At 36.5% G+C, this 123,021-nt stretch overlaps 16 protein-coding genes and 2 long non-coding RNA genes across 38 annotated transcripts; 13 read left to right on the top strand and 5 right to left on the bottom strand.

Annotated features, from left to right (window-relative positions):
• Positions 1-2,186: 2,186 nt before the first annotated feature.
• On the bottom strand, positions 2,187-10,555 carry LOC130717504 (uncharacterized). Its single transcript, XM_057567751.1, has 2 exons — positions 9,120-10,555; positions 2,187-8,303 (listed from the first exon to the last, which is right to left on the bottom strand). The coding sequence occupies exon 2, from the start codon at positions 7,133-7,135 to the stop codon at positions 4,817-4,819; it is 2,319 nt and encodes a 772-aa protein (XP_057423734.1). The 5' UTR covers positions 7,136-8,303; positions 9,120-10,555; the 3' UTR covers positions 2,187-4,816.
• Positions 10,556-13,209: 2,654 nt separating this feature from the next.
• Positions 13,210-17,951, top strand: LOC130717514 (uncharacterized). Of its 5 annotated transcripts, none has more exons than XR_009012338.1 (8): positions 13,210-13,625; positions 13,743-13,845; positions 13,957-14,005; positions 14,255-14,442; positions 15,170-15,218; positions 15,742-15,795; positions 16,034-16,121; positions 16,476-17,951. It is a non-coding gene; the product is annotated as an uncharacterized LOC130717514 (long non-coding RNA). The 5 variants fall into 5 exon arrangements; XR_009012339.1 differs by lacking the exon at positions 16,034-16,121 and having other exon boundaries at positions 16,476-16,663; positions 17,250-17,951; XR_009012341.1 differs by lacking the exon at positions 16,034-16,121 and having other exon boundaries at positions 13,743-13,871.
• Positions 17,952-27,737: 9,786 nt separating this feature from the next.
• Positions 27,738-29,972, bottom strand: LOC130717532 (heavy metal-associated isoprenylated plant protein 7-like). 2 transcript variants are annotated; one of them, XM_057567787.1, is made up of 5 exons: positions 29,836-29,972; positions 29,485-29,686; positions 29,179-29,381; positions 28,992-29,073; positions 27,738-28,507 (listed from the first exon to the last, which is right to left on the bottom strand). In XM_057567787.1, exons 1-5 carry the CDS (start codon positions 29,842-29,844, stop codon positions 28,050-28,052), a joined length of 954 nt encoding a protein of 317 aa, XP_057423770.1. In that variant the 5' UTR covers positions 29,845-29,972; the 3' UTR covers positions 27,738-28,049. The 2 variants fall into 2 exon arrangements, with proteins under 2 accessions (XP_057423770.1, XP_057423764.1); XM_057567781.1 differs by having other exon boundaries at positions 28,992-29,079.
• A 15,776-nt stretch (positions 29,973-45,748) lies between these two features.
• Positions 45,749-50,259, top strand: LOC130717570 (squamosa promoter-binding-like protein 13A). Of its 7 annotated transcripts, none has more exons than XM_057567841.1 (5): positions 45,749-45,956; positions 46,106-46,168; positions 46,672-47,171; positions 48,222-48,355; positions 49,553-50,259. In XM_057567841.1, the coding sequence occupies exons 3-5, from the start codon at positions 46,741-46,743 to the stop codon at positions 50,119-50,121; spliced, it is 1,134 nt and encodes a 377-aa protein (XP_057423824.1). In that variant the 5' UTR covers positions 45,749-45,956; positions 46,106-46,168; positions 46,672-46,740; the 3' UTR covers positions 50,122-50,259. The 7 variants fall into 7 exon arrangements, with proteins under 7 accessions (XP_057423824.1, XP_057423831.1, XP_057423860.1 ...); XM_057567848.1 differs by having other exon boundaries at positions 46,106-46,134; XM_057567877.1 differs by having other exon boundaries at positions 46,106-46,134; positions 46,796-47,171.
• Positions 50,260-54,190: 3,931 nt separating this feature from the next.
• LOC130717608 (F-box/LRR-repeat protein At5g63520-like) lies at positions 54,191-61,769 on the top strand. Of its 7 annotated transcripts, none has more exons than XM_057567920.1 (11): positions 54,191-54,544; positions 54,690-54,797; positions 54,884-54,976; positions 55,045-55,161; positions 55,750-55,917; positions 56,370-56,471; positions 56,562-56,601; positions 57,000-57,152; positions 57,873-58,048; positions 60,291-60,409; positions 61,176-61,769. In XM_057567920.1, the coding sequence occupies exons 1-11, from the start codon at positions 54,374-54,376 to the stop codon at positions 61,615-61,617; spliced, it is 1,689 nt and encodes a 562-aa protein (XP_057423903.1). In that variant the 5' UTR covers positions 54,191-54,373; the 3' UTR covers positions 61,618-61,769. The 7 variants fall into 7 exon arrangements, with proteins under 7 accessions (XP_057423903.1, XP_057423896.1, XP_057423928.1 ...); XM_057567913.1 differs by having other exon boundaries at positions 54,194-54,544; positions 60,273-60,409; XM_057567945.1 differs by lacking the exon at positions 55,750-55,917 and having other exon boundaries at positions 54,195-54,544.
• A 990-nt stretch (positions 61,770-62,759) lies between these two features.
• On the top strand, positions 62,760-67,507 carry LOC130717649 (F-box/LRR-repeat protein At5g63520-like). 2 transcript variants are annotated; one of them, XM_057567972.1, is made up of 10 exons: positions 62,760-63,064; positions 63,180-63,287; positions 63,368-63,460; positions 63,537-63,671; positions 64,782-64,886; positions 64,981-65,020; positions 65,306-65,458; positions 66,081-66,256; positions 66,600-66,718; positions 66,866-67,507. In XM_057567972.1, exons 1-10 carry the CDS (start codon positions 62,810-62,812, stop codon positions 67,305-67,307), a joined length of 1,626 nt encoding a protein of 541 aa, XP_057423955.1. In that variant the 5' UTR covers positions 62,760-62,809; the 3' UTR covers positions 67,308-67,507. The 2 variants fall into 2 exon arrangements, with proteins under 2 accessions (XP_057423955.1, XP_057423964.1); XM_057567981.1 differs by having other exon boundaries at positions 62,761-63,064; positions 64,785-64,886.
• Positions 67,508-78,738: 11,231 nt separating this feature from the next.
• Positions 78,739-79,791, top strand: LOC130747613 (uncharacterized). The gene has a single exon (XM_057600594.1). It carries the CDS (start codon positions 78,739-78,741, stop codon positions 79,789-79,791), a length of 1,053 nt encoding a protein of 350 aa, XP_057456577.1.
• A 1,481-nt stretch (positions 79,792-81,272) lies between these two features.
• LOC130717662 (CBS domain-containing protein CBSCBSPB1) lies at positions 81,273-90,717 on the top strand. 3 transcript variants are annotated; one of them, XM_057567992.1, is made up of 15 exons: positions 81,273-81,539; positions 81,633-81,764; positions 83,188-83,356; positions 83,474-83,606; positions 83,707-83,871; positions 84,010-84,091; positions 84,198-84,311; positions 84,442-84,508; positions 84,993-85,098; positions 85,180-85,247; positions 86,543-86,637; positions 86,717-86,850; positions 87,515-87,600; positions 87,696-87,785; positions 90,150-90,717. In XM_057567992.1, exons 2-15 carry the CDS (start codon positions 81,649-81,651, stop codon positions 90,321-90,323), a joined length of 1,599 nt encoding a protein of 532 aa, XP_057423975.1. In that variant the 5' UTR covers positions 81,273-81,539; positions 81,633-81,648; the 3' UTR covers positions 90,324-90,717. The 3 variants fall into 3 exon arrangements, with proteins under 3 accessions (XP_057423975.1, XP_057423984.1, XP_057423992.1); XM_057568001.1 differs by having other exon boundaries at positions 81,636-81,764; XM_057568009.1 differs by lacking the exons at positions 81,273-81,539; positions 81,633-81,764 and having other exon boundaries at positions 83,218-83,356; positions 83,433-83,606.
• A 3,030-nt stretch (positions 90,718-93,747) lies between these two features.
• On the top strand, positions 93,748-96,786 carry LOC130717680 (non-specific phospholipase C6). The gene is made up of 3 exons (XM_057568022.1): positions 93,748-95,162; positions 95,756-95,932; positions 96,213-96,786. Exons 1-3 carry the CDS (start codon positions 94,088-94,090, stop codon positions 96,509-96,511), a joined length of 1,551 nt encoding a protein of 516 aa, XP_057424005.1. The 5' UTR covers positions 93,748-94,087; the 3' UTR covers positions 96,512-96,786.
• A 762-nt stretch (positions 96,787-97,548) lies between these two features.
• LOC130717701 (mediator of RNA polymerase II transcription subunit 30) lies at positions 97,549-100,351 on the bottom strand. Its single transcript, XM_057568042.1, has 3 exons — positions 99,896-100,351; positions 98,318-98,407; positions 97,549-98,016 (listed from the first exon to the last, which is right to left on the bottom strand). The coding sequence occupies exons 1-3, from the start codon at positions 100,250-100,252 to the stop codon at positions 97,906-97,908; spliced, it is 558 nt and encodes a 185-aa protein (XP_057424025.1). The 5' UTR covers positions 100,253-100,351; the 3' UTR covers positions 97,549-97,905.
• Positions 100,352-101,598: 1,247 nt separating this feature from the next.
• On the top strand, positions 101,599-103,672 carry LOC130717691 (protein MAIN-LIKE 1-like). Its single transcript, XM_057568031.1, has 2 exons — positions 101,599-103,085; positions 103,179-103,672. The coding sequence occupies exons 1-2, from the start codon at positions 102,354-102,356 to the stop codon at positions 103,500-103,502; spliced, it is 1,056 nt and encodes a 351-aa protein (XP_057424014.1). The 5' UTR covers positions 101,599-102,353; the 3' UTR covers positions 103,503-103,672.
• LOC130747623 (protein MAIN-LIKE 2-like) lies at positions 101,681-102,322 on the top strand. The gene has a single exon (XM_057600604.1). It carries the CDS (start codon positions 101,681-101,683, stop codon positions 102,320-102,322), a length of 642 nt encoding a protein of 213 aa, XP_057456587.1.
• A 1,381-nt stretch (positions 103,673-105,053) lies between the features above and the next one.
• LOC130732094 (uncharacterized) lies at positions 105,054-106,018 on the top strand. The gene is made up of 3 exons (XM_057584212.1): positions 105,054-105,619; positions 105,699-105,800; positions 105,881-106,018. The coding sequence occupies exons 1-3, from the start codon at positions 105,257-105,259 to the stop codon at positions 105,950-105,952; spliced, it is 537 nt and encodes a 178-aa protein (XP_057440195.1). The 5' UTR covers positions 105,054-105,256; the 3' UTR covers positions 105,953-106,018.
• Positions 106,019-106,850: 832 nt separating this feature from the next.
• Positions 106,851-108,386, top strand: LOC130732095 (uncharacterized). The gene is made up of 3 exons (XM_057584213.1): positions 106,851-107,208; positions 107,492-107,590; positions 108,261-108,386. Exons 1-3 carry the CDS (start codon positions 106,922-106,924, stop codon positions 108,376-108,378), a joined length of 504 nt encoding a protein of 167 aa, XP_057440196.1. The 5' UTR covers positions 106,851-106,921; the 3' UTR covers positions 108,379-108,386.
• A 342-nt stretch (positions 108,387-108,728) lies between these two features.
• Positions 108,729-110,897, top strand: LOC130747633 (uncharacterized). Its single transcript, XM_057600617.1, has 4 exons — positions 108,729-109,126; positions 110,090-110,224; positions 110,297-110,639; positions 110,731-110,897. The coding sequence occupies exons 1-4, from the start codon at positions 109,106-109,108 to the stop codon at positions 110,895-110,897; spliced, it is 666 nt and encodes a 221-aa protein (XP_057456600.1). The 5' UTR covers positions 108,729-109,105.
• A 5,934-nt stretch (positions 110,898-116,831) lies between these two features.
• On the bottom strand, positions 116,832-118,177 carry LOC130732096 (uncharacterized). The gene is made up of 3 exons (XR_009016940.1): positions 118,144-118,177; positions 117,768-117,866; positions 116,832-117,097 (listed from the first exon to the last, which is right to left on the bottom strand). It is a non-coding gene; the product is annotated as an uncharacterized LOC130732096 (long non-coding RNA).
• Positions 118,178-118,594: 417 nt separating this feature from the next.
• Positions 118,595-119,161, bottom strand: LOC130747639 (uncharacterized). The gene has a single exon (XM_057600630.1). The coding sequence runs from the start codon at positions 119,159-119,161 to the stop codon at positions 118,595-118,597; it is 567 nt and encodes a 188-aa protein (XP_057456613.1).
• Positions 119,162-119,962: 801 nt separating this feature from the next.
• Positions 119,963-121,580, top strand: LOC130717729 (thylakoid lumenal 17.9 kDa protein, chloroplastic). Its single transcript, XM_057568076.1, has 4 exons — positions 119,963-120,353; positions 120,456-120,570; positions 120,655-120,724; positions 121,209-121,580. Exons 1-4 carry the CDS (start codon positions 120,115-120,117, stop codon positions 121,427-121,429), a joined length of 645 nt encoding a protein of 214 aa, XP_057424059.1. The 5' UTR covers positions 119,963-120,114; the 3' UTR covers positions 121,430-121,580.
• The last annotated feature ends 1,441 nt before the right edge of the window (positions 121,581-123,021 follow it).

The following is a 123,021-nucleotide window of genomic DNA, read 5'->3' on the forward strand; positions in this document are numbered from 1 at the left end:
GATGACGACATATATTCAACAATATAGATTTAAATCAACTATCAACAACCTCAACAATATTTCTACTCAGATATCAACAACTTAACAATGTAACATTTATTCAGACATCAACTTCACAGCATATAACAGCTCAGATATCCACAACCTTCACAGTATATAATCAAATCATATGACAATAATCTCAACAATATAACATCAAATCAAATAACAACAACCTCAATCTATATCATCTAATCAGATGTCAACAATCCTCAACAATGTAACAACAAATCAGATATCAATAATCCTTAACAATATAACGACAAATCAGATATCAATAATCCTCAACAATATAACATCAAATCAGGTATCGACAATCCTCAACAATATCAATCAAACAATAACGTCTCGCAAGACGGGACAATCACGTGGGACAAACCCACCTCATCGCCACTTTATAACGTCTCGAAAGACGGGACAATCCTGTGGGACAAACCCACCTCATCGCCACTTTAGCGTCTCAAAAGACGGGACAATCACGCTGGACAAACCCACCTCATCGCCACTTTATAACGTCTCGAAAGAAGGGACAATCCCGTGGGACAAACCCACCTCATCGCCACTTTAGCAAATCAAAACATCTCATCCAACTCAGTAGTCACTCAAACAAAAATCCCAAATTCCATAATCAAATCAAGATAATCACATGTTATTCATATTATCGACCAACATAAATCAATTCAATGCATACCAACTCAGTTCAATGACAGAAACCAGTAAACGGCCGAAACCTCTAAGAAAACGAAGACACACGTCTCAATAAGTTCATTCGGCCGAAGCCTCCAGAAAACATTTTATCAGTTCAACATAATGATCATAATCATCTGCCAATCAATATAAACATCTTCATCTCAAACACAGGCAGTGCGATAAATACATGCAAGACTCAAGGACACTCTAAAACTGAGTTACCCTTACCTTAGCCAATTTCATGCTTAAACTGCAACTCCAATCCAATCACACCCTTGCTTTCCCGTGTCGACTCGCTTCCTTTTTTGTCCTTTGGCTCCAAGCTCTTCCGTTATTCGTACCCTTCATAAGTACACATAACGTAATTACTAATTGAGCTACCTACTTCCCGAGTCTAGAGCTACGACCTCAAGCAATTGACTCGAAGAAAACACAAGTTAAACTTAATCTCCGTAATAATTATAAACCATTAGGATCATACTAGGAAGTCAAGACAAGTTGTCATAATGACAACAAACAATAACACAATTTACGATGCTTCAAAAGTTTTTGACTAAGAAAATCAACTTAAGGAGATAATAACAAAACTCTTATTCCCTAACATTCCAAAAACTTGTTCGACTTTCAAAACCTTTCGCATTCGGTTTTTAACGAATACCCGTGTGTAAAACTCAAATGTTCTCTATTTTCATAAACGAATAAACAACGTACGTAAGTAAAGTACAAAAGAGGTTTTCCTACTCTAAAGCATTGTAATATCATTTTAAAATAAAAGATGTTCTCATCTATTTTCCAAAGCAACTCTTTGCACTTGAAATAACTAATTTTGTCAAACGATTATAAACTGTATGATAGCGAATCTACAAGTGTACAGATTGCTCGAAGTAATAAAAAGATTGAACCACAAGGATTGCGTAGTTTATACTCTAAATTAACTAAACTTAGAATGATAGGACGTAAAAATAAAAATACAAATAAAGAGATGATTGATTTTTCGTAAGTAACTTAACTGCAATAAAATTAAAGAAAGCAAATAACACTGTTGAAATGAATTCAATTTAAAAGCGCGCTAGGGATCCTGATTTCATTAACCTTCTCCCTATGTATCTCCCCAATCAGTTATAATTATGTATCAAATTAAGTTTCAAGGTGCTAAGCTTAATTGTCCACTTATCAATTCCTTGCATAAGTGTCCCTTCCAATTAATTAGTGATAGCTAATTTCTTAGTACCTAATCCTAATTAATCAGAGATAAAAGTTCAATTTAGATCAGGCAAACACAAGCAATTAGTTACCCTTATCCCTAAGGTGTAAAGACCCTTGCTCAATTCCTCCCCAAATCCCTAAATTCTACCAATTTTCCAATTGCATAGAAAATAGTGTGACAAACTATTGCAATAGAAAGTATCAATTAAAATAGAGGAAAAATTCAAGAACTAAAATAGAAATCATAATCATAACTGAAACTTGGATCAAAACATAGTTTAAAGGAAAACTAGATCAATCACCCTAACACAAAGGGAGTTTAGCCTGACATAGTCATGGAAACAAATAAAAATTCAAGCCAAACCTCAAAATCTTGACAAAGAACCAAGTAAGCTTTAAGCAAAAATCCAAAAACGCAGCTCTCCAAGTTCTAACGTGAAAAAGTATCTAAATTAGGTTTAAAACGCACTTAAATAGAGTTTGACAGATATTTCGCGCAAATGCGCGAACTTCGTGAAGGAACTCGCTCAAGACTGGCGCAGAATTTTCCAGCAGCTACTTCCTTGGCGCGTCTGCGCGAAATGCAACAGGAGATTGGTGCAGAACTGGCGCAAAGAAATCCAGATTGCTCCAGACTTCGAGATTCTTGGCTGTCTCCCTTTTTGCTCATTGATTCCACATCTTCTCCTAAAATAACAATAATAATAAAGGAACATAATTAAAAACCAATAATAGAGATTAACTAGAAGATAGAGTAAGATACCGAATTCAAATAACTTGATTAAATCCTAATGAAATCTATAAAAATAACATAAAAAATATAGAAAAATACTAAAACTAAATGAAAACATTAAAATGCATGAACTAAGCCTAAAGTGTCCTAAAATGATCGAAATATCCTAAAAACTATATTAAACTACATGCAAATAAACCAGGAAAATAGCCTTAAATCCCGGGTCATCACACCCCTATACTCAACGACAGCTTGTCCTCAAGCGTAAACTTAAGGTTGCTTGTCCTCAAGCTCAATAAAACATTTCAAAGTAAGATGCTATTATACATATTTTCACAAAAGATGCATGAGATGAGTTCCTCAAAATAGTTCATGCAGAGAATCAAGCTTAAAAAAACTAAGTAACTTTCAGTAAGTGCAAACAAGAATTATAGAAAATACCAAGATGTGGGGTTTTCACATTTTATTCCTATTTCCCCAACCCCATATTGAGAATGCACTAATGATGGCCAACAATTTTATTTTATTCTGAGCACACACATGTTTCCTTTCTTTTTCAGTTTAGCTTTTTCCCAACCCTTCACAGTTATTTCCAACTTAGGGCGAAATTCTTTTCTTTTATTTAACATGGTCAGAGTATGATTGAGGGTATGCTCAGTGGTGCAAATACTTCCCATTCTCTTACTCACATTCTTTCCCTATTTTTTTCATTTTTAGCACTTTAGATTTACTTTCACATGTGTGCCTCTTTTGTAACCTCACAGCCAAAAAGAGTGTAGACTCAATATAAAGATTAAAAGGAAAACTACATATTTTATGCATTATCCCCACTAACCTGGAATCTTAATAACCTTACTGCACTTTCCCAAAACTCACTCAAGTCTCTATTACCTCACTCTCCACATGTTCCACAAGTTTCACTCACACTCATGCATCAAACACTTTTTATTATAACAACTAGCATTAAACCCAGAACAGATATTAAAAACAACAACAAGTATTATTCAAGCATAAAAGTGTGAATACCAAGAATCCAATGCATGTGCATACTAGTGTGTGCAATCTAAATAACTAAATGCTAAATGCATGATCATGAAATTAAATGAGAGATGAGTGGTTCAGTAAAACTCCCTGTACTCAGATTGGGTGCAAACAGTGATAGCACCAGGACTCTGTCAGCTGGACCCTCCAGCTCAATTCTGATCATGTAAATCACTTAGTCCTTGTAAAAATGAACACACAATTAAACTACCACAATTATAACTCAAATAACTCATGAGAATACTAAGACTCAACAGAAAATAAAGACTCAAACTAAAAAGCATATATCTTTTTTTGTTTTTGATTTTTTTTTTTAAAATAACATAAAAAAAAAAACTTTTGGCGTAATTGCGCCATATTTAACACAGTAGCCCAGGCAAAACTCGCGCAAAATTTTCCAGAACCACGTATGGCCGTGCATTTGCACGAAAAGGGAGGAGATTCTCGCGCAAAAAATTCCAGAATGGTTTCCTGTTGCGCATTTGCGCGAACTTATACCTGGGAACCGCGCAGAATCCGCGCAGGAAATTCCAGAAACGTTTTCTATCATTTTTTTTTTCAAAACTAACACTACGAAACCGGAAATAAAAAAAAAGAAAAATTATTAAAATTAAGAAAGCAAAACGAAAATGAAATTAAAACTAAAACTACCGCTTGGGTTGTCTCCCAAGAAGCACAATTTTATAGTCTTTGTTAGACTTCACCGGACTAAGAATTCTATCAGGGGTTTACCCCATAGTGCATTGCACTTCCAGGTTCCTTAAACTCAACACACATTTTCACCATGTTCTTGCAAGCAATCTCAAAAGCGTGAACACAGTTATTCAATTTGGAGTTAAAAGGGATAGGAGGTTTCTCATCTTTCTTATGTTTTGGCTTCCATATGAAGGACTCTCCTTTGGCTTTCTCCTTTTTCCGCTCCATGTTAGCCACAACGCTTTCAAGATGAACTGGTTCAGCTTGATTTCCCAGGTTCTCCTCCTTCTGCTCTGAGTTGACAACCATGCTCATTGAGTAGACTTTCTCAGTTTGGTCGCTCTGCGTGTTTTTCTTTTTCTTCTTATTTGATGCTCCAGCTTTTTCTTTAAGGAAGAACTGCTTCAACTTCTAATCACTCCACTCGTCCATCATCTCTACCAAGAATGCATCATTCTTCTCAATTTGCTTTGGCTTCAGGTCAAATATGGTGAAAGTGATTTTCTCATCAGCTACCCTTAAAGATATTGTTCCTTTTCCCACATTTATTTTCGCTTGTGAAGTGGCTAGGAACGGTCTTCCCAGAATCAATGGTATTTTAGAGTCCTCGTCCATATCAATTATCACAAAATCCACCGGGAACTCAAACTCTCCTATTCTCACTAGCACATCTTCAACAACTCCCCAAGGAGTCACCATGGAGCGGTTTGCTAGTTGAAGCATCATCATTGTTGGCTTCAGCTCTCCAACATTAAGTCGCTCGAACATTGATAGGGGCATTAAGTTGACGCTTGCCCCCAAATCACATAAAGCTCTCACTTCCTTTGAAGCCCCAAAATTAACAGGTAGAGTGAAACTACCTGGGTCCCTTCGTTTAGGTGGAAGCTTCTTTTGCAGAATAACGCTACACTCCTCAGTAAGCTGAACGATGTCATTCTCTTCACCCAACTTCCTTTTCTTAGAAAGTATCTCCTTCATGAACTTGGCATATTGAGGCATCTTTTCTAAAACTTCAGAGAATGGGAGGTCTACACGCAACTTTTTAAACATAGAAACGAACTTGGAGAATTGCTTCTCCAACCTCCTCTTTGCTATGTTAGTGGGGAAAGGGGGAAAATGAACTTTTGTAAACTTATTACTTTCTAAATCTACTTTTCTCTCTTTCACTATCCTATCTTCACTCTGTTCTTTTTCCTTACTTATCACTTCAGATTCACTTTTATTCCCAGTCTCACTCTTATTCTTTTCATTATTTTTTTTCTTTTCAATTTCATGCATAACTTTTCCACTTCTTAGAGTAACAGCAGAAATATTCTCCCTAGGATTAGGCACAGTGTTACTAGGAAACATACCTGGAGATATCTCAGATAATTGTTTGGAAATTTGACCGACCTGATTCTCCAAATTTTTGATTGAAGCCTCCTGATTTTTGAAGTTATTTCTGGATTCATTAATGAAGCTATTTGTGGATACTTGAAGCTTGCTAGTAGCTTGGGCCAGTTCTCCCACAATTTCTTCTAGGCTCTTCTTCCCATTTCCTTGCTCTTGATAGGGTTGAGGTTTCTGATCTTGACCATAAGTCCTTTGATTACAGTACTCCCTTGAATTTCCAGACTTGTCTTGATCTCTCCATGAAAAGTTAGGGTGATTTCTCCAACCCGGATTATAAGTATTTGAGTAAGGGTTGTTTTGAGGATTACCCATAGCCTTCACTTCCTCATCAAATGCAGCATCTTCAGAACTCAGTTTGCGACCATCTAAACATTGTACTATTGCATCCATCTTTTGTGACAACTTCCTGTTGGAGGCGAGAACATCATCATTTGTTCCAACTTCATGCACACTTTCTCGGTTCTCTCTATCATAATCTGATAGTGAAGATCTAGTGGCCAAATTGTCAATGATCTCAAGAGCTCTGTGTGCAGGCAATGAATCAAATGCACTATTGGCTGCTGCGTCCAACATCCCTCTCGCATACTCAAGCAATGACGAGTAAAATTTGTCCACTTGTTCACCAGTAGAAATATTATGACCTGGACACTTCCTCAGAAGTTCTTGGAACCGCTCCCAAGCCTCATACAAATTTTCAGATTTGTTTTGTTTGAATGCATAAATTTCTTGCTTCGCCTTTCTGATGCGTGTGGATGGAAAGAATTTGGTGATAAATTTTTCCGCCAAGTCCTCCCATGTTCGAATGCTATTAGGGGGTTGTGACCTCAACCAATCTTCTGCAACATCCTTCAAAGTGTAGTGAAAAAGAATCATCCGGACTGTATCCAAGCTGACTTCACGCCTTTTCAGAGACTCACAATGTCTGGTGAATCTGTCCATGTGAGCATGCGGATCCTCAGTAGCTTTACCTCCAAACTGATGCTGGCTCACCAACTGAATATAATGATGTGGAATCTGAAAGTTGTCTGGTATGTCTGCTGGAAGGACAACGCTGCCCTCATATGTATAGCTCATACGAGGGGCAGTGATTTCCCTCAATGGTCTCTGAGCATCACGTACAAGTTCTTCTTCTTTCTGGCGAAGAATCCGAGCTTCAACTTCAGCTTCCACTCTCGCTTCATACTCAGCTCGATTTCTTGCTTCAGCTTGTGTTTCTTCCATTGCAGCGGTAGCTTTGGCTTGGCCCTTCTTCTTCCTCTGTTGTGCACGATTAGATCGATAAGTTCTTTCAATTTCTGGATCAAACAACAAAGATTCAAGACTGATTGTACCTCGCATGCACTAACAAACAGAAGTTAGTAATACCCGCACAAGAGAATTAAAGTAAAAATCCTAACAAATAGATTCAGAAAAATTAGAGAATAAACTAAACACAATCCCCGGCAACGGCGCCAAAAACTTGATAGCGAATCTGCAAGTGTACAGATTGCTCGAAGTAATAAAAAGATCGAACCACAAGGATTGCGTAGTTTATACTCTAAATTAACTAAACTTAGAATGATAGGACGTAAAAATAAAAATACAAATAAAGAGATGATTGATTTTTCGTAAGTAACTTAACTGCAATAAAATTAAAGAAAGCAAATAACACTGTTGAAATGAATTCAATTTAAAAGCGTGCTAGGGATCCTGATTTCATTAACCTTCTCCCTATGTATCTCCCCAATCAGTTATAATTATGTATCAAATTAAGTTTCAAGGTGCTAAGCTTAATTGTCCACTTATCAATTCCTTGCATAAGTGTCCCTTCCAATTAATTAGTGATAGCTAATTCCTTAGTACCTAATCCTAATTAATCAGAGATAAAAGTTCAATTTAGATCAGGCAAACACAAGCAATTTGTTACCCTTATCCCTAAGGTGTAAAGACCCTTGCTCAATTCCTCCCCAAATCCCTAAATTCTACCAATTTTCCAATTGCATAGAAAATAGTGTGACAAACTATTGCAATAGAAAGTATCAATTAAAATAGAGGAAAAATTCAAGAACTAAAATAGGAATCATAATCATAACTGAAACTTGGATCAAAACATAGTTTAAAGGAAAACTAGATCAATCACCCTAACACAAAGGGAGTTTAGCCTGACATAGTCATGGAAACAAATAAAAATTCAAGCCAAACCTCAAAATCTTGACAAAGAACCAAGTAAGCTTTAAGCAAAAACAAAAAAACGCAGCTCTCCAAGTTCTAACGTGAAAAAGTATCTAAATTAGGTTTAAAACGCACTTAAATAGAGTTTGACAGATATTTCGCGCAAATGCGCGAACTTCGTGAAGGAACTCGCTCAAGACTGGCGCAGAATTTTCCAGCAGCTACTTCCTTGGCGCGTCTGCGCGAAATGCAACAGGAGATTGGTGCAGAACTAGCGCAAAGAAATCCAGATTGCTCCAGACTTCGAGATTCTTGGCTCTCTCCCTTGATTTGCTCATTGATTCCACATCTTCTCCTAAAAATAACAATAATAATAAAGGAAAATAATTAAAAACCAATAATAGAGATTAACTAGAAGATAGAGTAAGATACCGAATTCAAATAACTTGATTAAATCCTAATGAAATCTATAAAAATAACATAAAAAAATATAGAAAAATACTAAAACTAAATGAAAACATTAAAATGCATGAACTAAGCCGAAAGTGTCCTAAAATGACCGAAATATCCTAAAAACTATTTTAAACTACATGCAAATAAATCAGGAAAATAGCCTTAAATCCCGGGTTATCACTGTACTACGACTTTGGCTAATTTTTAAATACATCATATGCACTCCGAAAAATCTGATATTTTTATCATGGTTTTGTCTACATGTTTTGTAAATACCTATAAATTTTCAAGTCTAAATTCGAAGTACAAAATTCAGGAAAAATAAAATACTAACAGCGGTTCGTGAGAAACGGGACAGCTTAACCCGTGCTCACTAAAATGCGTATAACTTGAGCTAGAGAAATCGAAATTACATGAAACCAGTGGAAAAAGTTTGCTAACAGAAAATGCTACAATTCTTATGAAGACTACTTCTTCAAATTCGGTCATTAAACCTACATATTTGACAGTACAGCGGCTACTATAATCACAGGACAACAACAGCATAACTTCTCCTAATCTAATATCGAACCCATGCTCATCCAGAGGTAATCAATACATAAATAACAGAACTAACTAGAGATTAACCATCTCAAATGCCCTTACATTTTCAAAAACATTTTCAGCCCCTACAAGAATTAAAACGATACCCAAAACAGAAAAATATATCATTTTCTACCTTAAGCCTCATGGCTAAGGTTCTGTATTGCTTCTTCATCCTCTCTAACAACAGCTTCTGCCTTCCTCTGAGGACCATCAAGTTCCAAAATTGATAATCAATTCAGCAAGAGGAGGAGGAGAGCTTCCTGGTTCTGAGTTCAGTGACATCTCCGGCGAAGGTTGGCCGGAGAAGACGGTGGTCACGGTGGCTGGCGGCGGTTTCCGGCGAAGGTGGTCGGAATTGGAAATTTCTTTAGGGGTTTTGCAGCGCACGGCGAGGGGAGTTCCATGGCGTGGTTGGTTTTTCCAAAAACTCAGTGGTTCGCCGGAGATCGGGCTTTGAAGGTGCGGCTAGGGTTTCATTTTTCTCCTCTGTTCTCTGTTGTTTCTCATCATGTTGGTGATGATGGTGCTCGCGGGACTGAAGGAGGTGGCGGCGTCACCGTGGCTGCTGGCGGTGGTGGCAGTGGCGGATCTTCTTGGGGACATAGGAGGTTCTCAGCCCTCCTAAAATTTCTGCAACTTTTCGTAATTTTTTTTATCCAAATGTCAAATCTGTTTTGGAGGTGTGCACACCAGAATGAGATGGGTATGCAATCAAATGAAGAAGGAAAAGTGAATAAAAATTGAAACTTTAAGGGAGATATATGAGAGTAAATAAAAATCAAAACTTGCCATAATGCCATTGTTGGACCTGAACCAGAAGACGGGAACGAAACAGGAGTGAGGGGAAAAGATGGAGAGAGAAAACTCTTTAATTAGTATTATGTGAGAGAAATGAATAAATGGAGAGAGAAGATTGGTTCAATTAGTAGTACTATATTTTACTAATTGTATCATTTAATGTTATAGAAAAATTGAAAAAATTAAGAAGAGAGAAAAAATATATTAGGAAGTTAGATAACAATTTTGATAGAAACAATTCGTTAATACATGTGCTCAAATTTTAAAGTGATAGATATTAAGGATCAGAAAGAATATGTAATAATTATGAGTTTCACAGCGGCTCAACTCTGATTCAACTGTTTTAACTTTGAATCAATACGTAAATTGATTCAATGACTGATTCAATGGGGAAGAAATTTGTAAAGTGGATTGAAATATCACATATTAATTGTGTACTTTGTTTTTAGTCTAGCACATGGATTGAAATTTTGGTTTGGTTTAGCCCCTCTAAAGTTTGTTGTCAAGCTCCGCCACTGGGTGGTGGCTAGCTTGGGTGATGCCATGGTTGTTTGCACATGGAAGGAGAAGAAGAGAAAGATCAGGACAGGAACGGTGGTGATGGTGTAGCCTCTGGAAGGAGAGTGACCAGGCGGTGGTGGTTGTCATCAGGAGGAGAAGAAGGTGCAGGTAGTGCTGCAACCTTAGGGAAAATAATCAGAAGAAGAAGAAAATGGGTCTTGGAGAGGAAGAGAGAAAGAGTCGAGAGGTTGAGGGAGAGCGTGAGTGAGTGAACGCGTGAGGGAGAGAGAGAAAAGGGTGAGGGAATAGTGAAATATGATTGGGGAAGTGGGGCCCACGTGAGAGAGAAAGTGATTAGAAAATTTGAATGTGTGGTGAGGATGAGAGGAAGTGATGTGAAATTTGAATTTTGAATGAGTGGTTGTGGGAAAAAAGGAATAAAAGATATTATTTTGTGATAGGCTATCACAAGTAAATAAGAAAGGTGATCTGTTAGCGCAGGTCATCTCTTTATAAAGAAAAAAGCTAACTTGGGAATATAATTACCTAAATTTAAAATAGAATAATACACACAAAATAATTAATACGTCGAAAATAAATCAATAATCTAATTATTTATTTTAGGGTCTTACACCTGACGACGAAGGTTGGCGAACATTCCATCAACTTGAAAATGGAGGATGACGATCGACCCAATAGTATGACGCTGAAGAACCCCATTGTAGTTAAGCTGAGGAGACATCAACGTTAGCTATTTTCATTGTCTAGGCTGATACCCTTTTCAATACTTTTTACACATTAACTTTTTTAATTAACTATCATTTATGTAAATATGATAAATATACATTCATGAACGGAGAGGAAGGCACCGGAACCGGAGGAACAAAGTGAAGGGTCTAATATCCTCTAGAATAGACGAAGTGAACTCTTTGGTTCAAGAGCTCCTCGCCCATGTGCGCCTTATTTCGGTTTCATCTCACTCCAACAGCAAAGGCCAGGGCCAACTTCCTCCATGGGTGGAACTAGGGACCTGCAAGTAAATGGGGAGCTTCCTGATTTCGTGGTTGCTGCTGATGGGAGTGAAAATTTTAGTGGAGTCATGAATAAGGTGCATGTAGCCTCAAACTAAAGACAAGAAATGCTTTGTGATATACATAAATATACACTGAGATTGTTGCCATCGGAAAGAACAAGTGGAACCTAAAGTTGATTGGAGTTTGTATGGGTTTCACTACTATATCAGGAAGCTCGCTACCTTTGGTAAGGACACACTAAAACCACTCCAAATTCTCCTTTTATTTCATTTTTATTTTCATGCAAAGAAGTCAAAATAATAGTAGAAACTTATTATTTAAAACAATAATTTATAGCATAACACTTGTCAGCAACCACCTGATAGTAAAAATAAAATTAAAATAATGAAAGTGTGTTGTCTTTTTACAGTTATTCTCAAGCCCCGAAGCTATGGTGCAGATCAATAGCAAAAATCATTGATTCTGTTCTCTTTTTTTTTCATTTAATTTATGAAGATGTCGACATAAAATGGTTCATAGATTAAGGCATTTCCTTCACGAACACTACATGGTCTGAACATCATCAAATTGTGGGTGTGAGATCAACCTTTGATCTCTATGTCTTCGACCGATGTGAGATTTTTGGTTATCAAGATAGCTTGTATGCCTATTCCCAGCGCCAATACTACAAATATTGCAAAATTAGTGGTACCGTGGATTTCATATGCGGACATGCCTCTGAAGTTCTCCAATACTGAACTATATTGGTCAAGAAAGGCTTGCCAAAACTAAAGAACACTATCACAACTCAATACGAAACAAGGTCAAACCTAGCATATGCTTACTCCTTCCAATTCTACAACATATCAGCATGCATATTCTGACCTTTTTCTACTCTTTGTTAGCTCCATCTCAACATATCTTGGAAGACCATGGAAGCAATATTCTAGTGTTGTTTTCATGCAATCCTACATCAGTACTGATGTATTGAGTCTTGAAGGATGACTAGAGTGGAATGGCTCCTTATATTTAGACACATTGTACTATGTCGAGTACAAGAAATTATGGTCCAAGAGATAGGCTATATAAGCGAGTGAAATGGTAGGATACCATGTGATTAGTGATTCTAAGCAAGCTAGCAAATTCACAGAATCTCAACTAATTATGGGGGATCAATGGTTACCTTCCACTAAGGTACCCTTTACTCCTGGATTAAGGGATTAAATCATTGTGACTTGTGCAAAACAATGGCAGAAATAATAAACTAATTATTACGATAAAATATGTATTAAAAATGTTATCTTGAAAAAAAAATGCAAATGCTAAAAACTATGAGAAACACTACTTGTAGATGTTTGCACCTCATGTAGTCACATATATGTATATCTAAAAAAAATTTGGCTTATCTAAAAAAAAACATATATGTATATCATTTTCCCGTGATCTTTATTTTACCATCTTTTTAAATTAAATTTTAATTTTACATTCAAAATTAAATATTAGATTATGAAATTTTAATTAAGAATCCCACATATTTTCCGATGTACCAAAAAAAAATTAAGAATCCCACATCGGTTAATACTTTGAACTTAATTAATGATATCCACATAATGGAAATTAGTAGTGAGGTTAGAATTGTGTTAAGGAAGGCTAAGATCAAATAATCTATCTATCTATCTATCTATAATCTATAATCTATCTATCTATAATCTATATAAAAGCAAAGTTTTGCAGCCTTAGGGGGCAAAAAAGTCCTTCAGCAATTTATTCCAATATCTATGAGAGCTGGGCATGGATATTTTAGTAAAAAAAAACATTTTATTTCACTCAGATTTGATCTCAGCCATTGATTCAGAAGCATTTGAGTTTTTAATTGCATCAGTTTCACTCTTCCTTCCATTCCATCTAAAACGCATTTCACCTTACCTTTCTGACGTTCTTTTCCCGTTTCTTTTCATCTTCTTTGAGCCGTTTCTTTTCATCTGAAACGCATTTCGGTTTCGAAATTGAAAGCTATAAAAAACCATTGAAAGCCTTCCTCAAAGAATTTCATGTTCCCGACCATCTCTGCTTCAGTCAAGGATTCGCATTAGGGCTTCCGCAATCTCCATGTCCGCTTGACAGTGAGGATTCGCAGAAAGAAATCAAGGCTTCCTCAGCGATTAGGATTCGCTCTGTGTCTGTAATCCAGGCTTCTGTTTCCATTCTACCAATTCTTTGGAAGCCGCATTACCTCTGTTCCAGTAATCAGGGCTGCCATGTTTTCATTTTGATGTTGTGCATACCTGCCAATGCCATTCGTTTATGCCCGCGAAATCCCTTCTTTGGTGAGTATGAAGAAGGTTTAGATTATGTATTTTTGGTTTCGTTTCACGGTTGTAGCTCTTATTTCGTTTTCCTTATCCTGGCATTATGATTTTTGGTTTTCCTTGCCATTTTCGTAGAAGCACCTCTCCTAAAGGCGTTGTTGTTTCATTCCGTGCCATCGCTGATAAAATCTCTTGGTTGTGATGTCTTTCAGTTGTGGCCTTGAATTTCCTTCTTTGGGTGAGAATGATGAAGGCTTAAAATATGTAATTTTTCTGTTTAGGTTCACCTGTGGTAACTCTTTACAATTTCCATATGCTGCCCTAATGAGAGTTTGATATGGATTTGCAGGTATGTCACAAGTTGGCTTATATTTTTCCAAAAGGGAACAATCTAAGAGGTTAGGACGTTCATGGTTTTCCCCCCTTTTACATGAGCATTTTTAGCCTGAGTTTGAACTGCCTTAGCTTAGGTGAAAACTGATTTTTTTTGAAAAAAATTACTTTTCTATCCCTGGCATTTTGGCAATGTTTAGCTTGCAAAAATATTGATTATCTTCTTGAAGTTAATATGTTTTTCGCTAATTTAATAAAGATAAATAAAGAAAGAACATTCAATTTTGCTGTGCTTTGCATTTGGCTAAGTGAAGGTGAAATTGGTCACTTAATCATATGGAAAACTTCTTTGTGCTCCACTGGAGTGGGAAAGACATTGGTGGCAAAAGCAGTGGCAAGGGAAACAGGATCAACCAGATAAAAGGAGTAGAGACAAGATCTATGCACAACATGCAACTAACAGAAAACTGCATTCCCAGAAAACTACAAGAGATTGGCGCAGGTTGGTGTTTTTCTCTGTTGCTTTGGCTTTTTATTCATTTGTTTCTTTTTGTTTTGTTTTGTGCTACCCTACCATTCAATTTTACTTGGTTTCCTCTTCTATATGTGATTTTTATGATGTTTAATATGTGAGTTTTGTCTTTTCCATTCTATTTGTTTAACATAATTCTTCACAGCCATTTGGAGGGGCACTTCACACAACAGTATTCTATTGTCAGTGATCTTTTGAATTTTTTCACTGTTTTGCTGTTATTTTAGCTTTTTCTTCTTTTGTTTCTTTTGTTTAGTTTTGTGATTCTCCACCATTCAATTGTACTTGGTGAACATGTTTAATTAGTCCATTGTTTCTTCTTATGGTATTCTCTTTGTTTTATAAAGATAGTAATTAGTAATTACTAATCTGTTTTACCCTCATTGGTTTCATTCCATTTGATTCCACTAACAAAATTGAAAATCAAGCACAATTTATCAATGGTTTCATTGCTTAGAACTTTTGAGTGTGTGGTAGAGCAAGTTTTGAATTGGAAGAAATTGAAACTGAAAAGCACTTGTGCTCTTTAAAATTAGTATAGAATGTCACTGATCTCATGAACATTTTCTTTTTCATGGCCATTTGTGCCTTATCAATGAATACAGGATAGTTCCCTCTTGCTTTTTTAGAAAATGCCCCTTCAGTAATATCAAATTTGCTCATGGACTAACCACACTATGTTATCTTATGCATGCAGATCCTTAATCATTTTTGTGCATGGATTCACAAGTGACACCATCTTTTGGGTAATTTTATAGAACTAATTTTGTTCTGCAAATGAAATTCTTTTGTAGCCATATTATATGCTTTATTCTGCTTTGTGCTCTAAAGCATTTAACTACTAAAAGTTGCCTTTCTCCTCTGTTGTTCAATTGGATATGAAATTGCATTGATTAGGTATTCTCTTTGTTTTATAAAGATAGTAATTAGTAATTACTAATCTGTTTTACCCTCATTGGTTTCATTCCATTTGATTCCACTAATAAAATTGAAAATCAAGCACAATTTATCAATGGTTTCATTGCTTAGAACTTTTGAGTGTGTGGTAGAGCAAGTTTTGAATTGGAAGAAATTGAAACTGAAAAGCACCTGTGCTCTTTAAAATTAGTATAGAATGTCACTGATCTCATGAACATTTTCTTTTTCATGGCCATTTGTGCCTTATCAATGAATATAGGATAGTTCCCTCTTGCTTTTTTAGAAAATGTCCCTTCAGTAATATCAAATTTGCTCATGGACTAACCACACTATGTTATCTTATGCATGCAGATCCTTAATCATTTTTGTGCATGGATTCTAAAGTAACACCACACCATCTTTTGGGTAATTTTATAGAACTAATTTTGTTCTGCAAATGAAATTCTTTTGTAGCCATATTATATGCTTAATTCTGCTTTGTGCTCTAAAGCATTTAACTACTAAAAGTTGCCTTTCTCCTCTGTTGTTCAATTGGATCTGAAATTGCATTGATTATTTTTTTGTGTTACTACCATCTATTAGTAAAATTCCATTGAATTTGTTATTCTTTAGCACTAAAGTATTGCCATTTAAAAAACCTTAGGCTTGCTAAGTTGGATACGCAAAGAGCAGGACTTCTTATAAACATGTGGTCACTGTTGTGGTAATGCTAGAAGTTATTTTCACTCATAGTAAGTGATGACCATTCTTAATTAGATTTTTTATATTACAACATTGCTCAAGTCCTTAAGGAAATCAGTATCATCATGCTGAATGGTTTCCAAAAGCTTTTCGTCACATGTTCTCTCTCTCTCTAGCTGTACTAAACAAAGGAACAGAGGAACCTTTTTTAAAGATATAGATAAATACTATTTTTATGGTGAAGATTATTTCTTACAAAAAAGAAAAATGTGTAACTCAATGAAGTAGAAAATTGGTCTGAAATCTCTACAAAATTTGTCATGAAGTCTAGACTTTTTTTAAAAAGTAATTACCATATAAGAGAACCTTGATAACACTAGATCTTCATTTCCTTTTGCTTGCAGGTGGTATGTATGAGGCCAGGGGGTGGAAGAGTTGATAATATGTGAATTTTTTTTGTCAATACTGATATGAAGGGCTACTCTTGATTTAAAAGGGTTTCTCTTTATCCGATGCCTTTTTTCTTTCTTCATGTTAGCATCTTTGAATCTTATAGTAAATGTTGTTGCAAAGAAAGTCTTCAAGTTTTCAGGTTTGATTATGAATTTTCATTGGTTGTTTATGCATTGTTGGTTGAGATGTGGTTGGAACATTTGGGGACAATGAATTAGAAGGATTAAGATAATATTGGTTCGTGAGTCTAAGATATAGTAACTATAGATGATGAAGAAACATTAAAAGTGAGTAATTTGTAACGGGTGAGTGACATTAAAAGCTATTAATTTTTAACGTGTGAAGAAACATTAAAAGTGATTAATTTGTAACAGATGGGAGACATTAAAAGTTATTAATTTATAACAGGTGAGAGGTGGATTTAGTTTTATGCAACCATTAGTTAATTAGAAGAGCTGAAGATGTAAAGCTATGAACGAGTCTCATTAATAATATTTAGATAATAGATAGAAGGTGAGTAAAATGGAACTCTAATGCTAACCTAACCTTCTTCAATCTCAGGTTTTAGTTCCAGGATTTTTTTTTTTTATTTATAAAAATGCATAATTATAACAAAAATCACTTAAAATTGAAATGATGTGGCTGTTTTATCCATTTGCTTTGGTTTTCCATGTTATTCAACACAGCAACTCCTCCATCTATTAATTCTTTTAGGTTGTTTGCAGATGACTTCCCTCTACTCTCAGACTTTTTGCTCATTAAAACAGTTGCTAAACATGCATGCTTCCCAACAGCAACCTCAGGGTCAGAGCTCCCAAAATAATAAAATTCACTACAATGGTTTTGGAACTTTAAGAGCTTAATGTGTCTTTCATGAGTGTCTTTGCGTTCAGCAATTGAGTTTGTGCCTGTCTTTTCTGCTGAAATATATTTGCAAGAAAAGTCCAATGATTTCCTTTTTGGGACGCATACTAAAGGATTGGTATATATGATACTGGCCGAGACGAGACACATACCGTAATCTGAAGCTTGCCGATTTTCATTGGCACAATCATTTTTTAATGAGTTCAATGCAAACCTTATAAAAATTGTGGATTCTCTTTCTGAATCTTATGAAGGTTGGTGCTGCTATGATTTACATAAGAGAGCCCTTTGATTAAATTACTAACATGTAGCTCTGCAGAGCGTCTCTGGCAGAATCAAGTCTGGCCATTTGATATTGTTAAAAAAATGTAGTTCATATTCTAATTATATGTCTTGCTTTTTATGCTTGACTATCTTTTGGTACATTATTCTATTTTGATTTACACTTTATAAAGGTGGCTGCGGCTTCTCTATTGCTATCTCTGTAGCCTTGGAATTCCTTCTGAATAAAAACTAACACTGTATGATTTTACTATATATAGCATAAATTAATGGATTTGGTATTTGGAAGTGCTTCCTTTGTTCCCCTTGATTTAGCATGCAATGTGAAATTTGAGTTTCCTATATGCGGCGCTTAAATTCATGACATAGGTGCTTTCCATGTTTTTAAATAAATTGAGTTTTTTTTTATATTAACCTAATAGTGAAAACGTGGATATAAGATGCATTTTTTATATTTATATATTTTTAATATAAAACATGAATTAAGTTTTTTTTAATATAAAACAAAAATCTTTCATTCAATAAATGACCGTTACTTTTATTTGGTAGAAAATTCTATAGGACTTGATTAATTACCTTTTCTTTAAGGGGATTAATTGCGTTAAATTTATAAAATATATTAATATTAATTCTTAAAATATAAAGCGAGGGGTTTTGACATTAAATTTTATGTCAGTGCTCAAAAAATCACTCCACTAGCCTAACCTGATTAATATCATAATTATGTATTTCTTTCATTCTTATATATTTTGAATCTTTAAAACTGAGATTTAAATTGAATTACAAAATAATAAATTAGTTTATTCACCATAGACATACAATGGGACGTCCGAGTTTCAGAATCAGAACACACCATAGACATACAATGGGGCTTATAAAATATAAAAAAAACCGTAGACATACAATGGGGCACATACATTCAGGGTAATAAAAGCCATCTTAAATTCTCTTCACTCAATGGCATAAAATTAAATTAATGATTAGATATTATGAAACAATTTACATTTAGGAGTAGTAATAATTTGTTTTGAAAGCTGAAATTTTATTTAATAAAATTCTTAGAAAATGAGAAACAAATCTTCTGCCAATACCAAAATTAACATTAACTCCATCATATAGGAGATTTTTTTTAGACTCTCTTTTGCCATGACAAAAAACAAAAGTTTAAGACACATTAAAAAAAGGTGAGTTTATATTTTTCAAAACATGTATTTTCACATGGTCAATTATATGTAGCATTCTCTAAACTCACACACCGTAAAGGATTAAAAACCCTCATTTTCGATAGTGATGATGACAATTCTATTAGTACTCCAAATTTAGTTTACAAAGAAGTCTTTCGCAATGTCATATAAAGAAGATCTCTTAATAGGAAATGTGCAACGATACACTCAATTTTATTATGAATGTAATAATTCCAATTGAAAAAAAAAACATTAAGTGGCTATTTTTAGCACATGAATATTACTTCAACTCCCTATAATAAACTATTCAATATATATAAAAAAAACATCAATCGAGCATTTAGGAAAATAACTATAAAAGATAAAGACAATATAGCTACTAAAAAAAACATAAACATTCAGTACAAAAAAAATGTACAAATTTATGATTATGTATCTAAACTAAATTTAGTTCTTTTAATCTACGAAATATATTTAAAAAATACATAGATATTTAGTACTGTGCCTGTCGTTGTTTTCGGCTTTAATAAGACCTCTCCTATGAGTGTAATCGTTATGGGTTGTTTGCTTGCGGGGTTTTTAGAGGTGTTTGGAGGGCCTTGACATGGTTACTGTACCCATTGTTGAGAAGGGGATGTATCTCAACTTTATCTATATTAATATATATTTTTTAATTTAAAAAAACACACAAAAAACAAAAATGAATATCCCGTGCATCGCACGGATAAAAAATACTAGTATATAATAAAATTGTAAGTACTGCATGCAAAATTTCTCTCTCTCTCCATCTTTGTGTCCATTTCTGCTTGCGGCACGCAACATACGTGTGTGTTTATGTGTGAAGATTCACTTATTTAAAGAGTAATCATTGTTAAATAATTGTATTCATTAAATTTTTATGCAGATACCCACTAATAAAAATTTATTATGAGTAAAATTATTCACAAATTTTTTAGATGGTTATTTCGTATTCCCACAAGAGTTTAATTTTGATGCACCGACGGTGTAAAGTTTTTTTACACCGTCAACCAATCAGATTTCAAGGATGTGACATGTTGATTAAAGAAATTAAATGAAAATAAAGATTTTCTCACATCCTTAAAATCTGATTGGTTGACGGTGTAAAAAAACTTTATACCGTCGGTGCATCAAACTTTTTCTCTTCCCACAATCCATTTATAAATGTAATAGATACAAATTTTGCGGTATTCATGTATTCACGCTCATAAATACCCGACATCTAAAATTTCTAAAAATCTCACACACACATAACAACTACATATATTTTTATTTAAATAACCTTTTTTTTTTTTTTTATCTTTACTTGCTTTGAATAATTGGATTGTAAGGATAAACTCAAGAGAAATGAAACGGAGGGATTTGCAAGATGAAGGCGTGGGTTCAAATCCCGATCAAAGAACTAATTTACTAATAATTAAAAACTAAGATCATCTCTAATGGTAGTATTTAATGTTAAATATATACTCATATGGGTATCTTTATCATTAAAGTACATATTCACTTCCAACATGGCAAAGATGAGTATGTGGGAATAGATACTCTACACTAGACTTGAAAAGTGAGCTTGTATTTATTAGAAGCATTTACAATTAATATAATTATATTATAAAATTGAGATAAATAATAAAATATACAAATGTGATGTTGATGGTGAGATCGATCCACTATAGAAACTTTTAAGAGCTGTTGTAAAAAGTTAGTAAATTGGTGTAGATGATGTGACATTAAGAGGAATTGTAAAAAATGAAGTCTAGATATTTTAGTGAGTATGATGGATGTAAATGCTCTAACATTTGCCTAAAAAAAAATTAATGTTCTAGAATTTTGTTATTTAAATTTTAGCACTAAATATAGTTCATAGTTTTGTCACTGTTATGTGACTGTGCTGTGATATTTATTTATGTTAAAATTTAATTTTAATTATTTTATTATATTTTTCGCTTTAATAAATATTTGTGAATAATATCTACGAGTACCTTATGAATACACATCGATACTATGAAATTCATTTAAAACTCACTCAATAAATATCTATTTGGGTATGTATAAAGTGGGTATAAGTACGTATTTTATCTGCATAGTGGATGGCAGAATGACAGATATATATTGTTCACATATGTCCGCCTGTACCCATTGCCTCTTATGAATGAATACTTGACTTATAAAAGAAAATTATAACATTTCTAGTTAGTGGTAGTTAAAGAAATAACAACATTAAAATTAATAGTTATATGGTAAAACTCAACATGGTTTTCCGATTGCGGACCTGTTTCCAAATATCTACAATGTTTTATTTTAGTCGAATGTTAACACTCACGACCATTATGTTATTATATTTTTATTTTTTTCACAGCAAAAAGACAATTTTATTAAAATAGAGAATTACATGAGAACAACCCTCTCATGAATGGGAAGCTCCAACACAAATTCAGATGACCTGGCCTACAAGAACCCCGCCCCCGGACCTGTTTCCAAATATCTACAATGTTTTATTTTAGTTGAATGTTAACACTCACGACCATTATGTCATTATTTTTTTATTTTTTTCACAGCAAAAAGACAATTTTATTAAAATAGAGAATTACATGAGAACAACCCTCTCATGAATGGGAAGCTCCAACACAAATTCAGATGACCTGGCCTACAAGAACCCCCCCCCCTTATGAATAGGAAGCTCCAACATAAATTCAGATAAAGTACGTATTTTATCTGCATAGTGGATGGCAGAATGACAGATATATATTGTTCACATATGTCCGCCTGTACCCATTGCCTCTTATGAATGAATACTTGACTTATAAAAGAAAATTATAACATTTCTAGTTAGTGGTAGTTAAAGAAATAACAACATTAAAATTAATAGTTATATGGTAAAACTCAACATGGTTTTCCGATTGCGGACCTGTTTCCAAATATCTACAATGTTTTATTTTAGTCGAATGTTAACACTCACGACCATTATGTTATTATATTTTTATTTTTTTCACAGCAAAAAGACAATTTTATTCAAATAGAGAATTACATGAGAACAACCCTCTTATGAATGGGAAGCTCCAACACAAATTCAGATAACCTGGCCTACAAGAACCCCCCCCCCCCCACACCCTCTTCCAAGGAAAGTCAAACTTAGGGAAAGAGCATTAAAACCTTACTAGGAAAAATCCATTTAGGATAAAAACCTAGTGAAGAAAAAAGAGTGCATCATCCCTAAGAGTGCCCTTGAACCATGTTATTATATAAATCAATAGAAAATTGTCAATAAACTTTGTAAGTAATTACCATAACTTTTATCATTACATTTAATAATAAAATCAAATTTAATATAAACTACTCCCTCTGTTCCTTTTTAAGTGTCGTTTTAGCACAAAGCTCTCCAACCAAGATAGTCGATTGTTAGAGTTTTTTTTCCATTCTACCCTCTTACATCTCAGTCATACTCTCATAAAGCTCTTCAACAAAGATAGTGGATTGTTAGTTTTTTTTCCACTGTCTCATCATTAAACCATTTATCACTCTCTTCCAGTCATAAAGCTCTTCATAGTTATTGAGAAATGAGAATTTTATGGCAAATGTGAAAAGGAGTTATTGAAAAAGTAATGGTATAATTGAAAAATTGTAACTTTAAAACATCAGAATGACAGTTAAATATGAACAAAAAATCTTCTAAAACGACACTTAAAAAGGAACTGAGGGAGTAGCATGAAAGAAAAAAAATTGGGCAATTTCATGGTAAATGGTCCACTAATGAATCATGTTTTTATTTATTATAAAATTTTTTTTTTTTAGTATAACCTATTAATTAGAATAAAATTCTTATGTGTTAGAAACATATTTAATTTGTGAGGACAAATAAGGTGTTTGTCTAGTGCTAAATAAGAATGTGAGTACAAGTTCAAATCCCTAAAAAATTGGACCACCTATGTGGATTATGTGAAGGTGCCTTAGAGTGTGTGCTGACGCCCAACCAAACACACACTATGCATTATGTTTTATTTGGTAGAGAAGAGAAAAATAGAGAAGAGATAATATGAGTAAAGAGAAAGATGTGAGAAATAAACTAGATTTATAGGTTGTTGGCATGATAGAAATATAGAAGATAAAAATATACATTTTATATTTAAAAATACATGTATTCAGTTTTGGTTAATTCCTGACTATTTCAGACACATTTCTAGTTGTTTGAAACCGCCACTAAACGAGTGAAAACGAGAAAAAAAATGTCAAACCAATTTTAAGCACTTTCTGACAACTAAATAACATGTTACGTTCTGGTAGTTTTAAACCGCCAAAAAAGTACAAAATCAGGAAAACAAAATAAAAATCAAGCATCAACCCATTCGCTCCACTGTAGAGAGACCCTAAAAGGTACAAGGCTCATCTAACTCGCTTTGTGCCCCCATCCCAATGCAAGACTAAATAAAGGTAGCTAATGCCCTATCTTTCTTCTATCTCTCTCTTCTCTAACACTTCCCTTACAAACAAAGCATTTCGACTCTCGTCTCGCTCGCAATCATGACATTGGGGAACCAAAACACAATGGATAAAGATATATACATATATATAAAAGAGGGGGTGTATCATATGAAAAATGTGTTCTTATAAGAATAAATCATGACCGTTAGATCTAATCATGAATGGTCGATCAAGATTAAAATATGAAGTTATGTGACATTTTAAAACAGTCACGTGACATTTTTAAGTGGTCATTTGAGCATTAAATTGTTTTAATCTTGATCATTGATGATTAGATCTAATACTCATGATTTATTCTTATTTTCTTATATGATACATCCCCTATATTTTTTTTGGTTTCCCAAGGTATCACCATAGTCGGCAGCCATGAGACTAATCCTTCGAGGCTCTGATGAGATCACGTTAAGTGGGTTAGCCTCTCCCAACAAGTGTTTCTCCATATGCACCGCACATGAATCGAATCTAATAGAACATGAAAGGGTCCACGAGACAATCAACTAGTACAGTATGAATGAGCCAGCTACCTTTAATTAATTTGTCTTCATATTCATAATTCATTTATTACAAAATCAGCATATGCTTGGGGTCCCCCCGGCCCCTCCCCTCTCTGCACAGATGTTCTTTCCCTGTTTTCCCTCTTGCAAACTGCAAATTGTGATGCAAGAAAACAAGTCCCGAGGAAAGCATCGCTAACTGAAGTAATAGAAGAAGAAGAAAATGAACATAATGGGATTGTTATAATTTAACTTTATCTATGCATGTTTAGGTGAAAATGGAGTGGAAAACTTATAGTGTGAATGAATTATTTCTCGTCAATCTATTACTGAGCCACACTAGTTTGAGCTAGAGCAGAAAAGGAATGCTCCATGGGTGGGAGAGATGTCAAACACTAATTATCTCTAAACTGCCAAAAATAGTGTTAGCCAGTCCACTACTGTATACTCACTTTTGTGGTTGTTTTTTACTCCCAAAACTGTATTTAGTTCAAAACCCACCACAAATATGAGGTGTTCAATAGGAGTGATATTTGTGTATCAGGACTCTTATCTCTAAAATTTGATTTTGGACCCACCTTCTCTTTTCAGATTACTTTCTTTCCAATTGTGTCCACTCTAATGGAGTGGAGACTCATGGTTCTCACCATTATGGGTTGCAATTTGCAAACCAAATATCTACTTGGAAAGCATTATATTTTTCAGGGTCCTGCATTTAATTATTACATGTTTTTGTTTTAATTAGCTGCTTCTGCATGCATTGGACCCCTATTCTTGTATGCTTTATATAGTAGGACCATATATATGTATCTCCATTAGGTGTCGTTGTTATGCTCAGCTGGGAACAAACCCCTATCTCTGTGGCTTTATATCACTTGAGAATTTTCCTGTATTTTTACTAGTGGTGAAAATATATATAGTCCCGACACAAAATCTGAAGAGTCAATCTCACTGGTTTCAAAAGAGAGATTTTTCTTTACAACGGGGCCTTTTGAACTCTATTAAAGTTGTTGTCACAGTAAAAGTTCAACTAGGTCATGATTTTCGACCAAATAATGTGAGTACCAGCAGTACTCGTAACTGTCATAATTGCCCAGATATTGCACATGTGATGCGCTGTCAGTTGATAGTTTTGTTGTATGACAAGGTTAGAATAGAATGTATGGTTTTATTATTTGTTAAGTGTATCTTTCGACAGGTGATAGAAAATACTTTGAAGGGTCAGAGTTCAAATCTTGATGAGTTCAAATTTTAATGAAGAAATTAATTTAGTAATAATTAATAACTAAAATTTATCTACAAAAAGTAACATGATAGAAAATATAAGGCGAAATCAAAATTACGATACTGCTTTAAAAGTTGAAGAAAGTTGTTATTGTGCACTGTAATTTTGGCTACACCGGTTTCCACCATAAGCATGCTTTGATAGTAATTTTACAATACAGTGTTTCATTTGAGTCATCTCTCAAATTAACTTAAATCCCTCCAGTATCCGTTAAAACAACCAAATACTCATTCAATTTCATTTAATTTGATACTTTTTAATTTGAATAACTGAACATGTATGTCCATTTTTTTAGTATATTATTGGATTGGTGGGACTAGCTAATTAATTATAAGGTTCATAGTGCGTGATCATCGTACTCTGGTACATGGCCTCTTAATTTTGTTCTCTGAAACACTTGGTTGGTGTTCTTAAAGGCAGAGGTAGTCAGTGGCGGATCTTCTTGGGGACATAGGAGGTTCTCAGCCCTCCTAAAATTTCTGCAACTTTTCATAATTTTTTTTTATCCAAATGTCAAATCTGTTTTGGAGGTGTGCACACCAGAATGAGATGGGTATGCAATCAAATGAAGAAGGAAAAGTGAATAAAAATTGAAACTTTAAGGGAGATATATGAGAGTAAATAAAAATCAAAACTTGCCATAATGCCATTGCTGGACCTGAACCAGAAGACGGGAACGAAACAGGAGTGAGGGGAAAAGATGGAGAGAGAAAACTCTTTAATTAGTATTATGTGAGAGAAATGAATAAATGGAGAGAGAAGATTGGTTCAATTAGTAGTACTATATTTTACTAATTGTATCATTTAATGTTATAGAAAAATTGAAAAAATTAAGAAGAGAGAAAAAATATATTAGGAAGTTAGATAACAATTTTGATAGAAACAATTCGTTAATACATGTGCTCAAATTTTAAAGTGATAGATATTAAGGATTAGAAAGAATATGTAATAATTATGAGTTTCACAACGGCTCAACTTTGATTCAACTGTTTTAACTTTGAATCAATACGTAAATTGATTCAATGACTGATTCAATGGGGAAGAAATTTGTAAAGAGGATTGAAATATCACATATTAATTAGTCTAGCACATGGATTGAAATTTTGGTTTGGTTTAGCCCCTCTAAAGTTTGTTGTCAAGCTCCGCCACTGGAGGTAGACCCACTTGCTGTTTCGAAAGAAAAAAAATGATCCACTTGCATATTGCTGACACAATAGCTGAACAACCTTTAAACGAGAAAGTTATGGATGGTGTGAAGCCATTATGATCCTCATCCATCGGAAGGGATGTGTTCAGCTTTGTGAGATGAGATGTGAAAGATACAAAATGGGTGATATCATATCATAAGTGATCTGATTAAACTAAAGAGAAATAGAAAGAGATAGATGTGAGGAGGAGAAAATGATGAGTTTTTTTTTTTGTTACAAGAAAATGACGAGGTTTAGAAAATCATTGCCAATGCCAAGTAGGAAATAAACGAATTATTTTAAATCAATTTTTCCTCAAGAAGAAGAATGTCCAAATTGTCAATAGAAAAAAAAATGGAAAACTTAAGGGAAAGCCTTAACAATGTACAAATGCTAAATTTAATACTTATTTTCATCCACACTTATATTAGACTTAAATTTAACATTTGTATATAAAAGTTATTAGTATTCTAGCTCAAAGTTTGTGCTCTCTATTACAATACATCTAAATCGTTTTGATAATTAGGGAAACTCACATGAATTTTAATCAATAGAGAAAGAGTATTAAACTTAGAGTGTCAAAATTAGTGTTGCTTGTAGTCCCAATTTAATGTCTAGGCTTTGTTTAGCGTACGTTATGAAATGAGTATACCATTTATCAGCTAAATCTTAGTTACAAAGTAATGGAACATAGGAAGCACTTAATGCGATATGATCGACGATTGAAAATCGAAGCTTCTTAAGACATAAATCATTGTTGAACCCCAACAATTATGAACACTCAATCATCATACGGAATTTTGGTCTTGGCTCTAAATGCTTTTCTTATCGATGCTTTGTCCCGCTAATTCTAAGTTTATGGTTGAGCTAGAGCTATAAGATATACTCTTAAAATAAATTTAAAATACATTTATGATCGTCTCAAACCACTATAAAATTTACATATAAAACTTACAAAAATTTTGGGAGGCATTTAATATGGGAAAAAGAAAATTTGTGCAAGGGCTGGACTGGTAAGGGTAATTTGAATGAGGCAATGTCCTTTTTTGCGCATAGATTTTCCCTGAATTTTGTGACGGTTTGATTTAGAAACATGTTTTATGCTCTTTTTTTAAACCCTTCGTCTGAGGTGACCCTTCTCAAAATCCATTCTCATCTATATCTAGTTTTACAACTATGAATATATAGTTGAATACTACAAATTTGTTAATGCACACAATGCACCATTATAGTCGCTGGCAATTTCTTTCGTCTCCTTAATTCCAAATCTGTTGAAGCTTCACTTTAGTTGTCTACGTAACAAAATTGATGTACAAAACTATAAAATAAGGATCCTCGTATGAAAACTGCATAATATTTGGTTGCGGCCAAAGAAAGTAAGCATTACGTAAGCATTTAAAACTAAAATAAAATATTAAAAAAATTAAAAACTAAAATAAAATATTTATAAATTTTACAAGAACTAAGAACATCCTTAATTACCTTTATATGGAAGGAACATTTAGGAGGGCACAACACAAGTAACTCGTAAATTTCACAATTTTCCTAAATTCTTGTACCACCCCTAACACTTTTCTCAATCGTAGTAGCTTCGAGTGTTGATTCATAGATGTCTATTTTGGACCAACATTCAATAGATATACACATTAGCAGCGTTTTTAACCGCCACCATTAATACATGTCTATTGAGTTTTGCCCAAAATTAGATGTGTATCAAACATTTCTAAGTAACTTTTCACATGACAGTGCAAGCATTTGGGTTCTCATCGCTGAACATCTGGGGTGGTGGGTACGCGTGGTGGTCGTACGTAGGGTGGTCATGCGCAGGGTATGCATACAAGTTCATGCCATAGCTTTGTGGGTTATAGTCGTATTCATATTTCTTCACCTCCGCCACCACTGTCTCTTCTATCGTTGTCGTTGCCGCCGCGTCCTCGATCTTCTCCCCTGCTTTACCATCGCTCTTTTCTTCTTCTTTTTTCCCCTCTCCCTCACTCTTCTTCTCCTCCTTTTTCTCACCATCCTCGGCTTTCTTCTCCTCTTTTGCTTCCTCTGCTTTCACTGGTTCTTGCTTCACGATCACTGCATGCTTCCCGCACCGCTTGTACACGTATGTAACCAACATTGTAGGATCATAAACGCCCTTCACTATTACTTGCGAGTTCTTCAAATCCGGTTCCACCGATTCCACTCCTGCATAGAAAATATTCCACATCAAGCACTTCTTCATAAACCGATTATCTTAAAAACCTAAGTTTATATTTCTAACGCACTCTCTCATACAAGAGTCCACTTGGGCTTGAAGCGTGAACAATGCTCACGTGCATCTAGCATGTGCTTAATATAATTCAATTTTTTATCAAAAGAATTGAAGACGATAAAAATTGAATTCTACACCACTTGCTCAGTATAAACCAAATTTGAAAGAAGGTTAAGCTGTAAATGAAATATGGATGAATATATTTAATTCTAACACACTTGCATATTACAAATCTGAATCGAATCGTGGGATTCATCAACTGAGCTGAAGAATATTCTCTTAGTTTCAAACAGTAAAAGCAAAATTATACCAGATTCTGTTAAACTAATCCAATAATAGAACAACCTGAAACTACAAAAGGTATAGAAATCACAAAAAGAATAGTTTTTTTTATTTATTTTTATTTTTATCACTCACCCTTCATTCTCTGAATCCGTCTCTTCATTTCTTGAGCACAGGCTTCGCAATGCATATGAACTCTCAGAACAACAGTCACAACCTGAGGCTGTGCAGAACAAGTTATTGAAGATTTGGTAAGAAAAAGAAGTAAAACAAAGAGCAAAAAGGAGCAAAGTTAATTAAAAATGAACACACACACACACACCTCTTCTTTCTTCTTCTCTGGCTCGGGCTTTGCCTCTTCCTCTTGGATTTTTTTCTCCTCTGGAGGTTTTGGAATTGGAGAAAGAAGCTCAACATGCCTGTGGCTCTTCCTCTGCACTCTCTCCAGAACCTTAACAGGATCCGCTTTGTCACCTTTAACTACCACCTTGTGAGATTTGCAATCCGTGATTACATCTTCAACCCCTTCAAATTCAAAGGCAAATCACACAACAAGTTCAGATGAAGGCACTAATTAACCAGAAGGTAGGTTCTGATTACAATAATGAAGGTGACATTGATTTGATACCTGGGAATCCTTTGAGGGAGCGGCGAACCTTGCGAGCACAACCTTCGCAATGCATGAACACTTTGAGCACAATCTCTGGTGGAGGAGAAGGTTCAGCTTTGGTTTCTTCTTCCTTTTTTTCTTCCTTCTCCTCTTCAGGCTTTTTGGGCTCCTCTGCTTCTTTTTTCTCCTCTACTTTGGTTTCCTCTGGTTTCTTTTCTTCCTGAACAGAAACAAAAGAAGCTAAGATTCAGAACCAATGAAAAAATGAACTCAACATTCACAATAATGAGGAATAATTATAATGTCCCATATATGCATAGCAGTGAATAATTTGAGAGAGGAGAGTTGGTTAGAGTTATGAAAATAGACCTCCCCCATTGGTGTTACTCTGTGGCTTTAAAATACTCCGAGGGACTCTGCCGCTGAGATAAGCTTCCTAGAGCTGCTGCTACTTTTGCTCCCACTTGGTTTGTTTTGTGCTGTCTTTCTTGTTCTTGTAGGCTCTCTTTCTCTTTCTTTTTGTGTACCAACTAATATATTTATATATAGGAAAAAAACTATAAACACCCCAAATTCATCCACATCTAGAGATAAATTAGTCATCACCATGATTGTACTAGCCATCAAAATACCACTTGTTTGAGAGTTAGGAGTGTAAAGTAGAAAAAACCCGAACTAATGGGCTAACATTATTATTAAGGAAACTGAACACAACATTTTTACCAAGAATCTTAAAATATTAGGTTTATACGTCATATTTCTTATAAAGATTTCACCTTACTCATTCTTATCTTATGAATATAAAACTCCAATTCATACTTGAATTTCCAACCTCTATTTCATTTACCTGTTTCATATAATTTGTAAAATATGGCTATGGTTTTATTTTCAAAAGTCAAAATATCATTAACATATTTTATTTTCAGAATAACTCAAAATTAAAAAATAGGTATTTATGGACAACAAAACTCATTTTGATAATTATACACTTAAAGACAAATTTGATCATAGTTATCCAGAAACATTCCCCAAAAAGTTTATTTTTCTCATGTAATAGCAGATAAGAAGGAAACAAGTGGTGAAATTGTTTTATTCACTAACCAACTTGCATAAACTGTAACTAATCACCCATTAACATAAATGTGTAAGTAACTAACTATTTCACCACTTGCTTGCTTCTTATCTGTTATTATCATGTCTTCAAAGATAAATTAGTTCACATTATTTAACTGGTTTTTAGCCATGGTTACTTTTTATAAGATCAATTTAATTTATCTAAAATGAACGTAACTGTGACTATTCTTAACTAAACACACACTTAACAAAGTAAAACCTTTTCTCCCTATATAGTTTTATAATTGTTGGTTCGAATAAACTAGATCAAGTATTGGCTGTGTGAGACGGCTAAGAGATTAAATATAATTTTCTAATTAGAGCGATTGCGGAAGGAATGGACTATATCCTTATTGTAAATTACTAAAATATTTTTAAAAGCTCTTAATTTGCCACTACTGATCGAGGAAAAAAATGGCGAACAACTTAGAAACAATTAAGTTGAAAAGAAATAACTGAGAAATTAGTAATCAGCTAAAGTAAATGAACAAATACTTAAATTTTAAAGGTTCAAACATGAATGATGAAAAGAGTAAAAGAAAGTAAATCAATGGAAGAAAATGCGAAAAATTTATAATTTGTATTTATATTGGTTGATTGATTCGTTACAAATTAAATGATCATATCACATATCACTTAGTTATGGAGTGAATCATAGCTAATTACAAGGATTTCAATACATATATAAACCACTCAACTCACGTTAAAATATCTCGTGTAATTCCTAAATCGCGGTTTGATATGTGCCCTCTATCCTAGTTAGCGTCAAAGATTGTGATCCTGACACAGTTATTTGTTCAAAAGTTCGTCGTGCATGCAAAACTTGCATCAAAACTTGTCTTTATGATCATCAACCACATTTATCATCGGCTTATAATATGCTTAAGGTTAACCAATGATAGTTTTTTTTATAAGTTAAATAATATTAATGGGAGCACAAGAAATATCTCAACCCAATACGTTAAAAAATATGTAAAACTAGCTTCTAGCCGTTATCCTTAATTCACCTAATATTTTGGTGTTAACAATAAATAAATTATATGAATCTCGAATTTTATGTGGCCTCCACATTAAATATGACATAAATTAAATAGAATATCACAACCTAAAAAAGTAATAGCACATATTTTTAAAAAAATTAGATAAAACAAAACAGTTTATTTCAATCCTTCTACCTGGCCCTATCGGTTGAGGACCACCAATCCACCTTCAATGATAGAGGTCAAGCCACTAATTATATCATCATTCTAAAAGTCACATTAAGCGGGGCACGTGCAAGGGAGGAGGGAAATGCTTGGAACACATGGTTGGTGCTCGGAGATTACGTTACTTATTCGGCATTTCCTAGGTAATTTGGACATTTTCGGTAGGATTTGTTCTTACGTTGCCCTACTCACCTCACACTCTTACTTCTTTCTTTTTCTGCTTATCCAAAAACAACTTCTTTCTTTTTCTATAATGGTGATACACAAACTATATATGATAGGTGTTTGTCTCTACACCCATTCTTCTGGCGGTTTTATTGTGATTTTCAGAAACTTATTACAATGTGGAAAATGTGAAGAAAAAGAAAGAAACACATTTTGTGGTTATTTAAACTGTTACAATAATAGGTTTTTAAGTGTTTATCACCGTAGAGTTGAGGTGTCAATACGGGTAGCCTAACCCATATGGGTCAGCCCGTACGGGTTAGGTTGAAAATGAGTTGGGTTATGTCAACCCGGGATCTTGACGAGCCATGAAAATATGGACCTAACCCGACTTGTTAGAGCTCGTGGGTTGGCGAGCTGGCTCGTAGGTTAAGTAAAATAAATATAAAAAAATTGAAAAATTGAGAAATTAGATTAGCAAATGTTTAAAATATTATAAAAAATAATTTAAAAAAAAATACTTACAGAAATCGGTATCAACCCATAAGCAAGAGGGTAATCAACGTAATTATTTTTTGTCACTTTTTTTAAGTCTGTCACATTTGAAATATAGTAAAAGAATTTAATTTACAGGATTTATCAACATAATAATATTACTGCCACATTTGAAATGAGATAAATAATTGAATAACAATAAATAAAACACAAAAAATTGTCTCAAGTTAAAGAAATGAGAATTTCTATTTTCTATCTAAACATGCATAATTCATAAAACTAACCTTGAATTAAGAGAAAATAAAATAATTTTTTAATAAAAAATAACTCTAACCCGTGGGTTGGTTCGCTTGACCTGCGGGTTAAATAAGCCGGGTTGCAATAACCTAGGTTCTTTTTGAGCTGAGATTTTACCAACTCAACCCGACTCGTTTAGCAAACTAGTCGAACTGACCCGTGAGTTGTATCCCATATTAACAGCTCTACCGTAGTCCATAGGGTAGTTTATCAATAATTTTTATTTTTGCTATCAACTAAGGTGTATACATATAGTCAATGACTATGATGAGACTAATCTATCGATCGCATCATGAGTATCAATGCAATAAACCACCAACTAGTTGCATAATGAAGGAATAACTAGTTGCATAATTCAGGGATGAAGTGACACTCTTACTCCTTTTAGCTTCAACCAAAGAATTTACATCTTTTATTGGACTAGCTAATAGGTGATATGACCGTTGTTTTTTTTCCATTGGCCACTAGTCTCTATGGGGGAAAGGGACCCCACGTGGCTAATTTGGTTCGGGATATGGTAGTGGTGTCCCTGGCTAAAAAGGTATTATTTTTTACCTCAAAGGGGATCGAACCCGGGCCAGGAGCCTAGGCGAAATCCTTAAAGAAATGCACATTCAATCACCATTGAAAGAACTGTCAGCTATAAAAACCATGTTGAAAAAAAATTAAGGGTCTGTTTAGTACGATGTATAGTATAAGGCCTGATAGTATAAGGTCTGATTGTATTAGGTCTGATAGGATAAGACCTGATAAAATTTAAATACTATACAGTGTTTGGTCATACACTGTATAATTTGGTGGCAACACTGGTGGTGGTAATGGAAGGTGATGATGGTAGTGGATGGTGGTGGTGGCGGCGGTGGTGGTAGTCGTGGCGGTAGTGACGATAGTGACAGTGGTGTTGGTGCGGTGGTGGTGGAGGGTGGGGGCGGCGACAGTGGTGGAGCATGGTGGTGGTGGTGGCGGCGGTGATGGTGGAGGGTGGTGGTGGCGGCGGTGGTAGTGGTAGTCGTGGCGATAACTAGAGCATGGTGGTGGTGGTGGCGGCGGTGATGGTGGAGGGTGGTGGTGGCGGCGGTGGTAGTGGTAGTCGTGGCGATAACTAGAGCATGGTGGTGGTGGCGGCGACGGTGATGGTGGTGGCGGCAGTGGTGGAGCCGGTGGAGGGTAGTTATGGTGGTGGTGGCGGTGACGGTGGTGGCTGTAGTAGTGGTGGTGGTGGGTGGTTGTGGTGGTAGCGACAGTGGTAGTGGTGGTGGTGGCGACGGTGGTGGAAGTAGTGGTGGTAGTGACAATGGTGGTGGTGGAGGGTGGTTGTGGTGGCGGTGGTGGCGGTAGTGGTGGAGGCAGCGGTGTGGAGGGTGGTTGTGGTGGCAACGATGATGGTGGTGGTGGTGGCGGCAACGGTGGTTGCGGTAATGACAATGGTGGTGATGGTAGTGGTGGAGGAGGTGGTGGGGGGGGGTGATTGTGATGGTGGTTGGTTATACATTGCACTCGTATCATGTTTTATCCATCATTTATAGGGTGATTAAACAATCCATCACTTTGATGTATAAGAGGAGATTGATGTATAGCCTATACAATACAATGTGAGCACCAAACAATTGATAAGTCCATAATGTATTGTATAAGCTTATAATATCATGTCTAATACGACGTAGCAAACGAGCCCTAAAGGGTGAGATTTCTCTTCTACGATCATGTAAAAAAAATCTGGACCTACATATTCAATTGTTGCATTACGTGAGTATAGCAACATTTTTTACACTCTAAAATGAAGGATCATAAGTTGAGAAGTTGAGTCCTTATAGATAGACATGGCAGAGGACATGGCTTGCTACTTATCATATTAAAAAGACAGATTTAAATATGATATTAGTCCTTGAATTTAAAACAAAATTAAAGTAGGTTCTTACTTTAAAATCCTTTCAAGTAAATTCAAAAGTTATATTTGTATCTACATATCATCAATTTAATCTGACTAGTATACTCTTCCATGACATTTCTCAAATCCTATCTAGCTACGTCCAATTTTTCATATCAGTTTTGGTCATTTTAAAATTTTTTAAGCACTTTCAGTCTCGCATCTTCCGTCTTCTTTCTCTTCCTCCAAAGTCCAAACCAAACAACTCAAAAATACCCATGTATTTTCAAAAAAAAAATCCAATTCTTTCATCTAAATCATGCATTCCTGGTTCTTCTTCCTCCAAAAATAAGAAATTTTAAAACATAGGTCTTACATTGGTTAAAATTACGCATATACACATATTAAATTTTTTAAAGGGATCAAAATTGAATACGATAAATTACACCTAGAATTAGAAAAATGATGTGGAGAGTTGACTGGTCAAAGTTCATGAGACGTGTGCACACATTTAGTTTTCATACGTAATTTTATTAAAAAAAAATTCAAGGAACAATTGCAAATAATTTTAAAGTTAGGGATCCAGTTTAATTCCTCTTACAAAGTCAGAGACTAAAAAGATATTTAAGCCAAAAATATATTATATCAATATGATACTCTTCTGTTTCTTAATATAGGAATCAAACAATTATTTTGTACCCCTTAAAAAATATAGTTAATTGTATTAAATTGTTCTCAATTTTTATCAACATTTCAAAACTACCCATAATCCACTTTTCTTAATTTATATGCATCGTTAATGTTAGAGAGAGTGAAAAGAGAAAAAAAATTCAATTAAATAAGAGTATTTTTGTAAAAAATTAACTAATCCACCATGGTTCTTATAAAAAAGACTTATGTACGACCACTTTAAGTTTTCAGGGTTAAATATGTTTTTAGTCCCTGAAAAATATAGAATTGGATTTAATCCCTCTAAAAAAATTTCATAGCTTAATTATATTTTAGTCTCCAACATTAATGAAATTGGTGAAATTAGTCCACAATTCATTTTCTGACGATTTAAACTACATTTAAAACCAATAATTGATAATTTGTAATAGTTAAAAATCATTGTCAATACCCAAAAAAAGTGCAACAATGATCTAAAAACACAACATGGGGGTCATCAATCGATGACTAAAAACACAAAATACAAGATCTATTTCGGTGAAATCATGTATAATTACAGAAAATGCTTACCACAAATCTTACCATATCTACTTCGGGTGTCCTCCTTTTATTCTCCTAGACAAAACTATTACTCAACCCGTCTCTCTCTCTCGATCGACCAGGAGATCCTCAAAATCAGCTCATCTCTCAGTCTCAAATGAAGCCTAACATTTTACTCTGGGAGATATGGGAGAGAGACACTAAATGAAAGGAAACCTACCTGGATCTAACCTACCCGGATTCAACACAACCATGCTAAATACCCTATTTACCCCCTTTTATTTTCTATTCAAATTTTTAATTCTAAAATCAAACATTACCTACAAAACCCGGTAAACTAAGATGGCCAACCTTTGGGTAAGATTTTTGCTTACCTGTGTTAAACGGATCCTATTTGAATAATGTTGGGATTAAAATTTATAATTTTTAAGGGACCAAATTCGATTCACTCATATATTATAACGACTATAAGCATATTTAACACTAGTTTTTATACTAACCAAATGAGGGAGATGGAGTATATTATATTGTTACTCCAAAAAAAAAAAGATTAATCCAAATAGAACACATAAACCATGGCAGACATAACCAAGTTGCAAGACAACCACGTGTTTCAGTACTTTTATAACCAACCCCAATCAAAAAAAGATAGAATCTGGAAGTCAAGAAAGAGATGATTTAAAATTTGCAGACTATAGTATATCTCACCAGCCACCAGACATCGGAGAATTATATTACATGAGAATCATACTAACTATGCAAAAGGGTTATACATCATATAGAAGTACCATAACAATGAAGGGAATAACATATGATAATTTTAAGGAAGCATGCGATCAATTGAGGTTACTAACATATGACAACGAATATATAGATGCAATTAAAGAAGTCTCTAATTTAGCTTTCGGAGAACAAGTGAGAAAACTTTTTGGAAGAATGTTAATGATGAATTCAATGTCAAAACCCAATAGTGTTTGGGACGCATGCTGACTTCTCTTATCAGAAGACATTCTACACCATAGAAGAAAAACATTTCATAATCTAGGTATGTAGGTTTTCAAGTTATATTATTAAGATTTGAAATATTGTTATAATAATATAATTATTGCTTGAATTAAATTCAAATGAAATTCAAAAGTTTAGAAAATCATGTTGCGCATGATAATTATGCAAAGTGTGTGAACATCATTAGTTATATTTGATACTGTTAAAAAGCATTAGTTAATCTTCATTCGCAACTGCAGGACTACGAATCGCAGATGCTGATTCGAAAAATGTATGTATCATTGAAATTGAGAAGTTGCTCCAAAGAAATGGCAGGTCACAAAATGATTACCCATCTTTGCCATCTCCATAATATGATGAAGTCCTTCAATTTGACAATAGATTTATTGTCGATGAACAAAACTATGACAAAGATGCAATAAAGGTACAATATGAAGAGTTGCTTAATGCATTAAAGGTACAATATGAAGAGTTGCTCAGTATGCTTACACCTGAGCAGAAGTATGTATATGTGAGGGTTGTCACATCTGTGTTGTCAAACTCAGGAGGCTTCTACTTTATTATGGTTATGGTGGAATAGGAAAGACATTTGTTTGGAACACTTTATCCGCATCACTTAGATCTAGAGGACTAACTGTGCTTAATGTTGCTTCCAGTGGCATTGCATCATTACTCTTTCCTGGAGGCAGAACAACTCATTCTAAATTTTGCATTCCATTAGATGCTACAGAAACCTCAACATGTAATATAGAGCAGGGAAGTCTATGAGCAAAACTTCTGCTTGAAACAAGTCTTATTATATGGGAGGAAGCTCCAATGTTGAAAACGTTTTGTTTCGAAACTCTAGACGTTACACTCCAAGATTTAATGAGGTTGAAAAATGAAGACAACGTACATAAACCTTTTGAAGGAAAAGTAGTAATACTTGGAGGTGATTTTAGAAAAATACTACTTGTAATAACTAGAGAAAGCAAACAGAAAGTTGTGGAAGCTACTATACTTCATCATTAATTGTTAAGTTATGAAATTGTCTAAGAACATGCGGCTAACCGCAACTGATATAACTGATGAAGCAAAAGAAATCAAAGAGTTTTCATATTGGATTCTTAAAATTGGAAATGGCGATCATCCCGATTCCGAAGCAAGAGAGTATGATGTTCAAATCCCGCCAGATCTGCTCATCCCAATTAGTCCTGACTCATTAATGAAATTGATTAAACAATAAATGTACCTATCTGACCTTCCGCACAAAATGAAAAACCCACAATTCTTTCAAGATAGAGCAATGTTGGCCCATACACTAGAGGTTGTTGAAATGGTAAACACTTACATGGTTGGCATGATAGCTGCACCAGAACGTCAATATCTGAGCTCTGATTATGCCTTGCGTCTGATGAGTGAGTGGTTTACCACATAATTTTTTAACGACACTAAAGGTTCAGGAATCCCTAACCACAAACTATTATTGAAAGTTGACACTCCAATCATGCTTTTGAGAAATATAGACCAAGCAACAGGTTATGCAATGAAACCAGGTTAATTGTGGATGAACTTGGTGAGCGTGTTATTGGTGGAACTTTTATTTCAGAAGAAGACAGTTTTCAATTTCAGTATGCTTTGCGATGACCATAAACAAAAGTCAAGGACAAGAAAAGGTCTTCCTTCTGAGGTCTGTCTTCACTTATAGTAAGTTATATGTAGCTCTCTTTAGAGTACGCTCAAGAAATGTTCTTAAACTTTGTATACTAGATGAGTCGGACAAATAACAAACCAAGTTGCAAGACAACCACGTGTTTCAGTACTTTTATGACCAACCCCAATCAAAACCAGGGTACTAAATTCACATGCAGTTAGTTTCGCAAATCAGAAATTATTAGCGATCATTTGCTTCTTAGAACTTTTAATAATCTGTTACGTTATGAACACTTTTTAGAAACATTCTGTGATCTCTTCTGAATTAACAGCATTTAAATTAAAAACAAAACAAATACACAGGACATTAATTGCGAGTTTGCGACTGACATTTTCATCGATCTCAATATGCCAAAAGGATATAATAATGCAGATAAATTTGAAAAAGCTCCTTTATATTACTAGTGTAAAGGGGTCATTAAAAAGAACAATACATTACACATTAATAGAGAAAGAAGAAAGAAGGGGATAAGAAAAACATTGATATTATAATTGTGCTTTTATCTTTTCTTAATTTTATTTTTTTGGGTAGAGACATGCATGATTCTTATTTTGTTGTTTGTGCTACTTTTGGAACCCAAAAGGAAGTGGACTTAAAGATTAGAGTGCATTTGCTGCAATGATATTATGATGGTGGGTGAATGTCCTAATGATCCAAGTGGTGTTTATTACGTTAAAAGGAGATATAATTGCTTTAGGTGATGTACCAAACTCGAACGGAGTCCATGCGAAAATCATGATCGTTTTAGAGTTTCATTTGCTTACAAAGTACCCAATTCCTATCTAGTCTAGGACCCTAGTCTAGCTATAGCTTATAGTAGTAGCGTTTTATTAATTGCCCCTGCATTTCATTTGATTGAAGAACAGTAAGATTAGAAATGCTCAAACTTATCATCACGTGTGAATTGAAAGTGGGTTCTAGGGATCGAATTCTGAACTAAATGCTTAAGAAATACAACTATATACTTTTTTATGAGTTAAAGTTTGGGTTGGATTCTTCAGCTTCGGTCACCACCACTGACCAAGGCATGCCTCCGGGATCCACGTCGCTTACAGAGGTGCTTACAAATCGTTCACCAATTCAATCTCACATCAAAAGTAGGAATCGAACACAAAACCTTAAGAGGAAGTGCTCTGATCTTACTAATTGAGTTAACATGTGTTGGTAGCAACTATCTACAAATTGTACTGAATTTGGTGAATAAATAATTATTTATAATCACAAAATTTAAAGCAAAACATTGTTAAAAAATTCAATCAACATAATACCACTACTATGTACGTTCACTTCATTACTTAATTAATTCATTTTTCCCAGACCCCACGACACTTATCTCTTGCTCGTTTGTTCCCACCAAATTTGGTTTGTAGTACTCTCTAACTTATTCCAATAAATTGCCACGTTGAAATTCATGTGGTTGGTGGCTTGGTGCAGGAATTTCATGGTTTCGATCCATATAGCAGTTCTGAATTCTAAATGCAGTTCATAGAAAGGATATCCAGATTAGATTAGACTGTTGGCCGAAATTGACTAAATATGGCAAAAGATGTATACGAGTTGTGTCAAAGTGGGAGTATATATATAATATAGACAATAAAAAGTTGTACTGATCGAGAACGAGACAATAAGTAAAGAAATTAAAGAGTGTTTGTGACGTGAATGATAAGGTCAAGAAGGAGAGGAGTAAGGGAGATTATATGGAGGCTACAAGTTGCACCCTCTGATTCAAAGATCATCTATATATAAATCACAAGAATAAGATAAGATACATAGCATGGGCAGACAATATGTATTTGTATTGGTGCATGCAAGTGCGGCATGCATGACTTTTGATTTGACATTCAAAGTGTTGTATTACGTATATATGATGGATCGGTTTGTAAATAGGTGGTTGGACGTGGCAAACAATGTGATAAATCAATTTTTTTTATTCCAATCTAAAGCTTTTAACAATTATTTATCAATTATTGATAGATGTGATCACAATTCACAAATGAAGATGACAAAGTGAAAAATGTTAATCTCTAAGGATAAGAGTTTTCAATTTTATGAATATACATCTTTTCCTATTTTCCTTATATGGTGGTTTTCGCTCAAAAAAATTTTTTTTGTTGATAATTACATTCGATGTATTGAAATTTGAGAATGTGTTAACAAATCTCATAATATCTGAAATCTGAAAGAAATTTAGACATTGTTAAAGTTCATTTGAATTCAACTTAAAACTAAATATGCACTACTAAACTAGAACATAAATGATTGTGTTGTGATCTCAGCTCTTAACCGTCTTAGGATATGAATATCTTCAGTAAGAATAATAGTGGATTTTCACGTGACATGTGAGGTTCTAGTAGAGTACCTTGTCTTAGAGCATCTCCAACCATGAGTTGCTAGATGGGTTGCTTAAACACTATTCTGGTGGACACAAAGTGTCACATAGGATTTAAGCAACTGATGCAGATTTCGCTCCAACCACGAGTTTTTATTTTACTTTTGGTTGGGTCTCATTATCATCTCATATATTTACTTCTGGTTGAGTCTTGAATGAAAGAGAAAATATAATATTTTAGTCAAAAAGCAACCACAAAGAGAATAAACAACAGTTGCTTAAATAAGCAACGTCGCTAAAATTTAAGCCACAGTGAACGATATGCCGCTATGCTCCAATGGTTCTCCCATAATAAGCAACGCCCTAAAAATAAGAACCTCTCTAAGGACATGCATTGGAGAGGCTCTTAGGATTATGATTGATATGTCATTGAGAATGTCTAGAACATTTGAGTTGTAGTATTCCTTTTGATTTTCTAGATTGTAAGGGATTGAGTCTAAATATTTCAACCGATAAATTCACCTAAGTCACGAAATATTTAGGTGGATAACGCTCATCATCATAAATTAACAAACCTTTGCAAAAGTTTATGAGTTGAAAATAATTAGTGGATTTAGTTTTTCTTTTTGGGTCAAAACATCATACTGCATTTTTTTTGGTCGAATCACCATACTTAGGCCCAATACAATATGGATTAGATGGCTCAAAGGCCCAACAACCCAACATATCATAGCCAAAAAAAATTAAGGAGTGATAATGGAAGAAAATAAATATTACTACTAATAAATAAGTAAAAAATGTAATAGATACATTTTCTAATTTTTTAAAAGAATTGACGAAAATCATTTGGGGGAAAAAACAAGATTTTTCTCAAACGGAAAAAAGACACAGAGATCCCTTCGCAGTTAGCATTAGAATACGTTTGCATTATCCTGAATCGTGCACTGCTCTGGAAGAAGAGCCGAAGAAGTGAAACTTCAACTGTAGTTGTCCACTCTCCCCTCACTGTGAGTCAATCTCTATCTATCACTGTCTATAACTTACTTTATCAGTGACCAAAAAAAAAAAACTTACTTTATCAACAACAACACATGATAGTGAATTTTCTTTCTCTCTTTCTCTTTTGCATATTTACTAGCGTTTTTACCTCGTGCGTTGCACGGCGAATATTGATCTCATTATTTAGACATGTATTAATAAATTAAGATACGAAAAAAAGATTAGCATTCAACCAAACAAAATAAATCACAATGAGTACCACACAAATTGCAAAGTTTGACAAAAACTTCATATATATTTAATCCTAAAATTATTTAAAATTATGAAAAATATATATAAATTAGATGAAAATTTGTTCTAGAGACTTAGTAAAAGTGGCAAGAGCTAGGAGACATAAGTGTTGGAGGGGAATGAAGAATACCTATGGAAATTTATGTGGTATATACTTCTATTTGTCATCGATTTGACAATTTCTCAAATAGAATATGTTATTTTCATTCAAATTTGAAATTGATTTTTGGAGAATTAAGACATGTCTATTGAAAATAAATTAAATCAATTCATTTGAATAATTTCGGATTTGTAATTTGTAACACCCCTGTCATAAGTCAAATTTGAGAATGACTTTTTGCTGGTTTTCAATCTTCCATTTCATGGTACTTAGTTTAAATTTAAATGACTAAAAAGTTAAGCATTAAAAACAAAAATATGTGGAATTAAAACAGTTTTATTTAACACCAGAAAAATCAAAGGCTCTTAATTAACTAAACAGTTTAATTTTTATAATTTAATCTTATTTCGTTATTTAATTAGATTTCCTTATTTAATTTAATTTCCTTATTTAAGTTCTCAACACTCAATATTTTTTTTAAAAAAAACCTAACCAATTAATGTTAAATGATCATCATAATTATACATAAAATTAAATCATTAATGTAATTATTTTAGTGAAAATATGTTTGACTAGATTGATCTAGTTCAAGGCTATTGTAAGCTATTCACATAACCAAGGAGAAAGACCAGGAGGAAGACGAAGCTACTGGAATTCTGCAGATGCCTCCAACCTTCGAGATGGGATTACGCTGTTCGTGGACGGCCTGGATGATAACGTGAAATATAGACAGCTGAGGAGGGCATTTGAAAAATTCGGGAAGGTTGAGAGGGTGTTCATTTCCAGGCACAAGAGAAGAGGAAGAAGGCTAAGATTTGGTTTCATACATTTCAGCTCAAGGAAGGATGGCAAAAGAGCTATGGAGAACTGGCATAGGCGAAGGCTTTATAGTACATTTTTTATGGTGATCCCGGCAAGGTTCCCCATGCCAAGAGGGAGAAAAAGAATAGAGCTGGAGAATAGGGACCGAAACGCCATGAGAATGATTCGGAAACGCAAAGAGATAGGGGCTATAAATGAAGAAGATCAAGGACGGAAAAAAGAAAGGGTCAGAAAGGAATGGAGGAGGAAACCGAGAATTTGAAAGGAATGGAGGATTTCCTTTAATTCAGTCAGAACAAGGTAATGTCTGGAATCGAACAAAGGTAACAAGGAATATGGTAGAGGGTTGCATTCTCAATGGGCTTCTATAGCTACATCATTTATGGGCCTCAAGTTACTATGCCAATTATAATTAGTTATTATTATTTCTATGTTTATTTCTAGTTTATTATTTAGATCATGTTCTAGAATATTCTACTTTCTATGATGGTGCCACATGTAAGGTCACCTTTCATCCCTTAGAGTGGATAGTTAGTATAAGTTGTATGGATTCCATTATGAAAGATTAACAAGAAAATTGACAAAGTTTTATTTTATTTTTTTCTTAGTTTTCTTTTGATTTTCTTCCTTTGATTTTACTTGGTAGAGTTTCTCTCTACCAATTTGGTGCTTCCATTATCGATCTCTTTCCTCCATTATGTCATGGTGTTCAGCTATGATGTGTTATCATCCATCCTTGCAGCTCAACATGATCCCAGATCCATTTTCTACACCCATTGTTCACCTTCCTACCCCGCCATTAATGGTGGATTTTCTGGACACATATATGCAGATCCTTGGTTCATGGACCAAGTAGCATATCAGCATACCCAACCACCAACAATCGAAACTCTACCAAGTAAAATCAAAGGAAGAAAATCAAAAGAAAACTAAAAAAAGAAATAAAATAAAACTTTGTCAATTTTCTTGTTAATCTTTCATAATGGAATCCATACAACTTATACTAACTATCCACTCTAAGGGATGAAATGTGACCTTACATGTGGCACCATCATAGAAAGTAGAATATTCTAGAACATGATTTAAATAATAAACTAGAAATAAACATAGAAATAATAATAACTAATTATAATTGGCATAGTAACTTGAGGCCCATAAATGATGTAGCTATAGAAGCCCATTGAGAATGCAACCCTCTACCAGTAGTGAACTGTTATTAATTATGTTTCATCTTAAGTAATGTCATTTCATCTCACTTTATTCTATATTTTCATCAATTTTTATTTTGAAAAAATTATCATCTCACGGGTGATCTGTATGCACGAGCCATGATTCCACATGAATTCTGAGTCAGAATCATAAGCACTGATTATGCAGTCCCTACAATTCATATCAGCATAGTGATTGGAGACATAAGGAGTAAAAACGATCACATGCTCGAGGTGTTTGTGTATAAAAACGTTTAATGGGGACTCAAATGTTGTCGTGGCTGAAATAAGCAAAGTATCTAAACCTGGAGCCCTCAGTATTAATAACGGGTCTCTACCTCAAGGCCCACCACCTAGCAAGAAACTCCATTCCATCATAACACTTAGACAGGACTAAACAAATTTAGAAAAAAGTTCACTTATTAAGTATCGGCACTAGTAGTAAATGTGTTTTCCTTTTGATTTAACCCAGCTGTCATAGTTCATAAGATTGAACAAGATTTTAGTGAGAAAGCTCTTTTTCTAATGTAAAGTGTTTTTGTTTGTCCACTCTCATTGCATGGAGCGTGAGCTATGGAGTACAATTTGTTATTTTTAAGTGAAAAATGTTGGTCAGCACACAATGGGTGTAGATACCGACGCAAGAATGGAAGTGAAGAAAAAAATAATGATAAATGTGATACGTAACAAACAGTAAGAGAAGAAAAATGAGATATATGTGAAGTGTTGTAGCTACTTATCAGAATTGTTTTTAAATTTCATATTTCAATAGGAGCATTTTTTTTTCTAACAACGTACACTTCACTATTTTTATACTGAAAATATTGGGTAGATATTGAATGAATGAGTGTAGACACATAGAGTGAGAAATGAAGAGAATAACAGAAGTAATGAATGCGACATACGATGTGATGTTATATGAAGTCTGAAATAGAGAAAAAAAATGAGATGTATGTGAGGTGTTTGTCCTATTTGATGTTTATATATTATGACTATTTTTAAATTTTACAGATATTTTTTTCTTCTAACACATGTATTTTCCATGAGAAATAGAGTCGTTGTAACTATGTTAATTTACGTTTACACACTTTCCTAGGTGCGTTTTTTTTTGGAACAATGACCTTGCTTATTTTAAAAGCACATTTTTTTTACTAAAAATGTAAATTAGCATTTTTACAAACTCACGTTTTACTCGAAAACATTCATATATCGGTAGAGTTAACTTTCCTATGACCGAATTTTTTTATCAGACTCAAATCTTAACCTTGGCTAAGTAAAATTAAATATATATCACTTGAACCTACCACCCCGGGTTGGGACACTTGCAACAGTAAACTAAATTCAAGAAAGAAAAGGAAAGACATGCCATGAAATGTGAAACATGATGCCACATGCCTTGTCTTAAGCATCCATTCCTTTGTACTTCATTTTCCAAACTCATAAAAGGTGAAAGCAACCAACAGCCTGTCCTTATTACATCCACTCTCCTTTCCTTTCTCTCTCAAGCTATCCATGTTGTGAAGGGAAAAAGGAGCCCTATATTTGGCAACATAAATTTTTTAAAATAATTGGTTCAAGTTAGCATATCATCCAACCCCTTTTTGCCTTTCACTGCTCTTCCTCTCTCACTCTCATTATCCATTCTCTTGTGTGCCCAAATCCACCATTTCATATTCTTTAAGTGGCTATCAGGTATGGTTTTCAGGGATTCTCTCTCTCTCACCTGACATACAATTACCTCATGTCATTTTAGAAATAATATTAAAGAAATAAGAGAAAAATGAAGTTTCTAAATTTTACTATTCACTCAATTGGGTACTCATGGATGGAATCCATGTCAGGGAACGAGTGGTCAGTGAAGGGAGATGAAGTAAGCATCCTTCTGCTGCTGCAACTGTGTGCAAGTACTCTCTTTCAATGAGTATTTATTGATTTCTTTACTTTTCTATTTCTGTGCTTCTAGTTGCTTCATTGAAATCTTTGTTGGGTAACCTGAATGAATGTTAGGTTCTACTAGTTTCCATGGAACACTTGTTACTAGATAGCTAGGTAGTCAAGTATTTAATTATGCATATTCACACTTCTGATGTAGTTTTCTTCATTGTACGGACATAAACCTGTCCAATGTATGTCTCATAAGTGCTTGTCTCTCACTGTCTAGTTTTTCAAATTTTAAGTTTTCATAATTTCCTCTTCCACTTTAATCATTTATCACATTCTATTCTTGTTGAACTGGAGTCTAGCTGTGATCCATATTACTCATATTTTTTTCTTGATTTAGTTTAGTTCCCCTTATTTATAGCCTTTTGTCTCAATTTTTATGAAACTGGTCATTTTGTTGCTAACTGCTTAATTCTTCTGTTGGCTTTCATACAATTGTGAATCATATGGTATAAACCAAACAAAGAGTGACATTGAGGAAGCAGAGCTGAGAACTGAAAAGTGAAAGTTTATTCCATTTTTACTTTTTTTTGTCATGGACTGGAATTTGAAGCCACATTCATGGGATTTTTCTGATGTGGATGAGGCAGCAACCTTGCCCAACGTAGAAACAATGGAAGATTCAAGCAGAATTGGAGTTCATAGGATGAAAGGGGTGTTTTCTGTTGACTTGAAGCTTGGTCAGGTGGGGAATTCTAGCACAGAACCAGCACTTCCCAAATCCAAAGATGCTGCTGCTGCTGAAGTCTCCAAAATGGGATCATCTTTTCCTTCAGGGTCTTCTAAGAGAGCTCGAGCCGTGAACAACGCGACCCTTACAGCGTTTTGCCTTGTGGATGGGTGCAGTTCTGATCTTAGTAATTGTAGAGATTATCATAGGCGCCATAAGGTCTGCGAACTTCATTCCAAGACCCCAGAGGTCACAATTGGTGGCATGAAGCAAAGGTTCTGCCAACAATGTAGCAGGTGTGTTTCATATGTATATCATTTAGTTGGGACATGTTGTTCTTTTGTTTAAAATAAGGTTATAAGGTTATGTATTTGTTTTTCTAGATTGCTTGTAAGTTGTAACTTCTCTTAGTTAATGCCTATATTTTTTCCTCTTTTCATTTTTCTACCTGATAGACAGCCAGTGCATGTTTTGAAACCCTATTACAATTATTCTGAAGCCATGATCAATTTGGGGAGAAACTTCTATGAATAGCTTATGGATTTCAGAATTGATTCCGGTGTAAAAAGAAAAAAAAAAAACTGACCCAAACATGCTCTATTGCATTTGCATCTGTATCTATTATTCAAGTGAGCTTCTACATGTAATCTTGCCTATTAACTAAGCATATTTGGTTTCACGTTTAAAAATTCCAGAATCAAATTTTCTACTAAAGAAGTTATTCCTAATAGCTTCTTCCAAAATCACTTCTCCTCCTAAGTCCTAACCTGATGACCTATCAAGTTTCGAAACACACTCTATTACTAAAGAAGTTATTCCTAATAGCTTCTACATGTTTGTTGCTTGATCACACCACTCTCATGCTAGAATGTACTAGTTTATAGTAACTTCATTTTAAATCTTTGTGTTTATGTCTATACTTGATGAATGGCACATTCTTAAATCCTCAGCAGAATCTATGATATCTGAGTGTTTGGAACACAATTACAGAACTTTTCATAGAATCTGAGAGAATTACTTGCTGTATTGATCTGCTAATAAACTGTGTATGTGTGTATTTTTACCTGTACTTCTGGTGAATCATGTTTAGAAACATTTCTACAATTGACTCTGAACCCAGAATCAATTATGGGGAGAAGCTTATGTGATTAGCTTGAATTTTAGAATTGCTTACATTCCATATTGCCGTGATATCATTCTTAAATGTATGAAAGTGCCGATCCAAACATGCTTAGTATCTCGTCTAAATTTGATTTTATTTGCTTGCATTTCCACTCCATAGTTCCATGATATCATTCTTATGTGCTTGAGTTCCTGAAATAATGATGAACCTTTCATTTTCGAAGGTTCCACTCGCTGGACCAATTTGATGAAAGAAAAAGAAGCTGCAGGAAACGTTTAGATGGACACAACCGACGTAGAAGAAAGCCTCAGCCAGAACCTCTCAAAGGACCGGGTAGTTTTTTGTCCAGTTACCAAGGTTTGCTCCTAGTTTCACCATATTATCTCAGTGGTCCCAAAATTCATGCCTAAATTTGATGCATGCATTAGCTAAAGATCCCTACACAGGTACACTAATCTCAAAATAGAAAGAACTTTCATGTGGTAACAAATGCACTAGGCTAGATCTAGATGAGTGCTCTGCCAATTGTACCTGATGGACTTAACATGGTCCATCTATGTCCACGCTCATGGCAATCTAGTGTCCACTATAATAATGTGTCGGTACATAAACCAAACAACATATTCTGATTTTGAGAGAGGAACCTAGACTATCATTTCTAGCCAATTACCTAGTCATGAAATTAATGTCAGTATCATTTATCTTTGATGCCTCGAATCTCTGGTTTGGAAAATGTATGATTCATGAACATCACTGTCAAAAACACAAAGTTACAGAAAAAAGTTCATGAATACCGCACTCGTCCTCTAGACCAGTTGGTCATAGAGACTCTAAATAAGTGCTGACCTGGTAGGCTGGCCTGCCCCGGCCCGCCGTGACCTGTAAAAAAGGTTTTTGAAAGCGGGTTCCAAGTGGGTTTTCGGGCTGAATTTCCCAACTCAAACCCTCCAAAGAAGACTGGCTAGGCCCATTTTGCCACCCTATCTAATAGCATTGTGAGACAACTATTCCATAAATTGCATGATGACATGTGAATGATTTTATACTATACTGACATTTTCCCCATTTACCACACACACGAAATCGGAATGAAATATTATGTTCTCCTTTGGGGATTGAGAACCTCTGACATCAAATAATGTCTCATTTCCTGTCTTAACTAATGAAATTATGCTATGTCAATTTAAAAATATATGAATATAACATTTATAACCTTACATGAAAGATTTTTAATTGACATGACACAATTTCATTGGTGGGACAGGGAATGAAACACCATTTGGGGACGAAGGATCTTGATCCCTCATTTGGTGTCCCGCCAATTAAATTGTGACTTGTCATTTAAAAAGTACCAATGTAAGTTTATAATTTCCATATCCATGCACTTCTTAATTAGAATGACAAAACTTGATTGGTGGGATATGAAGTGAGACACCAAAAGAAGACAAGGTATCTTAATCCCAGAAAGTATATATATTGGTTAATCCTCCCACCAGATAAATTATAAAACTTTAAGAAATTCAGTGTCTAAAATTTGATCACTACTTTTTTCAGGAAGTCAGTTGCTACCCTTCTCAAGTTCCACTGCTATGGTGAATCCAGGTTGGAGTGGTGGACTTGTTACTTCCAATGCAGGTGGTAGGCTTCACAACCACAACCAGCACCAACAAGTGCAGCATTTGGTTGATGAACGAGATTTTTTTCTTGGATCTTCTCCAACAAGCTACAAAGAAGAGAAGCAACTCTCATTCTTACACAATGACAATCCCTCCTCTACCACAATTGATAACCAACTTTCAGCTGCTTCTGTGAGCCACTTGCTTCTCAGGACAAGTTCAGTTCAGGACTCCCCTTGTGCTCTCTCTCTTCTGTCATCATCATATTCATCACAGACTCACGCACCTGGAAATGGTTTGGATCAAATGGTGCAGCCTCACGCAATGTCAATGTCCCTTATGGAGCCATTAGGCCTGAGCCTGCATGATAATAACAGCAGCTTAGAGTCCATGGACCCAGTCTTGGTTCATAGTGGGAGTGACCATTGTTCCTCAATGTATAACATGGGTTCTGATGGATCCCAGAGCAATGAAGCCCCTCAACTATTTCCTTTTCAATGGGAATAATTTTTTGGGAATTGGATGGAATGGGGTAGAATGAATAAAAATACACTTCCATTATTTGGATATTTTGCAATTAAATTGAATAAAGCTTTCACTCCATTATTTGGCTTGGCTAATTAATGGAATGATTATTTTTTATTATTCTTATCTAATTTTTTTATTATGCCTTTATAAGTTCCAAAACTTATTATTTTTCTATAAAGAAAAATATTAAGGACAACGATGGATAGACCAAAACTTAGTTAGACGAAACCCACGAATTAAATCACCACCATTTATTTACTTGATGCTGTCCAATTCTAGTTGTCCAACCACCGACTCTTTTTTTGTTACAAATAGCATTTCTCATAATCTAGTGTTTTTTTAAATTTGAATATCATCGACATTTATAATCCTGTGTCATAATTTAATAATATAACATTCTTCTTCTTATTTTTATTTTTATTATTGTTCTTATAGGTTCCTATTAACACGTACTTCAGCCACTTCACACATAACTCAACCATCACCCAGGGCAAAGGTCAAAGCTAGAGGACTACCGTTATGGTTGGTTCCTTTGATTTGTCTATCAAAAACATATTGACTAAATCAAATGATGAGATTCCTAACCTCATATGCCACTTATACTACACAATAATCGGCTCATGTTGTGCGATTGAGTTACCTTCCCAATGTACGACCTAGACCTCGAAATGATTGACATACACCGTGAAACAATCGACACACATCAAGTTGAACTAAAGGAGTGGTGTATGTCAATGAAAAATAGAGAAGTGGGGCTGGGGTATTTAGTTTTCCTCTAAAGGGAAATTGAAAGGAATGATAATTAAAAAGAGAAGAGCTAGCAACACACTCTTTTAAGAACACATTTCAACACACTTATTGTGATTGATTTATTTTTCCAAAACTCAACATGTTTCTCTTACTTCCTTAAAATATGTTGACTATTCGTGATAGGTACACGTGTCTCTTAGAAGTTACTTAGAGGTTAATAATTAGTTAGTTGGTGTTAGTTTGTGAATGTGACTATAAATAAGAGACTTAGGGAGAGAGTGAGGTATCTTTTAGTTCATTTTGGGTTCTAGGGCCTAGGAAGAGGGTGTGGACTCCCTTGAGATTGAGTGTGGACTCTTTCTCTTGTACTCTGCCATGATTCTCAGTTTGGGAATTAGGGTTTATCATCAATAAAACATCTGGTTCTAACATTGGTATCAGAGCACCGATCTGGTGCCTGAACCACAATTTCTTTGCTGCGTTATGGAAGAATCAAGGCGCATGGTGAGAATTTCAGAGGAATTGGTGAGGGAAATTCCAATTTTTGGGGGTGATGATGCGTATGATTGGGTACACTGTTTGGAGCGCTATTTTCTGTTGAAGAAGGTGAGAGAGGAAGACAAGATGCAAGCAACCATGGAGGCCTTAGAAGGAAGGGCTCTTACCTGGTTTCAATGGTGGACCAGTTGTAATCCCAATTCTTCATGGGAAGGGTTCAAGATTGCAGTGGTGAGGAGGTTTCAGCCCTCAAAGATTCAGAATCCATTTGAGTTGCTTCTTTCTCTGAAGCAAGATGAAACAGTGGAAGATTATGTGAAAGATTTTGAGAAGTACGTGGGTGCTCTCAGAGAAATTGATCCAGAATTTGTGATAGGCACTTTCTTGAAGGGATTGAAGGAAGAAATCCGGATAGAGGTACAATCTTGTGAATTTCATTCTCTCTCTGAGGTTATTCAAGAAACCATCTTTATTGAACAAGAAAGGAGAGAATCGGAGGCTGCAATCGAAGCGGAGCGAACAGCGGCAGCGGCGGCATCGCCGAGAGGGACGGGGACTGCGGCGGAAGAAGAGCAAGTCGCAGCGGTGGCTGGGCAAACATCTGAAGAAGAGGAAGACTCAACCTCTGCGATTCAGAAACCGAATCTTGGAACAAAGGGTGAATCGGAGACGACGGCGGAAAAAGAGCGAGTAGCGGCGGAGGCAGAGGAGCCGTTGCGAAGACCCAATCTTGAAGTAGCGGAGGAAGAGCGAGTAGCGGCGGAGGCATCACCGGAGAATTTTGAGGCCGCGACGACGACAGATTCAGCGGTGGCGGAGGCGATTCAGAACTTCAATTTTGAAACAGAGGTTGAAGGAAGATATGGTGGGGTGAGCGTAGCAATTGCGACACGGAATCAAACGACAATTGAAGGTTCATTAATGGAAGGATTACAGAATTGCATCCTTCGAGGTGTTAAGAAGGAAGGATTCGCCGTCTATCCCCAAATTGTTGATTTAGGGTTCTTCGACGGAACAAGAATTCTGAAATTGGGGGTAGAGAGAAGCAGGACCCAGAAATTCAAAAATGGTAGTGGATTCCGTCGATTCTTCATGCCGACAGAGAAGACTCATCGAAGGAGGGTGGCGAGGCCACTCCCACCACCGCAACCGCCAGACCGGGAATTGTTGGCAAAGGATTCTCGTTCACCGGCGAAACCACCAAACCAAGGATGTACGGTGGCTAGAGTTCTGCTGGAAGACGAGGTAAACCCACTTCTGTTGATAGATCTTCTGATCTGTGACTCTCTTCCACAGTTTGCAGCTTTGGGGAACAGACTTACGATAGCAAGTGTGAAGGAGATAGGTGAGTCATGTGTGTTGTTTCTGATTTGTCAGTCTGGTTTGGAAGCAATGATTGCATGTTGCCAGGAAGTCAAGGCCCAGACAATTTTGGACTTCCTGTGCCAAATTCAACTAGCAGGAGTTGTTAAAAACCTTGGAATATATGTTTGGTTTATAAGCTTTTTGCAGTGGGATCCAGGTGTCTTGTTGCTAAGGTCTGTGAATTATTTGCTGGCAGCTCAAGGAAGAAATAGCAAATGGGTGAGTTTGGTTAGAGCAGCATGCAAAGGATTTACCCTCCAAATACTTATTCAACAAATGGGCCAAGCCCAGAATAGAAAATGGGTTCAGGAGGCAGTTAAAGTGGAGAAAAATTTGGTCTTGATGTGCCAAGTGCAGCAAGCAAAAGTGGTTGGCCAAGGGACCTCAAATGATCAACAATTTGTTGATAATGGCTTGGAGTTTTACAAAGTTGCAGGCTTTGTTTTGTGTCAGGTTTTGAGGCTATTATGTTGGGAGTTGATAAAGAGCTGGGGCTGGGGAAAGTATAAGAGATTTACTGGCTATGAAGTTTGTTCTGGACATGAAAATGACTTAGGAAATATAAGCTTGGGGAGGCTAGACTGTGGAGACTCTGCTCCCCTGCTCTTTCAACTGGTTGGCAAATGTTGGAACCTTGGCATAATATGTTTGACACGTTCAGAGAAGGTGTTTGCCATTTCATACATGGTTGGGATTAATTGCTTCCTGCAATGGGATCCAGGAGGAAACTATTGTGCTTGTCACCTTTGGTTCTTGGCATGGCTGTTCTATTTTGTAGTTACAGTATTCAACCTCTTTGCATCAACTGGAACTTCTGCTATTTGTTTTTCCAGCACTGGGACTTAGGCCACATTTATTTCAGCAGGACTTTGAAGACTTTCCCCAAGTCATACATGTCTTGGACTCTTTGCTTTAGGCTGTGGGATCCTGGTTGAAGCTGTACTTGTCCCTTTTGGATTGTTTGGATAGTTGTTCCATGATGTAGCTTGTCATTTGTCCTTCACCTTGAGGACAAGGTGAATTTTCAGGGGGGAGTATTGATAGGTACACATGTCTCTTAGTAGTTACTTAGAGGTTAATAATTAGTTAGTTGGTGTTAGTTTGTGAATGTGACTATAAATAAGAGACTTAGGGAGAGAGTGAGGTATCTTTTAGTTCATTTTGGGTTCTGGGGCCTAGGAAGAGGGTGTAGACTCTCTTGAGATTGAGTGTGGACTCTTTCTCTTGTACTCTGCCATGATTCTCAGTTTGGGAATTAGGGTTTATCATCAATAAAACATCTCGTTCTAACAATTCGAGAAATAAAGTAATCCTTTGTTGAAACGTATCATTAATAGAATTGTTGCTAGCCTTTCTCGAATAAAAAAAATAGAGAGAGAAGTAAGGTTATAAGGCCAACAAAAACATCTGAGTTGAATACTTGCGGTATTGGGCCAAAGCAAAAATGATGCTAGCCCAGTGTTTTACCGCTTTCTTTCCTAGGCACCGTGTCGGGGGTTGTGTCTGCCTGAACCTGAAGCACTGAACTCTGATGATGTTTTCTCATGTCTGAAGTTTCAAGTTTGAACCAAAATGGAGGAGAATCCATCGCCATCATCAACACTCAACAGCTTCGAACATGGGCGTGAGTTTGCTGAACGAGGACCTTCTTCACAACATTCTAACCAGGCTTCCTGCCCTATCGTTCGCTTCAGCAACTTGCGTTAGCAAAACGTGGAACTCTGTCTCCAATCGCATCCTTTCTCGTCCCAAGCTCTCCTCTGCGCTTTCTCTCAACCCTTCACCCAACGTAAGCAGCTTCATGCTTCTCATTCTTCAATTTCTGTGTGTCTTTGTGTTCAGTATCTGATTAATAGATCATGCAAATTGTCAGTTAGTTAGTTAGTTAGTTAGTTAGTTTGTTTGTTTGTTAATCTTCAGTTAACGATGTGCAGGATGCAGTGAATGAGGTTCTTCACAAGATTCTGTCCGAGCCCATCCGACCTCATTTTGCTATTGTCAATCTTGCAGTTGGATTCGGAGCGTCCAAGATTCTGTGGCTTGTAAGTTGTAAGGAATTGACACTCTTTTTTTAGTGCAAGCAGTATTTGTATTATCATATGCAATTGACTTAATGCCTGTGGTGCAGGTTACAAAGACATTGGGTTCCGATATTCCAGTTATTGTCTCCGTGACAAATGGTATTATGGGAAGGGATGCTCTTACGGGTGAATTTAAAGAGGTTGAATGTTGATATTTGTTTCCTTTTGAGCTGGAGATTTGCTAGACTCATGTAGATAATTTGTGCAGGTCAAGTGGGATGCCGATGCGCTTATAAGTGCCATTGTAGATGAGGGCATAGTGTTGACTGTTGGCTACTTGCCAGGATTAAAAGTTGAAGCTATACCATTGCAAAGACCAGCCAAGGTAGTAAAATCTATTCAAGAATTTGGATTTTGTACTCTCAGAATATGAATGTGTGTAAGTCACATTGAAAATAAATACAGAATGTACAACCCAAGGTAGTTTCATGCAAAAGGTGCCGTTAAGCAGCCAGGGGGTTTTTATGATACCTCGTGGCAAGGGCAGCTTACTGAAGAAAGGTGTTAAGTATAGATGAAAGATGAAAAAACACAGAATATGTGGACATTTTGCATTAGTTTTACATATAAATTAACATCTCAATTTACAAAACAGAATAGTCGAAAGACTGGTATTAATTATTTAACTTTATGGATATTTTACCCTCAGTATTTTGGGAATTCTTTAAATGTAAATAAGATACTAAAGCCATGCCTAGTAAGAACCAGAATGGTCTAAGACATCAGAGATTTGTGCTTCAACTAGCCAGAGTTAGCAAAATCTTTGGTTTTCTTGTAGGACTAGCTTCTCATAGTGATTTCTGACCCTTTTCACACAAAAGGTCACTTGTTCGGATAAAGTGATATTGTCGGGTAGTATCATGAAATCGGTGGAATTACCAATCTTCACTAGTGCAACCTGTGACTCTGACAGGTTGAGCTGGGCGAACCTGGGAACCATGCAACTCACACCTGTGTTTTTTATTTCCTTTGGTTTGATGTCACATTGAGTTCGACTTCTTTGGTTTTGATAGCTGTGGAAGGGGGGAGGTGTGATGACGATGCAGTTTCTTGTGCAGTCAGGGGAGAGGGTCACAAGAAGGTGTGTGTTCTGGTGTGGGACATTGGGTGGACCCTATAATGCTGTTATTGGGGTTTGATGGGCTTTCCATTGGTTCTGAATATCGTTTTCATGGTATTTTCATATGGAAAATGATTTATCCTCCTACTAATCCTCCTACAAATCCTCCTACACACTAAATGAAGCAAGAAGTTATTGCCTTTGGTATCTTGGAAATGTAAAAAACACTTAATTCTTTCTCCATTTAGTGTGTAGGAGGATGAAGTAGGAGGATATATCAATGCTCCATTTTTGTATATTCTGGTTGCAAGGGCAGTGTTGACATGTACTTTCTGGTTAGAAGTCTAAAAATTTGAGTGCTAGAAAATTGGTCTGCATGTGAACGAAGATTAATGTATTATAAGGATGTAGTAAATGAATGGAAGTGTAACCATGCTTTATGCTTTTATATTTATAATTATCTGTGGCAGCAGACACCTCAAGAACCATGGATTGACAATTTTGTGATGGATATCAAGGAATATTCTGCCTCTGTCTCCAGTTGCCAATTCCCTGTTGGGATTATGCTGTTCGGAGTAAGTTAATGGTTGTGCACTTATTTACAAATAAATCACTATTTTTAGCATTCTTGGTTCTGTTTTTAACACTTTGATTTGGCTTCGCAGGAAGCAACCTCTGACATGGAACTGCTTCTGAAGAAATTGGGTGAGTGATGCTTGTATACATATATTTTGCTACCAATTGTTATTGTCTTTCCTAATTCTGATTTTTCTTCATATTCTCATTTACTCTTTACTTTTCATGGTAAAAAGTATTAGGAAATTTGGTGTTTTGCATGGTAGAATGAGGTTTATGCTTCATTTTTGGTGTGTGATAAAAGGGTGTTTCTTAGAGCTCATACATGTGATCCTATATTTTATCGAAAGATATTTGTTACAAAATTTCTATGGGATACATAGTGGTAATTTGATACTCGAATTTAGATGAGGTGACTTTGTATTGTGTTAGTTCTGTAATTGAGAACATGACTTCAATTTACACCTTCCTGCTACTGGCCTGTGCTTGGTTTCTTTTTATTTTAATGATGTCTTGTTTTATATCAGACTATGCCATGCCGATGGACACATTCATTGTGGGTAATGAGCGAGGCTCCGTTGTATACAGAAGTGGAAATGATTATAGGAGCATCTGTGATAATACAAAGGACATAGAAGCTGTTGCTCTTGTATTTGCTCAAGACAAAGACAGGTCTTCTGGTACTTCTCATTCTTGATATCTTTTTGGTAGCTCTTGCTACCTGATGGACAATAGAATTCATGAAACTGTTACAGTGCATGCAATCCCATTTCATTAATGGAGAATGTAATTTTTCATATTTCTCAAAGGATGTTAGGTTTGAAAACTTCTGTAATTTTAGTCGTTAGAAACTTAGAATATGTATTTTATGCTAGAGAAATTTGGGTAGCTAATCAAACAAGTATTAAGAACAAATAAGTGGGAATTTTTTTCAGGTTTGATTAGGATGTCTGGAAATATCAATCGCTTTGCCTTTTCAAATGAGGACAGAGGTTGATAATGCAAGTATTTTCATTCCTTGTCTTCTTTAAGCACTACTATTTGATTTTGTTATTGCTCCTTTTTTTGGGGCAAGTTAGGAAATTCCTGTTGGGATCTAAGTGGGTGATTGAGGGAAATGAGTTTTTCTTTGGGGGGGAGGGTAATTAAACACCCTCCTCCTAAAATCTAAAGGACTGTTTTACAACTCTGTCAGCTATTTCTTTGTAACACTTCCTACTCTTCTTCTGCCTTTATGTGTGCACATGTTGAATAATGGAGTCTATCTTGTATGTGATTTTTTACTGCCACAATTGTTTTTAGAGTTGCAAGGCGTGCTTATAAGTATCATCTTATTTTAGTTTAGTTTTTGCAATTCTCTACAAGTTGCTGATCTTTGTTACGGATTGATTTTGCTGCAGGAAGTATTAGATTTCATATTGCATTCTCAAACGGTGTTTCAACTGTGGGTGCTAGATACAAGGCAGATTCAGTTCAAACAAACTTCGATGTATGTTCTACAAGGCTAATGGCTAGGCGGGAAGGGCAGCAGGAACTTCTTGATGGTCAGAGTATTCTACTTGAGCTTAAAAATTCGGTGCGTGAATATTTGCATTTTTTTGGACAAAACTATAAATTCATTTCATTAAGGGAAAATTGATTTTTAAGATTATTAAGAAGGAATATTTAATCTTAAGAGATATAAAACATGTAAATTTAGTGAGAAGGACCATTAGATTCACCTAAAAGACAAAAAAAAACCCTTGTGAAGAAGTTACTGAGTTATAATTTCAATTTCTTAAGAACTTGTTGCAACCGAGAGCCAAACGAGGAAACTTGCTTTGACCATCATAATTGTTTTCAATTGAATTCTGGTACACAAGTAAAGGCAAATTTCTTAGAAATCAGTAAGGAGATTCATTTTCTCCCATTCTCAAGATATTTTCAATAGTTGTCATAAATCCAAATTCCAGAAACTATTTAAAAAACATAGCCTTACACATCAAAGCAAAAAGAGAGGAAAATAACCAATTAAAAAAATATCTCAAGTACTGCTCCAATGTCTAAATAGAGCAATTTCCCCTTTTTTAGACTTGACAAAACCCCTTTGATAGTTCACAGCACTTGATAAAGGGGTGAAAAACCAGTGCAGAATTGACAAAACAAACTACAAAAGACTCAATGTGAAGATAGAGGGATGTTTGATTGATGAATTGCGCATTTGCTGTTTATACCTCAATCGAAGATGATAACTTTCAAACAGGGAAAAAGAGAAGCCATTAGTTATTTAGAGCATAAGAAAAAACATTCTCGTAGGCAACCAAGGTTGCGGTACCCCACCGAGCAGCACCGCGTTGTCGACAGTTCGATGGCCTTCTTCCCTCTCACTGTCGCAAGCACTCGCTATTTCTACAAACCCAGATTATGGCTATGGAAACTATGGGTTGCACGATTAGAGACCTTGGAGATGCACCATGAAGAGAACGTGGTTGAGAGATAGTTTTTAAAACACAACCAAAATAAAGAAACCACTTTTTGTGGTTTTGAAAAACCGAGTAAAACTGTTTTGAAAGTTTTAAAAAACCGATTGAAAACCATTTTAGCCGACGTGTTTCGTTTTAAAAATGACATTTAAAAACCAAAAACCACAAACTTACAAGTTGCAACCACCCCGAACGGGGCCTACTTGAGTGTTGCAAGGTTGTCAAAATCGAGATCCTTCTTTAAGATCAAGATAGGGGGGGGGTAAAGGATCATAAAACATGTGATCGTATGAATAGTACTATCCTGCCAAAACTTAAGTCTCTTTTAATATAAATATGGTCATATAAATTAGCTAATATATGTAATAATAACACTAAAATTCAAGAATTCAGATATTTATTTTGTAGCTATTATATTGTTCATAGCTAAATGTCTATTTCATGATATTTATCTGGCTGGTTTTCTTCTATCTCATTAGCAGTGTTATTAAACTTGAACCGATTATCGACTCGGTCAGGGTACCGGGTTGATGGGTTACAGGTCGAACCAGTGAGTCTAGTTGAACCCGTTGACTCGGTATCTATTAAAAAATATAACAAACTAACACTAATTAGCAATTCACATTCTAAATTTAAAATTATTACCATCATATGAGTATCTAATTAAACTAAAAATAATTTGCTGCAATAAAATCTTACAATTTATTATGGTCATATCACTACCTAAAGTAATGTAAAAAAAATTTATTCAAATCAGGAAGGATTTCTTTGTCCACTAGTTTAGCAAAAGGGAAAAGAACATGGCAACCTCGTGATGGCTGTAAAACGATAACCCAGGAACAGGCACAGTGAGGACGGCCCCTAACTCGAGGGCACAACTTTGTTGCAGCTTTGTTGCGAATCTGTGAGAGGAGAATGCAATGTCGTTTTTTTATGTTTTACAACTCGCCGGTTCATTAAAAAACCGACCGAGTCACTGGTTTTGATGTAAACCGGCCGAGTCATACCGGTTCTCACCGGTTCAGTTGCACAGCTGATCTGATCCTCGACTTGATTTATAGTCTGACTGGTTCAACCGGCCGGTCCAAGCCGAGTTTAATAACACTGCTCATTAGCATATTTTTCTTTTAGCAACAACAATCTATATCCATATTGGGTATTTATATTTGTTATTTTGTGAAGAAGATGATTGTAATATAGACTTCTGCTATATGTAGTTTTCTTTGATTTTAAGGTTTCACATCAATTCGATGTTTTGCAAAACTAATTCAATAAAATTTGTGCTTGTGGTTTTTATATTTCTTCTTCTTTTGTTTTTATCTATTTTTTTCCCCTTAGCTTCCGAAATTGCAGCAGATGGAGAATCACATCCAGAGACCAGAGTTCCTCATTCGGGTAATTAAACATAGGAAGTTCTCCATTGGAGCAGAGAAGCCAATGCCAAGAAAGTCTATTGCATATCATGGAGTTTTAGGGTATGATATAGACTATTCCCTTTGAAGATTGTAGGTCTTTTAGTACCTCATTAATATTAATTCTTCTCTGGATTCCTCTCGTGAATTTTTCCATTTTTGTTCTGCATCAACCAGATAGTGTGTTATAGCTTTTAATCCCGTTTGGCGCCCTGACCTCGATTGGGGATAGGAACAGGGACAACCCCCCCCCAGAAAAATTTGGGGACCGGGATGGGGTTCATTGTCCCAGCCCCATAAAATACTATAATACCCTTACAAATATTGGATGACTTATAATGAAGACTTTCATTTGGATGAGTTGGATGGTCGAGGGAATGTTTTGAGTGTTTGGTGAATGTACAATTTTATTCTTACTCTGAAGTCTAATTCTGTAAAATAGAAAAATGCACACATGCATGATCTTCTAGTTTTTTTTTCTGACATGGATCCTGAAATGAAATACAAACATGCACAAGAGTTTAACAATAGTTGAAATTATTAATTAATTTTATGATAGATGGTAATTTTTTTAATTTAATGATTCTTTTAAAATTACTTTCTGATAACCAAAAAGAAAAGATGCTTTTCTGACATTTGCAATGAAATTGAAATTGGCTAGACTTCGTGATAACCATTTGAAGTGATATACTTGTTTCTATTCCGTTAGATATGCCCATTATATAATCAACTTCTGTTCTTTCTCTTAAATTTAATGGTCTGCTCCCCAGTCTATTGTAAACAAACAGTCATGAAAGAAAAGACTAAAAGTTGTTCATGTTTTGGACAGAGTTGATGAAGAGTATCTATATGTTGATGGAATTGGCATAAAAAAAGGAGATATCTTTCAGTTCTACCATTCAGATCCTAATGCAGCGTTAGTGTCATTAACGGTGGTCCATGATGTGCTCAACAATATTAAGATGGGAAAAAATTCCAGGAGGTTCATGGGTGATGGAGACAACAGCATTAATGTTTTCGGCGGTTTTATTTTTGCTTGCTATGGCCGTGGTGAATCATTCTTTGGACGTCATGATGTGGATAGCTCCCCATTCTTGGAGAATTTCCCAGGAGTGCCATTGGGTGGCATATTTTGTTGTGGTGAAATAGTTCGTCCTTGTACCCCTTTGATTGGCCAGCATCAAGGAGCAGGCCCCATTAGTTTCTGTTTGCATACTTATGGCACTGTCTATTTAGTGATGTCATATGCTCCTCCCTCTGTGGAACAATAGATGCTGCTCATGTTTTGTTCTCGTGATGTACATTGCTAGTTTATGGAGGATGCTCTATCCTATGGTGTATCAGATAATACCATTTTGTTACATGGAGATGGAGTTTACTTGTTTTACTATCACAAAATCACTATGAAACTGACTTCCAAGTCTTTTGTAATCTTTTCACGGGTTTGTGTGGTGGTTAGAATAAATAATATAAAAAAGTTGATAAATATAATTTAGATTGCCATTGGATCACAACTGCACCATTCTGCTGTTATTTCATTACAGTGTAGGAAAATTTTCCCAATGTTAGTGTGAGATGTCGAGCTCCATATCCCTAACTTGTGTTCTTTTTTCTTTTATCTATGGTTGACCATTGGTGGAGGCACAGTTGCACTCGCATCACTGGGTGTTCCTTGACCCTTAGCAGAACATTTTAATTCCTTAATCCTCCTCTTGAGCCTTCTTACCCAAAGAGTGTGTTGGTGCTTTGAGGGGCTATGCTTAGTAGACTCTTCCGTAAGGACTTCGACGATGAGATGAGATGAGATGAGATGAGATGAGATGGAGATGGAGATGGAGAAAGACAAAGTTCATTTGAACTTGACATCACTGTTAACTGTTAAGGGGATCTTATCTCCTCCAATGCTTCCTTTCATAGCTAGTAGTAGCAACAATGTGACCTCTGGTGGCTGGTGCTATAAATACTAAAATTCAAAATAAGCTAAGTGAAGCTTAGTATAGATTGTCAAATTAAAGATAAGCCTTATAAAAGACCCAAGGCTCATTCAAAATGTAGGTTTCTTAACCAATTCAAGTTGAAACTCAAAGTTAAAATGATAGGGCTAGCAACACATTCTTTTAAAGACACACGTCAACACACTTATTGTGACTGATTTGCTTTTTGAAAACTCAACATGTTCCTCTCACTTCTTAAAAAATGTGTTGACTATTAAGAAAATAAATCAAGTCCAATGAGTATATCAGAGCGTGTTCTTATTAAAAGTGTGTTACTTGCATTTCTCAAATATAAAAAATAAAAAGAAAAATAAGGTTATGAAGTAGCCAACAAAAACATGAATTGAATACTTTCAATATTGGGCCTAAGCAAAAATAAGCCCAGCCCAATAATGTTTAACCGCTTTCTTCCTGAACCTGAAGCACTGAACTCTGATGAATTCTCACGTCGGTGAAGCTTGAACCAAAAATGGAGGAGAATCCATCGCCATCATCATCATCACCACCACCATCGAAATCGATCACGAAGGGAAAAGCTTCAACCGATTCGATCATGGGCGTGGGTTTGCTCAACGACGACCTTCTCCAGAACATTCTCACCAGGCTTCCTGCCCTATCGTTCGCTTCAGCAGCTTGCGTTAGCAAAACATGGAACTCTGTCTCCAATCGCATCCTTTCTCGTCCCAAGCTCTCATCTGCGCTTTCTCTCAACCCTTCACTCACCGTAAGCAGTTTCATGCTTCAATTTTTGTCAATTTCACAAAGTTATGTTCATTTTGTGTGTGTGTGTGTTTATGTTCAATTATCTGATTAATAGATCATGCAACTTGTCTCTGCAGGATGCAGTGAACGAGGTTCTTCACAAGGTTCTAGCTGAGCCAATTCGACCTTATTTCGCAATTGTCAATGTTGGAAGTGGATTCGAATCGTCAAAGATTCTGCGGCTTGTAAGGAATTTAGCATTTTTTTAGTGCAAGCAGTGTTTGTAATTTTGTATTATGCATTTGACTTGATGCCTGTGGTGCAGGTTAGAAAGAGATTGGGGTTTAATATTCCGGTTATTGTCTCGGTGACGAATGGTATTATGGGAAGGGATGCTCTTACTGATGAATTTAAAGAGGTTGAAACTTGAAGGTTGGCATTTTGTTTCCTTTTGAGTTGGAGATTTGCTAGACTCATGTAGATAATTTGTGCAGGTCAAGTGGGGTGCGCTTTTTAGTGGCATTGACAGTGAAGCATATGCAAGAAATCTGAATGAAGGCATAGTGTTGACCGTTGGATACTTGCCGGGATTAAAAGTTGAAGCTATACCATTGCGTCGACCGCCCAAGGTAATTAAATCTGTTCAAGAATTGGACTTTGTACTCTTAGAATATGAATGTGCAAGAGTAAGATACATTGAAAATTATGATTGAATACCTGGACAACCCAAGGTAGATTCATGCAAAAGGTTCCCTTAGGCGGCCAAGTGGCTTTTATGATACCTTGAGGCAGGTGTCAGCTTACTGAAGAAAGGTGTTAGGAATAGATGAAAGAAGAAAAAAAGTATAATATGTGGATTATTAGCATTAGTTTTACATTTGAATTAACTTCTCAATTTACATAACAGAATAGTCCAAAGACTGGTATTAATTATTTAACATTATGGATATTTTACCCTCTTAGCATCACATCAGCGAGTTAGGATCTCAGTATTTTGGGAATTCTATAATTGTAAATAAGATGCTAAAGCCATGCCTAGTAAGAACCTTAATGGTCTAAGACACCAGAGATTTGTGCTTCAACTAGCCAGGGTTAGTAAAATCTTCGGTTTTCTCGTAGGATTGGCTTCTCATAGTGATTCCTGACCCTTTCCACACAAAAGATCACTTGTTCAGATAAAGTGAGATTGTAGGGTAATATCATGATTCATGAAATTGGTGGAATCGCCAATCTTCATGAGTAGTGCAACCTGTGACTCAGACAGGTTGAGCTGGGCAAACCTGGGAACCACACCTCTGTTTTTCATTTCATTTGGTTTGATGTGACATTGAGTTTGACTTCTTTGGTTTTGATAGCTGTGGAATGGGGGGAGCGTTGATGCAGTTCTTATGGAGTCTGGGAGAGGGTCACGATTGGCCACGATGAGGAGTGTGTTCTGGTCTGGGTCACTGGGTGGACCCTATAATGCCGTTCTTGGGGTTTGATGGGCTTTGCATAGATTCTGAAATTTGTTTTTATGCTATTTTCATATTTTGTATCTTCTGGTTGCAAGAGAAGGGTTATCAGGTACTTTCTAGTTAGAAGTCTAAAAATTTGAGTGCTAGATAATGGGTCTGCATGTGAATGGACTATGGAGATTAATATATCATAAGGGTGTAGTGAATGAATGGAAGTGAAACCATGCTTTGTGCTTTTATAGTTATCATTATCAAAGTTATTAATTAAAAATATCTTGACAGCAGACACCTCAAGAACCACGGATTGACAATTTTGTGATGGATATCAAGGAATATTCGGCCTCTGTCTCCAGTTGCAAATTCCCTGTTGGGATTATACTGTTTGGAGTAAGTTAATGGTTGTGCACTTATTTACAAATAAATTACTACGTTCCGTTGTCATTCTTGGTTCCGTTTTTAACACTTCGATTTGGCTCTACAGGAATCAAGCAGTGACATGAAACTGGTTCTGGAGAAGTTGGGTGAGTGGTACTTTGTATACATATATTTTGTTATGCCAATTGTTATTGTGATAAAAGAGTGCTGCTTACAGTTCATAGATGTGATGCTATATTTAGTTGAAAGATATTTGTGACAAAATGTCTGGGATACATAATGGCAATTTGATACTTGAATTTAGAGGAGGTGACTTTGTATGTTGTGTTAGTTCTGTAATTGAGAATATGACTTCAACTTACACCCTTCTGCCGCAGGCCTGTGCTTGGTTTCTTTTTATTTTATTTTAATAATGTCTTGTTTTATTTCAGACTATGCCATGCCGATGGACACAATCATTGTGGGTGATGAGCGAGGCTCCTTTGTATACTGCAGTGGAAATGATTCTAGGAGTATTCGTGGTAGAACAAGGGACACAGAAGCTGTTGCTCTTGTATTTGCTCAAGACAGAGACAGGTCTTCTGGTACTTCTCATTCTTGATATCTTTTTGGTAGCTCTTGGCACCTGATGCACAATATAATTCATGAAATTGTTACAGTGCATGCAATCCCATTTCATTAATGAAGAATGTAAAATTTCGTATTCCTCTAAGGATGTTTGGGTTGAAAACTTCTGTAACTTTAGTCATTAGAATATATATTTTATGCTGGAGAAATTTGGGTAGCTAATCAAACATGTGTTAAGAACAAAGAAGTGGGAATTCCTCTCAGGTTTGAATAGGCATGTCTGGAAATGTCATTCTCCTTGTTTTTTCAGATGAGATGAGGACAGAGGCTGATTATGGAAGTTTTTTCATTCCTTGTTTTCTGTAAGCACTACTATTTGATTCTGTTATTGCTCCTTTTTTGGGGAAAGTTAGGAAACTCATGTTGGGATCTAAGTGGGTGACTGAGGGAAATGAGTTTTTTTTTTTGGGGGGGGGGGGGATTGAGCCCCTTGGCAAGTTAGGAAATTCCTGCTGGGATCTATCGTGTATGTGATTTTTTACTGCCACAATTGTTTCTGGGGTTGCAAAGTTATTTTATTTTATTTTTTGCAACTCTCTATAAGTTGCTCATCTTTGTTACGGATTGATTTTGCTGCAGGAAGTATTAGATTCCATATTGCATTCTCAAACGGGGTTTCAACTGTGGGTGCTAGATACAAGGCAGTTTCAGTTAAAACAAACTTTGATGATTGTTCTACCTGGCTAACTGCTAGGAGGGAAGGGCAGCAGGAACTTCTTGATGGTCAGAGTATTCTACTTGAGATTAACGATTCGGTGCGTGATTCTAAAACATTAAGAAGGACCATTAAATAGACTCCAAAATTAATTTTTTAAATCATTAAAAAGGAATACTTAATCTTAAGAGATATAGAACATGTAAACTTAGGAAGAAGGAACATACCCTCTTGGGTGTTAAATATTTTATATTCTTGTTAACTTTGAAGCTGATGATAATATAGACTTCCGCTATCTGTAGTTTTCTTTGATTGTAAGGTTTCACATCAATTCGAAGTTTTGTAGTACTAATTCGATGAAATTTGTGCTAGTGGTTTTTATCTTTCATCTTCTTTTGTTTCTATCTATACTATTTTCCCCTTAACTTCCAAAAACGTGGCAGCTAGAGAATCAGATCGAGTCTCCAGAGTTGTACATTGGGGTAATTAAACATAGGAAATTCTCCATTGGAGCAGAGAAGCCAATGCCAAGAACGTCTATTGCATATCATGGAGTTGTAGGGTATGATATAGACTCTTCCCTTTGTAGATTGTAGGTCTTTTAGTACCTCTCATTAATATTAATTCTTCTCTGGAGTCCTCTCATGAATTTTTCCTTTTTTTTTTATAGAAAAAAGGCTGATTTCCTAAGTTTTCATGTTTTGAACAGAGGTGATGAAGAGTATCTATATGTTGATGGAATTGGCATCAAAACAGGAGATATCTTTCAGTTCTACCATTCAGATCCTAAAGCAGCGTTAGGTTCATTAACAGAGGTCCATGATGCCCTCAACAATATTAAGCTGGAAAAAAATTCTAGGAGGTTCATGTGTGATGGAGACAATGGTGTTAATGTTTTCGGGGGCCTTATTTTTGCTTGCTATGGCCGTGGTGAGTCATTCTTTGGACATCACAATATTGATAGCTCCCCATTCTTGGAGAATTTCCCAGGAGTGCCACTGGGAGGCATATTTTGTGGTGGAGAAATGGTTCGTCCTTGCACCACTTTGATTGGTCAGCATCAAGGAGCAAGCCCCATTAGTTGCTGTCTACATGTTTACAGCACTGTATATTTAGTGATGACATATGCTCCCTCCTCTGTGGAACAATAGATGCTGCTCATGTTTATTCTCATGATGTACATTGCTAGTTTAAGAGGATGCTCTGTGCTGCGGTCTTGGATTCGACTATCTTATGGTGTATCAGATAATAATTATTTTGTTACATGGATATGGAGTTTATGCAGGGTAGTTTGTTTTAACTATCACAATATCATTATGAAACTGACTTTCAAGTTTCAAGTCTTTCGTAATCTTTTTACGGGTTTGTGAGGTGGGTAAGATAATGATGATTAGATAGGACAACCATCAACAAGATTTAATAATAATGTAAAAACGTTGATAAGTATAATTTAGATTGATATGAACCATTGGATCACAACTCACCATTCTGATTCTCTGCAGTTATTTCCATAGTAGTGCATTTGGATTTCTATTAGACTTAATGTTCTGATTCACGTTGATAAGTATGTTTGAGGCCAATTGCCTCAACATATTAAAATCGTGCTGCTTTAATTTATAAAAACTCTGATAAATTCTAGCTTCTCCCTCCAATTTCCTAGTCGGTGTTCCATCTTTTTAATTTATTGTCGACCATTACATAAGGTACAGTCGCGCCACTAAGTCTGCCTTGACCCTCAGAAATGCATTTCAATTCCTTGACCTCCTCTTGAGCCTCCTGACCCCAAGAGTGGGTTGGTGCTTTGAGGGGCTATGCTTAGTAGACCCCATAAGGACTTCAATGTTATTCAAGGCAAAGTTTACGGGGATGGAGGAGAAAGGCAAAGTTTATTCAAACTCGACATCACGGTTAAGGGGATCTCAAGGCTAGTGGAGTAGCTTGAGGGAGAAACCTGAGAAGGGGGACAACCAAAATATTTCTTAAGTGTTCACGTAAGTAGCAAACAGACTATAGACCAAAGAGTGTTCTAGCCGAGTGTATTGATATATTGAGTGAGTGTTCTATTGCAGATACATATGCTTATATAATGGGAAAACTAGACGCTTCATGCTTGAAGGCTCGATTGTCGCTCCATGTCAGGCAGTAACCATGAGTCATTTATTGACTTTCCATTTTGGGATGATCATAGTTGGTTGCGGGGTCTTTGTGGAAGATTATAGACACAAATAGCGGTGCGAATATATTGGGTGAGAGAACAAAGGTTGTGCTTGATATATGAGGCTTTATCGACTGATTGTAGCAAATTCAGGACGACACGATAAGCAACAATGAGACATTTGTTGTAGTAATTACTAAATTTTAAAATAAGCTAAGTGATCGAAAGAAGCTTATGAATTATTGCGTACGTTTGGTAGTAAGGACATGATAGGATATGACAGGATAATAATCATATCATGTTGTTATCTCTTGTTTGTTGCGTCAGCAATATATGATAACATTATCCTGTCTCCTATCATATCATATCTATCATGTGCAAAAGTTATCCTGAGGGGGAGCTAGGATAGAATTTATCCTAATAGAATATGATACTAGTTATATATTTTCTTTCAGTATCCTAACTCTAAATTAATTTATTTTAATATTATATAATTTATAATTTATAATAATAATAATAATAATAATAATTAATAAATATAAAAAATATTATTATCCATAAATAGTAAAATAGACTACTCACTTACAAATATTGATTTATTAATAGTAATAGACTAATTTAATATTTTCATCTCTTATTAGTTAAAAATTACTTATCTACTTATATAATCATTTAAATATAAAGTAATTTTGAAATAATAATATTTTTAATTTGGTTAATTTTTATTGTTTATCACGTGTCACAACTATAATTGAAAATCAATTGGTTATAAATATTGATTTTTTTAATAGTAATAAGACTAATTTTCTATTTTCATTTCCTATCATTTAAAATTATTTATTTACTTATATAATTTAAATATAAATTACTTTTGAAATAATAATATTCTTAATTTAGTTAACTTTTATTTTTAATTATCACGTGTCACAACTAAGTGAAAACCAATTGGTTAACTGCATAATTTTATTTAAAAATAGGTTATCTTCAAAACAATAAAATAGAATAATTGATAAAATTCAAATTAATTTTATTTATTTTAAAATATAGACTCATCATGAAAATATAAAAAAATTTAATTTAATAGAATGTTCAATTTTTAAATGTATTTTTTATTCACATATAAATTTGATACATTTTTCCTTATCATATCTTGTCCTTATCATGTGCACCTCAAACACATGATAGGATAAAAGTCTATCATGTTTTTATCCTATCATGTTGTTATTTTATTCACATATCATATCGTATTCTATCATATCCTGTCCTGACCACCAAACGGGTCCATTAAGTAGAAGATAAGCCTTATAAAATACGAAATGCTCATTCAAAATGTAGGCTCATTAACCTATACAAGTTAGAACTCAAATGTTCAAATCAAGAAGAAAGCTTTACTAGTAGTTTGAAGACAAGCCTCATTGCTTATTTCAAAGTGAGGCATTTTTTATTTATCAAACACTAGTCATTCTAGACTACCTCGAAATCAAAGTCCTCATGACTAACCCTAACCTAGAGTGCAAGCTTTCATGATAAATTTGGACACATGTAAATGAGGCCAACTCAAGTGGTTGTTTGGTTTGTAGCTCGCAAATAGCTAGACTAGACTGATAAGTTAGTATATTGTCTCAATTTTGATCCAACACAACCCAACTTGAAAAGGCGTTAGTGCCTTGTGAGCTAAGCCTGAACGGATTGAACCGACCTATATTGATACCCCTACCACTAAGTGAGGTATTTGATTCGAGCCTTTTTTTGTAAATAAGCAACTAAATTAAAATTTTGTAAATGTTAAAAACGCTAAAACCCAATTTATCGTAAAGGAAAAAAACAATTACAATCTCAATCTATGCTGCTTCTCTCCCTTTTCTTTTATAAGATCGTTGCATTCTTTTTTCCGCAAGACCCTTCAATATATAAAAGGTGACACCTTTGAGCTTCAAGCTGGCTTCAATGGCTTTCATGCTTAAGATATTAACTCAGGTGCACAGTACTTTGCAATCCCCTCGTTTATTTCTTGCTAATAAAACCCAAATACCAGAACTTATTCACATATTATTGCTTTCATTTGCAGCGCTTTAAACTAGGGATGTCTGGAAATTTACGGGATTTGAGCTTTTCATGTAAAGGTGAAACTCTCTTGCTTTCTTTCCTTCCCTTCCCTTCCCTTTACCTAAGCAATTAGTCCCACCATTATTAACAAATAAGTGGGGGTGGGTGCTTGTCTTATATGCATGCTTGTTTAAGGCAATTGATCTTCATTCTGATTGCGAGCTAAGCCTGAACAGATTGGTTCGACCTATATTGATACTCCTACCACTAAGTGAGGTATTTGATTTGAGCTTTTTTGTAAATCAGCAACTAAAATTAAAATTTTGTAAATGTTAAAAACGCTACAACCCAATTTATCATAAAGAAAAAAAATTAAAATCTCAATCTATGCTGCTTCTCTCCCTTTCTTTTTTAAGATCGCCCTACTCTTTTTTCCGCAAGACCCTTCAATATATAAAAGGTGGCACCTTTGAGTGATAGGTGACACCTTTGAGCTTCAAGTTGGCTTCAATAACTTACATACTTAAGAAATTAACTTAGGTGCACACTACTTTGCAATCCCCTCTTTTATTCCTTGCTAATAAGGTACCAAATTCCAGAACTTATTCACATATTTATTGGTTTCATTTGCAGCGCTTTAAACTACAGATGTTTGGAACTTTGCTGGATTTGAGCTTTTCATGTGAAGGTGAACTCTCTTGCTTTCTTTCCTTCCTTTCCCCTTACCTGAGCAATTAGTCCCACCATTATTAACAAATGAGTGGAGGAGGGTTCTTGTCTAATATGCATGCTTCTTTAAGGTAATTGATCTTCATTCCAATTGTGAGCTAAGCCTTTGCTCTTTTAAAGATTCCAAATCTTGCAAAGGAATCGTAATCAAAGACCACTTTAAGAACTGGGTTATAGGATACACAAAAAACATGTCAAATGAACCGATTATTGAGAATATTGAAAGCTTAGGTGTTGCGAAGGGGATCAAATTGTTCATTCAAATGAAGGAGAGCATCATCATTATTATTATTATTTTTTGGAAATTTCAATGATTGCATCGTTCCTTGAAATTCATAAACGGTTGAAATTTCATGTACATTATCTAATTTATTTCAATGATTACAGGGCTGTTTGCCTCTCCAGCCACCCCACAAAAAATGTAGAATCAGAGAGCCAAAAATTGAGAAGAAGAGAAAAGAAATTGTGGAACTCTTTGTTGAGATACCGAAATCAAAAAACAAGGCTCTCCTTATTTCAATGAACTACCCAAATGATGAAGAGCCTCTACTGCGGAGCAAAAGAGACATGGACATCATGCACCATATTCTCACCACTTCTTTGAATTTGCTGAGATAGATATTACAAAAATTTATGATTCCAGAATTGATATTGACTGGGAGTTCTACCCAAGTAAGAAAAAGATTAAATATCAGTTTAGAAAACTGATAGAAACAACAGAGGCTAGGGATATGTTGTTTTTCTATATGAATGGATATGGTCAAGATGGAGAAGAGGGAGACTGCAGAGTACCACAGCCATATGCACATCAGATGACAAGTTTATAACTGGTAAATAATAGATTTCACTATATATTTTTCAATTAACACTATTTAATTTAAAGTAATTGTAACTATTATTTGGTATATTCCTAGACATTTACTAGTCAAACAACCTGAAAAAACTCCCAATTGGAAGCTGTCTGACAGCCGTAATCAACTGCTGCTACTCAGCCAATTTCTTCAAAGAGGCAGAAAATCTGAGTCTGGACCCGAAGCGCGGAGATATAGTTGTGTACACCGCTGCTGGATGCGATTCTTATGCATGAGATGGCAGGTTGATGGGTCGTGCCCTGTTTCCCCTACTCAGAGGACCAAGGAATTACACCAACTTCGAACTATCCAAATCACACCTGCTTGCTGCATCCCAATCTAAATTTTTGATACAATGTGACAACCAATAAATAAGCATTGTAAGATAAAATTGAAGGGTGAAGGAGCAATAAAAAGAACTCATCATCATCATCACTGTTAGAGACGGCTGAGAACATTTTTGTAAGGTTATGAAATATGAGGGAAAGAAGAGGTGAGTGAATCAGAAGAATGAAAGTGTTAAAAAAGAGAAACTGAATACGAGCAAAAAAACTTCTAGCGCTTCCATTCATGAGTGCAATATTGAAGTTTTTTGGTAAATTACTCCCTAAGGACATTCTTTCAGAGCTATCAATAAGTTGAGTAAATCAGAGTTCAGAAAGAAAATTACTTAAAGAAAGAGAGGTAGAGGAAGAGATGAAGAATATATACCTATCCTTCTTTTTTCATTCAAGTGTGCTCTTCAGTAAATTTCTGAAAACGTCCTTGAAAATTTGCAAAAAAGCAATGCATGAAGTACAATGTTGTGTTATATTTCTGCTCTGTTTGGTGTACATGTTATGCCAATAAGCAGTGCTTAGATAGTAACCCATGTTTGTGCTTTACAAGGACGAGCGATTAAACACGGGATGCACGATTGTGGTAAAAGCCGTTAACGGAGCCGAAAACCAATACGAACCTTTTTTCTGCTATTCTCAATGAAGTGAATGAAATATAAAATGTCTTAAGTGGAATAGAAAGATGTTGAAGTAGCCTAGATTTTCCGGGAGACCAACAAGGCTTAGATTATTTGAGATCCTTACAATTCTAGCTTAAAAGGCAATCACGCATTTGCTGTGTTTTCTGATTTATACGAAGAATCATACGAACTCAGTGTGATAACGCAATTGGGGTAAAAGTTGTGAGCGGAGTTGAGGACGACACCGGCCTTTTTTAAGATCGCCCCACTCTTTTTTCCGCAAGATCTTTCAATATATTAAAGGTGACACCTTTGAGCTTCAAGTTGGCTTCAATGGCTTTCATGCTTAAGATTTTAACTCAGGTGCACATTACTTCACAATCTCATCTTTTATTCCTTGCTAATAATGTTTCAAATTTTAGAACTTAGTCACATATTTATTGCTCTCATGTGCAACGCTTTAAACTATGAATGTCTAGAACTTTGCGGGATTTGAGCTTTTCATGTAAAGATGAAACTCTCTTGTTTTATTTCCTTCCATTCCCTTTACCTGAGCAATTAGTCTCAGCATTATTAATAAATGAGTGGAAGAAGGTGCTTGTCTTATATGCATTCTTCATTTCTATGGAGAGCTATTGCAGCAAATATCTCTGTCGTGGGTGCATCAAGGATTAACTTGCGAGCATATATGCTAGGAGAGAAAGTAACACAAACCAAAACAAAAAAAGAACGTGTATTAGAGATACACTCCACACTATTGGAGTTAATAATGAAATGCAACTTCAAAATTTGAGAAACTTAAAAAGCTGATGAAAAATATGAGCACAAGAGGGTAAAGAAAATTACAAGTCTGAGAGCATCCATTTTATCTAGAATGTAGCATATGACTTAGTATGACAAGTAATCTAACCTCTCTTGTTTTGTTACTGTATGGAGATGATTTACTTTCAAAAGCCGGAGAAAGGCAAAATCAGGGTTTACCCCATCCTTGAAAATTTGCAGAAAAGTAATGCCAGAGTTAGGGATGTCCATGTTTTTTAGGCCCGCCAGAAACCGTCCGACCCATGATCCAAAGTTGAAGATCCAGTTGCGAAATGTCTTGATTAAGACCAGTGTTGAATATATATGTTATTATTTTTTCTGTATGCACTCTTACTCAAAATCACTTTCATGTGCCCTCTCCTCATCTTCATATTTTTGGTTTTTTCTTGTGTGAATGTTGAACCCGCACGAACCCACCCGCTGAAACCGTGAACCGAACAACCTGTGATAGTAAAACGTCAGCGGCGGATCTGATGGATTGATCTTTTTCACCGAATGAAACCGACGTTTTCGGCCCGAAACCGACCGAACCTGCCGGTGGACAACCTTTTCCAGAGGTACGATGTTGTGCTATGTATCTGCTCTGTTTGGTGTACATGATATGTCAATAAGAAGTGCTAGGATAGTAACTCATGTCTGTTCTTTACATGGACGAGCGATTATACACGCGGAATGCACGGTTGTGGTAAAAGCTGTTAACAGAGCCGAAAATGAATACAAACATTTTTTCTGCTATTCTCAATAAAGTGAATGAGGATATAAAATGTCTTATGGGGAATAGAAATATGTTGAAGTAGCCTAGATTTTTCGGGAGGCCAACAAGGCCTTAGACTATATGATATCCTTTAAATTCTAGCTTAAAAGACAATAACGCATTTGCTCTGTTTTCTAATTTATACGAAGAATCATACGAACCCAGTATGATAACGTGATTGAGGTAAAAACTATGAACGAAGTTGAGGACGACACCGACCTTTTTTTCTACCAATAGCGAAGATGGTTGTTGGGCCTTTAGCTCTTTGATTCTTGCGAATCTCAGCTACACTCAAAATCTTTAAGTTCTTTGGAAATATAGCAATCTAGTGGTAGCGTTGGGTCTGATCCAGGAAGACCAGCTAGGCCCAAGAAAGCAGTCAGGAAGCCCGCATGGATGAAAGGATTTATCCAAACAAAGAGAAGCAGAATGTCAAGAAAGAAGAATCAAAGTGGCTAAAGTTAATCAATATTAGTGCAGTAGAATATAGGAAAGTCTCATTGCATTGTTAGGCCGTTAGTTGGGCCTTTTTAATTCCTTTACAATTATCCAAGAAGAGACTATGAGTAGTACAAGTAGTATATAGCTGTAATATTCCTATTTTCCAAGTAATGTAAAACTAGAGCCTTGCTCATATCTTTGATTCCTTCTTATCCTTTTCTCTTTGAGTCTGCTAGGGTTTACTGGGTAGGGTTTAACCTTACCATTTGGTGCTTTCATGGCTACTGCACCTCCCTCTCCTGAGCGGGATGCCATTGAAGAGAAGCTATCCGCTCTCCTCAAACGGCAGGAATACCAGGACACAAGGAACAGAGCATTTAATGCTATCCTCCAAACCTTATCTCAGCAGATCTCTTCCATCACCATGTTGCCTCCACCGATCCAACCAAAACCTCCACCTGGGTTCCAACTTGCTTCCTCGTCCCAACCTCCACCTGGTTTTGACACGATTTCCGCTGCCCCTCCACCACTAGGTTTCTCATCCACCACCAGCTTGAACCTCCAAGCACCAAGAGCCGCTCCAACACCCACGGGAACACTGCCAGTTTCCCCCAACTTGCTCCCAAAGTCCATGAAGCTCCAACTGACAGCTTTCGATGGCACCGAGCCACTAGATTGGCTCTTCAAGGCTGACCAGTATTTCCAATTCCACCAAACCCCTCCAGCTCAACGGCTAGATCTGATGCCCTTCTATATGGTGGGTGAAGCTCTAAGTTGGTTCAAGTGGATGTTTACCAACAACTAGCTCACATCTCGGGACGATTTCACCCGATCCCTCACCCTACGGTTCGGCCCCTCCTCTTATGAGAACCCACATCAAGAGTTATTCAAGCTGCGCCAGATCACCAGCGTCGCCGAGTACCAAGGCAGGTACGAAAAACTCTGTAATCAGGTTCTTGGATTATCTCCGGAAACCATGTTAAATTGTTTCTTATCTGGGCTGCATTCTGCAATCAACAAGGAGTTAAAAATCCTCATACCGTACTCAGTCTCTCAAGTTATTGGCCTTGCCAAGTTAGTGGAATCAAAGCTTAAGGATAGTAAACATTTGTTCAGTAAGTTCTCTCCGAGCAGCACCTCGCAGACCCGACCCTTAGCACCGTATGCACCCAGCTCACAAACTCCAAAACCCGCTGCTCTTAATTCACAGTCCCCAAAACCGGTAGGATAGATGCCAATCCGGCTTCTCACCGCCGCCCAAATGCAGGACCGTCGAGCACAAGGATTGTGCTACAACTGTGACGAGAAGTACATCTTGGGGCATCGATGTCAATCCAAGCAATTCCTCATCCTACAAGTAGATGAGAACCCTGATGAGGAAGGAATCATTTCTCTCATAGAGGAAGAAGAACAAGTGGAAGGGGATATGGAAGAGGAACACTTACATTTTCAGCTGTCATCCTCGGTTTTGCACGGGTTACCCTCTCCCAAGACTCTTCGGTTCTATGGAACTATTTATGGTCACCGGGTGCTCGTTCTGGTCGATTCCGGCAGTTCTCACAACGTCATGCAGCCTCGGATTGCTCAATTCCTACACCTGCCAATACAACAAATCAAAATATTCCCTGTTATGGTCGGTAATGGACAGAAAATATATTGTTCTGGGATTAGCAAACACACACCACCCAGGGTGAACGACAATGTCTTTACCGTACCCTTTTACCTACTAGACCTCCAAGGAGCGGATGTGGTGCTCGGTGTCGAGTGGTTGCGTGCGTTAGGCTCTTTCACCTCAGACTACTCAATACCAGAGATGGCCTTCCTAGTCAATGGCACAGTCACACCCAACACCAGCCCCTTCTCATCACCGGTCTTACTAATTAAAAAGAAGGACGAGACTTGGCGCTTTTGTGTTGACTATAGGGGATTGAACTCTATCACAGTCAAAGATAGGTTTCCCATACTCACATTTGATGAGCTCCTTGATGAGCTGGGTGGTTCCACTATCTTTTCAAAGATTGACCTACGCTCCGGGTTCCACCAAATTCGAGTAGCAGGTGAGGACACTCACAAAACATCGTTTAGGACGGTTGATGGGCACTACAAATTCCTCGTTATGCCTTTCGGATTGACGAATGCTCCCTCTACATTCCAAGCGGCCATGAATGACCTTTTACGGCCTTACCTATGCAGGTTTGCCCTCGTCTTCTTCGACGATATCTTGATTTATAGTCGTACCTTTGAAGACCACTTGGAACACTTACAAATTATCTTGGACACTCTACTGTCACACCACTACTACGCCAAACTGTCTAAGTGTGATTTTGGGGTGAAATCAGTGAGTTACCTTGGACACATTGTATCGGCTAAGGGAGTCGAACCCGACCCAAGCAAGGTTCAAGCCATACTCGATTGGCCCACACCCAAAACGCTCACTGCGTTAAGGGGCTTCTTGGGGTTAACTGGGTTTTATCGGCGGTTTGTGAGGCATTATACTACCTTCGCTGCACCCTTAACCGATTTACTCAAGGCCGCATCTTTCATTTGGTCTGAGTCCGCTGAAACTGCATTCCACAAGCTCAAAACCTTGGTTACCACAGCCCCAGTTCTAGTCCTACCGGATTTCCAGCAACCATTCACCATTGAGACAGATGCCTTGAGTGTGGCAATTGGAGCCGTACTTTCCCAAAAGGGGCACCCCCCATAGCATTCTTCAGTCGCAAGATGGGCCTGCAAATGAAAACCCAATCAGCATATGTGCGCGAAATGTTTGCTATTACCGAATCAGTTAAGAAATGGTGGCAATATTTGATCGGGCACAAGTTCACCGTGTACACCGATCATTAGAGCCTAAGGCACATGCTTACTCAATCAGTTCTTACCCCAGAGCAGCAAAAGTGGGCCTCTAAGCTGACTGGCTTCCACTTTGAGATATTCTATAAACCAGGCTCCGCTACAAGGTTGTCGATGCACTCTCAAGAAGCTTCCCAGAAGAACCTCCTCTCTTAGCATCGTTTTCAGCAACAGTTCCCTCGATCATAGCTGAACTCCACGCTTATTATGCTACAACGGAAGGAAAGGAAGAAGTGGATCAGAGGCTAAAACAAAAGGGGTATCACCAACACCAAGGGTTACTATATTACAAACAGAGCATGTACTTACCCGATTTTCCAACACTGCGTAATACCATCCTGGATGAGTTTCACGCCTCTCCTTCCGCTGGACACTCGGGGCTCCAACCCACCTTGTCCCGCCTCGCTGCTTCTTTCAATTGGCCAGGGCTCTATAACCAGGCAAATGAGTTCATTCAAAAATGTCAGGTTTGCCAGTACAACAAAAACAGGACTACCAAGAAGCAGGGCCTACTCCAGCCTTTACCTTGCCCTGACCTCGTGTGGGAGGACCTCACCATGGACTTCATCACTGGATTGCCACCATCCTCTAGTTATTCCGTGATATGGGTGGTCGTGGACAGACTGACAAAGTATGCCCATTTCATCGGGCTCCCATCCAAGTTTACTGCTCAGTCTCTGGCAAATAGATTCTCCACCGAGATAGCAAGCATCCATGGCCTCCCTCGCTCCATCGTCTCCGATAGGGACAAAATCTTTATCAGTCAGTTCTGGAGAGAATTGTTTGAGTGAATGGAACCCGCCTCCGTTTCAGCACCTCCTACCACCCAGGAACGGATGGCCAATCGGAGGTCGTCAACCGCGGGGTTGAGACCTATCTGCGGTGCTATGCCAGTGAGCAGCCCAAGACTTGGCACCGATACTTACACCTTGTAGAGTATTGGTACAACACCTCTCTGCACTCATCTACAGGAATGAGTCCATTTGCAGCTCTATACGGCCGTCACCCACCAGCTCTCTTGGATTACGTGCCCGACAGCACCCATATTGAGCCGTTGGACTCCTCCCTGCAGCAACGAAACCACATCCTCAGAATCCTCAAGGCCAATCTGGTCAGAGCCCAGCAGAGGATGAAGGACCAAAAGGACAAGAGTCGCGTCGATATTACCTTTGCCCCGGAGGAATGGGTGTTGCTCCGTCTCCAACCATACCGGCAGCAGACGGTTCACCGCCGAACCTCTCAAAAGCTGGCAAGAAGGTTCTACGGTCCCTTCCGAATCAAGCGGCGACTCGGCGTCGTAGCCTACGAGCTCAATCTCCCCACCGGAAGCAAGATCCACCCGATCTTCCATGTTTCCCTCCTGGAGCGCTTCCATGGAGACCCCAGCACCTCTTTCGTGCCGCTTCCGCCGCTTCCCTCTGATCTGCCGGAATCGGGCTCCACCAAGAGCATTCTCCCACTGGAACCAGCTGCCGCCGCAAGCCAACCGCCTCATGTGGACAACAAAGGGAACCACGAGATCGAAGGAACAAGCAGAGGAGAGACTGCACCAGCGGCTCTAAGCAAAGAAGGAGATAAGGAACAAGTGCTTTCTGACCAACATGTTTGCCAGGATGTACTTAACTTAACCCTATCTAAAGCTTCTGACCACACCAAGCTCTCAGCCAATGAAATTGAGACACCGGACCCCACCAGCGAGACCACAGTTGTGCCCCTCTCGAAAGTGCCAAAATCAACTCAATTGAAGGGCAATTTGGAGTCCCCAACGCTGACTAGTCCAACGGCTCCAACTAATGGAAGCCCCAACCCTAATTCCACTGAAGTTATCCCAAGCGGGTCTGACCCGGTTCCTGAACCCGACCTTGTGGACAAGGTCGTTCTTCATGGGGTGGGTAATGGTAGCGTTGGGCCTGATCCAAGAACACCAGCTAGGCCCAAGAGAGCAGTCAGGAAGCCCGCGTGGATGAAAGGATTTATCCAAACAAAGAGAAGCAGAAAGTCAAGCAAGAAGAATCAAAGTGGCTAAAGTTAATCAGTATTAGTGTAGTAGAATAAAAGAAAGTCTCATTGCATTGTTGGGCCGTTAGTTGGGCCTTTTTAATTCCTTTACAATTATCCAAGAAGAGACTATGAGTAGTACATGTAGTATATAGCTGTAATATTCCTATTTTCCAAGTAATGAAAAACTAGAGCCTTGCTCATATCTTTGATTCCTTCTTATCCTTTTCTCTTTGAGTCTGTTAGGGTTTACTGGGTAGGGTTTAACCTTACCATCTAGATTACAAATGATATGAAGCAGGTGTGAAAAATTGAGCTTCAATGGCTTCCATGCTTAAGATATTAACTCAGGTGCACATTACCTTGCAATCCCCTCTTTTATTCCTTGCTAATAATGTACCAAATTCCAGAACTTATTCACATATTTATTGCTTTCATTTGCAGCGCTTTAAACTAGGGATGTCTGGAACTTTGTGGGATTTGTGCTTTTCATGTAAAGGTGAAACTCTCTTGCTTTTCTTCCCTTCCCTTTACCCGAGCAATTAGTCCCAACATTATTAACAAATGAGTGGAGGAGGGTGCTTGTCTTATATGCATTCTTCTTTAACGCAATTGATCTTCATTCCGATGCAGAGCCGTTGCAGCAAATATCTCTGTCATGGGTGCATCAAGGATTAACTTGCGAGCATATATGCCAGGAGAGAAAGGAACACCTACCAAAACATAAAAGAACATGTATTAGAGATACACTCCAGACTATTGGAATTAATAATGAAATTCAACTTCAAAAATTCACAAACTTAAAAAGCTGATGAAAAGTATGAGCACAAGAGGGTAAAGAAAATTACAAGCTTGATTGCATCCATTTTATCTAGAATATAGCATATGACTTAGTATGAAAGGTAATCTAACCTCTCTTGTTTTGTTATTGTTGGGAGGTGATTTACTCTCAAAAGCCGGAGAAAGGCAAAATAGGGTTTAGACTGATGGAAGTTACCGATATTGAGACAAAGCAACCGCAATTGTTCATTAAGAGAGACAATTCCATAATAGTGTAAAATTACAAATGTTCTAGACCCAAATAAAATAACATCATGTGAAGGATAATTGTGGCGGAAAAAAAAAGATACTCCATCAACAATGATGATACGTTCACACGTCATTTTTTATACACCTCATTTTCACTTATTTTTATTTTTATTTCTCTTCTCTTATCATTTATCAAATATCATATTTTTTTTTTTCTTTCTATCTCTCTCATCATTCCACATTTTTCTACCTCAAAATGAGGTGTGTAAGCAACATTATTCTTCATTAAATAAAAGGAAGATTGATTTTCAAAAAAAAAAAAATAAAATAAAAGGAAGATTAGGTCAACATGTCAAACAAACTGAAACATTAATTATCATTTCCACAATTGACCAACAAGGAAAGTTTATGAATACATTTCTCCTACACAAAAGTGATTATTTCCAAATTCCGACCGTCACTTTTCAGTTTTCCCACTCACACGTGAAAAATGATTCAGCCGTTGAATGAATGAAGATAACTCTGATTCCCATTTCCAACATAAAAGGAATCGTTGACGTGCACGCCTCCTATTGGTCCCCATTCAACACAGTTGAAACTTCTCCCCTTTCTCTTCTACCTTTCTTCCCCTGCCAGCACCCTAGGGTTCCTTTCTCTCTCTCTCCCCTTTTCGCATCTCCACCGCTCGCCGCCGCGGCGAGCGGATTCATATTTTCCGATCACTTCACAATTCGCGCTTCTTCAATCGTAATTCTACAACTCTCTTCAGATTGAGATTTTGATTCACCTGAACTATTCGATTTGCTACGTGAGTATAAGACGCTGGTTTGGTTGTTGCAGCAGCGATTGGAGGAAGATGGCAAGTCAAGGTGGTGGTTCCTCTCGAAGGAGTATTTCATCTTCCAGGAGAGCCTCTGAGTCTGCAGCTTCCCTATCCACTGCTCGAAAATCGCTTTCCTCTTTGCGTCCACTGTATGTAATTCAATTCACTTCGCTCTTTCTGTATTGCAGATTATAACTATCTATAGTATTTAGCTTGATTCTTAACCCCCCTTAAGTCTCTTTCAATTGGGTTTTGTATTTTTTTATATTTAAATTCCCTTTTGTAATCTAAAAATTGTGTTGATTATGTTGGATATTCTGGTTATTTGGTGCCATGGTTGCAGAAGACAGTGTTTTCAAAGTGTCAACATCAAACAAATATGGCTTTTGTAAATTTAAAGCTTTGTCTATTTGGTTGGCTTTTGATAATATCTATAAAGAACTCTGACTTTGATGTTGTACTGTTATGTGTCAATTTCTATGTTTCTAGTTTCTGCCATCAACTTCACTTGATGGAAACACTTGTTTTTACATATCGTTTTCGTATGTTTAAGTCCTCTACCTAACATAACTATCAATAGAAATCTAAATACTATCCTACCCCTAGCTCTAAACTGATCCCCTTCCTCTAAGCATGAGTTAGACACCTAATTTGCATCATTTGGGATTAAATTGAGAAGTTTGGCTCAAACTAATGCAACAACCTCTGTTAGCACATCATCTATCTTCTCAAGGCGAAACATTAGAACGACTTATCTGAAAAAATGGTCTTAACAGAGCTTGTACCCCATTCTTCTAGCTTTCCAATACCACTAGTATCAACCTAATTGAATCCTTGTTGCTTTGAGTTATGGCCCAAAACATTGCTCATTGCTCAGCAATTTGTGGCAGCACTCCTGTTTTGACTTCCTGCTCCAATTTGACCATCTAGACATTTGAACTAGTCTGCGCTGAGCTGATCGATCTAGATCTTTGTCTCAACTTTCCTACGAGGTATTGTTTGTAATTTTTAGATTTCTAGAACTAAATATATGACCAAAAGACAGAATTAGTGTAAAATCGTAATTATCCTGAAAAACATGAACAAACCCAATTTGGCCCCAGTTGTCTAAAACAAGACTAAGACCTTAGACCAACCATTTAAGCATAAAAGAATTTTAATATGCTAAATATGAGAGTTAAAGTGTTAAACAATGAGTAAAATATGTAGTTATCAAGTGCACTGAACAAATCTGGACCTTTGAATCCACAAAGTGAAAACAGATTTTGGGCTGTTTCTTTCCAATTATAATTTTGGCTGGATTTTCAGTTAGAGGTATATAGTCATGGCATGGCTATCTGGATAAGAATATTATTTTTGAATCATATTTTTATAACAGACCTGTCATTGTCTTAAAGGTTAACTACATAAGCATGAATGCATTTAATGAGCTGTTCAATGCACTCAATTAGATTAATTTTGCACAAATTTATAATAGCTCCTGCTTAAGTTAGATAAGTCAGTGAGGATTCTGTCAATTTAAAATTTTGAATCATGGGGATGAGGCCTTGATTTTACCTGGATTTGGATCAGGGGATTTACTGGAGAGCGGACAGTGAAATCATTGAGACTTACAAAGGCTCTGACTGTGCCTGAAACAACAACTGTCTATGAAGCTTGCCGTCGGATGGCTTCCCGTAGAGTGGATGCTCTATTACTAACAGATTCTAATGCTTTGCTATCTGGAATCCTCACGGACAAGGTATGACTCGTATTTTTTTTCTGACTGATTATCATGGAAGGGGAAGAAACTTGAGACTTCACCTGTATTTCTGCAGTTTTAACATGCATAGCTTTCTGTCCTATTTTTTGCTTAAAGGATATAGCAACAAGAGCTATTGCCCAAGAGATTAATCTTGAGAACACGCCTGTTTCCACGGTTATGACAAGGAATCCAGTATTTGTCCTTTCCGAAACTCTGGCTGTAGAAGCCCTGCAAAAGATGGTGCTAGGTTGGTAGTTTATATCTTGACAAACTCAACTCTTCAAATTAATTGCTATTGTGTATCTTGCTTTTTGAATACATAGCTAACATAGCATATATGCTGACAGGGAAATTCAGGCATCTACCTGTGGTGGAGAATGGAGAAGTTTTAGCTTTACTTGACATAGCAAAGTGTTTGTATGATGCCATTGCCCGTATGGAAAGGGCTGCTGAGAAAGGAAAAGCAATTGCAGCAGCTGTTGAAGGAGTTGAAAAACACTGGGGAACATCTGGTTTGTAGAGTGTTTTCTTTGTCACGCTTAGCTCTTTATTTTATAATGATGGGACCTTTGGAAAATATAATGGTTGTGGTTAGGTTCACCATTTCTAATTGCTAGGTTTTATTCCATACTAATTTAGTGTTTGTGCAGACTCCAATTCATCGTTCATTGAGACTATCCGGGACCAGATATTCAAGCCATCATTGTCCACAATCGTCCCCGAGAATTCAAAGTAGGTAATACCTTATTTTGCTTGAATTGAGAAAAAATTGTATTAAAATTATTTATCTGCACGTTCAGTTGCTGACCAAGTTCCTTTAACATATTGGCCTGTTTAGGATTGCAACAGTTTCGCCTACAGACTCAGTTTTGACAACAACGAAAAAGATGGTTGAACTTCGTGCAAGTTGTGCTGTTGTGACGGTTGATGGCAAACCTCGTGGCATCTTTACGTAAGTTTGTAGTAGTTGAAATCTCCAGCAGCCTAGCAATCATCTTTTTCTTAAAAGTTCCTTTTGCCTTCCCCCCAACTGTTATTATATTATGTATGCTTACTTTAATTAATCTGCACACAAATTTCAGTTCAAAGGATGTCTTGATGCGGGTGATTGCGCAAAATCTCCCTCCAGCGTCAACTCCTGTTGAAAAGGTACTTTGTTGTATTTGTATGCTGTTTAGAAAAAATATTTACTTTTCCCCACCTTTTCTGTTTTTGGATTTTGTAACTTCTAGATCTAGTAATGTTTAGGAGCATTTGTTTTTTACTTTCTCTATTTCTTTTTAATTGATGTTTTAGAATAGTTCCACCCCCCCCCCCCCTACTTATCTGTCATTTTAAAAAATCCAAGATTGCACTAATTACTATTTTGTCAATTATATCTTTATCTAATTAATTAATGAGATAATTAAGTAGAGATAACACGTTGAAGAGATTAAGAGTATATTAAGAAATATAAAAAAAAAATATTAATATAAAGAAGGGTTTTAATAATATTTTTATAGTTCTTGTGTCGTTATCTTAAAAGACATTTTTATAGGAATTAAGTATCATGTTTTAGAAGTAAAAGTGGTCATTCTGACTGTTCATCCTTTTTTATCCCTCTTGTCTGACATTTATGGAACAAACTATGCAGGTCATGACTCCAAATCCAGAATGTGCATTTATTGATGTTCCAATTGTTGATGCACTTCACACTATGCATGATGGAAAGTTTTTGCATCTTCCTGTGATTGATAGAGGTAATGTAATTATATATGGTATGTGGTGCAGGTTTATGAGTCAATGTCTTTTCTGATGTGGGTTTGGTTGGTTCAAAACAGATGGCATTGTAGTTGCTGTGGTCGATGTGATTCATGTCACTCATGCCGCTGTGGCAACAGTAAGCCAGGTGTGTTATCTATCTTAGATTGTGATGTACCACTGCTGTTTATTTGAGATTGACCATCTATACTTCTATAGAATCCTTGTTGCATGAAAATGGGATAAATGGCTTTATTATGCAGCTTATAGTGTGATTCTTGTTTGCAAAACTTTGTAACTTAACATGTTGTTGATTTAGTTTTGTTGATATTTGTAAATTAAATGGCGGTCTGAAAGTACTCTCAATGAACTAATCTGTGTTGATATCTCAATGATGAGATGCTCACTAGCTCTATCTATGATCTCCATTTTAGTTCTAAACCTGGCATTCTGGCAAAATGCTACGTTTTTTTTTATCACCCATTTATATTAGCTTATTACGAATATAAGAATTTGAAACCAAAGGTAAGTACTGTAGGTTTGGTTCTTCTTTATGAATCTATTTTGCATAAATGCAAGAGCCCATGTTATTATTATTATATACAAAAAACCCTATTATTATATACAATACAATATGCATGTATAACAAGTTAAAAAATGTATGTCATGGCACAATGGCATGGGGTTTTTAGGATATATAAATAAAATAGTAACAAAATCCAAGAAAAACTAGGCTTTGCTTGGTTTCTTTCACCATGGAATTAGCATACTACCGGAGAGATGACCCCTCTATTGAGAAGATGGTACATGGTAGTGGAAGAGGTCAACATATCCTCAAGTCCGAAAATGATACAATTGTAGACCTCACCAGAAGTAGTAACGGAGGAGCCAAGTAACACTGGGAACTCAGGCTGAAACAGTAGCAACCCAAGCACTGAAGTAGAAATTGCAGAAATTTCCTCCTAAGGCTTGATCACAACTTCGCTGAAAGGAACAGCAGAGGAGCTTGAGCTTGGAGCCCTAGTATAAACTGTTGCCAACCTACGCACTCAAGCAGAAAATCCCGATCATTAGAGAAAGATGGTGTTCTTGTAGAAATAATAGAGTAGTGTGGCCTCCAAATAGTAGCATTCAACTTTAAAAGAAGAAATAGCTCGAGAAAAATATTTCTGCCAGCAAATATGCAAGCTTCTTTTCATTATATGTATCTGGTAAAAACATATATTCGTGCGTCATAGCCATAGACCAAATTTTAAATGATTCGACGATTTTTTTCTGAAAAGGATATCATTCTGTCGTTGATTCTTTTGCACCACTGTTAGAACATAGTGTGGATAATGGTGAAAAGACAAACACTATGATATTGGAATCCCTATTGTATAAAACAATTTTGTATTTTTATGGTTAACATTTTTAATGGTGTCATATTCTCCAACTAATTAGGTTGGAAATAATGAAGCTGCCACCTCCTTGATGCAAAGATTTTGGGATTCAGCCATGGCCTTAACTCCAAATGATGATGATGACGAAACACGAAGGTTTATATATATGCATTGAAGTTGCTTGGATAAGCATTTACAATTTTTCGATACTTATACATTATTGATTATGTTCCAGTGAAAGTTCCTTGAAATTGGCTTCTGAGGGCGGTGAAACGGGGAGAATCGGTCCTTATCTTTCGTCAAGCATGCCCAATACATTTTCCTTCAAACTACAAGATAAGAAGGGTAGAATGCATAGATTCACATGTGGTATGTAAAATATTGCATATTATCTCATATCTGTGTCTGCGATGGAAACAGCATATAAATGATGGGTTCAATGTATGCTCATATCTAGTCCTTTCCCATATACATTGGTAGCTAAAGCTGTATATAATAACTAATAAGCAAACTTTTCTGCTTAAAAAAGACATGAGAAGATAGAATTACGAATATATGCATTAGATAGAAAGTCCAGGTAGAACTTTTTCTGGAAAAGGTGATAGAATCCCGCCATAGATTATTTATGCGTGAATGAAAAAGACCTATAGAAGGCCGATAATTAGAGGGAGATAAACAAAAATGATTTGTCGAACATTAAAGCATGGTATAATTTAAATAGTTTGTCCAGACATATTTACAATGCAACATTATAGAGTCGTTTGTTTAATGTAGCTAATTCTAATGGGAAAAGTCTTTTGTTTGCTTTGGTTTTTATGGATCTATTTTTTTTCATGATAGTTTCTTCTATTTTTTAAGGGTTTCTTATTGTAGTTCTCATTCATTCTCGATCTAAGAAAGGGTGTGATGAGTCTTTTATTATCATTATGAGAAACTTATTCTTAGATGAAGTCAGAATATTTCAAGAAAATTATGTATAAGTAAAAAATTATAAGTTGAGTGGCTTGTGTGGTTGCTTTGCTTACTATTTCAGATACCCGGAGCATGACAGAGGTTATAACTTCAATCCTGCAAAGACTTGGTGATGATATTGACCCTAACAACCTGCCTCATATTCTGGTACTTCTTAAAACATTATATGTTCTTAAGGTTGAATGATAGATTTAGTTGTTTACCCTTTTCCTAAGGAAAGCTTGCCAAATTTTTGTTTGCAGTATGAAGACGAAGATCATGATAAAGTTGTATTGGCTTCAGACAGTGATCTTGCTGCAGCCGTGGACCATGCAAGGATGGCTGGTTTGAAGGTATAATATATTTATGGCTTAAATACTCTAGAGGTCCCTGAAATTGTATGGTATACGAAAATAAGTCCCTTAAAATTTTTTTTCCGATTCCGGATCCCAGGAATTTTTTTTTCATCGAAATAAGTCCCTACCCGTGTTTCATGCTTATGTGGCTCATTTTTTGCACAGTCATCAATTCCACGTGGCTTTTATAATTTTCTTTTATTACACATGGATTAATAAATAATAATTAAACATTTTAAGTTTAAAATTAATCCCTAAACCTAAATCTTAAAACATTTTAATCTTGAAACATTTTACTCATAGCCCCAAATTAACATCACACGATAGCAGAACCCACCCCACCTTCCAAGCATCAACTCCAAAACCTTCAAACCCAGATTCAACCCCATAACCACCTGATCTCATGCCCAGTATCACCCTTTTCGCCAACTTCTGCTATTTAGATCACCCTCTTCGCCAGCTTCTGCAACTCCACTGCTCTTCATCTTCTTCATCAGCACAAATTCTTCATCTTTTTCCTCTGCAGCCATAAATCCTTCATGTCAAAGAATGTTCAGTTTCTGCAACTACAATCATGAGATGGGTTTGCTGAGGGTGGGGGTGGGTTTATGGGTTTAATGGCGGCTCTATTGAAGGCATCAAAATCATTCAACCATGGCCTTGGGAGAGAGAGAAAGAGAGAGATGATGGGTTCAGGAAGAAGAACAAGTTATAGAAGATGAGGGGAGAGGAAGGGGTGGCGGCTGAAGATGGAGAACTAGGGTTGGGAGAAGATGGTTCTGAAATTCGTATGCACCTGGGACAGATGTTGTACACGATGTTGCACCAACGTGTACGACAACAATACACAACAATCAGAGTTAAATGTTTTTCGTTAACAACTAAACAGAAACATAAATAAAAGAACACAAGGGATTGTTAACCCAGTTCGGTGAACATCACCTACGTCTGGAGGATACCAATCCAGGAGTCAATTCACTATCAAATAATAGCTCTCAGGTCTCATGAAAGTCCCTCCTATACCTAAGTACTCCCCCTTAGTATAGAGCCTCTTTTATGTCTACCACTATTACACAAGTGAATCTAGCTTAGCCCTTCTCCCCTAAGCTATGAGAAAACTTTCTCTAACCCCTAATGACCACTGCCACAGCGATCAAGACTTGTTTATCAATAAACAAGGTTGATGAGATTACAACTCAACTAAACAAATCAACTCAGTACTTTGATGAACACGAAAGCACTAAGTTGGTACAAAAGTCATAAGAAGGACTCACACAATAAACCCTAGGGATGAAAACAACACGCTCAAAATCCTTGCGCAGCTAGGGTTACAAAACTTGAATAAATAGACATCCAGCGTAGAGACTTGGGCCTTGGATGGTCTTGATGTCTTGAGTCCATAACACAGCTTCTGGAAAACAAATCTTCAGGGAATCATATCTTTCCAGAATCAAATCTGAACCAATTTAAAAACAGAACATATCTCTTATTTCAAACTTGGTTCATACGCTAACAACTTGTAACAACCTCAAGGTTAGCACACGCGATCATAACTGAATCCTTAAGCTTCAACAAAACGCACAGCTTCACTTAAGTCTTCTTGAACGCACAAACAACAATCAAAGGTAACACAGAACCTTCAGCGATTGATTGCACAATCTAGCAGAGACCACATGTTGCATCATCTAGTCGCACAATAATGTGTTGAAACAAAATGCAGCCAATTCACACATCACAAACACAGGGACAACAGGTTCTTTTCTTCGTTCTTTCTCCCTGGTTCCTTCTGAAGTTTTATACAGTTATTTTTTTTTGAAAATGATTTTTGATAGAGTTAGGGATTAATTAGATAGGGATTAATTAGTGAGGGATTAATTTTGAGATTTAGTTGTTAATTATAATTCATTAACACACTTGGAATAAAAGAAAAAGAAAAAATACACGTGGAATTGATGATTGTGCAAAAAATGAGCCACATAAGCATGAAACACGGGTAGGGACTTATTTCGATTATAAAAAAATTTCCAGGATCCGGAATCGGGAAAAAAAAATTAAGGGACTTATTTTCATACGCCATACAATTTCAGGGACCTCCAAAGTATTTAAACCTATATTTATTTGCTTATCAGCTGCTGACTTTGGGTTTCAAAAGAAGCAGCACCTGCTCTGATTTTTCCACTTATCATTACTCCCTCCATAATGTGCTCATCTGAAGAAAATGATTATACTAGCTTATTAATTATTATGATATAATAAAATGTTTTGATGAGATTCTCCTTATTAATACCTTGAGCTTGATATCTAAGAAGTCAAACAATGATTTGACCTATAATTTTAACTTTTGATTGATTAATTTTTTAGGGATTGAAATTGCATTTAGACTACGAAGGAACACGTGGTTATCAGAAAGGTTCTGATTCGGGTAGTTTGGAGCTTGCTACTTCAAATGCGTGGACCTCGGCATATAGCAGCGTTGCTGCTGGAGCTGCATTTGTTGCTGGCTTAGGCATATTAACATACTTGAAGCGATATTAACATACTTGAAGCTATTTAAATGAATGGAAGAAAAGCAATTCTGTTTGGTAGTATTGGGGCCAAGCTGAAGTAAGTGGAGCTTTGGAGGGCACACTGCACTTGCCATCGTTATGTTCTGAAATTTTGTACAACAATAAGTACTTATATGTGAAAAAGGAAGCGATTTTTTCAAGCTGGTTACTGTGCTGTATGACAATTAGGATGCGTCATCTTGTATATTTGTAATTTTAGGTGTTGCAGCCTCATCTGTGTACACGAATAAACGGCATTAACACAAGTTTCTGTCCATTTTTTTCTGACTTAAGTTCATAAAACCAACACTGAGTTCATTGGTTACTTGAAAATATTGATGATTGTGTTTGTACTTTGTAGTTTATCGATCAAACATTGAGTAGCGGATGGTGATGTGGTGTTGTGTCTTAAATTTTAAATTATTGTCTTCCTTTTTATTGGTAGCCATTGAGATAAGCTGAATTATAACATGATGAAAGTAAATATCTGTTAGTATGCAGTGGTAACATGATCGATCATAGTGGAGCTTTAGTTACAGTTGCATTACTCATTGCGTATTAGTCATGCCTCATGAGTATTGAAAAAATAATCCTCAATCATTGAGCTATGAAAAAAAGGGGTGGAAGACTTGCTTATGAAACGAAGTGTTAAACCACTGCGCCAAAGTGGTTTTGTTCAGTGTCTTATTTGAAGGAACCTATGTTGGTAATGTGACCATCAAGTGCGGGAGCTGATGAAGTTAGCGAAGTTGGTAAGCGGAATAAAAGTGAATTACATACCTTTTTCAATTCAACCCATCTTTTATGATTTACGCGACAAAGTAAATATGAATCAAATGACAAATGTTGCTAAAAAAATTAAATAGTTGATGACTAAGAACCTTTCACTTAATAAACAAATTAAATGAAGAAGAGATTTTTGTTTTGTGGATTATAAGGGGAAGTTTAAAACAAGAGAGGGAGAACATGAGGTACATTCTCATTAGCCAATGTCATCTTTGGTTCCCTATTCACATGGTTGATTAGGTAAAAATTAAGAAACCATCTTATTTATGACAGCATATTAAGAATAGTATTAGGTAAATTGGGTTCTAAATGGAAGGTGGAAAATAACAACACAAAACAATGGAAAGCATTAAAAATTTAGCTGGAATTTGTTTCTAATAATTAAGCACCTGTGCTATGAATGTAGGCAAGAAGGACTTTGAGGGCAGTGGTGACTGGTGAGGCTTCAAACACTTGGATGTCGAGGTAGGCAGGTGAGGAAGGAAGCTGCTGTGACATTTTTCATTTGTCTCTTATTTTCTTATTATAATATCACATTGCATATAATATCCCAAATTTGTGACTCTTTTTTCCTATACTCCTAGAGGTTTAGAGGCGTGAGTGAAGCAAGTACATGTGAATGGATTATTATTGTTTCATTTATTCCCTTTATTCTCTTTTCATACATAATTTGAATATAAACTGAGTTTCAAAAAAACAAAGAATATATACTGTCTAAATTTCTTATCCACAATCCAGTTCTTGCGACCAGTAGGGGAAAGGAATGAAGTTTGGTTAACTGTAATTTTTTAATCCCTTTCCGTATTGATTTCATCAAATTAGAATATTTTGCATGGCCAGCTCAACATTTGTCTTCCTTCTTCACGAGACTATCATATCTTTTTTTTTTGGTTGAAACTACTACCACATATCTATTGAGACACTAACACATTTTTGTATTTACACAATTTTTATTATCTAACTACAACTAATTTGAATTGACTTTTTATTTAGAGTAATGATACATTCACACCTCATTTTCTCTTTCATTTCATTTCCACTCTTTTTTCTTCTCATCTCTCTCTGCATTTTCTGTCACATCACATATCATATCACTTATTTCTCTTCACATTTAAAGAAGGTGGAGGTGGAATTGGAAAGAGCACACAACATTATTCATTTTTTAAACATATGAATTCTAAGTCCACTCCGTTTGATTACATACGTAAAGATGTGTTTTGTAGATGGGTAAAATATTATGCCCAGGACAAAGAAGAATAAAATAAATTAGGAGTTTTCTAAGTGGCACATGAGAAAGTTTAGCTTAAATAATTCATCGTCCAATTACATTAAATATAAGTGAGTTAGAATTTTTATATTTAATTTATTAATTTATTTATAAAAATAATATCGGTTTATTGAATTGTGACTTGTGAGTTAGTAACCTATATGGATTATTTAAACAACCCTAATAAATTATGTTATAAGTAGTCATCCCAATATTCTTATCTTTCAAAATCCTCCAAATTTAGGATTCTAAAATTCGCATCACTGCATCAGAGTTTGTTCTATTGGTCTCGTGAACCCAACTCACCCTATGCTAATTTAATTTCACATAAAAGACAAAATTATTCTCCAATCACGGGGAAGGTTTACAAGTCATGAAATATATGAACTGTTCAAACTCGCTAAATGGTGTTTTATACACCCTCGGTCACATATATAAGCATAAAAGACATTTTAGATTCATTCATTAAATGAATGTATGTAACCATTAATAATGACTAGATACATTCATTAAATGAATGAAACTAAAATGTGTGTTTTGCTTATATATGTGACCGGAGGGTGTAGTAGTTAATTACATAGCTGGAAATTTTTATTATTTACTTTATATTTTTTTGGTAAACTATTATTTACTTTATAAGATAGTATTGCCTTTAGTAAAAAAAATGTAAAATTTATCTAAAAAAGTATAAAAAATATCACCTTGGAGATCAAAAGATGTTGTTTTAATTTAAATAGATGTTTCAGATTCAAATATCTATAATTATAGATGAGTTATGTAATACTTAATAGTAAAAAGAAATTTATCGCCCATAATAATCATACCTAACTCAATTATGGTTGTTCTAATAAAAAGTGCATGTGATTTAAACAAAATAAAATACCTAAAAAATGTATCTCAAAATATATGACTATGTTTTGATACTTGTTAACACTTGTTAATACTAAATACCCACTCACTTAGAAAAAAAAAATTAACAGAATTCATATCATGAATTTGGGAGGAATGATAATTTGTTCACCAATCAATTCCACCTCCCCCACCTTGGAAGGTAGTAAAGAAATGAGAGAGAAATAAGTGATATGATATGTAATGATATGATATGTGATGTGATAAAAAATGCAGAGAAAGATAAGAAGAAAAAATATGTGAAATTGAGATGTGAGATAAAGTGAGGTGTGTATAAATAATTACTCATATCATGAATTTGGGATGAATATTTATTTCAAATGATATATTATTCCAAACACACATTATATAAGTAGCATAACATTAAATTTGAATAAGTAATGAATCGGTGATCCCACTAGTTGAGCGGTGGAGGTGATCGTGGCCACAAGCTGTAAAATCTACTCAGAAAAAATAATGAAAACTTGAACTCACTATGCCATAATTGATCAAGTTAAGAACCTCCTCCTCATTCATCAAAGCAAAATAGTCACAAAAATTAAAACCGACACTTTCTTCCATTCTCATTACTTTCGTTAATTGCGCCACCTTTTCCATTCAAAGTGACTGAGTTTCACTGTCATTAAGGTAAAGTACCACAAACCAGAACCAGAACCTTCTCTTTCCTCTCTCATCTCCTTCTGCTGCTACTCATTGCCACTGCACACACTCTCCATTCCTTCCATTTCTCATCCTTTTGGATTGAAATCAGCATACCCATTTGGCAAAAGACTCCACCTTTGCAGCCAACAATGGGATTCACCAAACCCAAATCCTCCATTCTCTCACTCCTTCTCATAGTGTTAACTGTTTTTGCAACTGCACAACAGCAACAGCAGCAACCTATCAAAACTGTTGTTGTTTTGGTCATGGAGAATCGTTCCTTTGACCACATGCTGGGGTGGATGAAGAAAGCCATCAACCCATTAATCGATGGTGTCAATGGAGATGAATGCAACCCTGTTAACACCACAAATCCAAAGCATAACTCTATTTGCTTCACTGATGATGCTGAGTTTGTGGATCCGGATCCGGGGCATTCGTTTGAGGATGTTTTGCAACAGGTATTTGGTTCTGGTCCTCTTCCTTCTATGGATGGGTTTGTGGAACAAGCAATGTCATTGTCTCAGAATCTCTCTGAGACTGTGATGAAAGGGTTTAAGCCTGAATCTGTGCCTGTTTATGAAACTCTGGTTAGAGAATTTGCTGTTTTTGATAGGTGGTTTTCTTCAATTCCGGGTCCAACTCAACCTAATAGGCTTTTTGTATACTCTGCTACTTCTCATGGTGCAACAAGTCATGTCAAGAAGCAGTTAGCAATAGGGTATCCTCAAAGAACCATCTTTGACTCAATGCATGAGAATGGCTTAGATTTTGGGATTTATTTTCAGAACATACCAACAACCCTGTTTTATAGAAACCTGAGGAAGTTGAAATACATAAAGAAATTCCATCAGTTTGATTTGAAGTTCAAGAGAGATGCTAGAGATGGGAAGCTTCCACCATTGACTGTAATTGAGCCTAGGTACTTTGACTTGACTGGCTTGCCTGCAAATGATGACCACCCATCTCATGATGTTGCAAATGGGCAAATGCTGGTTAAGGAGGTTTATGAGGCTCTCAGAGCAAGCCCTCAGTGGAATGAAACTCTTCTGGTTATTACATATGATGAACATGGTGGATTCTTTGATCATGTGCAGACTCCTTTTGTCAACATTCCTAATCCAGATGGGAACACTGGACCTGCTCCTTATTTCTTCAAGTTTGATAGGCTAGGCGTTCGGGTGCCAACTATCATGGTCTCTCCTTGGATAAAGAAAGGGTCTGGTAAGCTCAAAATCCTCTAGTGAAAGCAAAATCTTGGTAGACAAAAGCAAGATCCCTTAGCTTTTGCTTCTGGCCACCATAATTTTGGCTTCACAATGGTTTTCGTTTCCAAACATGCACTTAGTTTATCATTTTTTTCGCATCTCCTCTTTGATCAAAGCCATTATACATGCATATTTTTATGATAGAGATGTCAGATGATTGTGTCTAATGCTTCTCTAACGAGGACAATGGTAGTTGGGAAGTTTTTTTCTATTGGATGCTACATTTAATTTTCCAGGACTATTGCCCTTTGTGTTCACGGGTATTCAGTATTCCAATGCCTTTACTTTGTCGGATATCCTTCCCCCTGAGATGCATTTTGTTGATTTTTCTTGTCATTTCCTTTGTGTTTTGAGTAGAGTAAGGATTAAGATATGTTGTTTTCTAGTGTAATTAAGTCAACAAAACTTGACTTTAAATAATTTGGTTTCATGAAAATGGTTTACCTAACCTCTTTTGGTGCATATGTTAGATTCTCGAGATTCAAGTTCAACCTAGTTTTGATTGGTTCAATATGCCTACTAACTTACTTCCTTGATCCGGTTCCTCAGTGATAGGTGGCCCCAAAGGACCTGCTGAAAACTCTGAGTTTGAGCACTCCTCTATTCCTGCCACCATAAAGAAGATGTTCAACCTATCCTCTAACTTTTTGACGCACAGAGATGCATGGGCTGGGACATTTGAGCATGTTGTTGGGGACCTAAGTGCACCAAGAACAGATTGCCCAGGTACTCATTCCCCTTTTTCATGCCAGTTAATTGAGTTCCTCAACTCAATATACTTGAATATGAATTACTACATGATAAAAAAGCTGAAATAGTAATGACATTAGTAGTATATGTGCTGTATTTACTATTTAGTAAGTGAACACTAAAAGTATTAAGTACATGTTTGGAAAATCTTTTACAATTGATTCTGAAACCCAAAGTCAATTCCTAGAAGTGAATTGGCTTTTGTGCCTGCTACTCAAACCACACCCACTAAGAGAGTTTAACATGTGTTTTCCAGTGACTTTGCCGGATGTGACGCCCCTAAGGAAAACTGAAGCAAAGGAAAATGCTGGTCTGTCTCAGTTTCAGAGTGAGGTAGTTCAGCTGGCAGCTGTTCTCAATGGAGACCACTTCTTGAGCAGTTTTCCAGATGAAATGAGCAAAAAGATGAGTGTGAAGGAAGCTCATGAGTATGTAAAGGGAGCTGTTTCAAGATTCATAAGAGCTAGCAAAGAGGCCATCAAGTTGGGGGCAGATGAGTCTGCTATAGTGGATATGAGATCATCTCTCACTACTAGATCTTCCATTCACAATTGATATAAAATTACATCCAAAAACAAAAGAAGAAAAAGAGAGTTGTGTGGCTATATTTGTATCTAGTTATAAGTCATCTGATTACTGTATTTGTTAGATTTTGTTAGGATTATGAATGTGGAATGCAGTTGAAGGTAAAGGAGGGTAAGTCTCTCAAAATATGCGGTTTGAAAGTGATGGATTGGCTCGTGAGTAATTTCGAAGAAGAAAACTCCAATGCTATTGTACAAAAAGGACAAGCCAATATTATAAATGTAGCGCCATAATTTTGTTTTGAACTGTTTATATTCTTATGTGAATTTCTGGAATGGAACTGCAATTAGATAGCTACATAACATTTTATTGATATTTTTCTTTTGTATATCACTTTATTGTCACTGGAACTAAATTGGCTATTTTGGAAGGCTAAACAAATGGTAAGCATAGTTCTTCACTAACTGAAAAATTGGTTTCCATGTTATGTCAGCTGCTCCTGAAGTCATAGATTCATTTAATAGCAATGGGTAGTCAATTTCTTTTATCAACTTATTAGTATTTGTAGTATAATCAGTCCACAACGGGGCTAAAAACTAAAAAGGTAAAGGCCGCATAAATTGTGAGTAGATCTGCAACAAGCAGAATTCCACTAAAAATGAAATGAAATCTTGACATTCAGACCATGTTTGGAAATAGGTAACTGAATGAGAAAGTAAAGAAATTATAAGGAATTGATACTTTCTCTTTATATACAGTAACTACTGGATTCCCTTTTTCTTTTTCAAAATGAAAGGGGAGGAAGAGTGGAGGGTCCATTCCCCCGTTACTCTTCCAGAGAGTGATACTTTTTCTCAATTCAAGTGGCAGACAAAACTTTTAAAAGAAAATCTTGAGCAAGATACTGCTCCATTTCCTTACTTTCAATCTGACTCCTTAATAAAGAAGAAAAAAAGATACTTCTCACATAGAACTACGTAACCACCTTCCTGTTCTTTTCCCTAATACTTCTCCCGCCAAGGAATGAGCTATGAATTGCAAAACGTGGTTAACAAGATCATTGAGAGTTTCTTCTTTGGACCAAAAACAGACATTCTTCTCAAACCTCAAACGAGTATTGTTTACGTACAATTTTGACAACAGCCAAATGAAAAATTACATCAAATTGCTATTAAAGAATTGCACGTTTCTATTTCGAAAATTTCCCAATAATTCTACAAAATACAAGTCCATTGGACAATCATTTTTAATCCACTTCTTACCATTCCACAACTTAGAAATCATAGTTTTAGGAACATTAAATATTGAGATCTACTGATGCAACTTCAAGGGTTAGAGTATCAAGAAGCACTGTCACCATTTATTGTAATCTGCAGTCTGGATCAGGTTTCCATCTTTTGATATCACTATACATAATTAAGTACTCATGCCAAACTTCTGGTTGAAAAAGGACTTTGCCATGTCGCTATATCGGTGACAAGTTCTCGCAGTTGATCTATTAGTGCCTTCAGGTGCAAGTTCTTGTTGGCAAGTTCCTACATTTAATAGCAGAAGTTCAAGGTTCAACACAATAACATATTTTTAAAAAGAATACAGGCCTTCAACAACTTCAGTCCAGAACCTAAACTTTTTTGCTAAACTAAATTGTTTCAACAAAAGACTGAAGTCCAAAACTCATTATACTGCAGTCATATTTGATTGAAAAGTGTTTTCTCAATCCTGATCAACTAAAATCTTAGCCCAAATGAACAATTTAGATGTTAAGGCTTTGTGGTGAACATCATCAAGTATTTACATAGATGTTAATACATTTATTAAAACCGCATTACAACAAACCTTTCTTAGAGAAGAGGCTCTCTCTTCCAACCTCTCAATTTCAGCTTCATCTGCGGGGCTAACAGCTGAATCACCGTCAAGTGCTTTTGCCTATAATACTAACCAAGTTAGTTTAACTGGGGAAAACAACTTCACTGGATAAAATTATAGTTATAACTTATAAAGCTCACAATAAAAATGTATGTAATTAAATATTTATGAAAAAGAAGATGCAAGATAGTCTGCTATATCCTTTATGCATCATTTAACATCAGGATAGAATTTTCTTTTACTGCATCATCATTATGCCAGAAATAACTTCAAACTCCAGTTCACAGTACAATGGTATAGAACTAGTAAATTATGAATTTATGGCAAGTGATGCCAAACCGAACCCTAAAACTGCAAGATTTGTATTGTCTTTTACCTAGTAAGAAAGATATCTACAGGAGTTGAAATAAAAAATCACAATTCCCTAGTTAAAAAAATTGATGAGTAAAATGAGATAGTAAGATCGTGTGATCTAACGCACCCAACAGTCATCTCCAATCAAGATCGCAATCTAGAGCGCAGGGTCACAGATTCGATTCGATTCCACTTTTGATGGGCTTTGAGCTTTCGGGTTGAACCACGATACCTATTTTTCTCACCCTATTTTTTCCACTCTAGTAAATTAGTTCAGAACGGGGAGCTCACTCCCTCTTTCACCGGAAATCCTAGCCTAAAAGTATCAAAGGATTCGAAGCTGCTGCTCTTTGTTGTTCCTTGTTTGAATTTCGACCTGCAATCTTTTTCTTCATTGCCCAGAGCTTTCTTTGTCTGCTACTGCTCCTTGTTTGAACTCCGACATGCTTTTCTGTTCTTCCTTGTTAGAACCCTCTGTCTTCTTTGCCCTGCAGTGCTGTCTTCTTCGACCAGCTGTCTTATTCTTCATTTGCCCCTCATTGATTGAAGGATTCAAAGCTACTGCATTTGTGGTGTGTGCTCTGTGCTGGACCTGATGGTTCTGTTTCAGTGTCTTGTGTTGTGGTTCTGTCTCTATTGGTTATGATTCAATTAAAGAGGAATATGGCTTCTAGAGGGCTTATGTGATTCAAAGGCTATTTTCCTTATCTAAGTGATTATATAAGCATGTGCATATGTTTCAAGCATAATATTGTATTTCTCGAAGGATCTTACAACTCGATCTTCAATCCTCCAATTTATCACTTTCACCTCTCGGTCTTACAATATTGTTTGGTATGGATGCCCTTTCCATCATTTGATCCATTATCTCTTTACCCTCATCACTTAAAATCATCATTATTATTGAGGGAATTCAACTACTCTTGACAAATAAAGCGAATTGAAAATCACTCAATTCAAGCAAAAAGTTTTACAAACGAATGGCATTCAATTGCCTAGAATTTGAAAATCCTTGCAAACCAGTTCAATGGTGCAAAAATCAAATAATCAGTAAGAATTCATTGCCAAGAGAATAACTATTACCAAACTATAACGAATTTCTAACATAAAGCATTAAGCACAGTTCTCAAGCACAATGCAGATTCTAAATGCATAAACCAACCAAAATTGCAAGACAAGGGTCTAAAATCACACCTGGGAATCAGGAATAGTGGCGAGAACGGTCCGAAGCCCAGCGACGGCATTCTTATATCGCAAGCGAGCCTCTTCAAGGGCGCCTCCAGCACCGGGAATGGCGGCGCCGCTGTCAGCGTTGTGGCTGGAGTTATCGGAAGCGGCATCACCGTTTGAGGAGGGGAGATTCGGTTCAGCGGCAGAAGAAGAAGAGGGAGAGGTGGACCACAAAACGGGGTTGCAAAGCTCGTCGTTCATGGAAGAGAGGATCTGGTAAGCGTGCTGTATGGTTTCTTCGAGGAATCTCTGACCTTCCATGGAGAGTTCCTGCGTGGTTTTGGGGTTGTTTGTGGCGATCACCATCGACTGTTCTTCCATTCTCACTCACTGTCTTCCGGCGAATGCTGCAAAATTCGGCGACGAAGGGAATATAAAACCCTAGATTTGATCCAGAGAAGGAAAGAAGGGGAATTAGATTTCCCACCCCCTATTTTAGAATTTCCACCCCATTTAAAAGTGGGGAAAAACCAATATTGCCCCTCCGTGTTTTAGTCCGAATGTTATACATTCGGACTCCTCCGAATGTTCAAATGTCGGACTCAGTTAATAATAGAACAAAACTATCAATTCAGATTCACATTTGTAACGGGACAGAACATCAACTCTCGGAGGTCTCAAGAGAAGCGACCCAGAGGCACCCAAATCGACCCACACATCACGACCAAAAGCGACCAAGAATCATCTGTGTTTCAAAACCGACCACACTGAGGTAATTTGTTGGAATCCACGACCAAGAATCATTTGTATTTTGAATCATGTGTATTTTGATGAGTTGGTGTTGTGATTTCAAATTTAGGGTTTCAAATTTAGGTATTTCAGATTAGGTTAGGTTTCGAATCCCTTTTTATGAGTTGATTTGGTGAAATTTCATTCCTATTGTGATTTCTGGGGTATTTGGGGTTCTGAGGTGCGAATTTGGGGATATTCGTACTCCGAATCTTGAAGATTCGGAATGGTTCAGGACTTCAAGATTCAGACTGGTTCAGGACTTCAAGATTCGGACTTGAGAGATTCAGTACTGTCTCTCATATTGCTTCTGTTATTGTTTTTCATGATAAGATGAATGGGGTGAAGATAATTTCCATGCTTTTGGCTATCTTAGGGTAGTGGTTAAGGACATAACCAACTTGAGATTTCACATTTGAATTTCATAACATTATTTGAATTGTATTGAAATTTCATAACATTAGTTTACTGTGTATACTTGTGGATTGCTTCAACTAGTTAGTTACTCATTACATAGCTATTAATCTGTTTTCCTTATTTTTTCTGATAGATTATGGCGAGGACAAAGCAAACTAAGAGGGTATCGTCTGAAGAGTTGGCCGATCGTCGTGCCTATCTCCACGCTTCTCATAGGCGAGGTGATCATGATACAGATGTGTCGACTTCTAGGAAGGGGGCTCCGAAGGCGACCACTGAGGTTCCTGCCCCTGCCACTGAGGTTCCTGCCCCTGCTACTCAGGTTCCTGCTACTGAGGTTCCTGCCCCTGCTACTGAGGTTCCTGCTACTCAGGTTCCTGCTACTGAGGTTCCTGCTCTCTCGACGCCTGAAGTTACTGTTACTGAGGTTTCTCCTCAGTCGACGCCTGAGGTTACTACCCACGATACTGTTGAGTCTTCCACCTCTTCACTTGATATTGATGCAGTTGAGGAGCCGGAGTCGGAGTCGGGGTCTGAATCGGGGTCGGAGTCGGGGTCTGAGTCTGAGATTGAGGTGAGGATGTAGAGGTAGAGGATCCAAATATGCCGCCGCTCCAGAGAGATCCACCGTTTCCTGGTGGGCCGGTTGAGTTGTCACTTCTGCAGCATTACCCGGATCACATAGCGCCGTGGACGTGGCATACCCTACTAGGCACCACTGACCCTCGTTATTCTGAGCGAGGTGATTTGAGGCTTGCCACTGCTGGTACGAAGCTCGGGCTGATGACGTGTGAGGGGGACAATTACAGGGAGGTCCGCTTGATTGTGGAGAGGAGCGGACTGTATCCACTGGTCAGGTGCAGCTATGTAGAGACGGATCCAGGGCTTATATCGGCCCTTGTGGAGAGGTGGCACGAGGAGACTAGTAGTTTCCACATGCCATTTGGGGAGATGACTGTCACCCTTGACGACGTCTCCGCTCTTCTTCACATCCCGGTTGGTGGGAGATTCTACACTCCAGGAGTGGCCTCGAGATATGATGTGGCAGAGACCTGCGCTTTACTGTTAGGGGGGGATGCAGATTTGTACATGGCTGAGTTTGATGTGAAGAGGGGTCCGACTATGAGGTTCAGCTTCTTGCGAGACCTTTACCCGACAGCTGTTGCAGGTTTGTTTCATTCATTATCTGAACTTTTTCCAACTATTATTTATATTTACTTAATCATAATTGGTATTACATTGTAATGTAGAGGGGCGGTACGAGCATGCAGCCAGGATGTACCCGATGCATCTTGTTGGCGCGACATTGTTCGCCGACAAGAGTGGGGGGCACTCATTCTCCGCCCGTTGGATTGGCATGCTACAGGATCTTGAGCGGGTGTCGGAGTTCGCGTGGGGCGCCATGGCCCTTGCCACGTTGTACGACCAGCTTGGACAGTCTTCTCGCAGCGGGGTCAAACAGATGGGCGGTTACACTTCCCTGTTGATGGCCTGGGTCTTTGAGCACTTTCCAGACAGGCTCGTTCGCCGGTATGCGAACCCGGCTTACACAGAGGACCAGCCCAGAGCTCGTAGGTGGACAGAGTCACGGTCGGGGCATGCTAGGCTTGACGAGAGGCGAGTACTACTTGATGAGTTGACGGCCGACGACGTCACTTGGACTCCATATGAGGCCCACAGGGAATGGCGACAGCGGGGTGAGAGGGCTTTGTTCTCAGGCTACATTCGGTGTCCCTATCCCCCTGCTGTGCGACCTCATCTTCCGGAGCGGGTCATGCGACAGTTTGGGTATATACAGACGATCCCGCGCCACCCTAGTGAGATGGATAGATCTCCCGCAGCTGAGGCTGTTGATGCGGCATTCGCAGATTATGTGCAGTACTTGTTCCCTGAGGGCGACCCTGCTATAGAGGAGGGACAGGCTGTGGGCGGTTACATGGATTGGTACGCTAGAGTGTCTCATTGTTTCATCATATCGGATGAGAGGAGGATTGATCTCAGTGCCGTGGTAAATTTTAAATTTTATTTCTATTTTCTTTATGCACTTGTGGTTTTCTGTATGTGGTTTACTAACAGCGTTTTTTTTATTATTTACTTTCAGTCTGCTTTGCGTAGGGCTTTAGAAGTCCTTGAGTTGTCACTTGAGGTGGATGATGCTTTGCTGCCAGGCACACAGGCCCGCGCTTTAACGGAGAGAGCACTTCGCATCCTCCAGGACTTGGCTGGGACACAGGGCATTGCTTACGCTGCTGGGAGAGGAGGTCTGGGAGCAGGTGGCCGAGCAGGTGGCCGAGCAGGTGGCCGAGCCGGTGGCCGAGCAGGTGGCCGGGAGGGCGGCAGGGCAGCAGGTGGCCGGGAGGGCGGCAGGGCAGGAGCCAGGGGAGGCCGTAGGGGTAGGGGAGGTCGTCGGGGTAGGGGACAGTAGGGGACATTAGTTGTATGAACATTTTGTTGACATTACTATTACGATATTAGGGGACTATGTATTTTGCACTACTATTTCGGATTAGTATGAGTTTTATGTTCACTTTAACGTATGTTTTTTTTTTTTTTTTTTCACTTTTACCCTAAACCCTAATAATTTGTGAGCTTTATCTTCACTTTAACATTTTTTTTTCTTTTTCACTTTTATAATCAACCCTAATAATTTTTAAAATCTATTACTTTTATAATCAACCCTAATAATCAACCCTTGTAATGGAAGCCAAAACTTGGCACTCAACAACACAAACCCTTGTAATGAAGTTTAATCTTCAAGATATAATCCGAAACTTCAACCTTCGGATCAGTATGAAACTTCATCCTTCGGATTAGTATGAAACTTCAACTTCCGGACACCTCTGACAGATTCTACCACCTTTTTCAGCACCATTACTCCATAGCTTCACCTACCTCACCACCATTATGGCCTCCATAAACTCCTCAACCACCAAACCACCCCCCATTACATTTCACTTCTGATCACCCTCACTCCCTCACTTCCTCTTTTCTTACTACCCCTCAACCCCCCACCACCATCATTGCACCACCAACAACAACCTTCATGCACCACCAACAACAACCTTCATCAACCAGCACCACCTTGGTATGTATCATTGCATCCATTATAATTTGCCAATAATATACGTTTGTTTATATTTTCTACTATTTAAATTTCTCTTCATTTTTTGCCACCACCATCACTTCAACTTTTCTGCCTCGACATAAATCCGAATGTTCAAGTCTCGGATTAGTACGAAAGTTATAGTCTCGGATTAGTACGAGAGTTATAGTCTCGGATTAGTACGAAAGTTACAGTCTCGGATTAGTACGAATGTTCATTATACGGACTGTTAACCAGTGGCAGATTGGTTTATGCAAGCAGTATGACGAGCACATTTTTCTATGATGATGAAATGCTGCTTCTAAAACAAGATAATGATGTCAGTGAAGGAATGTTGCTTCAACAACAAGATAATGTTCAGCCTATAAGTGTGGATACCACTCATTTATGGTCGACCGATCAGGTATTCATTGCGTATACCATAATGACATTATTGTTTAGTGATGCTTGAATTGATTACTAATTTTAAAATGATATGTTACCACTGTACAGATATTTGAAACGGTTGATGACCTTAAACAATGGGCTAAGAATGTTGGGAAGGACAATGGATATGCGATTGTGACTGGAAGGTCTGATTATTCCAGAAAAGGTGGAAATATGTATATTATTCTGCGGTGCTCGAAGCATGGTGTGTATATCCCGTACAAGGACCCTAAGTCCTTCAAGTACAACTCCATCGGATTTTCATATTAATCCGGGTTTTCAACTCTCGGACGTCTTAAAAAGGGGGGGTGGTAAATTTAATTATGAATCAGTCCGGAACTTATAGTCCTGGATTGATCCGAAACTTAAAGTCCTGGATTGATCCGAAACTTATAGTCCTGGATCACCCTTACCAAGCAGCAGAATGCCTACACAACCAACTCTGACCACCATCAATTACAATCTCAACCACCATCACTGCCTACACAACCAACACTGACCACCATTAATCTTCACCACCAACCCCATTACTCATTCATCCTACACCATAAATCCCTTTACTTCCTATATTAGTCCCCTATGCACCAAAGGCATCCTACACCATTACATTACTTCCCTTCTTCCCTTGTTGCAGGAAATAACCAAAAGAAATGGAACAAGATCCACCATCAACCTTCATCCGCCCTTGCAAACACCAAGACAACCTTGCCTCCAGCTCTCGTCCTCTCATTCCCGGCCCAGCTGGCGCCGTCCAGGCCGCCATGATTCACCGCAGATCCACCGACGACAAACCAAACATTTCAACCCAACAATTAGTTAGGCAAGTCCTCCAAGACGGCCACGACACCGATCCCGATTTCCAATCTAATGCTTGGCTTTCAGCCCTGCAATTAAACGGATCTGCCACTCCTCTGGGCGCAATCACTCACCATCATGAAAGAGTAGATCACGTCATCGGTGTTATCAAATCCTGCAATCCCAATGGGTTTGGAGATGCAACAGTTACACTCAAGGTATTTCCTTATTCCTCCTTATATTTCAGTGAAATGTTATATTCATGTTTCTCTCATGACATCTGAGATTGAGATTCAGGACCCTACGGGCACTGTTGGCGCTAGTATCCATCACAAGGTCTTCACTGAAAGCGTATTTGCGAAAGACATAACTGTTGGATCTGTTCTGCTTCTCCAAAAGGTTAATCTATAGGAAACTTTAACATTTTAAGCTTCTTTGGACAACTTGGACATCACATCGTTTCTTCACTTTACTTTCAGGTCGCTGTGTTCTCTCCTAGAAAGTCTAATTGTTATCTGAATATAACCTTGTCCAATGTAGTCAAGGTATGATAATCTTCTTCCACATCTAAAATAAAGCATTTGAATCTTTTCCACATCTACAACAAAGCATTTGAATCTGTTTTCATTATACAGGTATTTCCAAAGGACAGTGCACCACCACCTGGAAGCTTCACAAACATAACAGAAGATTAATATTAGTTCTTTACTAATTCTATATTAAGGACTATTTGTGTAACTTTTGAAATGCTGAACTTAGATTATGTATTGTTATTTTGCTTTACTTTTCCAATGCTTAACTTGGATTATGTATTGTAATTTTGTTTAAATTGGATTATGTAACTTTTCAATTTTAAAGTCATGTTATATTTGCTGCAATTGGACTATAGCCATGTTATTTTAACTGTAACTAAAGAATCCGAACTTTTAACTCTCGGACTAGTCCAGAACATCAACCTCTGGACTGGTATGGAGGTTTAAGTCCCGGAGGGTATTCCCGGCATTTTTTTAAAAAGGCTAGGGTGGCAATTCTAAACCAGGGGGTGGGAAATCTAATTCCCGGAAAGAAGTCTTGGGAATCGCGGGACGTGGAGAAGAGAGGCATAAATTCAAAAACCCTATCCTGCGCGAGCAAACCCAATATTTTGTCGAGGTTTTTTAGATAGTCAATTAACAATTAATCAGATTATAAGGATATAATTTTTTATTTAATATAATTAGTTAACATGACACGTTCTTCAAGAAAAATAAAATTGCTACATCGGAAGATTGAAAAAAAGACTCACTACAACTTAAAAGGTTCCTCAACATCAGATTTTGCACTTCCACTTGAGGGCCATCGAAGATACAGAAATGATTCATAGACATAAGCACAGTAAAAACACCCCAAACACCGTTCACATGTGGCCTAGTGTGCTGAGTCAGCTTCTGAGTGGAGGGGCCGGAAAGGAATTGTAATATGTGAGGGACTGAATGTATAATTTGGAGAAAGGTTAGAATTTTGGGGATTTTGAGCGGGATATGAAAGTGAAAATCCCTAAATTAGGGATTTCAATTTTCACCGTTCTCCTCTCTCGCGATCCCTGTTCGCCAGTTCCTCTTCTCCGCCTGCCACTCGCCGGCGCCGACCCCTCCACCACTCGCGCCCCTGGCTCACTTCTTCGCCTGGGTTATGCTTCCTCCTCCTCCTCTGGCTTCCTTTTCTTCTCTCTCGCGAATCCCTCCCTACGCCTTGCTCACACCGGCTTCCTCTCCTCCGCTACTGGTTCTGACGGTCACTCCCCCAGCCCCTTTTTGAATCTCTCTCGGTAACGATTTCCATCAATCTCGTTTTCTCATTCTTATGATAGATTCGGTCACACCGCGTTATTCTTATTCTGCATTTTCTCCTTTCTGTTTTCTTCTCGTTCGTTATGTTACATTGCGATTTGCATGCTTTCAATTTCAATTTCAATTTGGTACTGATGTTTCACTCACTCTACCAGTTTGATTACCAATGCTTGATTGATTCTTTTATGTTTTCAATTTTGTTTACATTTTCAATTCTTGTTGGGTGGTGATTTTCTGAAAGGAATTTTCCTAACTTGACAGATTCGTCTGTAAAGGGAAACATGGAAAGACTATTCTTGATCAAACAGCTGCAAGCACTATCTCACTCATTTTGCTCTTGCTGATGATATCATTTCCAAGGTCCCCTACTGCTCCCATTTTTCCTCTGATTTTCATTTCTTGATGCTGAATGTACTGTGATTTTGGGTTTCTTGCTGAATAATTATTTGATATATATGCTATTTTTGAGTCTTATTATTGTTCAATGATCATGATGTAATGATGAGAGTAATAGAAGATAGGAATTAGAGAAAAATAAATTAATATGTTAACATTCTTATACAATATACAGTTAGGAAAACCAAATTAGCTATCAGCTCTAATTCTTGTACGATGCCTAAGTAAATTAAAACGTTCTTGCTACTATCATTGTGCTTTACACCTTCTTTTACATATTTGCTTTACTGTAACATTCCATGGGTGATTCTTACTATAATTTTTGCTCATATGTGAGAAACAATACTCTTCCAGAATCCAGATACAACTTCTGCCTTAGAAGTTCTTTAATAATATTACTGACTTCTTACTAGTATACATATTTTTCTCAATGCTTGATTTGAATGAGAGCTTCCTAAACTTAAATGCTCTTCACTTGCCCTTCAATTGAACAAATACTTGATTTCAAGGGTACAGTCTGCAGTTCTAATTGTTTGATATAGCAATTCAATTGTTGCTGTCAAGTATAAAACTTGGTCAAAATGACTTACTTCTTGTAGATATATAATGAATCTTTCTTTTTCTAATAATTCAGATATGCAGCAATGTTGGGTGCATCACCTACAAGTAGAATCAGTTTGAAACCGGTAATCTTTAATCCTTCAGTTGATCTTCTTCTGAGTAATAAGAAAAGCTTTGAGATTGAAATCTAAAATGTTGACAAGTAGATTGAAACAGATTTGAATCCCCTGCTGTTTCAAAATAAGTGCATGGTGTGCAGTTCTAAAGTTAGCTTTTAGAATTGATTAAATTTAATTTTTAAAATGTACATTTACATTATTTTATAATATAAACCAAAGGTTAAAATTGATGATCTGAATTTTTCTTACACAATGACTAACTTAGGTACCGTAAGATTACCCGTGTAGATAGTAAATGTGGCCCCATTGTTTTTTTCCAGTGGTTAAAGGTTAAAATTCATCTCTGATTCTTATCTGATTCAGCAAGGTCAATAATGACAGTGTTGATTACTAGCATAGTGCCTATTAAGTTGTTGGTTACTCTATTCTTGTATTTCCTTGGAAGCCAATCCTTCAAAGCATTGGTGATTACTGATTGGTGTTGTCATGAAAGCATACTTGGTTATGGGATTGACCAAGGTAGTATATATTGCTATTTTTGAGCTTATGTTGTTCTGTGGCAGGTTTAATGTTACCTATGATTCAACCTTGGAACCAAACATTAGATAGCTAATTATGCCCATAGAGCCAAACTTAACCTAACATTGTTTAAGTAGCAAGGTTCATTGCAAGGTGCTCACAAACTGAATATTTATGTTGAAGCTGATACATTTTTTTTGTTTTTGTTTTAGTTGGCCTTTTAGTATTAGAATCTCGGCTGAGAGGGGTGAAACTGAAACCAATTTCTAAGCTCCCAACCATGGAGGAAAGTGGGGGACAGGTTTGTATAAACCTTTTAATATTGAAACTTCTCACCTTCTTTTTTAAAGTTATACGGTTTGCAAGTTTGTTTAGTGTTTTCCCATTATAGAACTAGCGTCTTCATATATTGTAAAATGATATTTTTTTGAGCTATTTTTATATTTCAAATAACATTCTAGTGGTTTATTCGATGAACATACGTATATTTAGAAGCAATTCTGATGATTCATTTATTTGTCATTTTTCAGTTACGTGTTAGACACAATTGTCAACCAAATTTTCTTCTTGAGGTCAATAAGAATCTCACTGATCTTCAAAAAGCTCAAATAAATGCTACCCCGTTCAAATGGTTAATGAATATTCCGGAAAAATTACCAATCAATGGGAATTTACTGTATGAATTAGTTACTCGGTGGGTAGGGCGTCGTTTGGGTTTTACAATACGAAGTGCAGTAGTTCCTTTTACCCCTTTAGATGTTTGCTTTGCAACTGGGTTGCGCATTGTAGGGGAAAGCGTGATTTTTTATCAAGATGAAGAATGTCATACTACAAGTTTGTTCAATGGGAAAAAAATTACGATCCCAATAATAGTTGAACAACTAAAAAAGTTTAATTGTGCTGAAGATGTTGAAGACTTTTGTCGGTGGTATATACTTCTTGGCTTAGCAGAATTTTATTGCCCTAATACCAACTCCACTGTGCATAGTGGTTTGTTGAGGACTTTAGACGACCTAAGTTCACTTGATAAATATAGTTGGGGTGTTTTTGTATATGATGTTTTGGTTGGTGGATTGATTCGAGCAGTCAAACACTTTCATGAAGCAAAAAATTCACACAAAGTGTCTCTAATAGGTTGTGCAGCAATTTTACAGGTACAAGATTTTAAGTGAAATATATTTCAATGGTACTTTCTGGTCATTCTTGCTTATGTTTTTGTTTATGTTTCTATGATATGATCATGAAGTTTATGATGCACATACAGATTTGGGCTTTGGAGCATATGTCATTGCACCATAGTGTCAAATTTAGCTATGGAACTACATTTCCTCGGTTTTTACATTGGCCTCATCTTACCTTAGGGAGGAAGAAACTCTCCACAATGTTTGAAAACACTTCGGTAAGAAAATGAACCTTTGTTGCAAATCTTTGTTGTATTCTGCTGATTTGTAATAGGTTGCCTTGTCTATAGATATGTCAACAAATAGCTGCATCAAATGAAGATCTTGAACATGAAATTGTGAAGGAAGCCATGCAAATGGCACCTCGTGGTTTTCTCCAGTGGCATCAGCCTGTTTGCCAATCAAGATATGCCGCACATGATATTGATGTTTTAGATGCAAAGGTTAAGGATCTACAAGAGAAGATATTCATCCTTGAGGAAGAATTGAGAATGATAGATCTGAATCTACCAACATCACCTCAGTTTATTGATCCAACCACTATTACTTGTTCTTTGGGTGAAGAAACCATATTGTTTGAAAATATGAACGGTGGATCCCCATCTGTCCCATCTGTGCTTGACGTTTCCATATGTAAGTTGGGCATGTGACTGCATAACAAATGACTAATAAGTCACTCTTATAGATTTACTAATTTATATATATTGCTTTTTTTTTATTGCAGTTGATGCAGGTGAAGGTCATAATATACCCCATGATACCGATCCACCTGAGCAACAACGATCAAATATGTACACAAGGCGGAAAGACCAACCTAGGAAACGTGTGGGCAGCTTGGTCTGCCGGACGCCTTGGACAACATATCAAAGGAAAAAGAAGAAGATTCAATAGGTTTGACCTTTCGGATGTTTTTGAAGTTATTATTTCAATATGTAGTGCTTTTATAGCTATGGGTAGTCATGTGTAGTAATTGGGTAATTCAACCCGAAGCATAAACACCTTAAACTTTGAGGACAGTCATGTGAAACTTTGTGGTTTAATCAATGTAGTAATTGGCCAATCGAATAGGAAAATGTTACTTTCAATATTTTGAAGTATAATGACATGTACTTGTAATGAATAATTTAACTTCTTTTACATCCCTTACATAAATATGAACCTTAAACATTGTGGTCAGTCTTGTGAATGGCATGTAAATAATACTTCTAAATGAACTTTTGAACTGATTTTACACCCCCTAATGTGATTTTAATTGGATACAAGGATAAATATGAACCTTGTGCTTTATGGTTAGTCATGTGTATGCAAGTTTGGTCAACTTAACAGGAACATGTTACCTTTGATATTTTGAATCATAATGGCATGTAAATAGTCCTTTTAATGAACTTTTCAACTGATTTTACACCCCTGATGTGATTTTAATAGGATACAAGGATAAATATGGACCTTGTACTTTATGGTTAGTCATGTGTATGCAAGTGGTTAGTTCAGTGCAGTATTTGGCCAATTTAACAGGAACATATTACTTTCGATATTTTGAATCATAATGTCATGTAAATAGTCATTCTAATGAACTTTTCAACTGATTTTACACCCCTGATAGTGATTTTAATAGGATACAAGGACCTTGTGCTTTATGGTTAGTCAAGTGTATGCAAATGGTTAGTTCAGTTCAGTATTTGGGCAATTTTATAGGAGCATGTTACTTTCGATATTTTGAATCATAATGTCATGTAAATAGTCATTCTAATAAACTTTTCAACTGATTTTACACCCCCTGATGTGATTTTAATATGATACAAGGACCTTGTGCTTTATGGTTAGTCAAGTGTATGCAAATGGTTAGTTCAGTTCAGTATTTGGCCAATTTAACAGGAACATGTTACTTTCGATATTTTGAATCATAATGTCATGTAAATAGTCCTTCTAATGAACTTTTCAACTGATTTTACACCCCCTGATGTGATTTTAATATGATACAAGAACCTTGTGCTTTATGGTTAGTCAAGTGTATGCAAGGGGTTAGTTCAGTTCAGTATTTGACCAATTTAATAGGAACATGTTACTTTCGATATTTTGAATCATAATGTCATGTAAATAGTCCTTCTAATGAACTTTTCAACAGAGTTTACACCCCCTGATGTGATTTTAATAGGATACAAGGATAAATATGGACCTTGTGCTTTATGGTTAGTCTTGTGTATGCAAGTGGTTAGTTCAGTGCAGTATTTGACCAATTTAACAGGAACATGTTACTTTCGATATTTTGAATCATAATGTCATGTAAATAGTCCTTCTAATGAACTTTTCAACTGATTTTACACCCCTGATGTGATTTTAATAGGATACAAGGATAAATATGGACCTTCTACTTTATGGTTAGTCATGTGTATGCAAGTGGTTAGTTCAGTGCAGTATTTGGCCAATTTAACAGGAACATGTTACTTTCGATATTTTGAATCATAATGTCATGTAAATAGTCATTCTAATGAATTTTTCAACTGATTTTACACCCCCTGATGTGATTTTAATATGATACAAGGACCTTGTGCTTTATGGTTAGTCAAGTGTATGCAAATGGTTAGTTCAGTTCAGTATTTGGGCAATTTAACATGAACATGTTACTTTCGATATTTTGAATCATAATGTCATGTAAATAGTCATTCTAATGAACTTTTCAACTGATTTTACACCCCTTGATGTGATTTTAATATGATACAAGGACCTTGTGCTTTATGGTTAGTCAAGTGTAAGCAAATGGTTAGTTCAGTTCAGTATTTGGCCAATTTAACAGGAACATGCTACTTTCGATATTTTGAATCATAATGTCATGTAAATAGTCCTTCTAATGAACTTTTCAATTGATTTTACACCCCCTGATTTGATTTTAATATGATACAATGACCTTGTGCTTAATGGTTAGTCATGTGTATGCAAGTGGTTAGTTCAGTTCAGTATTTGGCCAATTTAACAGGAACATGCTACTTTCGATATTTTGAATCTTAATGGCATGTAAATAATACTTCTAATGAACTTGTCAACTGATTTTACACCCCCTGATGTGATTTTAATAGGATACTAGGATAAACATGGACCTTGTGCTTAATGGTTAGTCATGTGTATGCAAGTGGTTAGTTCAGTGCAGCATTTGGCCAATTTAACAGGAACATGCTACTTTCGATATTTTGAAGCTTAATGGCATGTAAATAATACTTCTAATGAACTTTTCAACTGATTTTACACCCCTGATGTGATTTTAATAGGATACAAGGATAAATATGGACCTTGTACTTTATGGTTAGTCATGTGTATGCAAGTGGTTAGTTCAGTGCCGTATTTGGCCAATTTAACAGGAACATGTTACTTTCGATATTTTGAATCATAATGTCATGTAAATAGTCCTTCTAATGAACTTTTCAACTGATTTTACACCCCCTGATTTGATTTTAATATGATAAACATGGACCTTGTGCTTAATGGTTAGTCATGTGTATGCAAGTGGTTAGTTCAGTGCAGCATTTGGCCAATTTAACAGGAACATGCTACTTTCGATATTTTGAATCTTAATGGCATGTAAATAATACTTCTAATGAACTTCTCAACTGATTTTACACCCCCCTGATGTGATTTTAATAGGATACAAGGATAAACATGGACCTTGTGCTTAATGGTTAGTCATGTGTATGCAAGTGGTTAGTTCAGTGCAGCATTTGGCCAATTTAACAGGAACATGCTACTTTCGATATTTTGAATCTTAATGGCATGTAAATAATACTTCTAATGAACTTTTCAACTGATTTTACACCCCTGATGTGATTTTAATAGGATACAAGGATAAATATGGACCTTGTACTTTATGGTTAGTCATGTGTATGCAAGTGGTTAGTTCAGTGCCGTATTTGGCCAATTTAACAGGAACATGTTACTTTCGATATTTTGAATCATAATGTCATGTAAATAGTCATTCTAATGAACTTTTCAAATTTTACACCCTTGATAGTGATTTTAATAGGATACAAGGACCTTGTGCTTTATGGTTAGTCAAGTGTATGCAAATGGTTAGTTCAGTTCAGTATTTGGGCAATTTAACACGAACATGTTACTTTCGATATTTTGAATCATAATGTCATGTAAATAGTCATTCTAATGAACTTTTCAACTGATTTTACACCCCCTGATGTGATTTTAATATGATACAAGGACCTTGTGCTTTATGGTTAGTCAAGTGTATGCAAATGGTTAGTTCAGTTCAGTATTTGGCCAATTTAACAGGAACATGTTACTTTCGATATTTTGAATCATAATGTCATGTAAATAGTCATTCTAATGAACTTTTCAACTGATTTTACACCCCTGATAGTGATTTTAATAGGATACAAGGATAAATATGGATCTTGTGCTTTATGGTTAGTAAAGTGTATGCAAACGGTTAATTTCGTGCAGTATTTGGCCAATTGAACAGGAACATGTTACTTTCGATATTTTGAATCATAATGTCATGTAAATAGTTTATGCTCTTATCATATCATGTGATATTGTATCATATCTCCTCTTATGCTGTCCACCGGAAACATATAGTATAATATGATAAGAGTCTATTATGCTCTTATCATATCTTGCTCGTATAGAATTCTCTATCATATGCTAATTATCAAAGAAGATTTAAAAGTAGAGCTGTCAATACGGCCAGCCCGACCCACATGTTGCACTAACCCAAGTTCTTTTCGAGCTGAAATTTAACCAATCCAACCCGGCTCATTAATCTAACCCGTCGAGCTGACCCGCGGGTTGAATCCCATATTAACAGCTCTATTTAAATGTATTGTGAATATTAATATATATTCCAAATATGTAATCTGTATATTTGAAAATATTTATCTTCTTTGAAAAAACAATATTTATCTTAAGTTCATTCCAAAAAAAAAAAGATTCATCTTGCTTACGTTAAAAAAACAAAATAGATCTTATTTTTTTTTGTTTTAACTTCAATATACATCTTTTTTAAAAAAACCAATATTTATCTTTAAAAAAACAATATTATCTTTTTTGAAAAAACAATATTTATCTTAAGTTCATTCCAAAAAAAAAAAAAGATTCATCTTGCTTACGTTAAAAAAACAAAATAGATCTTTTTTTTGGGAAATAGAATACAGAAAAGGCAAGAAATAAATATAGCCTACAAAAATCATCAACTTGTTCATCACGCTGAAACAGTTTTAGTTGTTCAACTATGGTGGGGATGGTTATATCTTTTCCTTCAAACAAGGATCTTGTATGACTTTCTTCTGGGTCATGCATCAATACTCGTTCACCAACTATACGCAACCCCAGAGCAAAACATACATGTAGAAGAGTAAATTTAACCAGACGACTTCCTACTCTAAAACCTTTGAGGTGCTCATCCCACCGATACAACAATTCAAGTAGCAAAGGGCAAGAGAGTTCTAATGTTTCTCCCATTTGGATGGTCCATCTAAATGGGGTGGACTGAATCCGAGCCTTTTGTGCTGCAGTGAGATGACTATTAACTTCAACCAATAAATTAGTTCTACACTTATGCCTCAATTGAACCTGCGAAAAAAATATGTCCAAACCCATAAAGGCCTTATTGTTAGTGCTTAGTAATATATCAACTCAACTTGATAATCACTTTTACGTTATAATGTTACGTAATGCATCGCCCAAAAACCTACACATTAAGTAATAATATAGTATCCGAACCATGTCAATGCCTAGAGAATCCATTTTTAAACATGAATATCAAACCAGAAACTTAGAATCTCATAAAGAACATGCTTGATGAACATCAAATTCAAGGAAAAATATTTAAGTATAGGTGTTGCCCAACTCTTAAACGGTAAGACACCACTCACTCACTCCATAGTTAATATTCTTGAAGAAATTGCTTAGTTTTACTAAATTAATTCATTTAAGAGATTAAAATAATAATGTTTTATACCTTGTATTGATTTCACCCAACCAACCAGCTAGCTAAAATCAAATGTTATATTTCCTTTGACTCTTTGTCCAATACATATCGTTTTGGATTATAGTATAAATTAGAATATATGTAATAGAGGAGGTGAGAAATTAACTACAAATATAAGTTTTCCTATCCATGAAAGTTATAGTCACTAGTCAGCATGCCCCAACAATTTCTATTTAAGTGGAGTGTAATTTGGTTTACAAAAACATAAGTAATTGAACATAGTTAACATAGTATCAACACTAATAAATATTATTATCAGCTCATTAATAAAACCAAGAACATAAAAAATACATTTTAAGATTTGTTTTAGATTAACAACAACAGTATTAGCAATTATTGTCTAGCCAGTTTTTAAATAGTTACCATGTTCTTCCTTGTATCCTTTGCTCTTATATGGTTGTGAGCCGCAGAGTTAATTAATTCTTTGTAACCTGTAAAAATAAAATGAAAGATTAATATTATGACTTACATTGTAAACCACATGGGCGAAGTCAGCAGATTTGTAAGCGATCAACTGAAGACAACGTAAGTGAAAATAGATAAAAAGACAAGATCAACAATTTGGAAAGAAAAGAGAAGAAACATAATAAGACAACATCATGATCATTGAACGGACTAATAAAATTAAAATACAGATGCCCCCCTCACTAGAAGGTATATTAAGATTTTTTATAATAGATTTTTCGCTTTAAATATTGGTAATCAGAATTGAAGGTAACGAAGGTATAGAACACAAGCATGTATTAAAGAACTCAAAAGAGAGATTTAAAACCCAAATTACAGGATTGTTACTAATGAACATTCTAAGAAACCGAGGAGCCTAATAATAGCTATTAGGTCTCTCATAACAGTGATATTTGAAAATGTTATCTTTTTTTTCCTACTCCGTTAATGATGGTAGCTATCCACCACAAGTTGTATGACTGCCTGCTTTCTGCAATTCTGCTATGTGTAATTAGTCCATGATATCTACTTGTCAACATTTTAGATTTCAATCTCAAAGCTTTTCTTATAACTCAGAAGAAGATCAACTGAAGGATTAAAGATTACCGGTTTCAAACTGATTCTACTTGTAGGTGATGCACCCAACATTGCTGCATATCTGAATTATTAGAAAAAGAAAGATTCATTATATATCTACAAGAAGTAAGTCATTTTGACCAAGTTTTATACTTGACAGCAACAATTGAATTGCTATATCAAACAATTAGAACTGCAGACTGTACCCTTGAAATCAAGTATTTGTTCAATTGAAGGGCAAGTGAAGAGCATTTAAGTTTAGGAAGCTCTCATTCAAATCAAGCATTGAGAAAAATATGTATACTAGTAAGAAGTCAGTAATATTATTAAAGAACTTCCAATGCAGAAGCTGTATCTGGATTCTGGAAGAGTATTGTTTCTCACATATGAGCAAAAATTATAGTAAGAATCACCCATGGAATGTTACAGTAAAGCAAATATGTAAAAGAAGGTGTAAAGCACAATGATAGTAGCAAGAACGTTTTAATTTACTTAGGCATCGTACAAGAATTAGAGCTGATAGCTAATTTGGTTTTCCTAACTGTATATTGTATAAGAATGTTAACATATTAATTTATTTTTCTCTAATTCCTATCTTCTATTACTCCCATCATTACATCATGATCATTGAACAATAATAAGACTCAAAAATAGCATATATATCAAATAATTATTCAGCAAGAAACCCAAAATCACAGTACATTCAGCATCAAGAAATGAAAATCAAAGGAAAAATGGGAGCAGCAGGGGACCTTGGAAATGATATCATCAGCAAGAGCAAAATGAGTGAGACAGTGCTTGCAGCTGTTTGATCAAGAATAGTCTTTCCATGTTTCCCTTTACAGACGAATCTGTCAAGTTAGGAAAATTCCTTTCAGAAAATCACCACCCAACAAGAATTGAAAATGTAAACAAAATTGAAAACATAAAAGAATCAATCAAGCATTGGTAATCAAACTGGTAGAGTGAGTGAAACATCAGTACCAAATTGAAATTGAAAGCATGCAAATCGCAATGTAACAGAACGAACGAGAAGAAAACAGAAAGGAGAAAATGCAGAATAAGAATAACGCGGTGTGACCGAATCTATCATAAGAATGAGAAAACGAGATTGATGGAAATCGTTACCGAGAGAGATTCAAAAAGGGGTTGGGGGAGTGACCGTCAGAACCAGTAGCGGAGGAGAGGAAGCCGGTGTGAGCGAGGCGTAGGGAGGGATTCGCGAGAGAGAAGAAAAGGAAGCCAGAGGAGGAGGAGGAAGCATAACCCAGGCGAAGAAGTGAGCCAGGGGCGCGAGTGGTGGAGGGGCCGGCGCCGGCGAGTGGCGGGCGGAGAAGAGGAACTGGCGAACAGAGATCGCGAGAGAGGAGAACGGTGAAAATTGAAATCCCTAATTTAGGGATTTTCACTTTCATATCCCGCTCAAAATCCCCAAAATTCTAACCTTTCTCCAAATTATACATTCATTCCCTCACATATTGCAATTCCTTTCCGGCCCCTCCACTCAGAAGCTGACTCAGCACACTAGGCCACATGTGAACGGTGTTTGGGGTGTTTTTACTGTGCTTATGTCTATGAATCATTTCTGATCGAAGATACGAACACCCGACAAATCAATCATTACACCTTGGTGCGCTAGCCAATCTGCGACCTTGTTGCAATCTCTCGGAATCCATGATAGTTCCATGAACCACTGGTTCTGCAACCTCTCCTGCACCTCCTGCAAAACTGGGAGGAAACGCATACTCTCATCATCCTCCAATGCTTGAAGCAAGTCTTTGCAATCCACTTCACACAAGATGAACCGACAACCCTTGTTCCAGGCCAAGTCCAAGCCCTCACGAAGGGTCGTAGCTTCCGTGACGAGAGCATTCCCACCATCACCGTGAGAGTGAAACCCAACAACCCAAGAGCCCTTGGAAGCACGCAAAATCCCTCTGCCACCCATGCAAAGGTTCGCCAACATAAAACTTCCGTCCACGTTGAGCTTTATTTTTCTTTCAGGTGGGCAGCACCACTGCTGCAACAATCTCTCTTCACCAATATCAATTTCGTTGGGAATGCCATAGCTGAGGATCTCATCATGCTCATAGCAGAATCGCCTCCATGCCTCATTCACACGCCACCCCGGGGCCTCAAACACCATATTGTTTTTTCACTTCCACACACACCCCAAATTGAAGCAATAAATTTCATTCCATGAACACTTTTAGCTTGTTAAGTAATCCAGTGCTCAAGATTGAGGGACCCAAAATCCTGCCAAGAGAGAGCACCCATTCGACCCCAGATTTCCATGGATTCGGGGCAATCTCTAGATAGTGGAGAATTGATACCGGGTCTGAAGAACAATGCGGGCAAGCAGGGGAATGCGTCAAATTACAAGAAAACATTTAAACATTCACCTGTAAAGAATCCTGCAGGACAATCCAAATGAAGTAGCGAATTTTCTCATGAACACCGAGCTTCCAAATCCATGCCCGGTCGCGAGCGCCATCCTGCACCCGACTCTGATCACAAAGCCACACATAAGCATCCTTTGTTCGAAATTTACTCGTCGGGCTATTGCACCAAGACGATCATTCTTGTATTGGTTGCAATTTGTGTAGGTCCTACTAATTTTATTAGGAGTAAATGCATATAAGTTTCAAGTTCTCCCTAATATGAACCACTTTTAGAATATTTACACCATGTGCTCTGACTCATTGAGTAGATCAATACATTTTTTTTTAAAGACAAATTATTTAAAAATTTCTTACATGTTAAATTTTTTAGAAAATGATATGCTAACTTACTATAAATAGTTAAAAACACATGGTACAAAGTAGTGTGCATATTAGGGAACCAAAGTTTCAAGTTTCAAGTTTCAAGTTTCAACTAATAGATGAGATGAGAGGGTTGAAAAACAGTCTTAAAATAGTGTTATATTATTTCTCTAGGACATTGCTTGTTGTCTGACCAGAACTTCTTTTTGATGGACAACTATAACCTTTCAGAAAGGATTAACATTCAACCGCACACCTGTGAGCTGTGGCTGGAATTCGATGGTATGTTTGAAGTAAAAAGAAAATGAATCAAACAGAGGTGATAGAGAGATAAATCATGTCTTTGATTGGTCCTCTCCCTCCTCTTGCCTCAAACACCATTCCCAAACTGAAAACAATCAATCCAAGCATTGGAACCAAGTTCCTACCTAATCTGCTCTCTCTGGCTCTTGCAGTGACCTTAACCTCTCCACTACCTTCTTCTGCAATCCCTTCACTCAATTCTCAACCTCCTTCAACCTCTCTCACCACTCCATTTTCTCAAGCCAAGAACTTGAAGGTTGGACTGGAAAATGGGTATGTTCAGATTTCAAATATGGTTTCTGTTCATTGCTTGCTTCATAATAATGTGGTTGTTGTATTATCGTGAATGTTTCTGTGTACCCTCTTCTCTTGCAGAAAAATTAGAACTTGTCCATCAATCAATCCGGGTTGTATATCATCCAATCCCAAGTCATCATCGTTTGCGTTTCCTTGGCTGATTCCTGAAAATTCGTTGGATAACCCCATTCAGGTTAACCCTGTTTTTCAATTATCTCAATTTTCATTGCTTATAACTTTCTTAATATGCTTGTTTATATATAATTTTTTTTTCCAGAAACTGCGTGAAGCAATTCTAAAGACCCAGAAAAATGTGAAGTTCCTACTTGTGGAAGACACCCCAGATGGTAATAGTAAAGTCTAAGTGCAACTTCCTCTGTTCAGTTTTAGTTAGGCTCAATTTATTGTTGTTAGAAGTATTGGCAAATTAGATATAGAGATAGAATAGAAAACCACCAAGTGCGTAAATAAACCAACCGGAGATTTTTCTAGCTTAAACAAATGTCTCAGGTTTTATCCGGCTCAAACAAAATTTTTAGATGATACTTGTGGTTTAAAGTTTAAACCAAAAAAAAAAAACATAGAATAGAAACTTGTAAGGTGAGCAATTAAGTAATGTAGAAATAGAAGACAAAGAATTGAACAAAAGTCCTGCATTTTTATCAAACTGCAGTACTAGAATGAGGTGGAAAAACTGTAATTTATTTTAGGTCTTAGTCTCTTAGATTTTAATTAAGTGAATCTAAGTCAGTCCCAGAGACATTATTGAAGGGTTAATAATGGGTGCTAATGCTTTGACACAACTTCACTTATACTAAAATCAATGTGCAGGCCAATATATGCAAGCTGAAGTTGATGCAGGATTTGATAGAGATGTGCTTGAGTTTCTGGTGAAAGGTGAAGTGGTTGCTTACAGATGTATGGCAACAAAAGTAACTTATGTATACCCTTTCACTACTGCATTTGGAGATTCAAAGGGTCAAGAAGCAAGACTCAAGCAAATTAATGACCAGTTGGGCTGGTATGCTCCAAGTTTTGATTCCATGGAATAGTGTTGCTTGAAACTTTTATTTTTGTTGGCTTAGTTCTTTGATTGGTATGTACTATGTAGCTAAATGCCTTTGTTATTATAATCTGCCTTGTGACGGGAAATTTCATGGTTTTCCAGCTTATATTATCATAATGCTCAGTGTCTCAGACTCACCATGACAGAATTTTCTTTACAATATTTTGTCCTTAGTTTATAAGGCTGTTTGAGTTAGCTTTTGCTGCATTTCACTCACCTTAGACCAGAGGGGAAATATACCAAATATATGAAATTCAACAAAATGAAGGCTCTGCTTATTTTCAACTTTCATTCAACCTACTTATTCATTGACTTTGGTCCCCCGCAGCAAATTCTTCTCCGACCTCTTTCAAGCAAATTTTCAACCATTGATTTTTAGAATTGTGGCTGAAATCCCTCAAAGTTGATTAAAAATTAGTGATGAAGTGCTATTGCATGGACTCTAATGTTTCAAGACTTGTGCTCAACTCATTAAAGCGATTGCTAGAGGAACGAACTTTGTTTCCTAATGTAGGTTTCTAAAAAAACTACGATTATAGTTAAATTTTCATGAGTTGCTTACCTCTAAGGCTATCAGCAATGGTGTTGAATGTGTAGTGTTTAATGTTGAAATGAGTATGTAATGGTGTTTAATGGAAGTGTTGAAAGTTGAAAGGGGGAGAGAGGAGTTGAAAAAATTCAACACTTGTGAAACCTGCGCTCGGTGACACGTGGCACGGCCTGGTTGGTGACCGCCAGGCGCGTGCCACACACGCGCCGACAAGGCGCGTAACGCTGCAGGCTTGGCAGCGTGTGGGTCCCAGTGCGTCCGGTAGTGGGACGCGTGGCACGAGTCGGTTGGGCACCGACAGGCGCGTGCGTGGCATGCGCCTGAGGAGAGAGAGATGGCTTGCAGCGTTACACGTGGCACGTTTTTATTCGTCCGGGCGATTTTCGTTTATCATAATCTTTCCAACTCAATTATTTCATTCAAAAAAAAAATTAAAAAATTTACCAAAATTCATGATTTTTTTTCTCTATAAATAGAGACTTGGTTCGTTTGATTTGGACACAGAAAAAAAAAACCAAGTTTTCCATCATCTTATTCATCTTATTATCTTTCTATTATCCCCTTTGCTTTGAAATGGATCCCAACAAGTACCATTTCAACACCCAGAATTCTTCTAACCAAATTTCCAACAATTATCAACATCCAAATCAGTTTCCCAACTACCAAATTCCCAACAATTATCAACATCCAAATCAGTTTCCCAACTACCAAAATCCCAACATTTATCAACATCCAAATCAAATTTCCAACCACCAAAATCTCAACAATTATCAACATCCAAATCAAATTTCCAACTACCAAACTCCCAACAATTATCAAGATCCAAATCAATCCAACTACCAAAATCACAACAATTTTCAAGATCCAAATCAATTTCTCAACCAACGTCCTCATCCCCATCATGGATCTATGTTCAGATATCCATCTCCAACACCGCCGTCTAATGATGGTGCACCTGAATTTCCCGAATTTTCAACACAAATGACTCTTGGTGGCATGACAGCTGGTAATGAAGCCACTCCAAATGA

The sequence above is a fragment of the Lotus japonicus genome, chromosome 1 (assembly GCF_012489685.1).
Source record: "Lotus japonicus ecotype B-129 chromosome 1, LjGifu_v1.2".
Lineage (NCBI taxonomy): Eukaryota > Viridiplantae > Streptophyta > Magnoliopsida > Fabales > Fabaceae > Lotus > Lotus japonicus.

Excerpts from the sequence above, each read along its gene's own strand:
- LOC130717504 (XM_057567751.1), bottom strand. The coding sequence starts at position 7,135 with ATGCGAGGTACAATCAGTCTTGAATCTTTGTTGTTTGATCCAGAAATT.
- LOC130717532 (XM_057567781.1), bottom strand. Across the intron at positions 29,382-29,484 it reads CTCCCTCAAAGGATTCCCAG|GGGTTGAAGATGTAATCACG; the intron begins GTATCAAATCAA and ends TTGAATTTGAAG. Across the intron at positions 29,080-29,178 it reads CAGAGAAGAAGAAAGAAGAG|CCTCAGGTTGTGACTGTTGT; the intron begins GTGTGTGTGTGT and ends TGTTCTGCACAG.
- LOC130717570 (XM_057567832.1), top strand. The coding sequence starts at position 46,741 with ATGGACTGGAATTTGAAGCCACATTCATGGGATTTTTCTGATGTGGAT. Across the intron at positions 47,172-48,221 it reads TTCTGCCAACAATGTAGCAG|GTTCCACTCGCTGGACCAAT; the intron begins GTGTGTTTCATA and ends TCATTTTCGAAG. Across the intron at positions 48,356-49,552 it reads TTTTTTGTCCAGTTACCAAG|GAAGTCAGTTGCTACCCTTC; the intron begins GTTTGCTCCTAG and ends TACTTTTTTCAG.
- LOC130717608 (XM_057567913.1), top strand. The coding sequence starts at position 54,374 with ATGGGCGTGAGTTTGCTGAACGAGGACCTTCTTCACAACATTCTAACC. Across the intron at positions 56,472-56,561 it reads TTGGGATTATGCTGTTCGGA|GAAGCAACCTCTGACATGGA; the intron begins GTAAGTTAATGG and ends TTGGCTTCGCAG. Across the intron at positions 60,410-61,175 it reads GCATATCATGGAGTTTTAGG|AGTTGATGAAGAGTATCTAT; the intron begins GTATGATATAGA and ends TGTTTTGGACAG.
- LOC130717649 (XM_057567972.1), top strand. The coding sequence starts at position 62,810 with ATGGAGGAGAATCCATCGCCATCATCATCATCACCACCACCATCGAAA. Across the intron at positions 63,288-63,367 it reads CGTCAAAGATTCTGCGGCTT|GTTAGAAAGAGATTGGGGTT; the intron begins GTAAGGAATTTA and ends CCTGTGGTGCAG. Across the intron at positions 66,719-66,865 it reads GCATATCATGGAGTTGTAGG|AGGTGATGAAGAGTATCTAT; the intron begins GTATGATATAGA and ends TGTTTTGAACAG.
- LOC130747613 (XM_057600594.1), top strand. The coding sequence starts at position 78,739 with ATGAGTCCATTTGCAGCTCTATACGGCCGTCACCCACCAGCTCTCTTG.
- LOC130717662 (XM_057567992.1), top strand. The coding sequence starts at position 81,649 with ATGGCAAGTCAAGGTGGTGGTTCCTCTCGAAGGAGTATTTCATCTTCC. Across the intron at positions 83,872-84,009 it reads AAAACACTGGGGAACATCTG|ACTCCAATTCATCGTTCATT; the intron begins GTTTGTAGAGTG and ends GTGTTTGTGCAG. Across the intron at positions 84,312-84,441 it reads AAACCTCGTGGCATCTTTAC|TTCAAAGGATGTCTTGATGC; the intron begins GTAAGTTTGTAG and ends CACAAATTTCAG.
- LOC130717680 (XM_057568022.1), top strand. The coding sequence starts at position 94,088 with ATGGGATTCACCAAACCCAAATCCTCCATTCTCTCACTCCTTCTCATA. Across the intron at positions 95,163-95,755 it reads TTGGATAAAGAAAGGGTCTG|TGATAGGTGGCCCCAAAGGA; the intron begins GTAAGCTCAAAA and ends CCGGTTCCTCAG. Across the intron at positions 95,933-96,212 it reads ACCAAGAACAGATTGCCCAG|TGACTTTGCCGGATGTGACG; the intron begins GTACTCATTCCC and ends TGTGTTTTCCAG.
- LOC130717701 (XM_057568042.1), bottom strand. The coding sequence starts at position 100,252 with ATGGAAGAACAGTCGATGGTGATCGCCACAAACAACCCCAAAACCACG. Across the intron at positions 98,408-99,895 it reads CCACTATTCCTGATTCCCAG|GCAAAAGCACTTGACGGTGA; the intron begins GTGTGATTTTAG and ends TTAGTATTATAG. Across the intron at positions 98,017-98,317 it reads GAGCCTCTTCTCTAAGAAAG|GAACTTGCCAACAAGAACTT; the intron begins GTTTGTTGTAAT and ends TATTAAATGTAG.
- LOC130747623 (XM_057600604.1), top strand. The coding sequence starts at position 101,681 with ATGCCGCCGCTCCAGAGAGATCCACCGTTTCCTGGTGGGCCGGTTGAG.
- LOC130717691 (XM_057568031.1), top strand. The coding sequence starts at position 102,354 with ATGTACCCGATGCATCTTGTTGGCGCGACATTGTTCGCCGACAAGAGT. Across the intron at positions 103,086-103,178 it reads GGATTGATCTCAGTGCCGTG|TCTGCTTTGCGTAGGGCTTT; the intron begins GTAAATTTTAAA and ends ATTTACTTTCAG.
- LOC130732094 (XM_057584212.1), top strand. The coding sequence starts at position 105,257 with ATGGAACAAGATCCACCATCAACCTTCATCCGCCCTTGCAAACACCAA. Across the intron at positions 105,620-105,698 it reads ATGCAACAGTTACACTCAAG|GACCCTACGGGCACTGTTGG; the intron begins GTATTTCCTTAT and ends ATTGAGATTCAG. Across the intron at positions 105,801-105,880 it reads CTGTTCTGCTTCTCCAAAAG|GTCGCTGTGTTCTCTCCTAG; the intron begins GTTAATCTATAG and ends CTTTACTTTCAG.
- LOC130732095 (XM_057584213.1), top strand. The coding sequence starts at position 106,922 with ATGAAAGTGAAAATCCCTAAATTAGGGATTTCAATTTTCACCGTTCTC. Across the intron at positions 107,209-107,491 it reads CCCTTTTTGAATCTCTCTCG|ATTCGTCTGTAAAGGGAAAC; the intron begins GTAACGATTTCC and ends CTAACTTGACAG. Across the intron at positions 107,591-108,260 it reads CTGATGATATCATTTCCAAG|ATATGCAGCAATGTTGGGTG; the intron begins GTCCCCTACTGC and ends CTAATAATTCAG.
- LOC130747633 (XM_057600617.1), top strand. The coding sequence starts at position 109,106 with ATGGAGGAAAGTGGGGGACAG. Across the intron at positions 109,127-110,089 it reads TGGAGGAAAGTGGGGGACAG|ATTTGGGCTTTGGAGCATAT; the intron begins GTTTGTATAAAC and ends ATGCACATACAG. Across the intron at positions 110,225-110,296 it reads CAATGTTTGAAAACACTTCG|ATATGTCAACAAATAGCTGC; the intron begins GTAAGAAAATGA and ends CCTTGTCTATAG.
- LOC130747639 (XM_057600630.1), bottom strand. The coding sequence starts at position 119,161 with ATGGTGTTTGAGGCCCCGGGGTGGCGTGTGAATGAGGCATGGAGGCGA.
- LOC130717729 (XM_057568076.1), top strand. The coding sequence starts at position 120,115 with ATGTCTTTGATTGGTCCTCTCCCTCCTCTTGCCTCAAACACCATTCCC. Across the intron at positions 120,354-120,455 it reads AAGGTTGGACTGGAAAATGG|AAAAATTAGAACTTGTCCAT; the intron begins GTATGTTCAGAT and ends CTTCTCTTGCAG. Across the intron at positions 120,571-120,654 it reads CGTTGGATAACCCCATTCAG|AAACTGCGTGAAGCAATTCT; the intron begins GTTAACCCTGTT and ends TTTTTTTTCCAG.